This window comes from Rhinoraja longicauda, chromosome 19 (assembly GCF_053455715.1).
Source record: "Rhinoraja longicauda isolate Sanriku21f chromosome 19, sRhiLon1.1, whole genome shotgun sequence".
NCBI classification, from domain to species: Eukaryota; Metazoa; Chordata; class Chondrichthyes; order Rajiformes; family Arhynchobatidae; genus Rhinoraja; species Rhinoraja longicauda.
This window is the reverse complement of record NC_135971.1, coordinates 28,558,745-28,696,773: the sequence shown is the minus strand read 5'-3', so window position 1 is coordinate 28,696,773 and position 138,029 is coordinate 28,558,745. Positions and strand designations below refer to the sequence as shown.

The 138,029-nt window shown below is 49.1% G+C and overlaps 1 protein-coding gene across 2 annotated transcripts; it reads left to right on the top strand.

The window, feature by feature from the left end:
* The first annotated feature begins 83,358 nt into the window (after window positions 1-83,358).
* Window positions 83,359-135,635, top strand: LOC144603208 (H-2 class II histocompatibility antigen, A-U alpha chain-like). Of its 2 annotated transcripts, none has more exons than XM_078416399.1 (5): window positions 83,359-83,567; window positions 101,284-101,532; window positions 103,654-103,935; window positions 113,610-113,757; window positions 119,989-120,117. In XM_078416399.1, the coding sequence occupies exons 1-4, from the start codon at window positions 83,504-83,506 to the stop codon at window positions 113,753-113,755; spliced, it is 741 nt and encodes a 246-aa protein (XP_078272525.1). In that variant the 5' UTR covers window positions 83,359-83,503; the 3' UTR covers window positions 113,756-113,757; window positions 119,989-120,117. The 2 variants fall into 2 exon arrangements, with proteins under 2 accessions (XP_078272525.1, XP_078272524.1); XM_078416398.1 differs by lacking the exon at window positions 119,989-120,117 and adding an exon at window positions 135,503-135,635 and having other exon boundaries at window positions 83,362-83,567.
* The last annotated feature ends 2,394 nt before the right edge of the window (window positions 135,636-138,029 follow it).

Sequence of the window (138,029 nt, the reverse complement as noted above, 5' to 3'; positions counted from 1 at the left end):
GAGGCTGCTGGGCACTGTCCAAAAATCTCATGGGTGCCGGAGACTAGCACCACACTGTTCCCAGACCAAGCTCCCATTGAGGTCGCTGACCCACTGTGGAGCTGCTGGAATGGAGACTTAGGCCACAGGGACCCCACCCTGCTGATGGGGATTGGGGGAATTGCTGCAGGAAGGACCACCCACATGGGAGAAGAGAATGGTGAGAGGGACCACCCTCCATGGGCAGGGGATTGAAAGACCACCTGTTTCCTGTGGCTCATGGAGCTGCCAAACAGGCCTTTCAGTCCATCCAGTCAGGTGGCTGCCACTTCTCTGCCCTGCAGTCTGGGGATCAAAGTAAATGAGTCTCAGAGTTATGCTATGTAAGTTCTCTGGCAACGGGGAGAAAGCATACCCATCATCACCCTTATCCTGATGGCCAAACTCATGTGTGGCTGCATCATGTTCTGCAAAAAAACAAAGCACATGAGCACTAAGTGGCTGACATAGTGGCCACAGCGGCAGAGTTGCTGCCTTACAGCGCCAGAGACTTGGGTTCAATCCTGACTGTGCTTTTCTGTACAGAGTTTGTGCGTTCTCCCAGTAACCATGTGGGTTCGCTCCGGGTGCTCTGGTGTCCTACTTCCAAAGACATACAGGTTTGTAGGGTAGACACAAAATGCTGGAGTAACACAGCGGGACAGGCAGCATCTCGGGAGAGAAGGAATGGGTGACGTTTCGGGTCGAGACCCTTCTTCAGACCAATGTCGGGGAGGTGGTGGGGCAAAGATAGAATGTAGTCGGAGACAGCAAGACTAGCGGGAGAACTGGGAAGGGGGAGGGGATGGAGAGAGAAAGCAAGGGCTATCTGAATTTAGAGGTCAATGTTCATACCACTGGGGTGTAAACTGCCCAAGCGAAATATGAGGTGCTGGTCCTCCAATTTGCGCTGGGCCTCACTCTGACAGTGGAGGAGGCCCAGGACAGAAAGGTCAGATTGGCAATGGGAGGGAGAGTTGAAGTGCTGAGCCACTGGGAGATCAGGTAGGTTCAGACGGACTGAGCGGAGTTGTTCAGCAAAATGATCGCCGGGCCTGCGCTTGGTCTCGCCGATGTAGAGAAGTTGACACCTGGAACTGTGGATGCAGTAGATGAGGTTGGAGGAGGTGCAGGTGAACCTCTGCCTCACCTGGTAAGACTGTTAGGATCCTTGAAATGTAGTCGAGGGAGGAGGTAAAGGGACAGGTGTTGCATCTCCTGTGGTTGCAGGGGAAAGTACCTGGCGAGGGGTGGTTTGGGTGGGAAGAGACGAGTGGACCAGGGAGTTACGGAGGAAACGGTCTCTGCGGAAAGCAGATAGGGATAGAGATGGGATGCTGTGGCCAGTAGTGGGATCCCGTTGGAGGTGACGGAAATGTTGGAGGATTATATGCTGTATACGACGGCTGATGGGGTGGAAGTGAGGACTAGGGGGTCTATCCTTGTAAAGAATGGGGGGAAGGGGAGCAAGAGCGGAGCTGCGGGATATCGGGGAGACCCTAGTGAGAGCCTCATCCATAGTGGGGAACCCCCGTTTCCTAAAGAATGAGGACATCTCCAATGCCCTGGTATGGAACACTTCATCCTGGGTGCAGATGCGGCGTAGACGGAGAAATTGGGAGAAGGGAATAGAGTCTTTACTTTTACAGGTATATAGGGTAATTGGCTTCAGTAAAAATTGTAAATTGTCTAGTGTGCAGTGTATGGGTTGTAGTGCTAGTGTATGGGATGATCACTGGTCGGCATAGACTCGGTGTTTACACACTATATCTCTAAAGTCTAATTGCCCAGTGTTGCGAAGGATAAACCTGGCACCGATGCCACACAGTGTGACAGTCAGCTGGACTTTGCCACTGCATTGGCCTTTATGGATATGTGTACATTATTGTCCATTCCCCTCATGATCTTATACACAGCTGTTCAAAAAAAATGGTCAGCATGGAATATCCTGCAGAAGAAGAACTTGATGGATCCTGTGGGGTGGTTCACTTGGCAGACTGCCCAGCTGGTCTGGCAAAATGTTTTATCGCAATGATTCACCAACAAGCACCAGGACCTTACCTAGGCTGGTGGGAAGAGGATCCCTCCCAGTCAATTCCTTCCTGTACCATCGCAGTCTTACAACCAATGCATACTGCCCTGGGGTCAGCTGGAGTGTCAGAATCATAAAGCACAAAAACAGGCACTTTGGCTGAACATGCTCATGCCGACAAGATGCCCTATCTGCATTAATCCCACCTGCCCGCGTTTGGCCCGTCTATATACTAAACTCTCACTTGTTTGTTTGTTCCTGAACTACAGCCAAAATGGTGCACGATAGCGTGACAATTTTAGGCCCACCTTACTCACCGTCGTCCCTTTGGTGCTAATAGAAAAAGTTTCATTGAAATTGGTGTTATATTTTTTAAGTTATTCACATTTTAAAGTTTAAATCTCTCTCCTAGGGAGGGAGGGGGGGGGGAGGAATGGAGGGGGAGGGAGGGAGGGGGTGGAGGGAGGGAGGGGGGATAGAGGGAGGGGAGGAGGGAGGGAGGGATGGGGGGAGGGAGGGGGAGGAAGAAGGGGGATAAGGGGGGTTGAGGGGAATGGAGTGGGGGAAGGGGGGAATGGAGGGGAAGGAGTGGGTGGAGGGAGGAGGGAGGGTGGGGGATAAGGGGGGTTGAGGGGGATGAAGTGTGGGGAGGGGGAGGGGGTGGAGGGAGAGGGTGGAAGGCAGAGGGGAGGGGGGAGTGAGGGAGGAGAGGGTGCTGCACCAATGCAGGACAGGTTTGGGCACAACGGGTCGACCTGGTCTAGTATCCTTCTCAACTTTTCTTATCCATGTACCTGCCTAAATGTCTTAACTGCTGTTACAGTACCTACCTCAATTACCTCCTGTTGAACTACCAGTTCAATCCATATACCCTCAACTCTATATGAAAATGTTGCCCTTCAGGTTCCTATTAAATAGTTCCCCTCTCATTTTAAACCGATGTGCTCTGGTTCTTGAATCCCCTTCTATTGTCCATTCCGCTCATGATCTTATACACAGCTATAAGATCACTCCTTATGCTACAGCGATCCCAGCAATAAAGCCCTCTAAGGATATATGTCCAGTGAGGATAAGAGGATCACCCACCTCCTTGTGGACTATATATTTGCTAAGAAGTTTTGGCAGAAGAATGCATGGGCCCTTGTCACTTCATCTTGAGCAACGGCGTAACAGAGGACTCTGATGTACAAGCTTTCATAGGGACACACTTGGAGACAGACATCAAACCTTGCTGAAAGACCATCAATTTGATGAACGACGCTGCTTCGTCTGCCCAAAACTTGGTCTCCCCACACAGGGGGGGAATGTCCATCGGGGAATGTTACCGATTCCTTTACTGATACTGAGGCTCATTCCTTTACTGCTAAAGTTAAAGTCTAAATTGCAAGTGTGGCTAATGGGAGAGTCTAGTATCAGAGGCCTCAGAATAAAAGGACGTACCTTTAGAAAGGAGATGAGATTTTCTTCAGACAGAGTAGTGGAATTCATTGTCGCAGCCTTCTGCTGTGGAGGCCAAGTCAATGAATATTTTTAAGGCAGAGATTGACAGATTCTTGATTGTAAGGGTGCCAGGGGTTATGGGGAGAAGGCAGGAGAATGGGGTTGAGGAGGAAAGATGATTAAATGACGGAGTAGACTTGATGGGCCGAAAGACCTAATTTTGCTCCGATGATATATGAACCGTATGTGCTGAGGGACGCACTGAAAGCTTGGTGCAGCGCACGCCAAGGCTCAATGACGGAGGACCACAGTCTAGGGTCCTTCTACTGCTGGACTTGAGGGGCTGAGTCCGTGTCGACACTATCAGACACGTGAAGTTTGTATCATCCCAGGAGGTGATGTGCTGTGGACACGGAGGGTGCTCGCGCTGCAGACTTATGGAACCAATAACACCATGAGCAGAGTGAGCCATGCACTGTTATAGTATTTCATGCACCTGCGCCGCGGATCAAACAGCGAGAGGTTGATCGTTTATTGTGTAGGAAGGAACAGCAGATGCTGATTTACACTGAGGATAAACACAAAATGCTGGAGTAACTCAGCGGGACAGGCAGCATCTCCGGAGCACCTTCTATCCACAGATGTTGCCTGTCCTGCTGTTACTTGGTCGGTTGATTGAATGATTCGCCTCACAGACGGGTGAGCGCCGGCAGCAGCGGTTTATTGGCAGTCCCACCAGCGGCCTCTGGGGGTCAATCCGCACCACTGGGGCAGATCAACACCGTCAACGGCGTAGTTCACCCGGCAACTGATGACGCGCGCCAGACTAGGCCTGTGATTGGGGAAGACTGATGGGGAAGCGGGAGGTGCCACATGGAGTCAATGGTTTCTGTTGGTTCCTGGTTTCACTTCTGGGGACTTTCCAGCCCAGACCCAGTTCCCATTGTGTGAAACCAGAGTGACTGGTTGGACAGGGACAAGCTGCAGCTCAGTGGAGTGAGGAGATGGGAGACAACATGTGAGCCTCATGCCAGTTCTGGGGAAATTATTGGATAAAAGATATCTGGGACAACATGAATCTACCCTTGACAAGGTAGAGATTAATCACAGCGGAGCGTCACAGTGTCCAGTCACTCTACACTTCCATTCCCCACAAGGATGGTCTTGAAGCCCTCCGCTTCCTCGATCGTAGAACCAGCCAATCCCCATCCACCAACACTCTCCTCCGCCTAGCAGAGCTGGTTCTTACCCTTAATAACCGTTGACTCCTCCCACTTCCTACAAACCAGAGGCGTAGCTATGGGCACTCGCATGGGCCCTAGCTATGCCTGCCTCTTTGTCGGGTACGTCGAACAATCCCTGTTCCGGACATACACTGGCCCCATCCCCGAACTCTACCTCCGCTACATCGACGACTGCATTGGTGCTACCACTTGCACCCATGCAGAACTCACTGACTTCATACACTTCACTACCAATTTCAATCCTGCTCTTAAATATACTTGGACTATCTCCGACATCTTCCTACCGTTTCTGGACCTCACCATCTCCATCACAGGAGATAGACTAGTGACTGACATCTACTATAAACCCACTGACTTGCACAGCTATCTGGACTACACTTCCTGCCACCCTGTCTCCTGCAAAAAGTCTATCCCCTACTCCCAATTCCTCCGTCTACGCCGCCTCTGCGCCCGGGATGAGGTGTTTCACACTAGGACATCAGAGATGTCCTCATTCTTCAGAAAATGGGGCTTCCCCTCTCCTATTATAGATGAGGCTCTCACTCGGGCCTCTTCTATATCCCGCAGCTCCGCTCTTGCTCCCCCTCCCCCCATTCGTAACAAGGCCAGAACCTCCCTCATTCTCACCTTCCACCCCATCAGCCAGTGTATCCAACAAATCATCCTCCAACATTTCCGTCACCTCCAACGGGACCCCACTACTGGCCACATCTTCCCATCCCCTCCCCTTTCTGCATTCCGCAGAGACCATTCTCTCCGTAACTCCCTGGTCCACTCGTTCCTTCTTACCCAAACCACCCCGGGCACTTTCCCCTGCAACCGCAGGAGATGCAACACCTGTCCCTTTACCTCCCCCTCAACTCCATCCAAAGACCCAAACAGTCTTTCCAGGTGAGACAGAGGTTCACCTGCACCTTCTCCAACCTCATCTATTGTATCCGCTGCTCTAGATGTCAACTTATTTACATCGGCGAAACCAAACGCAGGCTCGGCGATCGTTTCGCTCAACACCTTCGCTCAGTCTGCCTCAACTAACCTGATCTCCCGGTGGCTGAGCACTTCAACTCCCCCTCCCACTCCCACTCCCAGTCTGACCTTTCTGTCATGGGCCTCTTCCAGTGCCATAGTGAGGCCCACTGGAAATTGGAGGAACAGCACCTCATATTTCGCTTAGGCAGCTTGCAGCCCAGCTGAACATTGACTGTATGAACATTGACTTCTCCAACTTTAGATAGTTCCTCTGTCCCTCTCTTCCCCCCCCCCCCCCCCCCCTTCCCAGATCTCCCTCCATCTTCCTGTCTCCACCTATATCCTTCCTTTGTCCGGCCCACCTGACATCAATCTGAAGAAGGGTCTCGACCCAACACGTCACCCATTCCTTCTCTCCTGAGTTGCTGCCTGACCTGCTGAGTTACTCCAGCATTTTGTGAAATAAATACCTTTGATTAATCACAGATTCAGCTTGGCCTTGTTGGTGGCAGATCCTGTCTGACAATGAAGGCAGTGCAGTAGATATAGTTATGAGCCTTTGACAAGGTTGCACATGCGACACTGGTCCAATAGGTTAGAGCCTGTGGAACAGGGCAAGTGAGCTAATTAGATCTAAATTTGGCAAATAATCAGAGACAGAGGGTCTTGGTTATTTTGTGATTGGATGTCTGTAACTAGAATGTGCGGAGCTGGGCACTTACTAATTAACATTAACGATTTTGATCTGACTAACATAGCACAGAATAGTAGAACAGTGTCCACAATGCCTGTGTTGAACATAATGCAAATTTAAACCAATCTCTCTGCTTGCAGGTAATCCATGTCCCTCCATTCTCTGCATATCAACGTGCCTATCGAAAAGACTCTTAAAGGCCACTATCATATCTGCCTCCACCTTCCACCATGTCAGGATGTTCCATGCATCCATCACCCTCTGTATAAAATACTTGCCCAGCACATCTCCTGTGCAGTTTGGCCCTCTCACCTTAAAGTTAAGCCCTTTAGTCTTCGACATTACCATCCTGCAAAAAAAAACTTCTGACTGCGTAATCTATACATATGTCTGGCCTTAACTTCTGACATTCCAGAGAAAACCAAATTTGTCCAACTTCTCCTTATTGCTAATACCATTTAGGTTTAAAGGTAGACACAAAATGCTGGAGTAACTGAGCGGGTCAGGCAGCATCTCGGGAGAGAAGGAATGGGTGATGTTTCGGGTCAAGACCCTTCTTCAGACTGAGGGTCGTAGAGTCGGAGGGCAGGAGGAATCACAAAGGGGAATCAGTGAGAGAGGATGTTGCTAAACTCTCGTCGGAGAGAAGAGGAGAACTTCTTCAAAGTTGACATATCTTGAGGGGAATTCGCAGTGGAGCGGCAAAATGTGTAGGAAAAAAACTGCAGATGCCGGTTACAATCGAAGGTAGACCCAAAGTGCTGGAGTAACTCAGCGGGTCAAGCAGCATCTCGGGAGAGAAAGAATGGGTGATGTTTTGGGTCGAGACCCTACTTCAGACTGGAGTATCTCAACGGGTCAGGCAGCATCTCGGGAAAAAGGAATGGGTGACATTTCGGGTCAAGACTCTTCTTCAGACTGGTTTATTTGTCATGTGTACTGAAATACAATGAGAATCTTTGCATGCTATCCAATCAGATCAGATAATACTGTACATGAATACTTTCAAGTCAACCATAAGTTTAATAGGTAGAGTAAAAAGTACATACAGAGTGCAGAATATAGTTCTCAGCACTGTTGTGCATCATTTTCATACACAACGTCCAATGTCTGCAATGAGTAGAGGTGAAAAAGACAGTACTGTGCTTCTGCGAGGGACCATTCAGTACCATTCAGTAGCCTGATAACGGGGGGGAAGAAGGTAGATACAAAATGCTGGAGTAACTCAGCGGGTCAGGCAGCATCAATGGAGAGAAGGAATAGGTGACGTTTAGGGTAAATACTATTCTTCAGACCCGAAACGTCACCAATTCCTTCTCTCCATAGATGCTGCCTGAACCGCTGAATTACTCTAGCATTTTTTACCTACCTTCAACTTAATCCAGCATCTGCAGGTTTTTTTATCCTACAGAGGGGAAGAAGCTCATCCTGAGTCTGGTTGTCACTTTCAAGCTTCTGTAAATTCTGTCTGACAGGGGCAGGGAGTAAAAGGAATTTTTAAACCCAACCCAACCTCATCCCCAAACCAACCCAACCTCATCCTGGACCCAACCCAACCTCATCCCCAACCCAACCTCATCCTGGAACCAACCCATCCTCATCCTGGAACCAACCCAACCTCATCCCCGAACCAACCCAATCTCATCCCCGAACCAACCCAATCCCATCTCCAAACCAACCCAACCTCATACCCAAACCAACACAATCCCATCTCCAAACCAACCCAACCTCATCCCCGAACCAACCCAATCCCATCTCCAAACCAACCCAACCTCATCCCCGAACCAACCCAATCCCATCTCCAAACCAACCCAACCTCATCCCCAAACCAACCCAACCACCTCCCCGAACCAACCCAACCCAACCTCATCCCCGAACCAACCCGACCTCATCCTGGACCCAACCCAACCACCTCCCCGAACCAACCCAACCTCATCCCCGAACCAACCCAACCTCATCCCCGAACCAACCTAACCTCATCCCCGAAACAACCCAACCTCATCCCCAACCCAACCCAACCTCATCCTGGAACCAACCCTACCTCATCCTGGATCAAACCCAACCTCATCCCCAACTCAACCCAACCCCATCCCCAAAACAACCCAACCTCATCCCAAACCAACCCAACCTCATCCTGGAACCAACCCAACCTCATCCCCAAACCAACCCAACCACCTCCCCGAACCAACCCAACCCCATCCCTAAGCCAACCTCATCCTGGAACCAACCTAACCCCATCCCCAACCCAACCTCATCCTGGAACCAACCCAACCTCATCCTGGAACCAACCCAACACCGTCCCCGAACCAACCCAACCCCATTCCCAAAACAACCCAACCTCATCCTGGAACCAACCCAACCTCATCCCCAAACCAACCCAACCACCTCCCCGAACCAACCCAACCCCATCCCTAAGCCAACCTCATCCTGGAACCAACCTAACCCCATCCCCAACCCAACCTCATCCCGGAACCAACCCAACCTCATCCTGGAACCAACCCAACCTCATCCTGGAACCAACCCAACACCATCCCCGAACCAACCCAACCCCATTCCCAAAACAACCCAACCTCATCCTGGAACCAACCCCATCCCCAACCCAACCCCATCCCCAAAACAACCCAACCTCATCCTGGAACCAACCCAACCCCATCCCCAACCCAACCCCATCCCCAAAACAACCCAACCTCATCCTGGAACTAACCCAACCCCATCCCCAACCCAACCCCATCCCCAAAACAACCCAACCTCATCCTGGAACCAACCCAACCCCATCCCCAACCCAACCTCATCCCCAAAACAACCCAACCTCATCCCCGAACCAACCCAACCCCATCCCCGAACCAACCCAAACTCCTCCTCGAACCAACCTCATGCTTGGCCCAACTCCACCTCGGGGTTCCGACTCGACCTCGGGATACCAAGGTTCGACCACGAAGTTCACCTCACTTCGACCACGCACCCTGTGGGGCAAGTCCTCCTCCATTGTCTGCCCATGGCGGGTGGGTTGGGCCTTGCTACAAGATGGTATCTTAGAGCAGCTTGTGCCTATGAGATGGTGTCTTTGAGCAGCTTATGCTTAGAGATGGTTTCATAGAGCAGCTTGTAGTGGAGCCGACTAGAGAAAAGGCATCTGTGGATTTAACATTGTGTAATCAACTAGATTTGATTAGGGAGCATAAGGTAAGTGAACCACGAGGAAGTAGTGACCATAATATAGACAATAGGTGCAGGAGTAGGCCATTCGGCCCTTCGTGCCAGCACCACCATTCAATGTGATCATGGCTGATCAATATGATAGAATTCAATTTACAATTTGAGAGGGAGAATATGACATCGGATGTGTCGGTGTTACAGCTGAGCAAAGGTGACTACAGAGGCATGAGGGAGGAGCTGGCTAATGTCGATTGGAAAGTGACCCAGGAATGACGGAGGAATAGGAATGGCAGAAATTTCTGGGAATAATTCGGAAGACGCAGGATCTTTTCATTCCAAAGAGGAAAAAAGAATCTAACGGGAGAATGAGGCGACCTTGGCTGACATGGAAAGTCAAAGACAGCATAAAACTAAAAGGAAAGGCAAAGATAGTGGGAATCCAGAGAATTGGGGAGCTTTTAAAAAACAACAAGAAGGTAACTAAGGCAATACGGGGAGAAGAGATGAAACATGAAAGTAAGCTAGCCAATAATAGAAAAAAGGATGGCAAGAGTTTTTGGAGATACATAAAGAATAAGAAAGAGGAAAGAGTGGACATTGGACTGCTGGAAAATGATGCTGGAGAAGTGATAATGGGGAAAAAAGAAATGAGAGAGGAATTGAATAACTTATTTGAATCAGACTTCGCAGTGGAAGACACCAGCAATGTGCCTGAAATTTGAGAGGGTCAGAGGGTGGAAGTTAGTGGAGTGGCTATTACCAAGGCGAAGGTGCTTGGGAGGCTGAAAGGTCTGAAGGTGGATACGTCACCTGGACAGGATGGACTGCACCCCAGGGTTCTGAAAGAGGTGGCTTCAGAGATTGTGGCGGCATCAGTAATAATCTTTCAAGAATCATCAGAGTCAGGGGTTCCAGATGATTGGAAAATTGCAAATATTACTCTGTCATTCAAGAAGGGAACAAAGCAGAATAGTGTAAACTATTGGCCGGTTAATCTGACTTCAGTGGCAGGTACGTTTTAGAGTCCATTATAAAGGATGCAGTTTCTGAGTACTTAAAGCTCATGACTTAGAGCTCATAGGTTTTGTGAAAGGGAGTTCTCGCCTGATGAACCTGTTGGAACTCTTTGAGGAAGTAAATAGCAGGATAGACAGTGCGGATGCGGTTTACTTTGGGTTTCCTCAGAGTGTTCCCGGTGTGCACTGATAGTTCAGTTTTTAGTTTAGGCCCCCCTTGGTCATTGGCTGTGCACTGATAAGGCCTTCAGTAAACCGACTTGTTCGATAGACTTACCACTGATCTGTGAGCTGTTTTATTTTGTGTCTGTGCCTATCTGAGTAAAGTCACATATAGGGTATGGGTACAGCACAAAATAGCACAAAATTCCCTCCTACACCGAGGGTGTCAGCAAATCAGTATTCAACCAATAGTAGGGTCGACACTTCACCGTAAGATATTCCAGTTATGGGGACTGTCACGTTCAAGAACCATGTGGAGTTAATTAGAAAGCAGCCCCTCTACCCTTTACTTTGCCTGAGGATGATGTGCATTCAGTGTAGCAAGAGGCTCTCAGGTCTGATGAGGAAGGGGTAAGCCATGTCTCTGTAAAACAGAGCACACAGGAGTCCCTCAGTTCTCTAAGGTTGGTAAGTCTAGCTTCAAGTTCATCCTAATTATTCTCAATAGCTGTACATTTGCTAGCAACATATTGGGGAGGGTGTACTTGAAACCATGTTTGTCTCTAATCCAGCAGCATTCTGGTAAAACTCTTCCACACCCTCTCCAAAGCTTCCTTGTCCTTTTTGCAATGGGCAACTAGAATTGCACACAATACACCAAATGTTGTCTAACCAGTGAAGGAGGTGTGGTTACTAAGTTTGCAGAATGCAGGAAAATTGGTATGTTGACTGTGAGAAGGATGGTCTCAGCCAATGTGACATAGAATTTAATCTTCATTATAGTGAGGTGTACTTTGGGAGTACGATACACTGAATGGTCAGACCTGAATGAGGAGTGGAACACGATGTTTGGTGGGCAAGTGCAAGGATCCCTGAAGGTGGAAGCACGGGTAGATATGGTAGTAATTTAGACATGAGGTACTTGTGTTTATCATGTGGACACAGCACACAGGAGAAGGGAAGCTATGCTACAAATTTCTCCAACATTGTTTTGGTCACAGCTGTAGTCACCACACTATCGGAAGGATGTTATTGCACTGGAGAGGGTGCAGAGGCGATTCACCAGGATGTTGCCTGGATGTTCACCGGGATGTTTCACTCGCCATTGGAGAGTTGCCAATTTAATTCAGAACTATTTTCACCCTGGTCATTCCCTTTATCCCTTCTCCTGCTGGGCAGAAGACACAAAAGCTTGAAAGCCAGATTCAAGAACAGCTTCTTCTTCTTTGCTATGAGACGACTCAATGGCCTCCCATAATCTAGTGTGTAGTTATGATGTCCCAACATCCTCATTCCAGATCTTGGTCTGTTTTAAACCTCCACTTTATAACTATAAGCAATCAGCAACAGCAGCAGCAATCAGCAGCAGCAGCAGCAATCAGCAGCAGCAGCAGCAATCAGCAGCAGCAGCAGCAATCAGCAGCAGCAGCAGCAATCAGCAGCAGCAGCAGCAATCAGCAGCAGCAGCAGCAATCAGCAGCAGCAATCAGCAGCAGCAACAGCAATCAGCAGCAGCAGCAGCAATCAGCAGCAGCAGCAGCAATCAGCAGCAGCAGCAGCAGCAATCAGCAGCAGCAGCAGCAATCAGCAGCAGCAGCAGCAATCAGCAGCAGCAGCAGCAGCAATCAGCAGCAGCAGCAGCAATCAGCAGCAGCAATCAGCAGCAGCAGCAGCAGCAATCAGCAGCAGCAGCAGCAATCAGCAGCAGCAATCAGCAGCAGCAATCAGCAGCAGCAATCAGCAGCAGCAGCAGCAATCGCAGCAGCAATCAGCAGCAGCAGCAGAGGCAATCAGCAGCAGCCAGCAGCAATCAGTATCAGCCAGCAGCAATCAGCATCAGCAGCCAGCAGCAATCAGCATCAGCATCACCAAGCTGTGTTGCTTGGGAAGTATTGTGTGGAGATAGTAAGGTGTAAGACCTGTGTGATCTCCCGGACAAGTTTTGATCGCCTAGCTTGGGGTCGGAGAGGAATTTCCCGGATTTTTTTCCCCAAATTGGCCTAGGTTTTTTATCCGGTTTTTCGCCTCTCCCAGGAGATCACTCAGTTCTTTTGGGTGGGCGGTTGGAGCGGTTGGAGCAGCGGCCAGGCGGTAGGTTTAGAAACCGAGCACGGGGCTTTGTTTGGGGAGTATGAGTGCCAGGGCAGTTTATTGTTCTGGGTGTCGGATGTGGGGAATCTGGGAGTCTGATAGTCTTCCAGACATCCACATCTGCGCCAGGTGCGACGAGATGGGGCTCCTAAGGGACCGTATTAGGAACCTGGAGCGGCAGATTGATGACCTCCGTCTGGTCAGGGAGAGTGAGAAGGTTATAGAGAGGAGTTACAGAGAGGTGGTCACTCCAAGACCACGGGTGGTAGACAAGTGGGTCACGGTTAGGTGGGACAAGGAGCAGAGGCAGGGACTAGAGAGTACCCCGGTGGCTGTACCCCTTGGAAATAAGTACTCCTGTTTAAGTACTGTTGGGGGGAACAGCCTACCTGGGGGCAGTGACGGTGCCCGGGCCTCTGGCAAGGAGTCCGGCCCTGTTGCTCAGAAGGGTAGGGAAAGGAAGAGGAGAGCGATAGTAATAGGGGATTCTATAGTGAGGGGGTCAGATAGGCGTTTCTGTGGACGCAGTCGGGAGACCCGGATGGTGGTTTGCCTCCCTGGTGCCGGTGTCCGGGATGTGTCTGAGCGTGTCCAGGATATCCTGAAAGGGGAGGGAGAGGAGCCAGAGGTCGTGGTACATATAGGTACCAACAATATAGGTAGGATAAGGGAAGAGGTCCTGAAAGGAGAATTTAGGGGGCTAGGAAGAGAGTTAAAAAAAAGGACTTCCAAAGCAATAATCTCAGGCTTACTGCCTGTGCCACGCGATAGTGAGAATAGGAATGGAGTGAGGTGGAGGGTAAATACGTGGCTGAGGAACTGGTGCAGGGAGCAGGGATTCAAGTTTCTGGATCATTGGGACCTCTTCTGGGGGAAGTATGACCTGTACAAAAAGGACGGGTTGCATCTGAACCTGAGAGGAACCAATATCGTGGCGGGGAGATTTGCTAAGGTAATTGCGGAGACTTTAAACTAGTACGGTTGGGGGGAGGGTCTCAAACACAGATAGCTAATAGGCAGTGTGTGAGGCAGGAGGCAGAAAAGGGAAACACTCAGACCCAATATGTAGGAGAGAAAGAAGTGAAAAGAAATAAACTGAGAATAAGAAATGATGGGTCCCTTAAATGTGTATATTTTAATGCTAGGAGCATTGTAAGAAAGGTGGATGAGCTTAGAGCCTGGATTGACATCTGGAAGTATGATGTTGTGGTGATCAGTGAAACATGGTTGCAGGAGGGTTGCGATTGGCAATTAAATATTCCAGGATTTCATTGTTTCAGATGTGATAGAATCGGAGGGGCAAGAGGTGGGGGTGTTGCATTGCTTGTCAGGGAGGATATCACAGCAGTGCTTTGGCAGGACAGACTAGAAGGCTCGATTAAGGAGGCTGTTTGGGTGGAACTCAGAAATGAGAAAGGTTTAGCAACACTTATAGGGGTGTATTATAGACCGCCAAATAGGGAACGAGAATTGGAAGAGCAAATATGTAAGGAGATAGCAGATATTAGTAGTAAGCACAGAGTAGTGATTGTGGGTGATTTCAATTTTCCGTACATAGACTGGGAATCACATTCTGTTAAAGGACTGGATGGTTTGGAGAAGGGGCAGTGTTGGACCTCCTGTTAGGAAATGAGACGGGTCAGGTGACGGAGGTATGTGTTGAGGAGCACTTTGGGTCTAGTGATCACAATGCCATTAGTTTCAATATAATTATGGAGAAGGTCAAATCTGGACCAAGGGTTGAGATTTTGGATTGGAGAAAGGCTAATTTTGAGGAGATGAGAAAGGATTTAAAAGGAGTGAAATGGAACTTTTTGTTTTATGAAAAGGATATAATAGAGAAATGGAGGATATTTAAAGGTGAAATTTTGAGAGTACAGAGTCTTTATGTCCCTGTTCGGTGGAAAGGAAAGAATAATAATTTGAAAGAGCCGTGGTTTTCCAGGGAAATTGGACACTTGGTTCGGAAAAAGAGGGAGATATACAATAAATGTAAGCGGCAGGGAGTAAATGAGGTTCTTGAGGAATATAAAGAATGTAAAAGGAATCTTAAGAAGGAAATTAGAAAAGCGAAAAAAAGATATGAGGCTGCTTTGGCAAGTAATGTAAAAGTAAACCCCAAGGGGTTCTACAGATATGTCAATAGCAAAAGGATAGCGAGGGATAAAATTGGTCCATTAGAGAGTCAGAGTGGACAGCTATGTGCTGAGCCGGAAGAAATGGGGGAGATATTGAACAATTTCTTTTCTTCGGTATTCACCGAGGAGAAGGAAATTGAATTATGTGAGGTAAGCGAAACAAGTAGAGTAGTGGTGGAAATTATGAGGATTAAAGAAGAGGAGGTACGGACACTTTTGAAAAATATAAAAGTGGATAAGTCTCCAGGTCAGGATATTCCCTAGGACATTGAGGGAAGTTAGTGCAGAAATAGCAGGGGCTATGACGGAAATATTTCAAACGTCATTAGAAACGGGGATGGTGCCGGAAGATTGGCGCATTGCGCATGTTGTGCCTTTGTTTAAAAAAGGTTCTAAAAGTAAACCTAGCAATTATAGACCTGTTAGTTTGACGTCTGTGGTGGGAAAATTAATGGAAAAGATACTTAGGGACAATATATGTAATTATTTGCATAAACAAGGCCTGATTAGAAACAGTCAACATGGATTTGTGCCTGGAAGGTCATGTTTGACTAATCTTCTTGAATTTTTTGAAGAGGTTACCAGGGAAATTGATAAGGGCAAGGCTGTGGATGTTGTCTATATGGACTTCAGTAAGGCATTTGACAAGGTTCCACATGGAAGGTTGATTAAGAAGGTTAAATCATTGGGTATTAATAGTGAGGTTGCAAGATGGATTCAACAATGGCTGAATGGGAGATACCAGAGGGTAATGGTTGACAATTGTATGTCAGGTTGGAGGCCAGTGTCTAGTGGAGTACCCTAAGGATCTGTGTTGGGTCCACTGTTGTTTGTCATTTACATTAATGATCTGGATGATGGTGTGGCAAATTGGATTAGTAAATATGCAGATGATACTAAGATAGGTGGTGTAGTTAATAATGAAGTAGAGTTTCAAAGTCTACAGAGAGACTTGGGCCTTTTGGAAGGGTGGGCTGAAAGATGGCAGATGGAGTTTAATGCTGATAAGTGTGAGGTGCTGCATTTTGGTAGGACAAATCAAAATAGGACGTACAGGGTAAATGGTAGGGAATTGAGGAATGCAGTGGAACAGAGGGATCTGGGAATAACTGTGCATTGTTCCCTGAAGGTTCCCTATGTGGATAGGGTGGTGAAGAAGGCGTTTGGTATGCTTGCCTTTATAAATCAGAGCATCGAATATAGAAGTTGGGATGTAATGTTAAAATTGTACAGGGCGTTGGTGAGGCCGAATCTGGAGTATGGTGTGCAGTTCTGGTCGCCAAATTATAGGAAGGATGTCGACAAAATGGAGAGGGTACAGAGGAGATTTACTAGAATGTTGCCTGGGTTTCAGCATTTAAGCTACAGAGAGAGGTTGAATAGGTTGGGTCTTTATTCTTTGGAGCGTAGAAGGTTGAGGGGGGACTTGATAGAGGTTTTTAAAATTTAAAGAGGAACGGACAGAGTTGACGTGGGTAGGCTTTTCCCTTTGAGAGTGGGGAAGATTCCAACAAGGGGACATAGCTTCAGAATTGAGGGACAAAAGTTTAGGGGTAACATGAGGGGTAACTTCTTTACTCAGAGGGTGGTGGCTGTATGGAATGGACTTCCGGTGGAAGTGGTGGAGGCAGGCTCGATTTTATTATTTAAGAGTAAATTGGATAGGTATATGGATAAGAGGGGATTAGAGGGTTATGGTCTGAGAGCAGGTAGATGAGACTAGGTCAGAGAGAGTGGTCGACGTGGACTGGTAGGGCCGAACGGGCCTGTTTCCGTGCTGTAATTGTTATATGGTTATATGGTTATAGGTATAACTGAGTGTCATCAGCATAACTTAGAAACTTTCCATGATGCTGTCTGATAACTCCTTCTAGCGACAGCATATACAAGGAAAAGAGTAACAGGCCAAGGCAGATACCTTATGCTACACCAAAGGGTATAGCTGTGACACACAGCCCCCAAGGCTAACAAAGTACTTCCTTCCACTTATATGATTAGAACCAACTTAGTACCTGATCTGACAGGCGGACCCAGTTTTCTAGGCGATCTATAAGAATACTGTGATCTATGGTGTCAAAAGCTGCTGTGAGGTCTAACAGGATCAGCACTGAGACTTTGTCCTCGTCAGTGTTAACTCTAAGGTCACTGAGTATTTTCAGGGCAGTCTCAGTGCTGTAATTTGCTCTGAAACCAGATTGAAATTTCTCTAAAATGTCATGTTGATTCAGAAAGTGTTGTATTTGGTTCAATACCACTTTCTCCAGTACCTTGATGATAAAGGCTAGATTTGATATGGGTCTATAATTTCTCAGTAGCCCACTGTCTAAATTTGCTTTCTATAAAAGAGGCTTTACGACAGCGGTTTTATAAGTATCTGGGAAAGTTCCAGTCTCAAGGGAGATGTTTATGATTGTAAGAACAAAACAGGATAATCAGTTAAAAACATTCTTTAAAAACTTTGTAGGAAACGCATCAAAATAACAGGTAGTAGATTTGCTCTCAGCCACAATGCAGTCTGGAACCGGCCAGTCGGCAACATTCCCTGATGGACATCTTGCTTTGCTGGGAGGTCAACAAAGTTCGGGCAGACCAGTTCCAACCCGATTGCAGCATGTATGCCCTGATGTAATTTGTACCTTATACAGTATGCTGGCTACTGTTCAGGGGCCTGTAAATAACTCCCATCATGGTCTTTGTTCCCTTGCAGTTTCTTAGCTCTAGTCATAAGGTTTCTACATCTTCTGATCCTCTCATCCCTTGCTAAGGAATGCATTTTATTCCTCACCAGCAGAGCCACACCACCTGTTCTGCCCAGCTGCCTGTCTTTTCAATAGGATGTGTAACCTTGGTTATACAGCTCCCAGCTCCAGTCCTCTTTAAGTCACATCTCCACAATAGGAACATAGAAAATAGGTGCAGGAGTAGGTAGGCCTTTCGGCCCTTAGAGATAGCACCACCATTCAATATGACCATGGCTGATTTTCCAAAATTTTCCAAGGATTTCCCGCTTTTTCCCCATATCCCTTGATTCCATTAGCCCCAAGAGCTAAATCTAACTCTCTCTTGAAAACATCCAGTGAATTGGCCTCCACTGCCTTGTGACAGAGAATTCCACAGATTCACAACTCTCTGGGAGATAAAGGTTTTCCTCGTCTCAGTCCTACACCCTTATTCTTAAACTGTGACTCCTGGTTCTGGACTCCCCTATCATCGGCAATATTTTTCCTGCAGCTAGCCTGTCATAGAGTCATTGAGTCATAGAGTGATACAGTGTGGAAACAAGCACTTCGGCCCACCTCCCCCACACTGGCCAACAATGTCCCAGCTACACTAGTTCCACTTGCCTGTGCTTGGTCCATATCCCTCCAATCCTGTCCTATCCATGTAACCGTCTAACTGGTTCTTGAACGTTGGATAGTCCCAGCCTCAACTACCTCCTCTGGCAGCTTGTTCCATGCACCCACCACCCTTTGTGTGAAAACGTTACCCCTCGGATTCCTATTAAATCTTTTCCCCTTCACCTTGAACCTATGTCCTCTGGTCCTCAATTCCCCTACTCTAGGCAAAAGACTGTGCATCTACCCGATCTATTCCTCTCTTTTTTCTTTGTATATCTCTATATCAACCCTCAGCCTTTTTGATCAACTTATCTACCTGCGATTCGACCTTCAAGGAACCATGCACCTGTACTCCTAGATCCCTCCGCCCATCTTTCGAAACTCCAGCGGGTACAGGAACAGAGCTGCCAAATACTCTTCAAATGTAAAGCCAATTATCCCTTGGAACATTGGCATAAACCTCCTCTGGACTATCATCCTTCCTCAGATATGGGGCCCAAAACTGCTCACTTTACATCTCAAATGTGGCCTTACCAACACCCGATAAACCCTCAGCATTGCATCCTTGCTTTGATCAGGCATGTGAGGGAGGTAAAAAGAAAAGGAGGAAAAGATTTGTGCACTTGTGTAACGGGGGTCAAACATTTACACATAAAATTACCAGTTTCAAGCCTGTTTTAGTGCATTTCAAAGTAAAAACAGACATTAGAAAATAATGTGAATACTAACAACATTTTGAAGTAAATTTGCACATTCATTGATAATCAGCCCGAAAAGGTGGTATTTGCTGTGTTATATAATTTTAACCCAGTCTTAATTAATTTAGTTATATAATCTTGCACTTAAATTTAATATTTACTCATTACTGTTCCACCACTGATTTTCTGGCACTCTTGGGTTCCAGAGCTTTGGTGGTTTATCCAGCAAGCCAAGGAAAACAGCTATGGGGATAGATTTGCTGGCTCCAGCTGGGCTGGAGTTCCAGAGCCCCAGCCGCAGGTTGCAAATTCAACCCACCGATCGGCCATGGAAGTCCCGATGAGGTATAGATTGGCTGCCTTGCCCAGCCTAGGTGCCACATTTTCGGGGACACTTCCACGGCGTGGGGGATTTCTCGTGGAACCTCTAGCGACCAAATTGACAAATTGCCCCTGGAAGTCCCGATGAGGTCGAGATTGACTGCCTTGCCCAGCCAAGGTGCCACAATTCCGGGAAGACTTCCAGGGCACGTGGGGGAGATTTCTCGCGGAACCCCTAGCAACCCCTAGCGGAACCTAGTGTTCATTACAAGTCTATAGGTCGGGTTTTTTTTCTTTCTTAATTTCGATTTGATTTCTCCGTTTATTTGGCAAAGTGAAAAACGCGGAAACCATGCAAAAAGCACGGAAAATTGATTTAAAAAATGCGGAAAACCGCCGAAACTTCACATGCCTGTTGATATTCTAATCCCCTCAAAATGAATGCTAACATTACATTTGCCTTCCTTACTACTGATTCAACCTGCAGATGAACCTTTTGGAAATCCTACACCAGCACTCCCAAATCCCTTTGCACCGCCGATTTCTGAATCTTCCCATTTTGAAAATTGTCTATGCCTTTATTTCTACTACCAAAGTGCATGACTGCTGTATTCCATCTACCATTTCTTTGACCACTCCCGCAACCTGTGCAAATCCAACCCTAATACTCACACTAACCATGCAATGTGTGCTCCATTATTGTCTGTTTTTTATATACTGAACATTATTTGTTGCTTATTATGGTGTTTACAGAGTACTATGTTTAAATATCTGTTGTGCTGCTGAAATAATGTTACTGTTCCGTTTTGGGACATGACAATAAAACATTCTTGACATTCAGCAGTCCATTGACATCTTGTAGTCTAAGAAAATAACTGCAGATGCTGGTACAAATCGATTTATTCACAAAATGCTGGAGTAACTCAGCAGGTCAGGCAGCATCTCGGGAGAGAAGGAATGGGTGACGTTTCGGGTCGAGACCCTTCTTCAGACTGATGTCGGGGGTGGGACAAAGGAAGGATATAGGTGGAGACAGGAAGATAGAGGGAGATCTGGGAAGGAGGATGGGAAGGGAGGGACAGAGGAGCTATCTGAAGTTGGAGAAGTCGACGTTCATACCACCGGGCTGCAAGCTGCCCAGGCGAAATATGAGGTGCTGCTCCTCCAATTTCCGGCGGGCCTCACTATGGCACTGGAGGAGGCCCATGACAGAGAGGTCAGACTGTGAATGGGAGGGGGAGTTAAAGTGCTGGGCCACCGGGAGATCAGTTGCGTTAATGCGGACCGAGCGCAGGTGTTCAGCGAAGCGATCGCCGAGCCTGCGCTTGGTTTCGCCGATATAAATAAGTTGACATCTAGAGCAGCGGATGCAATAGATGAGGTTGGAGGAGGTGCAGGTGAACCTCTGTCTCACCTGGAAAGACTGTTTGGGTCCTTTGATGGAGTTGAGGGGGGAGGTAAAGGGACAGGTGTTGCATCTCGTGCAGTTGCAAGGGAAAGTGCCCGGGGTTGGGGTGGTTTGGGTAGGAAGGGACGAGTGGACCAGGGAGTTACGGAGGGAACGGTCTCTGCGGAACGCAGAGAGGGGAGGGGATGGGAAGATATGGCCAGTGGTGGGGTCCCGTTGTAGGTGACGTAAATGTTGGTGGATGATATGTTGGATCCGCTGGCTGGTGGGGTGGAAGGTGAGAACGAGGGGGATCCTGTCCTTGTTGCGAGTGGGGGGAGGGGGAGCAAGAGCGGAGCTGCGGGATGTAGAAGAGACCCTAATGAGAGCCTCATCTATAATGGAGGAGGGGAAGCCCCGTTTTCTGAAGAACAAGGACATCTCGGAAGCCCTAGTCTGAAACACCTCATCCCGGGCGCAGATGCGGCGTAGACGGAGGAATTGGGAGTAGGGGATAGACTTTTTGCAGGGGACCGGGTGGGAAGAAGTGTAGTCCAGATAGCTGTGAGAGTCGGTGGGCTTGTAGTAAATGTCCGTCACTAGTCTGTCTCCTGTGATGGAGATGGTGAGGTCGAGAAACGGGAGGGAGATGTCAGAGATAGTCCAGGTATATTTAAGGGCAGGATGGAAATTGGAGGTGAAGTGTATGAAGTCAGTGAGTTCTGCATGGGTGCAAGAGGTAGCACCAATGCAGTCGTCGATGTAGCGGAGGTAGAGTTCGGGGATGGGGCCAGTGTACGTCTGGAACAGGGATTGTTCAATATTGTGCGCAGTTCTGCTTGCCCCATTACAGTAAGGAATCTGGAGGCTTTGCAGAGGGTACGGAAGCGATTTACCAGAATGCTGCCTGAATTAAAGGGTATTGGTTATAATGAGTTGGATTGTTTTCTCTGGAGGATCGAGACCTAATAGAAGGACACCAAATAATGAGAGGCATAGATAGGATAGACAGGTAGAACCTTTTTCCGGGGTGGTAAATGTGAAAAACAAGAGGGCATGGCATTAAGGTGTACAAGGGAAGTTGGACAAAGTTGTTGTTTTCTTTGGAGTGTCAGAGGTTGAGAGAAGACCTGATAGAAATGTATAAAGTAATGAGAGGCATAATAGGTTTTCAGAGTATGAAAACCTTTTTCAGAGTATGAAAATATCATGTAAAGGACAGAGCGCTAAAGTTAGAGGGTGAAAGTGTTAAGGCAAAATGGAAAATGTGCCCTTTGGATCGCACCCGTGCGCACCCAGCCCAGAATAGATCCCAGCAGATCAACAATGATCACAGACCTCAAGCAGAATAATATCCTTCCGCCACAATCCCATAACTTGAATGATAAAGCCAGTTCCGAATGCAAACAATCATGTCGCGAAGGATCGCATGCAACTTAATCTTCTAGATCAGCTACCATGAGAAACTTTAGCAAATGTCTTATGTAAACGATCACCATTGATCACCTTCATTATTTCCTCAAAAAAACTCAACTAAGTTTGTAAGTTATGATTTGCCATGGACAAAGCCTAGCTGACTTTCTCTAATGAGCCAATTCTCTTCCAAATGAAAGTAAACCCTATTCCTAAGAAACCTCCAATAACGTCACCGCCACCCACATAGGGCTAACCAGCCTATAATTTCCAGGATTATCTCTAGTTCTCTTAAACAAAGGAACAACATTAGTTCCTCTCCAGTCTTCTAGACCTTGCCTGTGGCTGGAGAGAATAAAGATTTTCATCAAGGTCCTGCAGTTCTTACCTCTATTAACCTGAGATAGATCTCATCAGGCCATGGGGCTTCATCCACCTTAATGCTCTCCATGAGCCGCCATACTACCCCCTTCTTGATTTTTCAAACACCTCAGCATATTAGGATTCTCCATACTGATCTTGCTGTACTCCACAACCTTCTCTGTGGTGAATATACATGCAAAGTTCTCATTTAGTATCACACCTACATTCAAGCATATATTCCCTCCTTTTCACTAAAACGGTTGGTCTTTCTCCCTGGTTATCCTCTTGTTTTATTGTCGGAAATGGGTGCGCATGGGTGCGATCCAAAGGGCACATTTTCCATTTTATTGGAATATTTTTATTAATCTGATTTATTGTGATGTCAACTCATTGTCCCTTTTAAGCTGCCTAATTTCCTGCTTGAGTTCTATTCCTCAAACACCTTATCTTTTCATCTTTTAAAATCTTACTTACACCTTTTTCTTTTTGAAAAAAATTAGAACTTCTTTGGGCATCCAAGGTTCCCTTGCCATCCTTCTTTCCTCCTTTCTGGAACATACTGGTCCTGAACTGAACAGTTGGCTTTCAAACAACTCCCATGTCAGATGTGGTTATACCCAATAACAAATGTTTCCAACTTACTCTCCCCAGCTTCTGATAAATCTGCCATACCTCAATTTAGTACCAGGTCCAGACGTTCTTATTCATAACTATCTTAAAACTTGTGTTGTATTCACTGATGCCAAAATACCCTTCCACTGATACACCAGTCACCAGGCCAGGCAAATTTCACAGTTCAAGGTCCAGTGTGGTCACTCGTCGAGTGGGACTATCCACATACTGTTTCAGGAAGCCTCTTGGATATACATTTCAAATTCTGCCCCGTTTGCATCACATTGCTAGACCCAAGACAGATCCTCAGAGATATGCACTCTCAAGAATTTGAAGCTGTGGACTTTTGACTGGATCATGGATACCGTCTGAAATTGTCAGCAATGATAGGGGATTGCTTTGAAACATAAAACGTTCTTATCATAATCATACATTATTAGCCAAGTATGCTTTGCAACATATAAGGAATTTGTTTTGCCAGGCATACCAATAAAAAACAACAGAACACACAAAATACATTTTAACATAAACATCCACCACCGTGCCTCCTCCACATTCCTCACTGTAATGAAAGGCAAAAAACAAAGTTCAAGCTTCTTCCCTTCTTTATTCTCCTGCGGTTGGGGGCCTCGAGCCTTCCATTGATGGGACGATCTTGGCTCCCGTAGCCAGCGGTCGGGGCCTTCATGTCAGGGCGATCAAGCTCCTGCATCGGTGGGGGAATCTCAGCTCCCCCGCGCCGGGCAATCTGACCTGGGGTAGGTGCTAGTCGAACCTTCTGCAACTTTGAAGCTTCCTGATATCCGTCTCTAACCGAGAATGCGAGCTCCTCGATGTTGAAATCTGCAGGCCACGTTTGGAGCAACGATCACAGGCAAGAGATCACACGCTCCGATGGTAGGTCACGGCCCCACGGTTGGGATCAAAATCAGTCTTGAGCAAGGCCGCCAGCTCCACGACGTTAGGCCGCAGAGCGACTGGAGATATGATCCGTAAAACAATCGCATCTCCGGCAAGGTAAGAGATCCCCGACCCCCCCCCCACATAAAACAAACCAGAGAACATTAACACAAACTTTTAAAACACACTAAAAAATAACAAAAAAGGCGAAAAGACAGACAGACCGTTGGCGATGATGACGATGATGATGACGATGATGATGACATTGCTGACGATGCTTGAAGTCAAACTGATGGGGGAAAATATTCTCAAATAAGAGTTCAGACATTCTAGATGGATGAGGGTGGTGAATCTTTGGAATTCTCCAAACGGCTATGTTGTTTCAGTCACCGATTATATTCGTAGATCCATAGATTTTTAGGCGATCAAGAGATAAGGATCAATGCAGGAAACTGACATCAAAGTAAATGATCAGCTAGGATTTTAGTGAATGACCGTGGTTGAAATTGCATCTCTGCGATCCATTCCATCTCCCCTCCAAGCTCAACATATCTTCAAACCTCTCTTCTTCACTTGAGAAAAAAAACTGCTGGAGGAACTCCCTGGTCAAGCAACATCTTTGAAGTGAAAGTAATCGTCGGCATAAGAGATGCTGCTCAATCCACCGAGTTCCTCCAGTAAGAAAATACACAAAGTGCTGGCGTAACTCAGAAGGTTAGGCAGCATCTCTGGAGAAACAGATTGGTAACGTTTTGGGTCAGGACCTTTCTTCCGATTTCAGTCCCTCCAGTGGTTTGCTTTCGCTCCGGATTCCAACTTCTACAGTTATCTCTGTCCCTTGTTCATTGGTTTATTCATTAGCGACTGCTCTTCCTTGACCCGATGTTAACTGTGTACATCTTTAAATGCAAATTTTCTTTACACTTACTAAGAAGTACCTTTACCTGATTTAGTTTTCAGAATTGCAGGAACATAAATGCATTAGGAAACAGAAGAAATTATCAGGTTTATGATCGACAGTATAACAATGCTCAAGGAGAAAGCCACTAATTTAATATACATTTTAATAGAAACATAGAAAATAGGTGCAGGAGGATGCCATTTGGCCCTTCGAGCATTCATTGTGATCATGGCTGATCATCCACAATCAGTAACTTGTGCCTGCCTTCTCTCCATGTCGCTTGATTCCACTACCCCCTAGATCTCTATCCAACTCCCCTTTAAATTCATCCAGTGAATTGGCCTCCACTGCCTTCTGTGGCAGAAAATTCCACAAATTCACAACTCTGGGTGAAAAAGTTTCTTCTCACCTCAGTTTTAACATAATGATAAAATGTAACAATAATGCAACAGAACAGTGAGAGCCACCAATTATTGCAACAACGATACTGTTCCACTCATCTGCTTCCCAGTCTTGCTAACCTGCGATTTCAGACCTGTACCACATACACTCCGAGTTGGGCTAACAAGAATGTGTTGATACAAGTGACTTCTTCAGTCTTCTCCACAGGTCTCCAGTCTAATCTTTCCAAATACAAGATGGACGTATAGAGGAATTGCACGAATGCTTAGGAAGAATGTCACAGCTGCATTTAGATTGCAAATATAGACATTAGTACAAGAAACAATTAAAAAACATTGTAATGCAAAATCATCTCCAAATTCCTGGACTAGGACTCAGCACCTCTCTCTGCCACAGGTTCCTTGTCTTCTTAACCCATAGACCACAATCAGCAAGAACTGGAGACAAAACATCCTCTACAAAAGTTTTCAACACTGGTGCCCCACAAGAATGCATTCTCAGATCCTTACAATACTCACCGTACACTGACGTCAGTGTAGCCAAATTCAGTTCCAAATTCAACTCTGTTTCCAAGTTTGCAGATGCCACCTGTAGAGTGGGCAGGATCATAAAGATTAGATGGAGTACAGGAAGAGCCATACCTTGATAACATGTTGTCAAGACACCAACCTCTCCATTTATGCCAGCAAGATAGGACCCAGTTATTGACTATTGACTTCAGAAAGCAAGATGGATTCCATACCCCCAGTTCAATTTGACAACTTCCAATTCCCTGGCACTAACCACCTCATCTTTGCTAGAAATCTGACGAGTAGGGCAAATGATCATGGATACGTACATGTGACTGGGATATTATAGCTATTACAGAAAGCACAGTTGAGGGATGGACAGAACTGGGAGCTCAATGTTCCAGGGTATAGATGCTACAGGAGGGATAGTTTGGAGTAACAGAGGAAGGCGTTTCATTTTTGAGGGGGGAGAATATCTCAGCAGTATTTACAGAGAATATTTCTGGGAGAAGATCAAGTAATGCTATAGGGGTGGAACTGGGAAATAACAAAGGGAGATCACTTTGATGGGATTGCACTGAAGCCAGCAGGAATTTGGTGAGCAAATATAAACGGAGATTGCAGATAACCACAAGAATAATGCATAATAGTAAGTGATTTTAACTTTGGTATATTTGACTGGGACTGCCATAGTCCCAAGAGTCTGAATGAAGCAGAATTTATTAACTGTGTGGTAGAATATTCTCTAACAATGTGTCCGTGGCTCAACAAAGGGGGGGGGGGGGGGGGGCAACACAGGATCTCCTATTGGGAACTGAAGCTGGGTGGGTGACTGAAGTGGCAGTGAGGGGTTGGTTTGGGACCAGTGACCACAATTCTATTACTTTTTAAATAGCTATGGGAAAAGATTGAACTGGTCCACAGTTAAAGTCCTAAGTTGGGGCTAGACCAATTTTGAGGGAACACCATTGAAGGCATATGGTTAGCTTATCTTCGTCGGTTAAGGTGAGAATCTATGCTATTAGCTGATATAGTCAATTAGAGATATTATATTTTGTTGTAGTAGAGATGGTTTCTTTTGTTGTTTTAGCTAATATAAAATGAATGCTTATTTTAGTGGAAAGCTGTAAGATGGATGGATGCTTGTGGCAGAAATGTTATCCTTGGGAACAGAATGTGTTTGTCCCTTTACGAATGATAGTGTACAGAAGAGATGGGCTATTGTCCACTCCCTGAACTCTGTCTGACTGCGAGTGCTGTGTATTGAAACAGTAAAGTAAGGTCATGTAGCTGCGAGATTGCTCGTCTATAGAGATAAGAAAGTTTCTTTCTTAGTAACAACTCCTTATTTGGGTGCGTGTGAAAGTAGGAAAAGTTTTGAATCCACTCTAGGTAAATTGATGTGTTTCTCTAAAAACATGTGACTTATATTAATGGTTTGGTTTCTGAGCATGTGACCTGTATCAATGATTTTGTCTTCTCTGTAACCATGGGAATTGTATTAGATGTGTAATTGGTCCATGATTTCTTTTTTTTGTCACACCTCTCTTTTTCTGTATAAAAAGTAAACAATCGTGGGGAAGTTGTTCTTCCCCTCCCCTGAGTTGAGGTCTCATCAGACACTAGTGTTGTGTCTGGAGATCTTCTAGGGAAGAACCCCATGGTGGAATAAATCTGATGTGCTAATCCAGTATCACGTGTGATTATTCAGACTGAAGGTAAAGAATTTGATTTAACAAAGTCAGGAAGTCATTTTGCAGCTTCATACAACATTGGTTAGGTTGCATTTGGAGAACTGTGCATATTGTTGTTGCCCCATTACTGGAGAGCTTGGGAGAAAGCTCAGAAGAGGTTTAGACAATATAGACAATATGTGCAGGAGGAGACCATTCGGCCCTTCGAGCCAGCACCGCCATTCAATGTGATCATGGCTGATCATTCTCAATCAGTACCCCGTTCCTGCCTTCTCCCCATACCCCCTGGTTTACTGGAATGGTGTCCAGATTATAGGATCTTAGCTAGAAAAGGTTGGACAAACAGATTGTTTTGGGAGGTAGAGGGGAGACCTGACATTGTATATAACATTGAGGCATAGAAAGCGTAGTCAGAACCTTTTTCCAAAGGTTACAATGTCAAAGACGAGGGCAGAACGCTAGACTTTCCCCTCTGATCTTAAAGGAGATCTGCGGGGCAGATTTTGATTTTAAAAACAGAGTGGTGGTCCCTGGAACATCTAAGAGGCTTTGAGATGGGCACATAGATATGCAGGAAATGGAAGGTGAGGGATCACTTCATGCAGAGGAAATTAACTTTTCATCAAGATCAGCACAGACATTGTGGGCTAAAAGGCTTATTCCTCTGCTTTACTGTTCTATTATGACTTAGGATAGGAATACAAAGGGTGTTTGCTTGTAATGGAAAATGGGGCAAGAGGGCGTTTTTTAAAAGTGAGATAGGGAGTCTTCAGGGGCAGCATGAGGGCAAAGCTGGCACAATTAGGGAACACTGGTTCATGAGCGACAAACTAGTCTCATCTGGTTGCATACGATTCATATGCTCCATTCTGAACAGATCTAAGTACCTCTCTAAAAGCCTCTTAAATGTCACTAACGTATCTGCCTCCACCATCACCCATCACCTTCCGTGAAAAAAAATGGTCCCACATATCATCTTTAAACTTTGCTTCTCTTAACTTAAAGCCGTGCCCTCAAGTCTTTGGTATTTGTACCCTGTGAATAGGGTCCTAACCTTGTTCCCCATCTTTGCCTCTCATAATTGTGTACACCTCTATACTTGAGCTTCTGATGCTCCAGAGAAACAATCCAAGTCTGTCCAATCCCCCCTTGCAGCTAATACTACCTAATTTACGCAGCATTCGAGTAAACTGACATTGGGCCCTCTCAAAAGCCTTCACATCCTGCAATGGGAATGACTGGAACTATATTCAATATTCCAAATGTGGCCTAACCAGTATTATAGAACTGCATCATAACTTCCTGACTCTTATATTCAATGCCCCAACAAATGAAGGCAAACCATACACTCTCTTTACCACTCTATTTACCTGTGCTGTTACTTTCATGGAGCTATGGACCTGAACCCCAAGACTGCTTTGCACAATGCTGTTAAAGGTCTTGCTATTCAGCATAGATCTTCCCCTTAAATTCAACCTCACACATACTTGGATTAAATTCTACCTAACAGTTCTCTGCCCATTTCTGATAGTTTATCTATATCCAACGGTATATTTTGACAGCCTTTCTCACTGTCCTCAACAACAGCCATCTTGGTGTCATTTACATTTATCACCTATCCATTTTCTCCAGCAATGCTGCATGACCCGCTGATTTACTCCAGCACTCTGGTTTGGATCAGCCACCAGGCACGACATCTGGAGGCTGCAACGGATCGTTTGCACAGCTGAGGTTGTTGGCTGCAACCTTCCCCCCATTGACGAACTGTACACTGCAAGGGCCAGGAAGCGAGTGGCCAAGATCATCTCTCACCCCTCTCACCCTGGCCACAAACTCTTTGAAGCACTTCCCTCTGGGAGGCAACTCCGGACTGTCAAAGCAGCCACAGCCAGACATAAAAAGTTTTTTTCCACGTGTGATAGTTCAGCTCAATAACCAAAGTCTGTAGTCTCTTTTTTGCTCTGGTTTATTTTCACCCACACGTTTAGACCGTAATGTTGTATCCTTATTGTTTTGATGTGTTTATGCTTTATTCTTAATTGTTAACTGTATGTTTGTGTTGTCACTTGTGAGCGGAGCACCAAGGCACATTCCTTGTATATGCATACTTGGCCAATAAACTTATTCATTCATTCATTCATTTTGTGTCTCGTTTATGCACTAACCAACCTTTACTGTTCCTGGTTTCAATTACATACGACGACAATACCTTATGCAGTTATTGCGGACAATCGTCAACAACGGACATGTTCCGTTATTGTATGTTTACTCCATATGTGACATCCAGTATTGATATTAAACTTAATTAAAACTTAATTAAAACTCTCTCTCTCCTCTCTTCCCCCGCTCTCTCTCCCTCTCTCTCTCTCTCTCCCCCCCTCTCCCACCTACTCTCTCTCCCCCTCTCTCCCACCCCCTCTCTCCCCCCCACTCTCTCTCCCCCTCTCTCTCTCCCACCCCTCTCCCCCTCTCCCCCCCCTCTCCCTCCTCTCTCTCTCTCCCCCCCTCCCTCCCCCCCTCTCTCACCCCCTCTCCCTCTCCCCCCCCCTCCCCCTCTCCCCCCCTCCCCCCCTCTCCCCCTCTCCCCCCCCTCTCCCCCTCTCCCTCTCCCCCCCCCTCTCTCCCCCCTCTCTCACCCCCCCCCCTCCCCCCCTCTCTCACCCCCCCTCCCTCTCCCCCCTCTCCCTCTCCCCCCCCCTCCCCCTCTCCCCCTCCCCCTCTCCCTCTCCCCCCCCCCCCTCTCCCTCTCCCCCCCCCCTCTCCCTCTCCTCCCCCCCTCTCTCCCCCCCTCTCTCCCCCCCTCTCTCTCCCCTCTCTCCCCCCCCTCTCTCTCCCCCCCCCCCCTCTCTCCCCGCCCGCAGCCGCTCGCGCCGCCACAGTTGGGCTTGGAGCGCCCGGCTCCCCGCGCCACCGCTCTCCTCCAATCAGAGCCTCGCCCTCTCCCGCCGCCTGTTTCAAACCGCTCACGTGCTCCTCCACCCGGCCGCCGCTGATTGGCCGGCGGTGCAGCTGCAGCCCCGCCCCCCCCGCATCCTGCCGCTCGCGCTCCGCGCTCCACCAATCACAGCCTCTCCCCTCCCGCCCTCCCGCGCCCCGCCCGTTACGCCGGAGCAGCCCGCGCCGCCCGCGCGCCACCCGCCCGCGCTCAGTCAGTCCGTCAGTCGTTGACGGCGCCGGGAGGGAGGAGGTGGTGGAGCGTCACCAGCTCAGCGAGATGTCCGTCAGGGGACGTCCTGGACTTTATCACCACTGTCAATTGTAATTAATTTGTCATTAATTTATTAGCCAAGTATGTAAAGACATACAAGGAATTTGATTTGCCCTACAGTCATGCCAAAAAACCCAACAAGCCACACAACTGCATAAAAGTTAACATAAACATCCACCACAGTGGCTCCTCCACATTCCTCGTTGTGATGTAAGGCAATAAAGTCTAATCTTCTTTCCTCCTTATTCTCCCGCAGACGGGGCAGCCGAACCACCCGCAGTCAGGGTGATCGAACCATCCACAGCCGGTGATCGAAGCTCCCACGTTGGGAGATCGAAGCTCCAGCGGCTTGGAGCTCCTGAAGTCAGTCCCTAACCAAGAGACCGTGGGCTCCACGATGTTAAGTCCGCAGGTTCCCATGATTGGAGCTCCCGAGGTCGATCCCCAGCAAAGGGACCGCCAGCTCCTCGATGCATAGGAAAAACTTGATAGTCCCTGCTTTCCCTCTCTATCTCCTCCCCTTCCCAGTTCTCCCACTAGTCTCCCTGTCTCTGACTACATTCTATCTTTGTCCCCCCCTTGTCATCAGTCTGAAGAAGGGTCTCAACCAGAAACATCACCCATTCCTTCTTTCCCGGGACGCTGAGTTACTCCAGCATTTTGTGTCTGCCAGCTCAGGCCGCAGTGCGGACGGAGATATGATACGGAAAAAAATTGCATCTCAATCGAGGAAAAGAGGTAAGAAAAGTTTCCCCCAACCACCCCCCACCCTCCACATAATACAAAGCTAAAGATACACTAAAACATACATTTAACAACATACAAAAAACAGCAAAGGAAGAAGAGGAGGAGACAGACTGTTGGTGAGGCTGCCTTCAAAGGCGCCACGCGGTGGAAATAGCATAAACCATACGAGTTCACCCCATTGCAAGTGTTAGTGAGATTACTGCCGACCTGCGGCATCCGTCCCTGACGCCACACCATCCACAGTTTTGCATCTAAGGACTGTGTGCTCAGTCCCCTCTCTGCTCAGTCTGTACCCATGACTGTGCGGCCTGACAAAGTTCCAATGCCACCTTGTTCGATGAATTGTGGTTAATGATGAGGCGGAGTATAAGAGAGAGATGTATCGCCATCTCTCGATGTTCTCAAGAGATGTCTTTCTCTGTAAACCAGCATCTGCAGTTCCTTATTTCTTCAAACCTGGTCTCAACATCAGTAAGACCTAGGAGCTTAGAAAAAGGAAGCGGGGATGCACGAACCTGTCTTCATCACTAGATCGGTCATGGAGAGAGAATGCATATCTCTGAAGATATGTCATGGGCACAGTCCATTGATGTAATGATAAACGAATCCCATCAAGCCTCTGCTTCCTTAGAAGATTGAGGAGATTTGGTATGTTAACAAATACTTTCTTGAACATCTACTGGTGTAAGAGCATACTGATTGGTTGCATCACAGCCTGATTTGGCAGCTCAAATACCCAGGAAAGAAAATGATTACAAGAAATGATGGACCCTGCCATTCCATCAAGGGTATTGACCACTCCACGATCGAAGGGATCTATAAGAGGCACTGTCTCAAAGAGGCAGCCAACATCATCAAAGATCCACACTACCCAGGTCAAAGATCCACACCACCCTAGTCATGCACTCTTTTCACTCCTACCATCAGGAAGAAGGTATAGGAGTCTGTAAACCATGACCTCCAGGTTCAGGAAGAACTTCTTCCCAACAACCATCAAAATCACTAACTAAACTATGCACTGTGTACGTTGCACAATGGGGTTAAGGGTGTTTTGCAATAGTATTGGAGTTATTAATTTATAGAATTTTCTGGTTCATTACAGAACACCAGATCCAGAATTGCCCTTTCCTTGGTAGGCTCAACTACAAGCTGCTTTAAGAAACCACCTCGGAAACTTCCTCTCTTGGGGTCCAGTACCAACCTGATTTTCCCAGTCTACTTGCATATTGAAATCCCCCATGATCACTGCAACATTGCCTTGCTTACATGCCAATTGTATCCCCTGATGTACTTTGTACATTATATCCTGGCTACTGTTCGGGGGCCTGTAAATAACTCCCATCTGAGTCGTTTTATCCTTGCAATTTTGTAGTTCTAGTCACAAGGATTCTCTATCTGCTGATCCTATGTCACCCCTTGCTAAGGACCCATTTTCATTCCTTGCCAGCAGAGCTACCCTACCTTTCTGCCCATCTGTCTGTCATTTTGATAGGATCTGTAACCTTGGAAAATCAGCTCCCTGCTGTAATCCCACTCAGCCACATCTCTGTAATGCCCACAACATTATACCTATCAATTTCTAACTGTGCTACAAACTCATCAACTTTGCTCCTTATAATATGTGCATTCAAATATAACACTTTTAATTCCCACTTTTAATTTTATTCACCACTCCTCTCAAATTGGTCCTGATTTTACTGGACCTTACTCTCTTATCCCTCCTTAACCTGTCTGTCCTATTACTTCTGGAGACTTCTCTAACCTCTCCTGCACTCTCCTTCCATTTAGTTTCATTCATTCATTACCAATTTGTTGACCCCCCCCCCCCCCCCCACACACACACACACAATTGTGTTTAAAGCCTTATCTATGGCACTGGTTAAGCTGTTTGCAAGGAACCCGGTACCAACCCGGTGCCAGCCGAGTTCAAGTGGAGTCCATCCCAGTGGAACAGCTCCCTCGTTCCCCAATGCTGGTGCCCATGTCCCACAAATTCAAACCCACTTCCTCCACACCAATCTTTGAGCCACGCGTTCAATTCGGCACGGTGGCGCAACGGTAGAGTTGCTGCTTTACAGCGAATGCAGCGCCGGAGACTCAGGTTCGATCCTGACTACGGGTGCTGTATTGTAAGGAGTTTGTACGTTCTCCCCGTGACCTGCGTGGGTTTTCTCCGAGATCTTCAGTTTCCTCCCACACTCCAAAGACGTACAGGTATGTAGGTTAATTGACTGGGTAAATGTAAAAATTGTCCCTAGTGTGTGTAGGATAGTGTTAATGTGCGGGGATCGCTTGGCGGCGCGGACTTGGTGGGCCAAAAAGGCCTGTTTCCGCGCTGTATCTGAAATATGAAAATAAATAAATATAAATAATTAAATCATCTCAATCCTGTGCAAATTTGCACATGGCTCGGGTAACAATCCAGAGAATATTACCTTTTGGGGTCTGCTTTACTATTTAATGCTTATTTAGTAGCATAAACTCTTTCAATGTTCTACCTATGTCATTGGTACCCACATGAACAACAACGACTGGATCTTTCCCCACCCACTCGAAGTTCCTCTGCAGGTTAGGCAAGATGTCCCGAGGACAGGCACGAGGCTGGCAACACAGCCGGTGGGACTCACGATCCTCATGACAGAGAATAGTATCTATTCCCCTGATTATACCATCCCCAATGACAACTACTCTTTTCTTCTCTCTCTACACTTGAATGGCCCCCTGAACCATGGTCCCCTGGTCAGGTTGCTCATCCTTCCTACAGTCGCCACACTCGTCTGCACAGGGAGCATAGATCTCAGACCTGCCTGACTAGCTCCTCAAACACTGTCCTTACCTCCATTCCCCTGCCTGCCTCACTTGCAGTCACACCCTCCTCGTGACCACGGACCACTTTGGAAGCAGTCACTCTAATGGGTTGACTACTTCCAGAAACACAGTGTCCAGGTAATTCTCCCCGTCCCTGATGTGCTGCAGCTTTTGAAGCTCAGGCTCCATGTCATCTACTTGGAGTCTGAGTTTTTCAATCAAGCCGTATTTGCTGCATTTGTGAAGAAAGCCAATGGAATGTTGGCCTTCATAACAAGAGGAGTTCAGTATAGGAGCAAAGAGGTCCTTCTGCAGTTGTACAGGGCCCTAGTGACACTGCACCTGGAGTACTGTGTGCAGTTTTGGTCTCCAAATTTGAGGAAGGATATTCTTGCTATTGAGGGCATGCAGCGTAGGTTTACTAGGTTAATTCCCAGAATGGCGGGACTGTCATATGTTGAAAGACTGGAGTGACTAGGCTTGTATACACTGGAATTTAGAAGGATGAGAGTGGATCTTATCGAAACATATAAGATTATTAAGGGGTTGAACACGTTAGAGGCAGGATACATGTTCCCAATGTTGGGGGAGTCCAGAACCAGGGGCCACAGTTTAAGAATAATGGGTAGGCCATTTAGAACGGAGATGAGGAAAAACGTTTTCAGTCAGAGAGTTGTAAATCTGTGGAATTCTCTGCAGTGGAAGGCAGTGGAGGCCAATTCTCTGAATGCATTCAAGAGAGAGCTAGATGGAGCTCTTAAGGATAGCGGAGTCAGGGGGTATGGGGAGAAGGCAAGGACGGGGTACTGATTGAGAATGATCAGCAATGATCACATTGAATGGTGGTGCTGGCTCGAAGGGCCGAATGGCCTACTCCTGCACCTATTGTCTACTGTCTCTAATAACCACCAAGGGGTCACTAGTTCCCACATCATGCAGCTGTATCACATCTCGTGATTCTAACAGCCTTGACAGATGGTGTACGAAAGACGTCTCTAATCATGTTTATATGCACATGTCTAGTGAGTTATTGGTATAATGGAAAGCATTGTAGGCACAGATTCTCAGAGATCCTCGATATATTAAGAACAAAAGGGTTGTTATGGGGAGAATAGGCCCCTGTCAGCAGTGAGATCATCTACCTGTGTCGCCAGAGGAGATGAACAAGGACCTCAATAAATATCAGTCCACTGTATTTACCGTGAAGAAGGTCATGGAAGTTAGAGAATGTGGGAAAGAGATCCACATATGAAACATATCCACATTACAAACCCACCATGTGTATCTTAGAATGTTGTGGGAAGTTAGAGAAGAAACTGCTGGGACCCAGGGATAAATATTTGTAGCTTATTGGTCAGTGGTCAGGATGCTGAAGACTGATCTTGTGCTTTTATTTAAGAGAGGCTGCAAATAGAAAGTCAGGGAATTACTGGTTGATCTACCTAATGTCAGTGGAGGGAAATTTATTGGACAAGAAAATATCTGTATTGAAGGGAAGACTGTTTTGGGATAGTCGGTATGGGTTTCTGTATGGAAAGTCATGTCTCAGAAATTTAATTGAGCCTTTGGAAGAGGAAGGGGTAGTAAATGTCAATAAGGACTTTAGCAAAGCTTTTGACAAAGTGCTGCATGACGGACCACAAATCTACTCCGACATTCAATCATGGCTGATTTATCTCTCCCTCCAAACCCCATTCTCCTGCCTTCTCCCCATAACCTCTGACACCTGTACTAATCAATAATCTATCTCTGCCTTAAAAATAGCCAGTGACTTGGCCTCCACAGCCTTCTGTGGCAAAGAGTTCCACAGGTTCACCAAACTCTGACTAAAGAAATATCTCCTCATCTCCTTCCTAAAAGAACGTCCTTTAATTCTGAGGCTCTGACCTCTAGTCCTAGAATCTCCCACTAGTAGAAACATCCTCTCCACATCCACTCTATCCAAGCCTTTCAGTATTCTGTATGTTTCAATGAGGTCCCCCTCATTCTTCTAAACTGCAGCTAGTTCACGCCCGGTGCTGACAAACACTCATCAGAGGTTAACCTACTCATTCTTGGTATAATTCTTGTAAACCTCCTCTGGACCCTCTCCAGAGCCAGCACATCCTTCCTCAGATATAGTGCCCAAAATTGCTCACAATTTTCCAAATGCGGCCTCACCAGCACCTAAAAAAGCCTCAACATTACATCCCTGTTTTGTATACAAGCCCTCTTGAAACAAATGTTTCAAGTTTGCCTTCTTTACTACTGATTCGACTTGGATATTAACTTTCTGGGAATCCTGTACCAGCAGTCCCAAGTCGCTTTGCATCTCCGATTTCTGGATTCTCTTCCCATTTAGAAAATCCTCTACGCCTTTATTCCTACTACCAAAATGCATGACTCCACACTTTGCCACATTATATTCCATCTGCCACTTCTCTGCCCACTCTCCCAACTTGTCCAAATCCTTCTGCAGAGTCCCTGCTTTCTCTACACGACCTGCCCTTCCACCTATTTTCGTATCATCCGTGAACTTTGCCACAAAGCCTTCAATCCTTGTCTAAATCATTAATATACAATGTGAAGAGTAGCGGCCCCAGCACCGATCCTTGCGGAACTCCACTTGTCACTGGCAGCCTAATAAAAAAAGACCTCTTTATTGCCACTCTTAGTCTTCTGCCATCCAGCCAACCTGCTATCAATGCTGGTGTCTGCACTTTGATACCATGGGCTCTCACTTCCCAAGCAGCCTAACATGTGGTACTGTACCAAAGACTTACTGAAAATCTAAATGAACAACATCCACTGACTCTCCTTTGTCTGTTCTGCTCTTTACTGCTTCCAAGAATTCCAGCAAATTTGTCAAGCAAGACCTCCTCTTCACAAAGCCATGCTGACTACGGCCTATTTTATTGTGAACTTCTAAGTAAAATTCATCCTTTATAATGGACTCTTAAGATGTAACCAACCACCAAAGTCAGACTAACTGACCTATAGTTCCCACTATTCTGCCTTGCTCCCTTTTTGGGCAGTGGGGTAATATTGGCAATTTTCCAATCATCTGGGACCACTCCTGACTTCAGTGATTCCGGAAATATCACTATCAATTACTCCACAATATCTAAATCCACCTCTTTCAGAACCCTAGGGTGCAGTCCATCTGGCCCAGGTGACTTATCCACCTTCAGCCCTTTCAGCTTACCAAGCACCTTCTCTCTAGTAATAGCCACTCCATCACTTCCACCTCCTGACTCTCTTGAATTTCAGGCACGTTGCTGGTGTCTTCCACTGTGAAAACTGATGCAAAAAGTTATTCAACTCCTCTGATATTTCTTTATTCCCCATTCTCACTTCTGCATCATTTTGCAGCAGTCCAACTTCCACTCTTGCCTCTTTCGTGCTCTTTATATAACTGAAGAAACTCTGTTATATTATTGGCTAGCTTACGTTCGTTTTTCATCTTTTCTCCCCATATTGTCTTATTAATTACTCTCTGCTGTTCTTTAAAAGCTTCCCAATCCTCTGGCTTCCTACTAATTTTTGCTATGTTATACACCTTCTCTTTTAGTTTTATACTGTCTTTGACTTCCCTTGTCAGCCACGGTCGCCTCTTTTTCCCCCTAGAATCCTTTTTCCTTGTTGGAATGGAAAGATCCTGCATCTTCCGATTATTCCCAGAAATTCCTGCCATTGCGGTTCCACCGTCATCCCTGCTAGGGTCTCTTCCCAGTCAACATTGGCCAGGTCCTCCCTCATGCCTCTATAGTCCCCTTTGCCCAGCTGCAATTCTGACACATCCGCTATCACCTTTCCCCTATCAAAATGCAGATTAAAACTTATCATATTGTGGTCGCTATTTCTTAACGGTTCCTTTACCTTGATAGAGTTCCCTTATCAAATCTGGTTCATTACATAGCACTGAATCCAAAATTGCCTTTTCACTGGTAGGCTCCACTACAAGCTGCTCTAAGGATCCATCTTAGAGGCACTCTACAAATTCCCTTTCTTCGGGTTCAGTACCAACCTGATTTTCCCAGTCTATCTGCATATTGAAATCTCCCATGACCACCGTAACATTGCCTTTTTACATGTAGGTTGGTGGACCAGTAAGTGGTAAAAATTGTCCCAAGTGTGTGTAGGTTAGTGTATGCAGTTCTTTATTCAAAAAGTGCTGGAGTAACTCAGCAGGTCAGGCAGCATCTCAGGAGAGAAGGAATGGGCGACGTTTCGGGTCGAGACCCTTCCTCACTCAGACTGATGTCAGGGGGGCGGGACAAAGGAAGGATATAGGTGGAGACAGGAAGATAGAGGGAGATCTGGGAAGGGGGAGGGGAAGAGAGGAACTATCTAAAGTTTGAGAAGTCGATGTTCATACCACTGGGCTGCAAGCTGCCCAGGCGAAATATGAGGTGCTGTTCCTCCAATTTCCGGTGGGCCTCACTATGGCACTGGAGGAGGCCTATGACAGAAAGGTCACACTGGGAGTGGGAGGGGGAGGGGTATGCAGTGATCGCCGGTCGGCGCAGACTCGGTGCGCTGTATCTCTCAAGTCAAGCCTCATCAATGACATTTCCAATTTGGCCCTTCTTGAATTCTTTCCTATTCGCTTCATATTCCATCTTCGTAAACCTGACATACACTTCCTTTTCCTTCCTGACCAAGTTTACAACCTCCCTGGTCATCCATGGTTTCCGTTCCTTATCCTTATCCCTCTTCCTCGGTAAAACGTGATCATTCTATACTTTTATCAACTAGCCTTTAAGTTACTTCCACTGTCATCTGTGGATTTACCCAGTAACAACTGCTCCCAAACTCCTTATCTCCTGCGAAATGACATTGTAATCTGCCTTGCGTCAACTAATTACCTTCCCCCAACATCCAGACCTGTCCCTATTTAAAACAATCTTAAAACTTATGGAGTTCTGATCACTATCTCCAAATTCTTCTTCCACTGCAACACCAGTCAGGAGCTCATTTCCCAATACAAAGCCCAGTATGCTCCCTCCTCGAGTCAGACTATCCACATACTATTTTGGAAAAAATACTTGAATACACCTAACAAATTCTGCTTCCTCTAATCCTCTTCCCCTGAGTAAATCCCAGTCAATATTGGAAAAGATAACATCAACCACTACAACAACCCTGTGGTTCTTACATCCTTCTGTAATCTGTGTACATATGTGATCCTCTATCTCCTGCTGGCTATTGGGTGGCCTATAATGTAATCCCATTTGAGTAATTGCCCTTTTCTTCTTTTTAAGGTCAACTCATGAAGCCTCGGTCGTCGACCCTCCAATATGTCCTCTCTGAGTACTGACATGACATTCACCCTGATTAGCAAAGCACCACTTTTACCCCCCTCTCCATCTCATCCGAATCATTGAAACCCAGGCTTGCTGAGCTGCCAGTTGTGTCCATCTCGCAACCACGTTTCTGTACTTTCCTTTAGTTTTATTTTATTTAAAGATACAGCATGGCCCTCGGCCCACCAAGCCTGCGCTGACCAGCGGTCACCTCATACACAGGCATTATCCTACACACGAGAGACAATTTACAGAAGTCAATTAACCTACAAACCCGAATGTCTGGAGTGTGGGAGGAAACCGGAGCATCCGGAGAAAACCCATGGGAGAACGTACAAACTCCGTTCAGACAGCACCCGTACTCAAGATCGAACCCGGGTCTCTGGCGGTATAAGGCAGCAACTTTGCCACCCAATATTATTGCTGTTTTGGCCACAGCATCATAATTCCAAGCACTAATCCAGGCTCTAAGTTCATCAGCTTCACCAATGATACTCCATTATTGACCTACTGAGTTACTCCAGCATTTTGTGAATAAATACCTCCATTATTGAAGTAAACACACTTCAGCCCTTCATTATCCCCGTATTCATGAACATCTCCCTGGCTATCCTTCCTTTAAGATTTACTTATCATAACCTCCACTTTCTCATTAGTCCTTCCCTCTGCTGACCTGCTGCCAAGGTTCCCCCCTTCACCCTTGCCATTCTGGTTTAAACCCTCCCTAGTGAACCTCCCTGCCAGGATATTGGTGCACCTCCAGTTAGGGTGCAACTTGTCCCTCTTGTACAGGTAATCTCTGCTGCAGATGTGATCCCAATGGTCTAAGAATTTGAATCCCTGTCCATTGCCCCAAATTCTCAGCTACATATTCATCCATTGTGGCACTGGTTGTAATCCAGAGATCACCGTCTTCGAGGTCCTGCATTTTAACCTTTTGCCGAACACCCTATATTCACCCCGTAGGACCTCATTCCCTCTTCTAGTACAACCGATACTGCTCATGGTTTATAGTTTAGTTGGTGTTTGTAATGTTCAAGAGCCTGATGATTCAAGAAGCTGTTCTTGAAACTGGAAATCATGATTTTCAGACTCCTCTACGTTCTTCCTGGAGGCAGGAGGAAATTCAAGAGTCAGGAATGTTTTATTGTCATATGTCCCAGATGGAACAATGAAATTCTTACTTGCAGCAGCACAACAAAATATGTAAACATCTATGATTCTCTGATGCTACACGGTAAACAATATAATAAACAAGAAAAAAAAGTTCAGTGTGTGTATATATACACATACTCACAAATACACATATATACAGTTCATATATATATATAATGTAAATATTTACACACACATGTACACACAAAAAACAAACCATAACAGTGCAATAATAACATTAATAGTCTATGTAGTTTAGAGCTCATTTGAGGTTGTAGTGTTTAATTTGTAGGGAATTTGCTGTTCCTAAACCTAGACGTTACAGTTTTCAGGCTCCTGTTCCTTCTTCCCGATGGCAGGGATGGTGTGGGTCTCTGTTGATGTTGGCTGCCTTTTTGAGGCAGAGACTCCTGTAAATCCCTTTGATGGTGGAGAGGTCAGCATCTGTGATGAACTGGGCAGTGTTCATAACATTTTTTCTTAGCTCCTGGGCATTCAAGTTGCCGAACCAGGCCGTGATGCAACCAGTCAACATGCTCTCCACTGTACACCTGTAGATAAACTGCAGCCAGCCATAAGTGTTCAGTTTAGTTTTTGTTCAATCCACCGTAATAGGTAACAGTGAAAAGCTTGTTTATTGTGTGCAATCCTGTCAGTGGAAAGACTGTACATGATTACAATCAAGCCGTCCACTGTATTGTTCCGGGATAAAGGGAATAATGTTTAGTACAAGATAAAGCCCAGTAAAGTTCGATTAAGATAGTTCAAGGGTCTCCAATGAGTTTGATGGTAGAAGTGTTCGTACAGTCCAAAGCATGGTGGAGTGCCAGCCAAATCGCAACCTCCGTTGACATATTGTAGTGCATGGCAAATTGTAGGGGCCCAGGTTCTTGCTAAGGTTGGCGGTGATATGAACCATGACCCACCTCTCAAAGCACTTCATTGCCACAGACGTTGGTATCACCAACATGTTTGAGACACGTCACCATACTCTTCTTGGGCACCGTACTGATGCCATTTTAAAGCAGGCAGGGACCTCAGATCTCAGTAATGAGAAGTTGAAGATTTCCACAGAATTCCTTCCATTGTTTGGGGTTTTGTTCTCACTGATATCTGAATATTAAGTGCGGCTGTGGTTGGGATGTGCTCCCATTGTAAATATAAAATACTGCAAATATTACCTGTCATACTCTAAATATTTGAAGCAGATAGTTATGATCACTGAAACTATAGTTGATCGTTTATTGTTACATTTGTGTATAAAAATATAAAACTGCCCTGTACTGCATTGACAATTGTCTTGATGTGTGTCCCTGGGAACAATCCATATATAAGAGAGTCCTCTGTTGCACAGCTGCTGTGTATCTTGACAGGGACCCGTGCATCCTGCATTGACAGTGTGAGATGCCGGTCAGGAATGATCTGACGGTGAGAGCCACTCTCACCACCAGCCACAGTTTGGTGCTTTCGAGTTCTACACTGACTTTGACAGTGCACTGTTGTATTGCGGTGGCCCCACTGTGACGTTGATGGCCAGAGGGGGAGAACATATCCAACTGGCGAAAGGAAGATATAATGTGGCAGTAACATTGAGGCTGTAATATTGAATTTTGAATTCACAATTAGAATAGAGAATAAAAGAATGTATATAACAAGAAACAAATTAAAGCACGAGTGAAACAGGTAAGGGTGGAACATATGAGAATTGCAAGCAACTAAATGTCAGGAATACATTGGATAGATCTGTTGTGATATTGAGAGTCAGGGATTGAGCACAAATTCTGTCCCCCATTATCACAGATTGCACAGTCATGTATTCTGCATTTGAGAACAACGCAATCATCAGCATAGGAAGTGCAATGCCTTGCCAAGTCCTGGGAATGCAATTTTTAAATTTCAAAAATAAACTTCATTTGTGATTTTTTTTAAATACACCAAAATTTACTTATTATATTTTCATTGTCTATGCTTTCAATGTTAGCACCTCACTTTCTCTTCACACATTGCCTCGTTGCCATTCATGTGTCTCTTTAGAGTGATGTCCTTTCCTTTACTTGAGGGGAGTTTCCACTGGCCTCAGCCTCGCAATGTCCAGCAGCAGAAGACACTTAGACTGTGGTCCTCCCCTATCAAGCCATTGTGATGGCTGTATCTAACTTCAGCACATTATTCTACAGTCTGCAAAGGGTTAGTCATCAACATTCTCTTGCAGACATCTTGCTGTGCTAGGACATCCACAAATTTCAGGCAGACCAAGGAGTGTCTCACTGAAGTGATGGTCTTCCAGCAGCACTGGATGTCCATCTCCAAATGCATCCCTGGGAACAGCCAGTAATTCAGAGTCCTATGTTACGAGACTGCTCAGGATGAAACCTGACAAGGACCCTTGCATTTTTCTCTGTAAAGAGGTGGGCAACCATCACAGCATGGCAACTATCTCAATACAGCTATCCCAATACAGGAATAAGATTCAACAGGAAGGATGTGACTGGGAGGACCCCTCTCAATGCCTGCCAAGCAAAGTCTTGATGCCTGGATGTTTCACACTGTTCATTGACCAATGCACTTGTGGTCAAAGGTGTTGGTCGAGAAGGTGTTGGTCCACAAAGGACAAGGTGGTGTGGCAATGTCCGGCTGACTGTGGCATTGCTCAGCAATGACGCCGGGTCCATCCTTTGCAACACTGGGGACAGGTAACACTTGGTGCCCACGTGCTTTGGATCCATGCACAGCCTGGATGAGAGAGATGTTGGGTGTGGTTTTCTCCCAATGTCTGTGGATTTGTGCATTATGATCCTTTGGATCTGTTCCTTTTTTGGTCGCCAGACGAACTGGAAGACAGCCCAGGTGATTGCCAGGACAGAGATGCGGAGGACAGGCCACACCTGCGGCAAACATCGCCACCTTGAGAGCACCTCACACCTGCTGACAAAGTTTTGACCAGTTATCGAGTGGGAACATTGCAACTGCGCTGCCGGTTTGGCGCTGCTGGTGCTTAACGGCTGCATCCAAATGTAGTTGTTTGTTTTGGCCCTTTTAAACCAGATCTCTTCAGGTAATCAGACCTGATGGTGAAAGGGACAGGCAGTTGCCGAAGAGCATCGTCTCGCTCTTCCTGCGGTTGACTGGCTGCCGATGCTAAGACTGGACGTAGGTGCTAATCAATCTGCGACCAAATATGGATCCCAGCAGAAGACGAGACACGTCCATGGCTTTGATCTGAACCCCCACTGTCTGGCAATGTCATCTCTCTTAAGGGTACTGATTGTGGATGATCAGCCATGATCACAGTGAATGGCGGTACTGGCTCGAAGGGCCGAATGGCCTGCTCCTGCACTAATTGTCTTGTCTCATTCTTGCCGATGGACCAGGCAGGTCATAGAGTCATAGAGTCCTACAGCACAGAAAGAGGCCCTTCGGCCCATCGTGTCCGCGCCGCCTGTTGCCAAACACAGTCTAATTTTAATCCCATTTTCCCGCATATGGACCGTAGCCCTGAATGTTGTAGCATTTCAAGTGCCCATCCAAATGCCTCTTAAACGTTGTGAGTGTTCCCGCCTCCACCACCACCCCAGGCAGTGAGTTCCAGACTCCAACCACCCTCTGGGTGAAAAAGTTCTTTCTCACATCCCCCCAGAAACCTCCCTCCCCTTACCCTGTATCTATGTCCCCTCGTTGTTGAACCTTCCACCAGTGGGCGGCACGGTAGCGCAGCGGTAGAGTTGCTGCTTTACAGCGAATGCAGCGCCGGAGACTCAGGTTCGATCCTGACTACGGGAAGGAGTTTGTACGTTCTCCCCGTGACCTGCGTGGGTTTTCTCCGAGATCCTCCCACACTCCAAAGACGTACAGGTATGTAGGTTAATTGGCTGGGTAAATATAAAAATTGTCCCTAGTGGGTGTAGGATAGTGTTAATGTACGGGGATCACTGGGCGGCACGGACTTGGAGGGCCGATAAAGGCCTGTTTCCGGCTGTATATATATGATATGATATGAAGAAGTTCCCCGCCATCTACCTTATCTATGTCCCTCATGATCTTGTACACCATTCTATGTGTCATAATGTGTCCACCATTATATCCTGTCCATTGGCAATAGTATCCATGAGCAGTGGAAACCAGCTGCTCCTCGACTGTGGGGCAAGTGGCGCGGTTTGATCGGTCCCGGCAGTGGGTTGTCCCACAGACCGGGTGAGTGAGGGTCGCGGTTCTCTGCAGTTCTGCCGCCGGCCTCTGGGGGTCAGCCCGCACCCACTGGGACAAATCAGCAGCACCAACAACGCAGTTCACCCAGCAACTGATGACGCTTATGCGACTCAGCCTGTGATTGGACCAATACTGGTAGGAAAGTGGAAAACATGACATGGAGTTAATGGTTTCTGTGGATCGACACCAGGAACTGCAGATGATTGGATCTGGAGCAAAATCAAAGCTCTGGAGGATCGCTGGCACCGGATCAGGCAGCTTCAGGGGAGGGAATGGTCGTTGACGTTTCTTGTCAGGACCCTTCAGACTGAAACATCACCTGTCCATTCCCTCCCCAGCTGCTGTCTGACCCACTGAGTTGCTCCAGCACTTTGTGGTTTCTGTTGGTTCCTGGTTTCACTTCTGGGGACTTTCCAGCCCAGACCCAGTTCCCATTGTGTGAAACCAGAGTGACTGGTTGGACAGGGACAAGCTGCAGTCAGGGGAGTGAGGAAATGGGAGACAAGTTCACCCCATTTATAGAGAGATTAAAACACCAGAAGACAGCTTGTCCTTACAAAAGGATCTGGATGCTCTCTGTGAGTGGGGGAAAACCTGGCAGATGTCATTCAATACAACCAAATGTCATACCATGCATGTCTCACACCAGACTAAAATACTTTTGTTGGAATACAACATGGGTAGCCATACATTACTTGCTGTCGACCATCACCCATATCTAGGAGTCGAATTAAGCAAAGATTTAAGTTGGGCGACACATATTGGTCAAGTGTCTAACAAAGCAAACAGAACGCTCGGCCTTCTTAAAATAAATTTCCACGCATGCAGTACAAAGAGAACGCCTACAAGTCCCTGGACAGGCCCAAATTGGAGTATTGTGGAGCTGTATGGGATCCTTTCAACAACAACAACAAGATCACCCTGGAGAAAGTACAACGCCGAGCAGCTCACTTTGTATGTAATGACTACAAGCGCAAATCAAGCGTGAATAATATGTTGACTTCTCTCCGATGGGATATCCTAAAGCTCCGCACAATCAGGCTAAGAATTATTGCAAGTTACAAAGAGATTCACAAAATCACGCCATCAAATCTCCCATCATCCCAGAGCACCAACTGCCATGAAACAAGATAAAATACCGGTCCAAACATCATCAACTCGCTGAATTTCAATAAACTTTGCTACCAATATTCCCTTTACCCATGGACGATAAGGGAATGGAATATGTTACCACCTAACACACTCGATATTCAGTCATTTAAAAAGGGGATTGAGCAACTAGATCTCCTCAACTTGGTCAAAGAGGCCCACTTCAAAATTTAATCACGACTCTACTCACTCCGACCTGCGCGAGATAACCACTTATGAGGTGTTTGTGCAGTAACCAACCAGAACCAGAACCAGAAACATTTATTGGGGTCACATGGATGCAATCAACTCCACAGCATCCCCTGATATCTATTAATGCTGGAACCACCTTGATTCCTGACCCCCATTAACCTTTAACTCTTGTTTAACCATTCAAACTGGAGATCCACCAGCTCCATCAGACGTAGCTAGTGTTGCCAACTTTCTCACTTCCAAATAAGGGACCAAAGGTGACGTCAATGCTCCACGCCCCACGTGACCTCACCCAGCCAGCCGCCACGTGCTCCTGCTCCAACAATGGCGGCCGCCCGGGTCAGGAGGCGGGTTGCTACGCACCTGTGGCGCCCGGGCCTACACTGTCTGGGCCTACAGCGGCCCCCGGGCCTAATATGGGACAAGGGCGGTCCTGTACGGGACAAACTAATTTAGCCCAATGTACGGGATGTCCCGGCTAATACGGGACAGTTGGCAACCCTAGACGTAGCTCCCTGGTGCCACGCTAGGCAGCACTCCCTGGGCAGCACTCCTTGCTGTCTGGGACCCCACCCTTCAAATTACTGGATACAATGGTGCCATAAAGCAGAGGTGCTTTGGGATGTGTTGGGGATCATCCCAGTGATGGAGTGAGAGGTGACCTGTCATGTGAGGATGGGCACTGGGGCTCTCACATGCCACTGCATCCATGTTGGATATGGGTGGCAGCTGAGCAATGAAGGGGGGATGTCAGTGGAGATGGGGCTGACAGAAGCTCCATCTGACAGTGAACTCACTCGCTTCTGCCAGCTTCACGTACCGCTTCCCACATTGTGTCCACCCACCCAGAGCAACATTCCAGCATCAAGCTCCCCTCCACATCTGCTGGACCCGTGCCCTGCTGAGACCCCGGGTGTGGAGAAAGGAAGTGTTTGAACAGCGGTTACCGTGTCCTGGGTGATGTCAGGCTTCTGGAGAGTTGTTGCCGCTGCTCCTGATGTGTCATGGGCTCCCCCTCTACACCCACCCTCTATGTGGATCAGTATCCCAGACCCCTGAAGCCAGCAGGAACTCCTGCCCACCCAACCCATCCCTTTCCATCAGGAAACATATTTAAGCATTACCCTCTCAGTATCTCCCTTCAAACACCCAGCATCCCCTCTCGGGAAACACCCATCTGCATTTTAGCCTGTGCCTCCCAGTACCTCCTCTCATCATCCCTTCCTCACCCCATCCCCCCGTATCCCACCTCAGGGAATACCCACCCCTATCTCAGCCAGTCTCATCCATCATCCAGTGTCTCCTCAGAAAACACCCACCCCCATCCCAGTCCATCTCCCCCCTTGGGAAACATCCTCACCCCATCTCATTCCTCCCTCCCCCTGGGAAACATCCTCATCCCCATCTCATTCCTCCCTCCCCCCTGGGAAACATCCTCACCTCATCTCTTTCCTCCCTCCCCCTGGGATACATTCTCACCCCATCTCAGTCCATCTTTCCCCTAGGGAAACATCCTCACCCCCATCTCATTCCTCCCTCCCTCCCTTGGCTTTCACTGAGTTCTCCTTCAGGGAACAAATCCCCTCCACCTGTCTGACCCCATCCCCATGGTATTTCCCTCAGGAAAGCCCCTCCAGACTAACCCCTCCACTCACTTTGCCTGCCATCTCCATTCCTCCTTTGATGACACCATTCCCTCCACAACTTCGGTTCAACCACTCCCCTTCTCACAGGAATCCCCCCACACACAAGGAACAACACCGGCCCTTCACATCAGAGAGTCATCGAGCTATACAGCCTGGAATCAGGCCCTTCGGCCTTCAAGTAGGTTTAGGGCTCTTATTGTGCAGGAAAGAATTGCAGATCCTGATTTAAATTGAAGATAGACATAAAATGCTGGAGTAACTCAGTGGGACAGGCGGCTTCTCTGGAGAGAAGGAATATGTGATATTTCGGGTCGAGACCCTTCCTCAGACTGATCCATGTCCACTCTTTCTCGGCCTTTCATGATCTGATAGGTTTCAGTGAGATCCCCACTCATCCGTATAAACTCCAGCCAGTACAGGTCACGAGCCTTCAAACGCTCCTCATACATTAACCCATTCATCCCCAGGATAATTCTCATAAACCACCTCTGGACCCTCTCCAAAGCCATCCTCAGGTATGGGCCCAAAACTACTCACCAGATTCACTGGATGTTTTCAAGAGAGAGTTAGCTCTGAGGGCTAACGGAATCAAGGGATATGGGGAAAAAGCAGGAATGGGGTACTGATTTTAGATGATCAGCCATGGTAGTGCTGGCTCGAGGAGCCGAATAGCCTACTCCTGCACCTATTTTTCAATGTTTCTCCGAAGCAATCAATTCCCTGATTCAATTTGATCATTGCTGATCATCTAAAATCAGTACCCCATTCCTGCTTTTTCCCCATATTGACAGTGTGGTAGTTAAGGGGATAAAGCTGCCATTGCAGAACAGCAGGCCGAGCAGTGTGGACAGCCTTAGCCACATATTTGGAGGAAACAGGTCCAACTAAAACGGGCGCTTCGCTCCCCAAGTCCTTCGATCACCTGATCACACTGGTTCCATGTTGTCCCACTTTCTCATCCACACCCTAAACTCTAAAACCGCACGTCTTTGGGGAATGGGAAGAAACCGGATCACCGGAGGAAACCCACGCTATCACAGGGAGAACATGCAAACTCCATACAGACAGCACCCGAAGTCAGGATCGAACCCGTCTCTGCTGCTGTGAGGCAGCAGCTCTACCAATACCGTCAGTGTGTCACTAAGAACCACTCGTGGCTGTTGGTCTGAGGTTCTCTGGCAATGATGGGAACGAGGAGACTGAAGACAATTTCACCAAATGGAATGGATCAGGAACATCGAATGATGACATGATCACAGGTCATTACCCTGAGCCACGTGTCTCAATCCACAGATACTGCAGAGTGTTTCTTGTTTATTTCCCCTTGGGTTGTCACAGCACACTGAGAGTGAGTGATGGGCTCACGGCACTGACAGGGTTACATTGATTGTTTACCTGTGGATTGTAAGGGGGGTGGGGGGGGGGGGGGCTGAGCTGCCAGCGTCCCGGGACTGAGACCAAACCCGCAGTTACAACAGACGCGGACCAAACAACCGGTGTAAACATCGCCCGATGCCAACACACGGTGTCCCATCACAACCCAGCCTTGGGCAGCGTCTCCAGTCTCCGGGTGAACATGTTGGTCTGCTTGTCTCTTTTCCCTGCACTGCTCGTGGCTGGGCTCCTTCTGGTAGCCCAGTGGCGAATGTCTGCCCCCAGTGGCGAGTGGCTGCCCCCAGTGGCGAGTGTCTGCCCCCAGTGGAGAGTGGCTGCCCCCATGAGTGGGTGTCTGCCCCCAGTGGTGAATGTCTGCCCCCAGTGGAGAGTGTCTGCCCCAGTGGAGTGTGTCTGCCCACAGTGGAGAGTGGCTGCCCCAGGAGTGAATGTCTGCCCCCAGTGGTGAGTGTCTGCCCCAGTGGAGAGTGTCTGCCCCCAGAGGCGAGTGGCTGCCCCCCGTGGCGAGTGTCTGCCCCCAGTGGAGAGTGTCTGCCCCCAGTGGAGAGTAGCTGCCCCAGTGGCGAGTGGCTACCCCCAGTGACGCGTTGCTGCCCCCAGTGGCAAGTGTCTGCCCCCAGTGGCGAGTGTCTGTCCCCAGTGGTGAGTGTCTGCCACCAGGGTGAGTGTCTGCCCCAGTGGCGAGTGTCTGTACCCAGTGGCGAGTGTCTGTACCCAGTGGTGAGTGTCTGCCCCCAGTGGCGAGTGTCTGTACCCAATGGTGTCTGCCCCCAGTGGTGAGTGTCTGCCCCAGTGGAGTGTCTGCCCCCAGTGGAGAGTGTCTGCCCCCAGTGGTGAGTGCCTGCCCCCAGTGGTGAGTGTCTACCCCAGTGGAGAGTGTCTGCCCCCAGTGGTGAGTGTCTTCTCCCAGTGGCGAGTGTCTGCACCCAGTGGCGAGTGTCTACCTGCAGTGGTGTGTCTGCCCCCAGTGGAAAGTGTCTACCCCCAGTGGAGAGTATCTGCCTCAGTGGAGAGTGTCTGCCCCAGTGGCGAATGTCTGTACCCAGTGGCGAGTGTCTGCCCCCAGTGGTGAGTGGCTGCCCCAGTGGAGAGTGTCTTCCCCAGGAGAGAGTGTCTGCCCCCAGTGGCGAGTGTCTGTGCCCAGTGGCAAGTGGCTGCCCCCAGTGGCAAGTGGCTGCCCCCAGTGGTGTGTGTCTGCCCCCAGTGGTGAATGTCTGCCCCCAGTGGCGAGTGACTGCCCCAGTGGTGAGTGGCTGCCCCAGTGGAGAGTGTCTGCCCCAGTAGAAAGTGTCTGCCCCCAGTGGCGAGTGTCTGTACCCAGTGGCAAGTGGCTGCCCCCAGTGGCGAGCGTCTGTACCCAGTGGCGAGTGTCTGTACCCAGTGGCGAGTCACTGCCCCAATGGCAAGTCGCTGCCCCAGTGGTGAGTGTCTGCCCCCAGTGGTGATTGACTGCCCCCAGTGGCGTGTCTGCCCCCAGAGGAGAGTAGATGCCCCCAGTGACGAGTGGCTGCCCACAGTGGCAAGTGTCTGTCCCCAGTGGAGAGTGTCTGCCCCCAGTGGTGCCTGCCTCCAGTGGCGAGTGTCTGCCCCCAGTGGTAAGTGTCTGCCCCCAGTGGCGAGTGGCTGCCCCCAGTGGCGAGTGGCTGCCCCCAGTGGCAAGTGTCTGCCCGCAGTGGTGAGTGGCTGCTTTCAGTCAATAGTGCGATAGGTGGGATAGGGTTGTGCTCTGGGATCAGGAGAGACGGGTGACACGGAACTGAGCCTGTGTGAGGATCACACAGGGAAGGAAGTGGAAACACTACCGCCCCCATCTCAAGGACTGCGGGCACCTTCCCTCCGGGTGCCTGGACCCCTCTCTGCACCAATTGGTGGGCCACAGGCGAGGCTGCTGGGCACTGCCCAAAAATCTCATGGGTGCCGGAGACTAGCACCACACTGTTCCCAGACCAAGCTCCCATTGAGGCCCCTGACCCACTGTGGAGCTGCTGGAATGGAGACTTAGGCCACAGGGACCCCACCCTGCTGATGGGGATTGGGGGAATTGCTGCAGGAAGGACTACCCTCATGGGAGAAGAGAGTGGTGAGAGGGACCACCCTCCAGGGGCAGGGGATTGAAAGACCACCTGTTTCCTGTGGCTCATGGAGCTGCCAAACAGGCCTTTCAGTCCATCCAGTCAGGTGGCTGTTACTTCTCTGCCCTGCAGTCTGGGCATCAAAGTAAATGAGTCTCAGAGTTATGCTATGTAAGTTCTCTGGCAACGGGGAGAAAGCAAACCCATCATCACCCTTATCCTGATGGCCAAACTCATGTGTGGCTGCATCATGTTCTGCAAAGAAACAAAGCACATGAGCACTAAGTGGCTGACATAGTGGCCACAGCGGCAGAGTTGCTGCCTTACAGCGCCAGAGACTTGGGTTCAACCCTGACTGTGCTTTTCTGTACAGAGTTTGTGCGTTCTCCCAGTAACCATGTGGGTTCGCTCCGGGTGCTCTGGTGTCCTCCTACTTCCAAAGACATACAGGTTTGTAGGGTAGACACAAAATGCTGGAATAACACAGCGGGACAGGCAGCATCTCGGGAGAGAAGGAATGGGTGATGTTTCGGGGAGGTGGTGAGGCAAAGATAGAATGTAGTCGGAGACAGCAAGACTAGCGGGAGAACTGGGAAGGGGGAGGGGATGGAGAGAGAAAGCAAGGACTATCTGAATTTAGAGGTCAATGTTCATACCACTGGGGTGTAAACTGCCCAAGCGAAATATGAGGTGCTGGTCCTCCAATTTGCGCTGGGCCTCACTCTGACAATGGAGGAGGCCCAGGACAGAAAGGTCAGATTGGGAATGGGAGAGGGAGTTGAAGTGCTGAGCCACTGGGAGATCAGGTAGGTTCAGACGGACTGAGCGGAGTTGTTCAGCGAAATGATCGCCGGGCCTGCGCTTGGTCTCGCCGATGTAGAGAAGTTGACACCTGGAACTGCGGATGCAGTAGATGAGGTTGGAGGAGGTGCAGGTGAACCTCTGCCTCACCTGGTAAGACTGTTAGGATCCTTGAAATGTAGTCGAGGGAGGAGGTAAAGGGACAGGTGTTGCATCTCCTGTGGTTGCAGGGGAAAGTACCTGGCGAGGGGTGGTTTGGGTGGGAAGAGACGAGTGGACCAGGGAGTTACGGAGGAAACGGTCTCTGCGGAAAGCAGATAGGGATAGAGATGGGATGCTGTGGCCAGTAGTGGGATCCCGTTGGAGGTGACGGAAATGTTGGAGGATTATATGCTGTATACGACGGCTGATGGGATGGAAGTGAGGACTAGGGGGTCTATCCTTGTAAAGAATGGGGGGAAGGGGAGCAAGAGCGGAGCTGCGGGATATCGGGGAAACCCTAGTGAGAGCCTCATCCATAGTGGGGAACCCCCGTTTCCTAAAGAATGAGGACATCTCCAATGCCCTGGTATGGAACACTTCATCCTGGGTGCAGATGCGGCGTAGACGGAGAAATTGGGAGAAGGGAATAGAGTCTTTACTTTTACAGGTATATAGGGTAATTGGCTTCAGTAACAATTGTAAATTGTCTAGTGTGCAGTGTATGGGTTGTAGTGCTAGTGTATGGGATGATCACTGGTCGGCACAGACTCGGTGTTTACACACTATATCTCTAAAGTCTAATTGCCCTGTGTTGCGAAGGATAAACCTGGCACACAGTGTGACAGTCAGCTGGACTTTGCCACTGCATTGGCCTTTATGGAAATGTGTACATTATTGTCCATTCCCCTCATGATCTTATACACAGCTGTTCAAAAAAAATGGTCAGCATGGAATATCCTGCAGAAGAAGAACTTGATGGATCCTGTGGGTTGGTTCACTAAGCAGACTGCCCGGCTGGTCTGGCAAAATGTTTTATCGCTATGATTCACCAACAAGCACCAGGACCTTACCTAGGCTGGTGGGAAGAGGACCCCTCCCAGTCAATTCCTTCCTGTACCATCGCAGTCTTACAACCAATGCATACTGCCCTAGGGTCAGCTGGAGTGTCAGAATCATAAAGCACAAAAACAGGCACTTTGGATGAACATGCTCATGCCGACAAGATGCCCTATCTGCATTAATCCCACCTGCCCGCGTTTGGCCCGTCTATTTACTAAACTCTCACTTGTTTGTTTGTTCCTGAACTACAGCCAAAATGGTGCACGATAGCGTGACAATTTTAGGCCCACCTTACTCATCGTCGTCTCTTTGGTGCTAATAGAAAAAGTTTCATTGAAATTGGTGTTATATTTTTTAAGTTATTCACATTTTAAAGTTTAAATCTCTCTCCTAGGGAGGGAGGGAGGGAGGAATGGAGGGGGAGGGAGGGAGGGGGGAGGGAGGGGGGATGGAGGGAGGGAGGGGGATGGAGGGGAGGAGGGAGGGAGGGATGGGGGGAGGAAGGAGGGGGGATAAGGGGGGGTTGAGGGGAATGGAGTGGGGGAAGGGGGGAATGGAGGGGAAGGAGTGGGTGGAGGGAGGAGGGAGGGAGGGTGGGGGATAAGGGGGGTTGAGGGGGATGAAGTGTGGGGAGGGGGAGGGGTGTGGAGGGAGAGGGTGGAAGGCGGAGGGAAGAGGGGAGGGGGGAGTGAGGGAGGAGAGGGTGCTGCGCCAATGCAGGAGAGGTTTGGGCCCAACGGGTCGACCTGGTCTAGTATCCTTCTCAACTTTTCTTATCCATGTACCTGCCTAAATGTCTTAACTGTCTTCAATGTCAATTACATCCTGTTGAACTACCAGTTCAATCCATATACCCTCAACTCTCTATAAGAAAATGTTGCCCTTCAGGTTCCTATTAAATAGTTCCCCTCTCATTTTAAACCGATGTGCTCTGGTTCTTGAATCCCCTTCTATTGTCCATTCCGCTCATGATCTTATACACAGCTATAAGATCACTCCTTATGCTACAGCGATCCCAGCAATAAAGCCCTCTAAGGATATATGTCCAGTGAGGATAAGAGGATCACCCACCTCCTTGTGGACTATATATTTGCTAAGAAGTTTTGGCAGAAGAATGCATGGGCCCTTGTCACTTCATCTTGAGCAACGGCGTAACAGAGGACTCTGATGTACAAGCTTTCATAGGGACACACTTGGAGACAGACATCAAACCTTGCTGAAAGACCATCAATTTGATGAACGACGCTGCTTCGTCTGCCCAAAACTTGGTCTCCCCACGCAGGGGGGGAATGTCCATCGGGGAATGTTACCGATTCCTTTACTGATACTGAGGCTCATTCCTTTACTGCTAAAGTAAAAGTCTAAATTGCAAGTGTGGCTAATGGGAGAGTCTAGTATCAGAGGCCTCAGAATAAAAGGACGTACCTTTAGAAAGGAGATGAGGAGATTTTCTTCAGACAGAGTAGTGGAATTCATTGTCACAGCCTTCTGCTGTGGAGGTCAAGTCAATTAATATTTTTAAGGCAGAGATTGACAGATTCTTGATTGTAAGGGTGCCAGGGGTTATGGGGAGAAGGCAGGAGAATGGGGTTGAGGAGGAAAGATGATTAAATGACGGAGTAGACTTGATGGGCCGAAAGACCTAATTTTGCTCCGATAATATATGAACCGAAAGGTGCTGAGGGACGCACTGAAAGCTTGGTGCAGCTCACGCCAAGGCTCAATGGCGGAGGACCGCAGTCTAGGGTCCTTCTACTGCTGGACTTGAGGGGCTGAGTCCGTGTCGACACTATCAGACACGTGAAGTTTGTATCATCCCAGGAGGTGATGTGCTGTGGACACGGAGGGTGCTCGCGCTGCAGACTTATGGAACCAATAACACCATGAGCAGAGTGAGCCATGCACTGTTATAGTATTTCATGCACCTGCGCCGCGGATCAAACAGCGAGAGGTTGATCGTTTATTGTGTAGGAAGGAACAGCAGATGCTGATTTACACTGAGGATAAACACAAAATGCTGGAGTAACTCAGCGGGACAGGCAGCATCTCCGGAGCACCTTCTATCCACAGATGTTGCCTGTCCTGCTGTTACTTGGTCGGTTGATTGAATGATTCGCCTCACAGACGGGTGAGCGCCGGCAGCAGCGGTTTATCTGCAGTCCCACCAGCGGCCTCTGGGGGTCAATCCGCACCACTGGGGCAGATCAACACCGTCAACGGCGTAGTTCACCCGGCAACTGATGACGCGCGCCAGACTAGGCCTGTGATTGGGGAAGACTGATGGGGAAGCGGGAGGTGCCACATGGAGTCTGTTGGTTCCTGGTTTCACTTCTGGGGACTTTCCAGCCCAGATCCAGTTCCCATTGTGTGAAACCAGAGTGACTGGTTGGACAGGGACAAGCTGCAGCTCAGGGGAGTGAGGAGATGGGAGACAACATGTGAGCCTCATGCCAGTTCTGGAGAAATTATTGGAAAAAGATATCTGGGACAACATGAATCTACCCTTGACAAGGTAGAGATTAATCACAGCGGAGCGTCACAGTGTCCAGTCACTCTACACTTCCATTCCCACAAGGATGGTCTTGAAGCCCTCCGCTTCCTCGACCGTAGAACCAGCCAATCCCCATCCACCAACACTTTCCTCCGCCTAGCAGAGCTGGTTCTTACCCGTAATAACTTCGTTGACTCCTCCCACTTCCTACAAACCAGAGGCGTAGCTATGGGCACTCGCATGGGCCCTAGCTATGCCTGCCTCTTTGTCGGGTACGTCGAACAATCCCTGTTCCGGACATACACTGGCCCCATCCCCGAACTCTACCTCCGCTACATCGACGACTGCATTGGTGCTACCTCTTGCACCCATGCAGAACTCACTGACTTCATACACTTCACTACCAATTTCAATCCTGCTCTTAAATATACTTGGACTATCTCCGACATCTTCCTACCGTTTCTGGACCTCACCATCTCCATCACAGGAGACAGACTAGTGACTGACATCTACTATAAACCCACTGACTTGCACAGCTATCTGGACTACACTTCCTCCCACCCTGTCTCCTGCAAAAAGTCTATCCCCTACTCCCAATTCCTCCGTCTACGCCGCATCTGCGCCCGGGATGAGGTGTTTCACACTAGGGCATCAGAGATGTCCTCATTCTTCAGAAAATGGGGCTTCCCCTCTCCTATTATAGGTGAGGCTCTCACTCGGGCCTCTTCTATATCCCGCAGCTCCGCTCTTGCTCCCCCTCCCCCCATTCGTAACAAGGCCAGAACCTCCCTCATTCTCACCTTCCACCCCATCAGCCAGTGTATCCAACAAATCATCCTCCAACATTTCCGTCACCTCCAACGGGACCCCACTACTGGCCACATCTTCCCATCCCCTCCCCTTTCTGCATTCCGCAGAGACCATTCCCTCCGTAACTCCCTGGTCCACTCGTTCCTTCTTACCCAAACCACCCCGGGCACTTTCCCCTGCAAACGCAGGAGATGCAACACCTGTCCCTTTACCTCCCCCTCAACTCCATCCAAAGACCAAAACAGTCTTTCCAGGTGAGACAGAGGTTCACCTGCACCTTCTCCAACCTCATCTATTGTATCCGCTGCTCTAGATGTCAACTTATTTACATCGGCGAAACCAAACGCAGGCTCGGCGATCGTTTCGCTCAACACCTTCGCTCAGTCTGCCTCAACCAACCTGATCTCCCGGTGGCTGAGCACTTCAACTCCCCCTCCCACTCCCACTCCCAGTCTGACCTTTCTGTCATGGGCCTCTTCCAGTGCCATAGTGAGGCCCACTGGAAATTGGAGGAACAGCACCTCATATTTCGCTTAGGCAGCTTGCAGCCCAGCTGAACATTGACTGTATGAACATTGACTTCTCCAACTTTAGATAGTTCCTCTGTCCCTCTCTTCCCCCCGCCCCCCCCCCTTCCCAGATCTCCCTCCATCTTCCTGTCTCCACCTATATCCTTCCTTTGTCCGGCCCACCTGACATCAGTCTGAAGAAGGGTCTCGACCCGACACGTCACCCATTCCTTCTCTCCTGAGATGCTGCCTGACTTGCTGAGTTACTCCAGCATTTTGTGAAATAAATACCTTTGATTAATCACAGAGTCAGCTTGGCCTTGTTGGTGGCGGATCCTGTCTGACAATGAAGGCAGTGCAGTAGATATAGTTATGAGCCTTTGACAAGGTTGCACATGCGACACTGGTCCAATAGGTTAGAGCCTGTGGAACAGGGCAAGTGAGCTAATTAGATCTAAATTTGGCAAATAATCAGAGACAGAGGGTCTTGGTTATTTTGTGATTGGATGACTGTAACTAGAATATGCGGAGCTGGGCAATTACTAATTAACATTAACGATTTTGATCTGACTAACATAGCACAGAATAGCAGAACAGTGTCCACAATGCCTGTGTTGAACATAATGCAAATTTAACCCAATCTCTCTGCCTGCAGGTAATCCATGTCCCTCCATTCTCTGCATATCAACGTGCCTATCGAAAAGACTCTTAAAGGCCACTATCATATCTGCCTCCACCTTCCACCATGTCAGGATGTTCCAGGCATCCATCACCCTCTGTATAAAATACTTGCCCAGCACATCTCCTGTGCAGTTTGACCCTCTCACCTTAAAGTTAAGCCCTTTAGTCTTCGACATTACCATCCTGCAAAAAAAAACTTCTGACTGCGTAATCTATACATATGTCTGGCCTTAACTTCTGACATTCCAGAGAAAACCAAATTTGTCCAACTTCTCCTTATTGCTAATACCATTTAGGTTTAAAGGTAGACACAAAATGCTGGAGTAACTGAGCGGGTCAGGCAGCATCTCGGGAGAGAAGGAATAGGTGACGTTTCGGGTCAAGACCCTTCTTCAGACTGAGGGTCGTAGAGTCGGAGGGCAGGAGGAATCACAAAGGGGAATCAGTGAGAGAGGATGTTGCTAAACTCTCGTCGGAGAGAAGAGGAGAACTTCTTCAAAGTTGACATACCTTGAGGGGAATTCACAGTGGAGCGGCAAAATGTGTAGGAAAAAAACTGCAGATGCCGGTTAAAATCGAAGGTAGACCCAAAGTGCTGGAGTAACTCAGCGGGTCAGGCAGCATCTCGGGAGAGAAAGAATGGGTGATGTTTTGGGTCGAGACCCTACTTCAGACTGGAGTAACTCAGCGGGTCAGGCAGCATCTCGGGAAAAATGAATGGGTGACATTTCGGGTCAAGTCTCTTCTTCAGACTGGTTTATTTGTCATGTGTACTGAAATACAATGAGAATCTTTGCATGCTATCCAATCAGATCAGATAATACCATACATGAATACTTTCAAGTCAACCATAAGTTTAATAGGTGGAGTAAAAAGTACATACAGAGTGCAGAATATAGTTCTCAGCAGTGCTGTGCATCATTTTCATACACAACGTCCAATGTCTGCAATGAGTAGAGGTGAAAAAGACAGAACCGAGCTTCTGCAAGGGACCATTCAGTAGCCTGATAACAGGGGGGAAGAAGGTAGATACAAAATGCTGGAGTAACTCAGCGGGTCAGGCAGCATCAATGGAGAGAAGGAATAGGTGACGTTTAGGGTAAATACTATTCTTCAGACCCGAAACGTCACCAATTCCTTCTCTCCATAGATGCTGCCTGAACCGCTGAATTACTCTAGCATTTTTTACCTACCTTCGATTTAATCCAGCATCTGCAGGTTTTTTTATCCTACAGAGGGGAAGAAGCTCATCCTGAGTCTGGTTGTCGCTTTCAAGCTTCTGTAAATTCTGTCTGACAGGGGCAGGGAGTAAAAGGAATTTTTAAACCCAACCCAACCTCATCCCCAAACCAACCCAACCTCATCCTGGACCCAACCCAACCTCATCCCCAACCCAACCTCATCCTGGAACCAACCCATCCTCATCCTGGAACCAACCCAACCTCATCCCCGAACCAACCCAATCTCATCCCCGAACCAACCCAATCCCATCTCCAAACCAACCCAACCTCATCCCCGAACCAACCCAATCCCATCTCCAAACCAACCCAACCTTATCCCCGAACCAACCCAATCCCATCTCCAAACCAACCCAACCTCATCCCCGAACCAACCCAACCACCTCCCCGAACCAACCCAATCCCATCTCCAAACCAACCCAACCTCATCCCCAAACCAACCCAACCACCTCCCCGAACCAACCCAACCCAACCTCATCCCCGAACCAACCCGACCTTATCCTGGACCCAACCCAACCACCTCCCCGAACCAACCCAACCTCATCCCCGAAACAACCCAACCTCATCCCCGAACCAACCCAACCTCATCCTGGAACCAACCCTACCTCATCCTGGATCAAACCAAACCTCATCCCCAACTCAACCCAACCCCATCCCCAAAGCAACCCAACCTCATCCCAAACCATCCCAACCTCATCCTGGAACCAACCCAACCTCATCCCCAAACCAACCCAACCACCTCCCCGAACCAACCCAACCCCATCCCTAAGCCAACCTCATCCTGGAACCAACCTAACCTCATCCTGGAACCAACCCAACCTCATCCTGGAACCAACCCAACCCCATCCCCGAACCAACCCAACCCCATTCCCAAAACAACCCAACCTCATCCTGGAACCAACCCCATCCCCAACCCAACCCCATCCCCAAAACAACCCAACCTCATCCTGGAACCAACCCAACCCCATCCCCAACCCAACCCCATCCCCAAAACAACCCAACCTCATCCTGGAACCAACCCAACCCCATCCCCAACCCAACCCCATCCCCAAAACAACCCAACCTCATCCTGGAACCAACCCAACCCCATCCCCAACCCAACCCCATCCCCAAAACAACCCAACCTCATCCTGGAACCAACCCAACCCCATCCCCAACCCAACCTCATCCCCAAAACAACCCAACCTCATCCCCGAACCAACCCAACCCCATCCCCGAACCAACCCAACCTCCTCCTCGAACCAACCTCATCCTTGGCCCAACTCCACCTCGGGGTTCCGACTCGACCTCGGGATACCAAGGTTCGACCACAAAGTTCACCTCACTTCGACCACGCACCCTGTGGGGCAAGTCCTCCTCCATTGTCTGTCCATGCCGGTGAGTTGGGCCTTGCTACGAGATGGTATCTTAGAGCAGCTTGTGCCTATGAGATGGTGTCTTTGAGCAGCTTATGCTTAGAGATGGTTTCATAGAGCAGCTTGTAGTGGAGCCGACTAGAGAAAAGGCATCTGTGGATTTAGCATTGTGTAATCAACTAGATTTGATTAGGGAGCATAAGGTAAGTGAACCACGAGGAAGGAGTGACCATAATATAGACAATAGGTGCAGGAGTAGGCCATTCGGCCCTTCGAGCCAGCACCACCATTCAATGTGATCATGGATGATCAATATGATAGAATTCAACTTACAATTTGAGAGGGAGAAATGACATCAGATGTGTCGGTGTTACAGCTGAGCAAAGGTGACTACAGAGGCATGAGGGAGGAGCTGGCTAATGTCGATTGGAAAGTGACCCAGGAATGACGGAGGAATAGGAATGGCAGAAATTTCTGGGAATAATTCGGAAGACACAGGATCTTTTCATTCCAAAGAGGAAAAAAGAATCTAACGGGAGAATGAGACGACCTTGGCTGACATGGAAAGTCAAAGACAGCATAAAACTAAAAGGAAAGGCACATATAACATTGCAAAGATAGTGGGAAGCCAGAGAATTGGGGAGCTTTTAAAAAACAACAAGAAGGTAACTAAGGCAATACGGGGAGAAGAGATGAAACATGAAAGTAAGCTAGCCAATAATAGAAAAAAGGATGGCAAGAGTTTTTGGAGATACATAAAGAATAAGAAAGAGGAAAGAGTGGACATTGGACTGCTGGAAAATGATGTTGGAGAAGTGGTAATGGTGAAAAAAGAAATGAGAGAGGAATTGAATAACTTATCAGGCTTTGCAGTGGAAGACACCAGCAATGTGCCTGAAATTCGAGAGGGTCAGAGGGTGGAAGTTAGTGGAGTGGCTATTACCAAGGCGAAGGTGCTTGGGAGGCTGAAAGGTCTGAAGGTGGATACGTCACCTGGACAGGATGGACTGCACCCCAGGGTTCTGAAAGAGGTGGCTTCATCATTGTGGCAGCATCAGTAATAATCTTTCAAGAATCATCAGAGTCAGGGGTTCCAGATGATTGGAAAATTGCAAATATTACTCCGTTATTCAAGAAGGGAACAAAGCAGAATAGTGTAAACTATAGGCCGGTTAATCTGACTTCAGTGGCAGGTACGTTTTAGAGTCCATTATAAAGGATACGGTTTCTGAATACTTAAAGCTCATGACTTAGAGCTCATAGGTTTTGTGAAAGGGAGTTCTCGCCTGATGAACCTGTTGGAACTCTTTGAGGAAGTAAATAGCAGGATAGACAAAGGTGAGCCAGCGGATGCGGTTTACTTTGGGTTTCCTCAGAGTGTTCCCGGTGTACACTGATAGTTCAGTTTTTAGTTTAGGCCCCCCTTGGTCATTGGCTGTGCACTGATAAGGCCTTCAGTAAACCGACTTGTTCGATAGACTTACCACTGATCTGTGAGCTGTTTTATTTTGTGCCTGTGCCTATCTGAGTAAAGTCACATATAGGGTATGGGTACAGTACAAAATAGCACAAAATTCCCTCCTACACCGAGGGTGTCAGCAAATCAGTATTCAACCGATAGTAGGGTCGACACTTCACCGTAAGATATTCCAGTTATGGGGACTGTCACGTTGAAGAACCATGTGGAGTTAATTAGAAAGCAGCCCCTCTACCCTTTACTTTGCCTGAGGATGATGTGCATTCAGTGTAGCAAGAGGCTCTCAGGTCTGATGAGGAAGGGGTAAGCCATGTCTCTGTAAAACAGAGCACACAGGAGTCCCTCAGTTCTCTAAGGTTGGTAAGTCTAGCTTCAAGTTCATCTTAATTATTCTCAATAGCTGTACATTTGCTAGCAACATATTGGGGAGGGTGTACTTGAAACCATGTTTGTCTCTAATCCAGCAGCATTCTGGTAAAACTCTTCCACACCCTCTCCAAAGCTTCCTTGTCCTTTTTGCAATGGGCAACTAGAATTGCACACAATACACCAAATGTTGTCTAACCAGTGAAGGAGGTGTGGTTACTAAGTTTGCAGAATGCAGGAAAATTGGTATGTTGACTGTGAGAAGGATGGTCTCAGCCAATGTGACATAGAATTTAATCTTCATTATAGTGAGGTGTACTTTGGGAGGATCAATAAGGGTAAGATACACTGAATGGTCAGACCTGAATGAGGAGTGGAACACGATGTTTGGTGGGCAAGTGCAAGGATCCCTGAAGGTGGAAGCACGGGTAGATATGGTAGTAATTTAGACATGAGGTACTTGTGTTTATCATGTGGACACAGCACACAGGAGAAGGGAAGCTATGCTACAAATTTCTACAACATTGTTTTGGTCACAGCTGTAGTCACCACACTATCAGAAGGATGTGATTGCACTGGAGAGGGTGCAGAGGCGATTCACCAGGATGTTGCCTGGATGTTCACCGGGATGTTTCACTCGCCATTGGAGAGTTGCCAATTTAATTCAGAACTATTTTCACCCTGGTCATTCCCTTTATCCCTTCTCCTGCTGGGCAGAAGACACAAAAGCTTGAAAGCCAGATTCAAGAACAGCTTCTTCTTCTTTGCTATGAGACGACTCAATGGCCTCCCATAATCTAGTGTGTAGTTATGATGTCCCAACATCCTCATTCCAGATCTTGGTCTTTTTTAAACCTCCACTTTGTAACTATAACACTATAATGCTGTAACACGATATTGTGCACTTTGGTATCTTACTCCTTGCACTACTCCAAAGACGTACAGGTTTGTAGGTTAATTGGCTGGGTAAATGTAAAAATTGTCCCTAGTGGGTGTAGGATAGTGTTAATGTGCGGGGATCGCTGGGCGGCGCGGACTTGGTGGGCCGAAAAGGCCTGTATCCGCGCTGTATATATATGATGATATGATATGATACCTGTGTGCTTGCATGTGGATTGATTGCACTCACGTGTAGTATGAATTGACTGGGAAGCTCGCAAACAAAGCTTTTCACTCGGCACAGGTGACAATAATAAACCAATATCAATACTAATCATTTGGAGGTTGGTGCAAGTGACAGATGGACTGTGTGGGCAGGTGGAGTGAATGGTGAAGTCTGGCCGAACCTGTCCTGTGTACACACACCTGGTCACTGGCCCTACACCTGTCCTGTGTACACACACCTGGTCACTGGCCCTACACCTGTCCTGTGTACACACATCTGGTCACTGGCCCTACACCTGTCCTGTGTACACACACCTGGTCACTGGCCCTACACCTGTCCTGTGTACACACATCTGGTCACTGGCCCTACACCTGTCCTGTGTACACACATCTGGTCACTGGCCATACACCTGTCCTGTGTACACACACCTGGTCACTGGCCATACACCTGTCCTGTGTACACACACCTGGTCACTGGCCTTACACCTGTCCTATGTACACACACCCCATCACTGGCCATATACCTGTCCTGCCGCTACATTGGTCCTGTGTACACTGGTGTGTACTTGGTGTGGGCCCGTGTGTTTTTTCATCGGACAGATGATGTAGTGGGGATGGGGAGGTAATGGTGGTGCGAGCCTCCCTGAGGGGGTGGTGTGTTATTTGGCGCTGGGGGTGGGGGGGGGGGGGGGGGGGGGGGAGAGGAGGTGACAATCGCTCTCACTCCTGACTGTGGGGTCGGGACTGCCTGCTCCGGGAGGAAACTCCAGCGGCGATCTCTGCCCGGCGACTGCTGACCGCTCTGTCTGTCTGTCTGTACACTGGCTGTGGGGAGGGAGCTCCCACAGTAGCCGGGCTCTCGTCCAATATCCTTGTCTTCCAAACACATTTCTCTTTAATTATCTGCTGTAAAACTACATGATATTCTCCCGATTGCCGACACAAGGTGTGCTTTGCTGTGCTTTATTGTAACCGTGTTCCGTGAGGTGGGACAGAGACCGGGACACAATGTGCGGTGTGTTTGCCGCTGACATGTCCCTGTGTGATTCAGTGCTGACTGCGGCAGATCCACCCGTGACCCGAGCCACAGAGTGTGTTGTCTGTCAGACTGACTCTGTTGATGAATATGATATCTGAAATCAAACAATAAAGCAGCCCGTTGCTATTCTGGACTGTAAACAGAAGCTGTCGTTGCCCCGAGGGTTGAGGTCCGACTGGTGCAACCTGTGAGACAGGGACTTTCCAACAAAGCGCTGGGTCCCCACTGCTCCAATCAGACTGCCCGCAGTTGTTACCGGACAGGGATCAGTGCGGGGCCGGGGAAGCGGAGCTGGGACTTTCCATCACGGTCACACCTCCAGCAGCTCCCTCGGGCAGTTTAACCCGCCCTTCACTGCTGGGAGTAAGGGAATGATTCCAATAGTTGCATATCACAGGAACGGCTCACCATTTCCATAGTGCCTATTGTACATATACAACCCCATGAGATCCATACCCTTCTGTGTCTCGGCCATTGAAGTGTGCGTTTAAATAATTGTTAAATATTGTGAGAATCTCTGCCTCCATCGCCCACTGACGCAGTGCCGTCCAGATTGCAGCCAGGCTCTGGGGGGAAAACATCCCTCCTTAGATTCGCTCGAAACGCCCCTCACCCACCTCATATCTATATACTAAAACTTCCGTTTGTTTGTTCCTGGACTAAAGCCAAAACGGTACGATAGGCCGACAATTTTAGGCCCACCTTACTCAGCGTCGTCCCTTTGGTGCTAATGGAAGAAGTTTCATTGAAATCGGTGTTATAAAGGGGGAGGGGGTTGAGGGAGATGGAGTGGCGGGGACCAGAAGGGGGGAGGGAGGGGGGGGGGGGGGGGGGGGGAGTGGGGGAGTGGGGAGGAGAGGGTGCTGCATCAATGCAAGAGAGGTTTCGGCCCAACGGGTCCACTTGGTCTAGTCTCACGTTAAACCCCTGCCCACTTGTCTTAAACACCCCCACGATGGCAATAAAGATTTTTATTACCTGCCCCTATCGATCCTCCTAATGATAAGGTGTAACTACCTTGAGATCTCTGCTCTTATATTCTATGCCACAGCTGATGAAGATAACCATCCCTTACTTCTGCTTCATCACATTATCCACCTGTGCTGCCACTTTCCCCTCTATGTGGACTTGTACTCTAGATTTCTCTGTTCATCAGCTCTTCCTCATGCCTGAACATTCACGGTGCACATCCTAACCTTGTTTACCACCACCTTCTGCTTCCTATCAGTTTGGTATCCAATTTGTCAATTTTCCTTGGATCCCATGGACCAAAACCCTTTGGACCAGCCTGCCATGTGACACGTTCTTGTAGCCCACACCTACTGCACTACCCTCGCCATTATGTTTAATCTAAAAAAAATCAGTCAAATTAGTGAGACAGGACTTCCAATTAAAAATATCACATAGGCAATTCCAAATCCAAGGACGTACACGCCACTGGAGATAAATGGGATAAATGTGGATAGGGTGAGCAGTTTTAAATACTTGGGAGTCCGCATCACAGAGGATCTGACGTGGGCAACGCACATCGCCGCACTGGTGGGTAAGGCAAAGCAGCGCCTTTACCACCTTAGACAACTGAGGAAATTCAGAGTGTCTCTGAGGATCCTTCATTGCTTCTACTCTGGGGCTGTAGAGAGCATCCTGTCTGGCAGCATTACAGTCTGGTTTGGGAACAGCTCTGCCCAGGACAGGATGGCCCTGCAGAGAGTAGTGCGTTCGGCAGAACGCACCATGGGAACTACACTCGTCCCCCTGCAGGACCTATACATCAGGAGGTGCAGATCCAGAGCAAGCAAGATCATGAGGGACCCCTGCCACCCCAGTAACGGACTGTTCCAGATGCTACGATCAGGCAAACGCCTCCGCTGTCACGCTGTGAAAACGGAGAGGATGAGACGGAGTTTCTTCCCACAGGCCATCAGGACTGTCAACTTTTATAACCCCAGTGACTAAATTTTTGTCTACACTATAGTAACTTATTAACTTTATTTATATGCTGTAACTGTAATTCCTTTTTGTGCACAATCCGCAGGCATTGCCACTTTCATTTCACTGCACATCGTGTATGTGTATGTGACAAATAAATTTGACTTGACTTGACTTGAAATAAAACCCTGCCTTTCCAATTGAAGATAAATAATGTTGCTCCAATGTTTTTCTAATAATCTCCCTACACTGACGTAAGACTCATTGGGTCTTCTTGAATAAATAATCAATATTTGTTATACTACAGTCATCCAAGCCAAGGAAGATGCAAACATTTCTCCTCTGTTTTTACTGTAAGACTAGGGGACTTGGGACAGTTGATGTCTTGAGGACATCCATATTACCATCAACGAGGTGCTGGACGTCCTAAGGCGTATGAATGTGGATCAATCTCCCGGGTCCGATCAGATATATCCAGGGACATTGTGGGAAGCTAGAGAAGGCACCCAGAGATCAACAGCTGGGTGAGGAGCCAGATGACTGGAGAGTGGCTAATATTGTGCTATTCAGTTGCCGAATAATAGCTGGGAAGAAACTGTCCCTGAATCTGGAGATATACATTTTTAAACTTCTGTACCTCTTGCCTGATGGGAGAAGAGTGAGTAACATGGGTAAGTCTGATTCTTGATTATGTTGGCGGCCTTGCCATGGCAGTGTTAAGTGTAGATAGAGTCAATGGAAAGGAGGATGGTTTGTGTGATGGTCTGGACTATGTCTGCAATTTCTTGCGGTCTTGGATGGAGCTGTTCCCAAACTAGGCTGCGATGCATCCCGGGGATAAAATGTTTTCGATGTCGCATCTGTAGAAGTTGGTGAAAGTTATTGAGGACGTGCTAAACTTCCAGAGCAGAGGAATCAATAAGTTCATGTACATAGTTCCCTGAAAGTGATGTCACAAGTAGATCAGGTGTTCATGAAGCCTTTTGGTATATTGGCCTTCATCAGTCAGGATGTTGCGTATAGATGTTTGATGTTATGTTACAGTTGTACAAGACGTTGGTGAGGATATTTCTGGACTATGGTGTTGGTCACCTTGTTATGGAACGGATGTCAATAAGCTGGAAAGGATGCAGAGAAGATTTACAAGGATGTTGCCAGGATTTGAGGGCCTGAGCTATAGTTAGAAGTTTGACAGGCTGGCATTTTATTCCGTGCAGCGCAGGAGTGAACCGTTATCTTATGGAGGTGTCTAAAATCATGAGAGGAATACATTTGGTGAATTCACAGATTCTTTTACCCAGAGTAGAGGAATCAAGTACTAGGGGACATGAGCTTCAGGTGAGAGAGGAACCAATCAATCAATCAATCAAGTTTATTTATAAAGCACATTTAATAACAACCCACATTGACCAAAGTGCTGTACATCAGAGCAGGTACTAAAAACACAATAAGAAACAGACATCACAGCACACAGGCACAAACAAAACAGTTTAAAGGGATCAACACAAAACAAAACATAACGATTTAATAGGAACCTGAGGGGTAACCTTTTTACATAAAGGATGATGGGGTATGGAACAAGTTACCGGAGCTGGAAGCTGAAGCAGGTACTTTCATAGCATTTAAAAGACATTGGGACAGGTACATGAATAGGAAAGAGGGATATGGACCAAATGTGGGCAGATGGGACTAACGCAGGTGGGGCATCATGGGCAAGGTGGGCCAACAGGCCTGCTTGGGTACTGAATGACTCCATGTCTGTTAGGTCCCCAGCTATCTCCTCCCTTGCCTCCCACACCAGCCCGGGATCTATCTCATTGGGCCCTGGGCATTTCACTATTATTTTTGTCTTAAGGCATCTTGCACCTCCTCCTTCCAAATGCTAACACGTTACAGAATATCACCGCCCCTCTTCCTTAAAATTCCCTCCACCACATCCTTCTCCTTGGGTGAATACAGAAAAGGTCTTCACTTCCAACATTGTCCACATCCCCTGACTCTGACCCGGATTGTCGCTTCATGACCCTGCAGAGACCCACCCATTCCCTGACTACACTTTTTCTCTTAATACAGGTTGAACACCAATTTTCCGTCACCCTCCGTTTCAGAGCTTTCTGGATTATCAATTTTTCTGGACCTACAGAGGTCACTTGATAATACAACGACGTTACACACCTGGCCCTCTAATGACACCCCTCCCATCCCTCATAAGCACCATGGAGTGCCAGAAACCAATACAACAAATATAAAATCTAAACCGAATGTGAATGGAATGACCTGCCGATCCATTCCTGGCTCAGACTGTCTCCCCGGCCGTTTAGAGCCACAGCTTTTGATCCCACCCCTGACTCACAAGCTGCACCATCTTCCCGTGACACGGCTGTTGTGGGTCACGTTGTAGCACCTGGCGACAGCGCTTTCTTCGAGTCATTGGCCCCTCCTCCCCTGCCTTCCACCCCCACCCCTTCCTCCCCTTGCAAAATAGTTAGGAGAGAAGATTGAGAGAATAGTTGGTGCTTTCACGCTGGAGGGACACGACTGGAAAGAGCGCTCGCCATTAGCAATGCCATCTGTTGCCACTTAGGAAATTTCAACTGAGCTCTGTAATTTTGTCTGGGTTAGGCGACAAGTTGCCGGAAAATCGGTGTTCAACCTGTATCCCTCTCCTTAACTACATTGAACCTTACAATCAATATCATGAACATAATCACTATTCCCAAAATTCTCCTCTACTAACGCTCCCACAAGTTACCTGGCCTCATTTCCTAAAGTTCAGTCCAATACTGTGGCTTCTCCAGTAGGGCTGTCTACCCATTGGCCCAAAAACTCTCTTAGATGGACTTCACAAATGGATGAGAGAAGGGCAGGACTAGCAGCTCAATGATCCCAGGAACGCATGTTACAGACATTAAAGAGATGTAGGCAAGAGAGGAGGAGGAGTTGCCTTTTTCATGAGGGAGGACATAACATTAGTGCCCAGAGAGAATATTTTAATAGGATTCAGCAGTGGGGCTATACGGGAGAACAGTGGCGGCACGGTTGCGCAGCGGTAGAGTTGCTGCCATACAGCGAATGCAGCGCCGGAGACTCAGGTTCGATCCTGACTACGGGTGCTGTCTGTACGGAGTTTGTACGTTCTCCCCATGACCTGCGTGGGTTTTCCCCGAGATCTTCGGTTTCCTCCCACACTCCAAAGACGTACAGGTATGTAGGTTAATTGGCTGGGTAAATGTAAAAATTGTCCCTAGTGGGTGTAGGATAGTGTTAATGTACGGGGATCACTGGGCGGCACGGACTTGGAGGGCCGAAAAGGCCTGTTTCCGGCTGTAGATATATGATATGATATGATATGATCTCCTTTGAATTTTGCCTCTCTTACCTTAGCTTTTTCCTCTAGTCTTTGACATTTTCTTCCTGGGAAAAAGCATCTGATTGTCTAAGTGATCTATGCCTCTCATAATTTAATATACTTTTATCACTGTCTGAAGAAGACCCGAAACGTCACCCATTCCTTCTCTCCTGAGATGCTGCCTGACCTGCTGAGTTACTCCAGCATTTTGTGAATAAATACCTTCGATTTGTACCAGCATCTGCAGTTATTTTCTTATACTACTTATTTAATCACATCTACTCTCAGTTTCGAAAGCTTCAGAGAAATCAGTCCAACCTCTCTTCACATCTCATACTCTCTCATACAGGCAGCATTCTGCACCCGTTCCAAAGCCTCCACATCCTTCCTGTAATGAGGCGACCAGAACTGTGCATAATACTCCAAATGCTGTCTTACCAACATTCTTCAAAGCTGCAACATGACTTGCTGATTCTTATACTTCATGCCCGGACCAATGGAACACAATATGCCTTCTTTGGCACTTTAATTACGTGTTATGGACTTGGACCCCAAGAGCCCTCAGTACACAGTTAAACAGATAAACCTAATCCCCAGCCACACACACTGCGCAGTCAGACAATTGGATGGCTCTGTTCTCAGTCCATTTTGGCGTGCCTGAATACTGTTTGTGTACAAACATGTCAGGTTTGAACCAGATTGGCCAGTTTATGGTCAGCCCCCTCTCTCAGTGAGTGATACCGTAACCTCTGGACATGCACTTTTAACAATGAGATTAGCCGGTCTGTGGGCGTAACTCCTCCATTCCACAGATCATTGTCCGTGTCTATGAGAACTGACCATCACCATTTCATCTGTAAATGGACCCCACACTGTAAGTCAGCATTGCCCCCAGCTGTGCAGCCTCCAACAGAACCCAAACCCCAGTGGCGGTGATTCAGCAGATGGCAGCAGGATGAGAGTCTGTAATCCATGTTATTGTCATCCCTTTCGCCAGGGCATTAGCCTCATATCAGTCATGTAGCAGTCATGGGCTCCATCTTTCCTTGGTCATCAGTGCCAGCTCAGATTTGTTCTGCACCTTTCCATACCTCTAGTTTTCCTCTCCCCTGAATCAGTCTGAAAAACGGTCTTGACCCAAAATGTCACTTGTTCCTTTTCTCCAGAGATGCTGCTTGACCCACTGAGTTATTCTAGCATTTTGTGTCTATCTTCAGTGTAAACCAGCATCTGCAGTTCCTGTCTATACTTTAATCTATGATTGTAATGATAGTAATCTATCATTTCCGTTCATGCACCCACTGTTCAGGCTCATTTGTTATCTTTATCCAATCAGCCCCTGGCCCTGGGCACAGCTGGAACAGTCAGGGTGGAAGGTCAAACCTAATTCTAGAAAGCACCAAAACAGGTCATTCAGCTCACCTTGTCCATGCTGGCCATTAACCTCCCATTTACTTTTAGAATTTAGAGATACATCGCAGAAACAGGCCTTTCGGCCTACCAAGTCCACACTGACCAGCAATACACTAGTTCTATCCTACACACTAGGGACAATTTACAATTTCACTGAAGCCCACGAACCTACAAACCAGTACATCTTTGGAGTTTGGGAGGAAACCAGAGCACCCTGATAAAACCCACGCGGTCACAGGGGACGTATAATCTCCCGATGGACAGCGCTCATAGTCAGGATCGAACCCAGGTCTCTGGCGCTGTAAGGCAGCAACTGCCCCACTGTACCACTCCTGTTTACCAGCACTCGGTCCATCACCTTCTCTGCCTTACTGATTCAAGTGCCTGCCCAAGTATTTCTCAAATAGAGTGAGAGTCTTGGCCTCCACCACCCCCTCAGGCAGTGCTTTCCAGATTCCAAATAACCTTGAAGGGGGGGTGGGGGTTGCTCCTCAGATCCTCTTTAAACCTCTTCCCCCTTTACCCAAATGCTGTGGCCTCTGGTGTTGGCTACCAGGGTGAAGCTCTCTGGCCCTGGCACTGAAGCCAGCCTCCTTATGAAATGAATGTTCAGGAGCAAGCCTTGAATCAGTGAGTTTCACCAGTAAGACCCCCCCCCTGGGGCAAGTCTGAGAGGCAACCCGGCTGGCCTTGTGGCCTTTCCTAGCAAGTCCATTGTGTGATGCAGGAACCAGGCGTCAGTTTTGCACAGGGGCAGGATTGCCAGTTACAGGCATGGGTACAGTGAAAGTTCTGCGTTTGCCAGTCTGGTGTCGACATTTTGCCATCATTCAGCTTGGTGCTTTAGACGTGTTCTTTCTTCCCTTTGAAAGCACGAGGAAGCTTTCACTTCCCCCCGACTCCCCCCTCCGCCCCTAGCCCCAGCTCTGAGCTGAGCTGTCTGCTTTCACTTCCAGGGAAACCAGGAAGTGATGATGTGGGAGATTGCTCTCTGCTCCTGCCCAACATCAGTGGACTCGGAAGATTTAGGGCTGAGATGAGGAAAAACCTTTACACCCAGAGAGTTGTGAATGTGTGGAATTCTCTGCCACGGAAGGCAGTGGAGGCTGATTCACTGGATGTTTTCAAGAGAGAGTTAGATTTAACTCTTAGGGCTAAAGGAATCAAGGGATATGGGGGGGGAAAGCAGGAACGGGGCACTGATTTTAGATGATCAGCCATGATCATATTGAATGGCAGTGCTGGCTCGAGGGGCTGAATGGCCTGCTCCTGCACCTATTTTTCCATGTTTTCTATCCATGTATTGATAACCCCAGGGATGATCACCTGTTCCGGGGAGCTCCTGCTCGGCCGGCTGGGGCTCTGCTGTGACAATAGACAATAGACAGCAGTTGCAGGAGGAGGCCATTCGGCCCTTCGAGCCAGCACTGCCATTCAATGTGATCATGGCTGGTCATGTGCCCACCTAACCCGGGCATGTTGGCACCGCTGATGGAGCGGGTTGTCAGAGAATGAGTCTGGTGCACTGTGCACCCTGCTCCTGTGTGCCAGCAGTGAAACTCCTGGGTGGGGGGACATGGAGGGTCCTGCATGGACCCTCGGACAGGAGCGCCCAGCCGATACCTGACATTCAGTGACTGTGACAGAGCTACACACGCTTCTCTCTGGGACCGCCCACGTCACACTGCATACGTCCTACTGGTCACGTCTGGTACCTGAGTCGCTGGTGAACCCGGTAACATGCTGGTGTGAAACTGGAGACCAGAGTAGCATCAACCACGACCCCCACTCCTCTCACACTGGACCCTCCAAACTGGCCGTGCAGCTAACATCCCTGATCCTCTCGTCACCAAGGGCAACCTCCTGCCCTGAGGGTCTGCACTTGCCTCCTCTGTGGGGAGAGCCCCCCAAGTTACAGTCTAACGTCCCTGGTCACAGCCTGCATGACGGGGGTTCACTCACAGGCATGTGTGAGGGTGGATGTGGGATTGGGAGTGGTGTTTGGGGCTGGGTGACTAGGAGCAACCTTCTAGCCTTGAGGGTCTGCAGTTGCCTCTGTGGGGAGAGTGATGTCGGGAGTGAGTGTGGCTTGTACTAGAGTGGGTGGCACAGTGACACAGAGGTAGAACCACGCTCTCACAGCGCCGTAGATGTGGGTTCCACCCTGACCTCGGGTGCTGTTTGTGTGGAGTTTGCATATTCTCCCTGCCACTGCTTTAGTCCCCCCCCCCCCCATCCCATCCAGCTTTCTCCACATCCCAAGGGACATGCAGGTTGAGGGGCTACTTGACTAATTGACTGGGTTGCTGCGAGTGATTGGCAGAGATTTAAAGGGCCTGCTTCTGTTCTGTGAGGGGGCACCAGGTGTGGCAAGCAGTGGGTACAGCAGACACAGGGTGAAGCGAGAAGACGAGGAGGTCATAGAGTGATACAGTGTGGAAACAGGCCCTTTGGCCCAACTTGCACACACTGGCCAACATGTCCCAGCTACACTAGTCCCACCTGGCTACGCTTGGTCCATATCCCTCCAAACCTGTCTTATCTACGTACCTGTCTAACTGTTTCTTAAACGATGGGATAATCCCTGCGTCAACTACCTCCTCTGGCAGCTCGTTCCATACACCCACCACCCTTTGTGTGAAGAAGTTACCCCTCAGATTCCTATTCAATCTTTTCCCCTTCACCTTAAACCTATGTCCTCTGGTCCTCGATTCCCCTACTCTGGGCAAGAGACTCTGTGCATTTAGCCGATCTATTCCCCTCATCATTTTGTACGCCAGAAGTCTCACTATGTGCTGGTCCGACAGCGAGCACTCAGTAGGTGGTGAGAAGAGACAAACTCTGGGGCATCAACATAATTTTACTTCCTGACTGCCAGCAATGAACCCCAGGTGAGGGGTCATCAGAGGCCGTGCACGGACTGGAGGGGCCTGGCCGAGACCTGACAGTGAGTGTCCTGGTGACGGAGCTATTGGCCCTGTACCTGGAGCTCCTGAATGTTGACTCAGGGCCTGAGATTATTTAGTTTAGTTTAGAAATACAGCACTGAAACAGGCCCTTCCATTCACTATTCATGCTAGTTCTATGTTACCCAATAACTTCACTCCCTACACATTCCAGGCAATTTACAATTAATTAATCTACAAACCAGGAAGTCTTTGGGATGTGAACGGAAACCGGAACCCGAAAGAAACCATGCAGTCACAGGCAGAACGTGCAAACTCCATACAGACAGAGTCAGGACACGTGCCTCTGGCACTGAGGCAGCGGCTCTACTAGCTATGCCACTGTGCCACTGTGCCGCTTGAACTACAGAGAGAGGTTGAGCAGGCTAGGACTTTTTCCTTTGAGCGCATGAGGCTGAGTGGTGATCTTACACAGATGTATAACATCACAGGCATGGATATAGGGTAAATGCACATAGTTTTATTTCCTCCAGTTTGAGGAATCAAGAATTAGAGGACATAACTTTAAAGTGAGAGGGGACAGATTTAATAGGAACCTGGTGTGTGTGTGTTGAATGAGCTGCTAGAAGTAGCTGAGGTACAACACTTCCTCTGGCAGCTTGTTCCATATTCTCACCTGCTTCCAATCTGACATAAGGAACCCAACAGGAATACATGATGAGGAAAGATCATAAGATCATGTGATAGGAGCAGAATTAGGCCATTCGGCCCATCTTCTCCTTCACCATTCAATCATGGCTGATCTATCTCTCCCTCCTAACCCCATTCTCCTGCCTTCTCCCCATAACCTCTGACACCTGTAGTGTGAGGTTAGATTGCAAGATTTAGAGGGATATGTGCCAAACACAGGCAGATGGAGCTAATAGTAGGGGCATGTTGGTCGACTTGTTGGCCTGAACGGCCTGTTACTGTGCTGTGGGTTAGCCCTCATCCCCACACACGCTGCTTGACCTGCCGTGTGTTCCCAACATTCCCTGTCTTGGACTTCCAGTGTCTGCAGTGGTTCCCAATCCACAGTGGGGAGTGGGTGCACTGGCTTGAGTGAGGGCAGGGTGGGGGGGGGGGGGGTGGAGGATCACAACACAGGGGATTTCTCCTGCCATCCTGTGGCAAGGCTGTGATCGGTCGGGTGGTCCGGTGGAGGTCACTGCTGGTGGGGGAAAGCCTAACCCTGCAGACAACCCGCTGCCGTTTCACACTCTCACGGATCCATGTCAGCCAGCAACAGGTGACGGCTGTGCGCTTCCCCCTTTGACAGGCTGCTGCTGGGCTGCGGGGCGGAGATGCAGCCGAGCCGAGCCGAGCCGAGCGGGTCACCAGGCCGTGGGTTGGTTTGACTCAGGTCCAGGGACTTTCCAGTTAGCACCTCCCAGTACAACGCACGTCGCTGTCGGTCAGCTCCGATTCCGTTCCACAAGGTGTGCAGCCCAGTTAACCCTTTACGTCCCTCTGAATCCAGGCAGAGATTCCGACTGCAGGGAGCCAGGGGCCATTCGGCCCATCACGTCCACACTGACCAGTGGTGACACTTACTGAAGAAGGCTCTTGACCTGAAACGTCACCGATTCCTTCTCTCCAGAGATGCTGCCTGTCCCGCTGATTTACTCCAAAATGTTGTGTCTACCTTACATATGAATCCCATCTTCCTGTACTTACCACCTGCGACGCCCTGGCGACGAGACTTGTTAGATGCTGTCAGTGACTCTGTTTCCAACACTCTCTCTGGCAGTGTGTTCTAGGTGTTCGCCAGGCCTCTTACATCCCTTCTAAATCTCCTCCTCTGTATCCAAAATCCATTACAGTACTTCAGTATTATTCAACTCTGATATGAGAACAGTGTCCTGCAGTCTCCCCGATACTCATCATTGTTTATACCTCCATCACGTCCCCTCTCAACCTCCTCCTGTGCAGAGGGAACAGACACAGCCTCTCCTGATCACTAAACTGCTCCATCGTGGGGAATCTCCTCTGTACCCTCTCCACTGTAATCACATCCCCCCTTGGATGGGGTGACCAGAACTGTACAAAGTATTCCAGGTCAGGTCCGATCATTCCTGGAGCATAAAGCCCTTACTCTCCCATCTCAGCCCTCACACGCTCACCTCACCTGCCTTGCAGAGCATGGCTGCCTCCTGCCTGACCTTGCCTACCCGATCCTGCTCTCTGTTCAAGGTAGGACCCCAACATCCGAGAGTCCCAGAGAGCCCCCAAACTCCATCATCTACAGCGAGTGTCCACAAACACAGCAGGAGTAGGAGCACATTCATCCTCTCCTGATCCATCATAGACAGAGGTAACTAACGGCAGAACAGCATCTCATCTTGGCTTTATGACTCTCAATGCCCTTGGCTATTGATTATGCTTACCATGTGTCATTGTTTTTGTTCAAGAAAGTTTCACCCTTCCATTGCTCGGTACGAATTTCCATGAACAGTTAAGAGTGCTTTATTGTCATATGTCCCAAAACAGAACAATGACATTTTTACCTGCAGCAGCACAACAGATTTGTAAACACAGTACTCAGTAGATAACATAATAAATAAACAAAAAACTTAAATAAATTAATACATGAGGTGGAAAAGGGTAACTAGAGAGACAGTGGGACCCTTAAGGAATCAAAGCAGACAGCTCTGTGTGGAGCCACAGGAGATGGGCGATGTCTTCGATCAGTATTTCTTCTCGGTATTTACCGTAGAGAAAGACAGGAGGACGGAGGAACTTGGGGCTGTCAATGGGAGTGTCTTGAAAGCTCTAAGTCATAAGGTCATAAGTGATAAGAGTAGAATTAGGCCATTTGGCCCATTCAATCATGGCAGATCTATCTCCCTCCTAACCCCATTCTCCTGCCTTCTCCCCATAACCTCTGACACCTCTACTAATCAAGACTCTATCTCTCTCTCCCTTAAAAATATCCACTGACAGCCTCCACAGCCGTCTGTGGCAAAGAATTCCACAGATTCACCACCCTCTGACTAAAGAAATTTCTCCTCATCTCCTTCCTAAAGGAATGTCCTTTAATTTTGAGGTTATGACCTCTAGTCCTAGACTCTCCCATTAGTGGAAACATCCTCCACATCCACTCTGCCCAAGCCTTTCACTATTCTGTATGTTTCAATGAGGTCCCCCGTCATTCTTCTAAACTCCAGCGAGTACAGGCCCAGTGCCAACAAACACTCATCATAGATTAACCCACTCATTCCTGGAATCGTAAGCCTCCTCTGGATCCCCTCCAGAGCCAGCACATCCTGCCTCAGATATGGTGCCCAAAATTGCTCATAATATTCCAAATGTGGCCTGACCTGCACCTTATAGAGCCTCAGCATTACATCCCTAGAAGACGTATTATGGGCGAGGAGGTCCTGAAAGTACTATCGTGTATGAAGGTAGATAAATCTCCAGGGCCTGATCAGATATATCCGAGGACATTGTGGGAAACTAGAGAGGAAATTGCAGGAGCCCTGGTTGAAATTCACAAGGCGTCTTTAAATACAGGAGAGGTGCTGGAATACTGAAGGATGGCAAATGTGCCTCTATTCAAGAAGGGCTGAAGGGAAGAGGCTGTGAACAATAGGCCAGTGAGCTTAACATCTGTAGTTGGAAAGTTATTAGAGAATATTCTGAGGGATAGGATATATAGTCATTTAGTTGGACAAGGACTCTTTAGGGATAGCATGGTTTTGCATGTGGAAGGTTGTGTCTCACAAGTCTGATTGAGTTTTTTGAAGACGTAACCAAAAAGGTTGATGAGGGCAGAGCTGTAGATGTTGCATATATGGAGTTCAACAAAGCAACCATTTTAAGCATGATATTTGAGTTAGGACATTGTACACTTGCCTTGAAAGTATAACCTCAAGCTTCCCCTCCCTAATGCAACTCGGTGAGGGCTGGAGGCCCTGCAGCAGCCTGGGGCTCGCTTAGTTCGGGCGTCACTCCAAAAGACAGTGTACGGACCGGACTTTGGAAATGGCGCAACATTTAGCAACTTTCAACTAGGCAACATGTCAGACCCTCTGACGAAGTGGGCCCATGCTCTGGTTGACATCAGTGGTGATGATTGAAGCACACGTTTATACATTTCAACGAGTCACACAGCAGTCCCATTGATCATCATCAAACACCCATTTACAAAAGTTTTATGTTAATCCACTTTACTCTCCCCGCATTCCTGTAAATTTCCCCCTTAGTGTTTGATGTCCACCCTGGGAGAAAGATTCTGACTGTTTGTTTTATGCATACCTCTCATAAATTTATGTACATTTATCAGGCCTCTCATCAGCACTCTGGAGAAAGCCATCCAGGTTTTTCCAACCTCTGCTTGTTGCTAATAACCCTGCACTCCAGGCAGCATTCTACTTGACAGAGAGTAACTCCTGATGTTATTGGAGACAGGCGTCAAATGGTGCTGAAAGACCATCTGACGTTGGAAGACTCTCTTTGGCCTGCCTTACTTGGTTTCCCAGCACAGCAAGTGGTCCATCAGGGAATGTTGCCAATTTGCCCATTCCAGACTGCAGGACTATATGCTGAGGGATGCACTGAAGCTTGGTGCAGCCAACAGCAAGGCTCTTGGGGAGGATCACTGTCCAGAGCTTTGTTTATTGTATGCACCCACTGACTCCCACAGCTATCTAGATGACACGTCTGCCCACCCTCCTTCCTGTAAAGACTCTACCCCTACTCCCAATTCCTCTGTCTACATCGCATCTGCGCCCAAGATGAGGTGTTCCATACCAGGACATTGGAGATGTCCTCATTCTTTAGGGAACGGGGGTTCCCCTCTTCCATCATAGATGAGGCCTCACTGGGGTCTTCACGGTATCCCACAGCTCCGTCCTTGCTCCCCCTCCCCACCGCTCATCACAGGGACAGAGTTTCCCTAGTCCTCACCTTCCACCCCATCAGCACATAATCCTCCAACATTTTCACCACCTCCAATGGGATCCCACCACTAGCTGCATCTTCCCATCACCGCTTTCTGCAGAGACCGTTTCCACCGCAACTCCCTGGTCAACTCATCCTTTCTCACCCAAACCACCCCCTCCCCAGGTACTTTCCTCTGCAACCGCAGGAGATGCACCTTTACTTCCCCCTCACCTCCATCCAAGGACCCCGACAGTCTTTTCAGGTGAGGCAGAGGTTCACTTGCACCTCCTCCAACCTCATCTACTGTACCCGCTGTTCCAGGTGTGGACTCCTATATATTGATGAGACCAAGCGCAGGCTCGGCGATCGTTTTGCTGGCACCTCTGATCAGTCCGCCTAAACCTACCTGATCTCCCGGTTGCTAAATACTTTAACTTCCCTCTCCCATTCCCACACTGATCTTTCTGTCCTGGGCCTCCTCCATTGTCAGGATTAGGCCCAGTGCAAATTGGAGGAACAGTACCTCATATTTTGCTTGGGAAGCTTACACCCCAGTGGTATGAAGATTGACATCTCTAACTTCAAACAACCCTTCCTTTCCCTCTCTCTTCATCCCTTCCCCATCCCAGTTCTCCAAACAGTCTTACTGTCTCCACCTACATTTTATCTCTGTTTGCTTTGTTGTCACCTTCTCCCAGCTAACATAGAAACATCAAAAATAGATGCAGGTGTTGGCCATTTGGCCCTTTGAGCCAGCACCGCCATTCAATATAATCATGGCTGATCATCCACAACTGGTACCCATTTCCTACTTTTTTCCCCATATCCCTTGATTCCATTAGCCCTAAGAGCTATATCTAACTCTCTCTTGAATACATCAAATAACAAGTCAAGTCAAATTTATTTGATGTATTCAAGAGAGAGTTAGATATAGCTCTTAGGGCTAATGGAATCAAGGGATATGGGGAAAAAAGTAGGAAATGGGTACCAGTTGTGGATGATCAGCCATGATTATATTGAACAATGATCTGTTCTTCATTTTCCTTGATCTCCATTCCCTTTGTCCTATGTTCGCACCTTACACTTATACCTATGTATCCCCACTCCCCTGACATCAGTCTGAAGTAGGGTCTCGACCCGAAACATCACCCATTCAGAGATGCTGCCTGTCCCACTGTGTTTCACCAGCATTTTGTGTCTATCTTTGGTTTTAACCAGCATCTACGGTTCCTTCCTACACATTTGTTTATTGTTTATTAGTTTGCTGTCACTGAGGTACAGTGAAAAGCTTTTTATTGCGTGCTAACTAATCAAAGGGAAGACTATACATGATTATAATCGACAAATACATGATAAAGGAAATAACGTTTAGTGCAAGATAAAGTCTAGTAAAGTCCACATGAAGATGGTTTGAAGGTCTCCGATGAGGTAGACAGCAGCAGATAGCAGGCGTATGTAGAATGTATTGACTTGATAGGACTGTAAATGTTTTGTATTGTATTTCCTGTTTACATGTTTATTAATTAGATTTGAAATAAAAGAAATGTGTGTGAAGGCAGGCCAAACAACAATTTAGTTACAAGGGGCTGCAGATGCTGATTTCCAAAAGAGACACAATGTGCTGGAGTAACTCAGTGGGTCAGGCAGCATTTCTGGAGAACATGGATAGGAGATGTTTTTTGGGACTGGACAATTCTTCAGGCTGATAGTAGGAGGGTGAAGACAACTGGACGAGAGGTTGGGGCAGGACAAAGCTTGGCAATTGATAAAATATATACGAAGGAAAGTCATGCTGGTTTACACTGAAGATAGACACAAAATGCTGGAGTAACTCAGTGGGTCTGGCTGCATCTCTGGAGGAAAGGAATAGGTGACTCTAGGGTCGAGACCCTTCATCAGACTCGTTTGTCTGATGAAGTCTGATGAATTACTTTTCTCCAGAGATGCTGCCTGACCCACTGAGTTACTCCAGCATTTTGTGTCTGTCTGATTGGTAGGTGAATACACGTGAAGGTTATTTTTTATTGTCAGATGGTTGGACAAAGGCAAGAGACAAGAAGACAAAAAGTGTGAGAAGAATATAAGGGTAGAAGAGGCATGAAATGTGAAGCCAGAGGAAAGAAAACAAGTGGTCCAACCTCAACATTACAATATTACACTCACATTGACCCACTTTAGCCGGCAACTAGTGACGGCCCTTTGCTCCCCCGTCTCACTGGGTGATGGTGGGAATAGGGCGGAGTCATTGTTGCGCAAATCAGATTATTTTGTTCGAAGAAATAAGGAACTGCAGATGCCTGTTTACCAAAGAAAGAGACATAGGGCTGGATCAACGCAGCGGGTCAGGCTGCATCCTGCAGAACGTGGACATGTGATGTTTCGGGTCGGGATCCTTCTCCAGACTGATTGCGGGGGGGATGAGGGGATAATTATTTTGTTAAACCATTCTCTAACAGGGTTGAACCTCATCCTGGGACTTTCCCGTTTTCACTTCCTTGGTTCCATTTAAAGGTTCTCCCACCAACACAATGTATGTTGCTGAGTGGCCAATAGTGCGCTTGCTTTGTGCAGGGATCTTAACCTTTAACCAGTAGACTGGGAGTGGCCAAAAACATGTCAGCTATTTCCCACACCTCTGTTCTCATCCCAACACCAACCCCTCCAGCCTCACGCTCTCTCTCACACACAAACACTCACACTCACCCCCCTCCACACACACACTCACACGCCCCCCCCCCTCCCACACGCACAGGCAGACAACCTCCCGCCTTATCATATCATATCATATATATACAGCCGGAAACAGGCCTTTTCGGCCCTCCAAGTCCGTGCCGCCCAGCGATCCCCGTACATTAACACTATCCTACACCCACTAGGGACAATTTTTACATTTACCCAGCCAATTAACCTACATACCTGTACGTCTTTGGATGGTTGAGGATAGTTCTCCTCGCCCATACCTTCCATTCCGCCAGTCTCCACCTACACACTTCATCCTTCACAATTTCCACCAGCTCCAGCAAGATTCCACCACAACTTCCCATTCCCACTGCCTGGGACCATTCACCATCACTCCCTGCTCCACCCTTCCATCCACCAATCACTCCCTCTTTTATAGCAGTTCCCAGACAGATGCAGGGATCCTAAGCTTACCCTTTCACCTCCTCCCTTCCCACCACTCAGATACCAGCAGCGATTGACCAGAGAGAGTTGTAGCACAGAAACAGGCCCTTCAGCCCACAGCGACCTGTTCTCCCTGATCCTGCAATAATCCCATTTGTATTTTCGCCATATTCTCATCAACTTTCCTCAGATTCAACCATTCAACTATAGACTAGGAGCAACTCGTAGTGGCTAGTTAACCCACATGTATTTAGGATGTGGGAGGAAAGAAGAGCAACCAGAGGAACCCATGCAGTCCCAGGGAGAACGTGTAAACTCTCCACACACATTTGTGGTGGGGATAGAACCGAGGTGGCCTGCTCTGGGCAGCATCTCTACTGGGCTGCACATCCCTGATCTCATTGACAGTTACCTCATTCTTCCAATGTAGTCAACTACATTCAATGTGGTCTATACTGCAGTGGACAAGCCAAACAGATTGGTAAATGGCTTGGCAGAGAACTTGTGTTTAGTTCGTAGGAGTGATTTTGATCTCCGTGTTGCCTGTTGCCTGTTGCTTCCCCACTGTACCCTGACCTTTCGGTCTGTGTCTGCCTATACTGTTGTAACGAGGCCCAACACACGCATCAGTTCCTCGTCTTCTGTCTGGGCAATGAGTCTTCTAGACTCAATATTGAATTCTCCCACTTTAGATACCCCTTTCTTTATTTCTGTCTGCTTCATAACTGTGATTGGCTCCGTGTTTCTCTCTCCGTTAATACTGCCTGACATCAGGTAAGAAAAGGATACATGAGGCTGAGAACCGCGACCTCCAGGTTCAATAATCAGACGACACTGCACAACACTGACCACAATCTGCAGTGATAGTATTGATCTTGCACTCCGGAGGTTGTTCTGCACACTCTAGTTTACACTCTGGTAGTCTGGTTTACCTGGTATAACTGGTAATTGATTGTATATTTATTTGTTGTGTGTTGTGCCTGTAAAGCTGTAAAGAATGTCGTTGTTTTGATCCCGGTTCATTTGACAATTAACCATTCCTAGGTATCACAAAAAGCTGGAGTCTCAGCGGGTCAGGCAGCATCTCAGGAGAGAAGGAATGGGTGACGTTACGTGTCGAGACCCTTCTTCAGACTGATTAACCATTCCTAACTCTCCTCAAACTGTTTCTTTCTCCACAGACGCTGCCTGACCTGTTGAACAATCACAATGGGACTGGTTCTCGCCTTTCAACCCAGCGGCGGGAGGGGGAAGTGAATCTAAACGCGTAAACTATTCAGTTCAACTATTCAGTCAACAAATATCTTCATCTCGACTGACAGAGGCGCCCCCTCTCGCCACAATCCTGCCTCAATGCGGCGACTTCAAGGCGGTGAAATTCAGACAAGTCTGTGTGTAGTTCACCTGGAAACTGCTGCCGCGGACCAATGCCAGTTGGTGATTGGCCCACTGGCCCTCAGTCGCATGTCACTTATGGACAGATCCATCAGAAAGTGAGTGAGATAGAAACTTGGCCCCAGAGAGAGAGCCGAACACATACACACTCAGCGGAGGAGCTGGTGCTGGCGAGGACACGGGAGATCGAACATGGGAGTTGTTTACTTGTCTGTGTTAGCGATGGCTGTAATCTGCGGAGCCCGGGCTGGAAAATGTAAGTAATTAAATTGTAACATTTAACAGAAATTGACGTCGGATCTCTCGGGATTAGTTGAGGTTATTATTAGAAGTGCACACGAATAATTCTGGTCTCACTTGGGTCTATCGTGACTGGACAAAGATACAAAATATTGGACAAACTCAGTCTGCAGAAGTCCCGGCCCGAAATGTCACCTATTGATCTTCTCCAGTGATCCTGTCTGATTCGCTCCACTATTCCATCATTTTGTGTGTTTCTTTGGTGAACCAGCTTCTGCAGTTCCTTCATTCTCTGTTATAACTGGGGTCTGTCTTGGACTCAGGAACTTTATTTGTACAATGCTAAAGTCATCCTCACCTCGCTGATCCCCTCGCGGAGACAGTCCGGCTCACTCAACCCCCCCTCCCCTCCCCTCCCGGTGACAGTCCGGCTCACTCAACCCTCCCGGAGACAGTCCGGCTCACTCACCCTCCCCTCCCGGAGACACAACCCTCCCGGTGACAATCCGGCTCACTCAACCCTCCCGGTGACAGTCCGGCTCACTCAACCCTCTCCACCCGGTGACAGTCCGGCTCACTCAACCCCCCCGGTGTCTCTGGAATCCCGAACTCGCCACCTTTATATGGAAGAGTTGCTGGTCTGAGTTTGCACAGTACTTGATTGATCCAGGGCATCTGAGACGTTACCTGTTCCGAGTGAAAGAACCCAGTCTGATGGGAGTGGGAGCGGGGAGAAAGACGGGAGGTGACGGGGAGGCAGCGAGTGTCGGTGAAGAGCTGTTCCGCCCTGGGGGGGGGGGGGGGGGGGGGGGGGGTGAAGAGGAGACTGGTCTCGGACGCGTGTGTTTGAGTGTGTGTGTGTATGTGAGTGAGTGAGTGTGTATGTTTGTTGGGGCGATGTCGGGGTGGGGCATTACATCGGCTGCCAGAAACTGTCTGACCGGAGTTTAATGGATGCGAGGAGGATGTTTTTGGAGCCGGAGAGTCGTTGGCATCTCCCCCCGTCCCGCTCTTACATCTGCAAGTTATTGGGGGGAATCCCGGGCTTTACCTTCATGTGGAAAGGCAGGGTTGAATGGGAATAGTCATCATAGGTTTGTTCATGGGAAATCCTGCCTCACAGATTCCTATGTTGTGCTCTTGCTCCCCCTCTCCCCCCACATATACAAATACAGAGTTCCCCTGGTCCACACCTTTCATGCCACTGGCCTGAAACCACCCAACAAATCATTCTCCACCAATTCCACTGCCTTCAACATGATCCAATGGCCAGCCACTTATTCCTATCGCCACCCATTTCCGCTTTCTGCCGAGACCGCTCCCTCGGCAACTCCTTGGTTCACTCATCCCTTCCCACACAGTCCCCAGGATAAGTAATTATCCCCATTATCTGCAGGATAAGTATCACTTGGCCCAGACCTCCACTCCCGACTACATCCAGGGACCCCAGCAGCCCTTCTAGTTGAGACAGAGGCTGACATGCACCTCTTCAAACCGTGTAGGAAAATAACTGCAGATGCTGGTACAAATGAAGGTATCATGAAATGCTGGAGTAACTGAGCAGGTCAGGCAGCATCTCTGGAAAGAACGAATGATGTCCTTTTGTGTCACATCAGTCTGAAGAAGGGTCTCGACCCGAAACGTCACCCATTCTTTCTCTCCAGAGATGCTGCCTGACCCGCTGAGTTACTCCAGCATTTTGTGACACCTCTTCAAACCGCGTCTATTACAATCAGTGCTAATTGATCAGTGCTATTACAATCCGCTATGTGCAGCATAGACCAGGCAACCATTTTGCTGAACACTTGCACTCAGTCTGCCAAGGCCTGCTGGATCTCCCGGTTGCTAACCATTTTGACTCCACTTCCCATTTCCACACTGACCTTTCTGTCCTGGGCCTCCTCCGTGGCCGGGTGAAGTCACATACACATTAGAACAGTACCTAATATTCTGCTTGGGTAGTTTACAACTCAACGGTATGAACATTGAATTCTCCATTTTCATATCCCTCTAAATCTTGCAATCTAACCCCACCATTTTGCCTGACCCCCCTACACCCTCACACCACCCCAGTCACGGTGGCGCAGGAGGAGAGTTGCTGCCCGGGTTCGATCCCGACTCCGGGTGCTGTCTGTACGGAGTTTGTCCGTTCTCCCCGTGACCTGCGTGGGTTTTCTCCGAGATCTCCGGTTTCCTCCCACACCCCAAAGACGTACAGGTTAATTGGATTGTGTTTGTATAATTGTAAATTGTCGGTATAATTGTAAATTGTCCCTAGTGTGAAGGGTAGTGTTAATGTGCGAAGGGCCTGTTTCCGCTGTATCTCTAAACCCTGCCTCACACGACATACTTGCTCAGAAAAGCAGGGACTTTTGGCATGTCCACAATGACTCACTGACTCTACAGATGCAGTGTTGGGATTCATCACAGCTTGGTATGGCAATGTTGGCACAAGATTGCAGACAATTGTGAACACAGCCCACCCTTCCAAAACCCACCTCCACCCCCAATCAACACCGTTTACAATTCATGCTGTCACGGGAAAGCAGCCAACAGAATCAAGAAACACTCACTCCCAGTTGTTCCCTCTTCTCCCCTCTCCCATCAGATAGAATATATCCTCTTTAGTCTTTGGTGAATCTGTGGAATTCATTGCCACAGAAGCTGTGGAGGCTGTCAATTGATACTTTTAAGGTGGAGATTGAGATGCTGTCACGGGATTTGTTGCCTCCCTGGTGCAAGGGTGAAGGATGTCTCTGAGCGGCTGCAGGCCATGCTGCAGGGGGTGGGCGGACAGCCAGTTGTTGTGGTGCATGTAGGTACCAACGACATTGGTAAAAAACGGGATGAGGTCGTACAAAGCAAATTAGGGAGTTCGGAGATAAATTAAAAAGTAGGACCTCAAAGGTAATAATCTCTGGATTACCACCAGAGCCACGTGCTGGTAAGAGTAGAAATGACAGGATATTTTGGACGAATACGTGGCCTGAGAGATGGTGCAAGGGGGAGGGATTGATATTTCTGGGTCATTGGAACGGGTTCTGGGAGAGGTGGGACCAGTGTAACCAGACGGTGTGCATCTGGGCTGGACTGCAACCCGTGTCCTCAGGGGAGTGCTTGCTCGTGCTGTTGGGAAGAGTTTAAACTAACATGGCAAGGGGATGGGAAGTAATGCCGGGAGACGGAGGGCCATAAAATGAGGGCAGAAGCAAAAGGTACAAGGTAGAAAAGTAAAAGTGGAAGCAGAGAGATCAATGGCGACAATCAAAAAGGCCCACATTACAGCATAATTCTAAAAGGGCTAAGAATGTTAAAACAAACCCGAAAGCTTTGTGCTTTAATGCGAGGAGCATTTGAAATAAGATGGATGAATTGAATGCGCAGTTAATAGCTAACGGATATATAGTTGGGAATATGGAGACATGGCTCCATGGCTCCAGCTTCAGGAAGGATAGACAGAAAGGAAGAGGAGGTGGGGTGGCATTGCTGGTTAAAGAGGAGATTAATCCAATAGCAAGGAGAGACATTAGCTTGGATGATGTAGAATCGGTATGGGTAGAACTGCGAAATAGCCAAGGGCAGAAAACGCTTGGAGTTGTATACAGACCACCAAACAGCAGTAGGGAGGTTGGGGAGAGCATCAAGCAGAAATTAGGGATGCATGTAGCAAAGGTATCATAGGTGTCTTTAATCTACATAGGGATTGGGCCAACCAAATTGGTAACAACACTGAGGAGGAGGATTTCCTGGATTGTATACGGGATGGTTTTCTAAAGCAATACATAGAGGAAAATGGGATTAAAATTAGACTGTGTTTGGTAACGGGCGGCGCGGACACGATGGGCCGAAGGGCCTCTTTCTGTGCTGTAGGACTCTATGGTAGGGCGGCACGGTAGCGCAGCGGTAGAGTTGCTGCTTTACAGCGAATACAGCGCTGGAGACTCAGGTTCGATCCTGACTACGGGTGCTGCACTGTAAGGAGTTTGTACGTTCTCCCCGTGACCTGCGCGGGTTTTCTCCGAGATCTTCGGTTTCCTCCCACACTCCAAAGACGTACAGGTATATAGGTTAATTGGCTGGGTAAATGTAAAAATTGTCCCTAGTGGGTGTAGGATAGTGTTAATGTGCGGGGATCACTGGGCGGCACGGACTTGGAGGGCCGAAAAGGCCTGTTTCCGGCTGTATATATATGATATGATATGATATGACTCTATGACTCTATGAACCAATAGAGGATAGGCGATCCTAGACTGGGTATTGTGAAATGAGGAAGTATTAGTCAGCAATCTTGTTGTGTAAGGGCCTTGGGGCAATAGTGCCCATAATATGGTGGAATTCTGCATTAGGATGGAGAGTGACGATTAATTCAGAGACTAGTGTCCTGAACTTAAAGAAAGGAGACTTTGAAAGTATGAGACAAGATCCTGCAGCAGGATCTGGATCGATTGGCCAGGTGGGCGGAGGAATGGTTGACGGAATTTAATACAGAAATGTGTGAGGTGTTGCATTTTGGGATGTCGAACAAGAGCAGAACCTACACAGTGAATGGTAGGCCTCTGGGTAGTGTTGTAGAGCAGAGGGATCTAGGAGTACAGGTGCATGGTTCCTTGAAGGTCGAGTCACAGGTAGATAAGGTGGTCAAAAAGGTTTTTGGCACTTTGGCCTTCATCAGTCAGGGTATTGAGTATAGAAGTTGGGAGATCATGTTGCAGTTGTATAAGACGTTGGTGAAACTGCATTTGGAATATTGTGTTTAGTTCTGGGCACCATGTTATAGGAAAGATATTGTCAAGCTTGAAAGGGTTCAGAAAAGATTTACGAGGATGTTGCAGGACAAGAGGGTGTGAGCTATAGGGAGAGGTTGAGTAGGCTGGGTCTCTATTCCATAGAGCGCAGGAGAATGAGGGGGGATCTAACAGAGGTATACAGAATCATGAGAGGAATAGATCGGGTAGATGCAGAGAGTCTTTTACCCAGAGTAGGGAAATCGAGGACCAGAGGACATAGGTTCAAGGTGAAGGGGAAAAGATTTAATAGGAAACTGAGGGGTAGCTTTTTCACACAAAGGGCGGTGGGTGTATGGAACAAGCTGCCAGAGGAGGTAGTTGAGGCTGGGACTATCCCATCGTTTAAGAAACAGTTGGACAGGTACATGGATAGGCCAGGTTTGGAGGGATGTGGACCAAGCGCAGGCAGGTGGGACTAGGGTTGCTGGGACATTGTTGGCCGGTATGGGCGAGTTGAGCCAAAGTTGTTTCCAAACTGTATCACTCTATGACTATGACTAATTGGCTAGGATTGACTGGCAAATGATACTTAAAGGGCTGACGGTGGAGATGCAATGGCTAAGATTTAAAGATCATCTGGATGAATTACAACAATTGTTCATCCGTGTCTGTCGTAAAAATAAAGCAGGGAAGGTGGGTCAACCGTGGCTAACGTGTGAAATTAGGGGTGGTGTTAAATCCAAGGGAGAGGCAGGAAAATTGGCCAGAGGAATCAGCAAACCGGAGGATTGGGATAAATTTAGAATTCAACAGAAGAGGACAAAGGGGTTAATTAATAGGTGGAAAATAGAACATGAAAGAAAGCTTGCGGAGAATATAAAAACTGACTGTAAAAGCTTATTTTAATATGTGAAGAGGAAAAGATTAGTGAAGACAAAGTTAGGTCTCTTACAGTCAGAAACAGGTGAATTTATAATGGGAAACTAGGAAATGGCAGACCAGTTCAACAAGTACTTTGATTTAGTCTTCAAGAAGAAAGACACAAACAATCTCCCAGAAATACTAGGGGACCGAGAATCTAGTGGGAGGGAGGAACTGAAGGAAATCCACATTAGTCAGGAAATGGTGTTCGGTAAACTGTTGGGATTGAAGGCATGGACTAGGCAGCGGTAGAGTTGCTGCCTTACAGCGAATGCAGCGCCGGAGACCCGGGTTCCATCCCAGCTACGGGTGCTGTCTCTACGTAGTTTGTATGTTTTCCCTGTGACTTGCGTGGGTTTTCTCCACGATCTTCGGTTTCCTCCCACACCTCCAAAGACGTACAGGTTTGCAGGTTGTGTAAGAAAATAACTGCAGATGCTGGTACAAATCGAAGGTATTTATTCACAAAATGCTGGAGTAACTCAGCAGGTCAGGCAGCATCTCAGGAGAGAAGGAATGGGTGACGTTTCGGGTCGAGAACCTTCTTCAGACTCTAGAGTCTGAAGAAGGGTCTCGACCCGAAACATCACCCATTCCTTCTCTCCTGAGATGCTGCCTGACCTGCTGAGTTACTCCAGCATTTTGTGAATAAATACCTCAGGTTTGCAGGTTAATTGACTTGGTATAAATGTATATTGTCCCTAGTGGGTGTAGAATAGTGTTGATCCACAATAGTGGGGATCGCTGGTCGGTGCGGACCCGATGGGCCGAAGGGCCTGCTTCCACGCTGTATCTCTAAACTAAACTAAACCAGATATATCCCCAGGGCCTGTCGGTCTGCATACCACATTACTCAAGAAGGTGCCCCTAGAAAATGTGGATGCATTGGTGATCATTTTCCAATGGTCGATGGACTCTGGATCAAATCCTGTGGACTGGAGGGTAGCCAATGTAACCCAAAGTAATAAAGAAAGGATGGAGAGATAAAATAGGGAATAATAGACCAGTTTGCCTTACATCGGTACTGGGGAAGGTGCTGGAGTCGATTATTCAAGATGTTATAGCAGCGCATTTGGAAAGCAGTGACAGGATCGGTCAAAGTCAGCATGGATTTATGAAGGGGAAATCAAATTTTTTGAGGATATAACAATAGACAATACGTGCAGGAGGAGGCCATTCGGCCCTTCGATCCAGCACTGCCATTCAATGTGATCATGGCTGATCATTCACAATCAGTACCCCGTTCCTGCCTTCTCCCCATACCCCCTGACTCCGCTACCTTTAAGAGCTCTATTTAGCTCTCTCTTGAAAGCATCCAGAGAATTGGCCTCCACTGCCTTCTGAGGCAGAGAATTCCACAGATTTACAACTCTCTGACTGAAAAAGTTTTTCCTCATCTCCATTCTAAATGGCCTACCCCTTATTCTTAAACTGTGGCCCCTGGCTCTGGACTCCCCCAACATTGGGAACATGTTTCCTGCCTCTAACGTGTCCAATCCCTTCATAATCTTATATGTTTCAATAAGATCTTCTCTCATCCTTCTAAATTCCAATGTATACAAGCCTAGTCACTTCAGTATTTCAACATACGACAGTCCCGCCATTCCACGTGAACCCACGCTGCACCCCCTCAATAGCAAGAATGTCCTTCCTCAAATTTGGAGACCAAACTGCACATAGTACTCCAGGTGCGGTCTCATTAGGGCCCTGTACAACTGCAGAAGGACCTCTTTGCTCCGAGATTCAACTCCTCTTGTAAATAAGGCAGGAAATGGTCATAGAGTCATAGAGTCCTACAGCACAGAAAGAGGCCCTTCGGCCCATCGTGTCCGCGCCGCCCGTTACCAACACAGTCTAATTTTAATCCCATTTTCCCGCATTTGGATCGTAGCTCTGAATGTTGTAGCATTTCAAGTGCCCATCCAAATGCCTCTTAAACGTTGTGAGTGTTCCCGCCTCCACCACCACCCCAGGCAGTGAGTTCCAGACTCCAACCACCCTCTGGGTGAAAAAGTTCCTTCTCACATCCCCTCGAAACCTCCCTCCCCTTACCCTGTATCTATGTCCCCTCGTTGTTGAACCTTCCACCAGTGGAAGAAGTTCCCCGCCATCTACCTTATCTATGCCCCTCATGATCTTGTACTCCTCGATCATGTCCCCTCTCAGCCTTCTCTGCTCCAGGGAAAACAACCCCAGTCTGCTCAGTCTCTCCTCATAGCCGAGGCCCTTCATCACTGGCAGCATCCTGGTGAATCTCCTCTGCACCCTCTCCAAAGCTATCACATCCTTTCTATAATGCGGTGACCAGAACTGTACACAATACTCCAGCTGTGGCCTCACCAGTGTTCTGTACAGTTCCATCATTACCCCCCTACTTTTATATTCGATGCCCCGGCTAATGAAGGCCAGTAACCCATATGCCTTTTTGACCACCCTGTCCACTTGTCCTGCTGCCTTCAAGGACTTGTGTGCCTGTACTCCAAGGTCCCTCTGTACCCGTCTTCCCTAGGGTCCTTCCATTCATGGTGTACTCCCTCTCCAAGTTATTCCTGCCAAAGTGCATCACCTCGCACTTTTCAGGATTAAATTCCATCTGCCACTGCTCCGCCCATCTGACCATCTCATCTATATCTTCCTGCAGCTTGCAGATCCCTTCCTCGCTATTCACCAGCCCCCCTACCTTTGTGTCATCTGCAAACTTGCTGATCATGCCCTGTACGTTGACATCCAGATCATTTATGTAGATTACAAACAGTAAGGGACCCAACACCGATCCCTGCGGCACCCCACTGGACACCGGCCTCCAGTCACAGAAGCACCCTTCTACCATCACCCTCTGCCTTCTGTCACTAAGCCAGGTGTTGGGTAGACTGATGGGACTGAAGGCTGATAAATCCCCAGGGCCTGATGGTCTGTATCCCAGGGTACTTAAGGAGGTAGCTCTAGAAATCGTGGACGCATTGGTGTTCATTTTCCAATATTCTATAAATTCAGGATCAGTTCCTGTGGATTGGAGGGTAGCTAATGTTATCCCACTTTTTAAAGAAAGGAGGGAGAGAGAAAACGGGAAATTATAGACTGGTTAGCTTGACATTAGTGGTGTGGAAGATGCTGGAGTCAATTATAAAAGACGAAATTGTGGAACATTTGCATTGCAGTAACAGGATCGTTCCGAGTCAACATGGATTTACAAATGGGAAATCATGCTTGACTAATCTTCTGTAATTTTTTGAGGATATAACTAGGAAAATGGACAAGAGAGAGCCTGCGGATGTAGTGTACCTTGACTTTCAGAAAGCCTTTGATAAGGTCCCACATAGGAGATTAGTGGGCAAGATTAGAGCACATGGTATTGGGGGTAGGGTACTGACATGGATAGAAAATTGGTTGGCAGACAGGAAATAAAGAGTAGGGATTAACGGGTCCCTTTCAGAACGGCAGGCAGTGACTAGTGGGGTACCGCAAGGCTCGGTGTTGGGACCGCAGCTATTTACAATGTACATTAATGACTTGGATGAAGGGATTAAAAGTGCCATTAGCAAATTTGCAGATGATACAAAGCTAGGTGGCAGTGTGAACTGTGAGGAAGATGCTATGAGGTTGCAGGGTGACTTGGACAGGTTGTATGAGTGGGCGGATGCATGGCAGATGCAGTTTAATATGGATAAGTGTGAGGTTATCCACTTTGGTGGTAAGAATAGGATTGCAGATTATTATCTGAATGGTGTCAAGTTAGGAAAAGGGGAAGTACAAAGAGATCTGGGTGTCCTAGTTCATCAGTCACTGAAAGTAAGCATGCAGGTACAGCAGGCAGTGAAGCAAGCCACTGGAATGTTGGCCTTCATAACAAGAGGAGTTGAGTATAGGAGCAAAGAGGTCCTTCTGCAGTTGTACAGGGCCCTAGTGAGACCGCACCTGGAGTACTGTGTGCAGTTTTGGTCTCCAAGTTTGAGGAAGGACATTTTTACTATTGAGGGCGTGCAGCGTAAGTTCACGAAGTTAATTCCCGGAATGGCGGGACTGTCATATGTTGAAAGACTGGAGCGACTCGGCTTGCATACACTGGAATTTAGAAGGATGAGAGGGGATCTAATTGAAACATAAAATGATTAAGGGATTGAATACGCGAGAGGCAGGAAACATGTTCCCAATGTCGGGGCAGTCCAGAACCAGGGGCCACAGTTTAAGAATAAGGGGTAGGCCATTTAGAAATGAGATGAGGAAAATCTTTTTCAGTCAGAGAGTTGTAAATCAGAAAGCAGTGGAGGCCAATTCCCTGGACGTTTTCAAGAGAGAGCTAGATGGAGCTCTTAAAGATAGCAGAGTCAGGGGGTATGGGGAGAAGGCAGGAATGGGGTACTGATTGTGGATGATCAGCAATGATCACGGTGAATGGCGGTGCTGGCTCGAAGGGTTGAATGGCCTACTCCTGCACCTATTGTCTATAAAGGCCAACATGGCATTAGCTTTCTTCACTGCCTGCTGTATCTGCACGCTAACTTCAAGTGACTGATGAACAAGGACACCCAGATCTCTTTGTACTTCCCCATTTCCTAACTTGACACCATTCAGATAATAACTTGTCTTCCTGTTCTTACCACCAAAGTGGATAATCTCACATTTAGTTCATCAGTCACTGATGAACAAACAGTTTTTATAGGGACCCACATCTTAACTATTTTTTTCCTCTTCACGTACCTAAAGAAGCTTTTACTCTCCTCCTTTACTATCCTCATCTTTTCTCCCCGTATTGCCTTTTTAGTTATCTTCTGTTGCTCTTTAAAAGATTCCCAATCCTCTGGCTTCCCACTCTGCTTTGCTATGTTATACTTTGTTTCTTTTAATTATATACTGTCCTTGACTGCCCTTGTCAGCCACGGTTGCCTCTTACTCCCCTTAGAATCTTTCTTCCTCTTTGGGATGAACTGATCCTGCATCTTCTGTATTATTCCCAGGAATACCTGCCATTGCTGTTCCACCGTCTTCCCTGCTAGGGCCTCCTTCCAGTCAACTCTGGCCAGCTCCTCCCTCATGCCGCCATAGTCCCCCTTGCTCAACTGCAACACTGACACTTCCGATTTTCCCTTCTCCTCTCAAAATGTAGATGAAAACTTATCATATTATTATCAATACCTCCTAATGGCTCTTTTACCTTGAGTTCCCTTATCAGATCAGGTTCATTACACAACATTAAATCCAGAATTGCCTTCTCCCTGGTAGGCTCCAGTACAAGCTGTTCTAAGAATCCATCTCGGAGGCACTCCACAAACTCCCTTTCCTGGGGTCCATTATCAACCTGATTTTCCCAGTCTACCTGCATATTGAAATCTCCCATAACCACCGTAGCATTACATTTGCGACATGCCAATTTTAGCTCCTGAATCAACTTGCACTGTTTGGAGGCCTGTAGATAACTCCCATTAGGGTTATTTTACCCTTACAATTCCTCAGTTCTGTCCATACTGATTCTACATCTCCTGATTCTATGTCACCCCTTGCAAGGGACTGAGTATCATTCCATACCAACAGAGCAACCCCACCCCCTCTCCCCACCTGTCTGTCTTCTCGATAGGACGTATATCGCTGAATATTCAGTTCCCATCCCTGGTCCTCTTGTAGCCATGTCTCTGTAATTCCCACAACATCATACTTGCCAATCTCTAACTGAGCCTCAAGCTCATCCACTTTATATTTTATACTTTGTGCATTTAAATACAACACTTTAACTTTGGTACTGCCCTTTCTCACAGGCGGCCACCTTTGTTCCTCCCGTATCCATGGCGTGACAACCTCACTGTAGGTCCTGTCCAGGAAACTCTCATCTTCCCGGATGGCTCTGAGACCAAACAATGGCTTCTCCAGTTGCCCAACACATTCACTCAGGAGCTGCACCAGGACACAATTCCTGCAGGTGTAGTTCCCAAATGCTCCACATCCTGCCTTCCCACATCCTGCAGGAAACACACTGCTCCAACATGCCTGCCATTGGTGACAAAAATCCCAAGTCAGAGTTCAAACAAGCGTAGCCTCCTCGCTGAAGACTCTCCAGCCAAAGACTCACACTTTACTTCCCAAGGCACTTCACCAACAAAGCCGCTGCACTGACCTTTATCTGATACCTAATCAACTACTTTCGGGCTGATCAGTAAATTGATTAGTAAATTACCTGAACCTGGGTCTTGGTGCTCTTTTTAAACTGCCTCTACCTGTGAGTCACCTTCTTTTGTCAGAACTTTACAGCCAATTCACTCCTTACGCCGTTTTTCAACTGCCTACTTCTCTGTGCTCCAGACAAGTATAACACTGATTGGTACAAGTCAGCATTGATTTATGAAGTCAGCATGGATTTATGAAAGGGAAATCCTGCTTGACTAATCTTCTGGAATTCTTTGAGGATGTGACAAGTAAAATGGACGAAGGGGAGCCAGTGGATGTAATGTATCTAGACTTTCAGAAAGCCTTTGATAAGGTCCCGCACGGGAGATTGGTGAGCAAAATTAAAGCACATGGTATTGGGGGTAGGGTGTTGACATGGATAGAGAAGCAAAGAGTAGGAGTAAACGGGTCCTTTTCAGAATGGCAGGCAGTGGTGAGTGGAGTGCCGCAAGGCTTGGTGTTGGGGCCGCAACTGTTTACCGTATATATTAATGATTTGGATGAAGGAAGGGGAGTAACACTAGCAAGTTTGCAGGTGACACAAAGCTGGGTGGCAGTGTAAACTGTGAAGAGTATGTTGGGAGGTTGCAGGGTGACCTGGACAGGTTGAGTGAGTGGGCAGATGCATGGCAGATGCAGTATAATGTAGATAAATGTGAGGTTATCCACTCTGGCAGCAAAAACAAGGAGGCAGATTATTATCTCAATGGTGTCAGATAAGGTAAAGGGGAAGTGCAACAAGACCTGGGTGTCCTTGTACACCAGTCACTGAAAGTAAGCGTGCAGGTACAGCAGGCAGTGAAGAAAGCTAATGGCACATTGACCTTCATAACGAGAGAATTTGAGTACAGGAGCAAAGAAGTCCTTCTGTAGTTGTATAGGGCCCTGGTGAGACCACATCTGGAGTATTGTGTGCAGTTTTGGTCTCCTAATCCTCTCTCCCCCCTCCCTCTCTCCCCCCTCCCTCTCTCCCCCTCCCTCTCCCCCTCCCTCTTCACCTCCCTGCCTCTTTCACCTCCCTTCCACCCTTCCCCCATCCCTCCCACCCTCCTATTCCCCACCCTCCCACATGCCCGCCTCCCTCCATACCTCTCGCCTTCTCTCTCCCCCCCTCCCTGTTCCCCTCCCTCTCCACCCTTCCATCTGCTCCCCCTCCCCTTCCTCCCTCCCCTCAATCCGTCTTCCCTCCCCATCCCTACCTCTTACCCCTACCTCTCCCCCTCCCTTTCCCTCATCCCTCTCAATCCCCTCCCTCTCCCCACCATACCCACCCTGCTGCCCCATCCCGCCCCCTCCCTCCCTCTCCTCACCCTCCTTCCCCCCTCCCCTTCTCTCCCCCCACCCCTTCCCATTCTCCATCCCCCTTCCCACCCTCACTCCCCCTTCCTTCCCTCTCCCTCCCTCTCCCTCCCTCCCGCTCCCTCCCACTCCCCACCCTCCCTCGCCCATCTTCACCAACCTTCCCCCACCCACATTCTCTCGCCCACCCTCCCTCCCTCCACGTTCCCCCTGTCTCCCACTCCCTCTCCCTCACTTCCTCTCCCCCTCTGTCGCTCTCCCCCTCTCTCCCCTCCCCCCTTTCAACCCCCCACCCTCCCTCACTCATTCCCTCCCCCCTCCCAACCAACCCCTCCATCTTTCTCCCTCGCTCCCTCCCCTACCCTCTCTCCCTCCCTCCCTGCCCTCCCAACCAACCCCTGTCTCTCCCCCCTCTGTCTCTCCCCCTTCCCTCTCATCCCCCCTCTTTCCCTACCCTCCCTCTTTTCGCCCTCCCTCTTTCCCTCCTCCCTCTGTTCCCCCTCCCTCTCTCCCCCTTCCTCTCACCCCCTCCCTCTCTCCCCCTCCTCTCTCCCCCTCCCTCTCTCCCCCTCCCTCTCTCCCCCCTCCTCTCTCCCCCCTCCTCTCTCCCCCCCTCCTCTCTCCCCCCCTCCTCTCCCCCCTCCTATCTCCCCCCCTCCTATCTCCCCCCCTCCTCTCTCCCCCCCTCCTCTGTCCCCCTCCCTCTCCCCCCCCTCCCCTCCCTCTCCCCCCTCCCCTCCCCTCCCTCTCCCCCCTCCCCTCCCTCTCCCCCCCTCCTCTCTCCCCCCCCCTCCTCTCTCCCACCTCCCTCTCTCCCCCTCCCTCTCTCCCCCCCCTCCCTCTCCCTCCCTCCCTCTCCCCCCCTCCTCCCCCCTCCTCTCTCCCCCTCTCCTCTCCCCCCCCTCCCTCTCCACCTCACTGCCTCTTTCACCTCCTGCCCACCCTTCCTCCCTCCCACCTACTCCACACCCTCCCCCTCCCTCCATGCCTCTTGCCCTCCCTCTCTCCATGCCTCTCGCCCTCCCTCTCTCGCCCTCATCCCTCTCTCCCCCTCCCTCCATCTCTCCCCCTCCTTCTCCACCTCCCTGCCTCTTTCACCTCCCTCCCACCCTTCCCCCCTCCCTCCCTCCTACTCCCCACCCCCCCCCTCCCACCTGCCTACCTCCATGCCTCTCGCCCTCCGTCTCCCTCCCTTCCTCCATCCCTCTCCCCCTCCATCCCTCCCTCCCCCTCCTTCCCTCCCTCCCCCTCCCTCCCTATCTCCCTCTTTACCCTCCTTCCCTCTTCCCCCACCCACCCGCTTCCCCCTCCCCCCTTTCCCCCACTCTCCCACTCCCCTCCCTTCCACCCTCTTCCCCCCCTACTCCCCCTCCCTCCCCTTCCCACTCCTCCCTTCTCTCCTCCCTTCTTCCTTCTACCCGTCCGTCCCCCTCCATCTCCTCCCTCCAACGCCCCCTCCTCCCAATTCATCCCCTCCATCCATCCTCCTCCTTCCTCCTCCTTCCACCCCCTCCCCTCCTCCACCTCCCTTCCCATCGTCAATTCCCCACCTCCCCACCTCCCCCTCTCCTTCTCTCCTCCATCCCCCCCTCTCCGTCATTTAGAACGGAGATGAGGAAGAACTTTTTCAGTCAGAGGGTGGTGAAGGTGTGGAATTCTCTGCCTCAGAAGGCAGTGGAGGCCAGTTCGTTGGATGCTTTCAAGAGAGAGCTGGATAGAGCTCTTAAGGATAGCGGAGTGAGGGGGTATGGGGAGAAGGCAGGAACGGGGTACTGATTGAGAGTGATCAGCCATGATCACATTGAATGGCGGTGCTGGCTCGAAGGGCTGAATGGCCTCCTCCTGCACCTATTGTCTATTGTCTATTGTCTATTGTCCGTCCATCCCCCTCCAACTCCCCCCCTCCTCCCACTTTTCCCCCTATATCCCTCCTCCATCTCCACCTTCCTTTCCCTCCCTCCATCCCTCTGCCCCTACCTCCCCCACCCTCCTTCTGGCATCCTGTCCCCGCCCTCCCCTCTCCCTCCCATCTTCCTCCTTCTCACCCCTTGCCTCCCTCTCCACGCTCCCCCCTCTTCCCTCCCTCCACTCCTCACTCCTCCCCACCCTCTCCCCCTCCATCACTCTTCCTCCTCTCCCCCCTCCCTCGTTCCCCCTTCCTCTCCCCCTCCCTGCATCTCTCACCCCCTCCCTCATTGCCCCTTTCCCTTCCCCCTCCTTCCCTCCTACTCCACACCCTCTCCCCTTCCTCCCTCCGTCTCCCTCCCCCTCTCCCCTCAACCTCCCTTTGCCCCACCCTCACTTTCCCACATCACCACCTCACTCTCCCACCTCCCTCCCACCCCCTCTCCACCCCTTCATCTGCTCCCCCACCCTGCCTCTCCCCCTCCCTCTCTCCCCCTCCCTCTCTCTCTCTCCCCCTCCCTCAACCCCTCCTTCTTCACCTCCCTGCCTCTTTCACCTCCCTCCCACCCTTCCAACCTCCCTCCCACCCTCCCACATGCCCGCCTCCCCCCATACCTCTCCCCTTCTTCTCTCCCCACTCCCTCCCCTCCCTCCCCACCCTTCCATCTGCTCCCCCTTCCCCTCCCCTTCCTCCCTCGCCCTCCCTCCGTCTTCTTCTCTCCCTATCCCTACCTCTTACCCCTACCTCTCCCCCTCCCTTTCCCTCATCCCTCTCAATCCCCTCCCACTCCCCACCATACCCACCCTCCTGCCCCCTCCCTCCCTCTCCTCACCCTCACCCACCTCCCCCCCACTCTCCCCCCTCCCTTTCCCATTCTCCCTCCCCTTCCCACCCTCACTCTCCCTCCCCTCCTTCCCTCCCCCTCTCCCTCCCTGCCCGCTCCCTACCCCTCCCTCTCCCCCTCCCCACCCACATTCTCTCGCCCACCCTCCCTCCCTCCCTGCCTCGTTCCCCCTCTGTCTCCCAATCCCTCTCCCTCACTTCCTCCCCCTCTGTTTCTCTCCCCCCTCTCACCCCTCCCCTCCCCCTCTCAACCCTCCCACCCACCCTCCCTCATTCCCTCTCCCCCTCCCAACCAACCCCTCCATCTCTTTCTCCTTCCCCTCCCTCTCTCCCTCTCCCCCTCCCAACCAACCCCTCCATCACTTTCTCCCTCCCCTCCCTCTCTCCCTCTCCCCCTCCCCCTCCCTCTCCCCCTCCCTCTCCCCCCTCCGTCTCTACCCCCTTCCTCTCATCCCCCCTCTTTCCCTACCCTCCCTCTTTCCCCCTCCCTCTTTTCCCCCTCCCTCTTTCCCCCCTCCCTCCCTCTTCCCCCTCCCTCTTCCCCCCCTCCCTCTTTCCCCCATCCCTCTCTCCCCCTCCCTCTCCACCTCACTGCCTCTTTCACCTCCTGCCCACCCTTCTCCCCTCCCTCCCTCCTACTCCCCACCCTCCCACCTCCCTCCACGCCTCTCGCCCTCCCTCCCTCCCTCTCCTCCCACCGTCCCACTCCCCCCACCCTCCTCTCCCTCCCTCCTCCCCCTTCCTCCCCCTCCCTCCCCTCCCCTCTCGCCTTCCTCTCTCCCACCGTCCCTCTCTCCACCCTCCCTCTCCACCCTCCCTCTCCACCTCACTGCCTCTTTCACCTCGCTCCCACCCTTCCCCCCTCCTTCCCTCCTACTCCCCACCCTCCCCTCGCCCTCCCTCCCACCTGCCCGCCTCCCTCCATGCCTCTCGCCCTCCCTCCCCCTCCCAACCACCTCCCCTCCCCTCCTTCCCCCCACTCTCCCGCCCCCTCCCCCCTCTTCCACCCTACTCCCCCCTCCCTCTCTCCCCTCCCTCGCATTCCCCCTCTTTCTCTACCCCCCTCTTTCCCTACCCCCCTCTTTCCCCCCTCCTTCCCCCTCCCTCTTCCCCCTCCCTCTTTCTCCCCCTCCCTTTCCCCATCCCTCTTTCCGCATCCCTCTCTCCCCCTCCCTCTCCACCTCACTGCCTCTTTCACCTCCCGCCCACACTTCCCACCTCCCTCCCTCCTACTCCCCCTTCCCCCTTCCTCTCCCCGTCCCTCTACCCTCCTCCCCCCTCCCTCTTCCCACCTCCCTTCCCCTCCCCCGTTTCCCCCACTCTCCCGCACCCCCTTCCCCCCCTCTTCCACCCTCTCCCCTCCCTCCCTCCCCTCCCTCACTCATTCCCTCTCCCCCCTCCCTACCACCCCTCCCCTCTCCCTCCGCTCCCCATCCCCTCCCCTCTCACCACCCCGCCGTCTTTCACACTCCCTCCTCCTCCCTCTCTCCCCCTCCATCTTTCCCCCCTTCCTCTCCCCCTCCATCTTTCCCCCCTCCCTCTTTCCCCGCACCATTTTTCCGCCCTCCCTCTTTTCCCCCTCCCTCCTCCCCCTCTCTCCCCCGTCACTCCTCCCTCACTCCTCCCCCTCCCTCTCTTCCCCCCTCCTCCCCCTCCCTCTCTCCCCCCTCTCTCCCCTCTCCCTCCCCCTCTCGTTCTCTCCCCTCTCTCTCTCCCCCCCTCCCTCCACCTCCCTGCCTCTTTCACCTCCCTCCCACCTGCCCGCTCCCTCAATGCCTCTTGTCCTCCCTCCCTCTCCCCCTCCCCCTCCCTCTCCCCCTCCCTGTCCCCCCCCCTCCCCTTGCTGTGCTCGCTGTCACTCGTTGCCCCTTGTCACACAGACCGCCATGAGGAACTGATGGTGTTCGTGGCCCAGGACGGCAGCCCGGACCAGCAGTTTGACATGTTGGTGGATAACGATGAGGTTCTGTACATGGACTTCAAGCTGAAGAAGGAGGTGGCGCGGATCCCCCAGTTGCAGAGCCAAACGATGCGGGGGGGAGAGGCGGGGATCTCGGCTACTATGGCCGTCGTGAAACAGAATCTCAATGTATACAAGAACCTGTCGCACGGGAGCCCGGAGGTCAAAGGTCAGCGGGGGGGGGGGGGGGGGGGGGGGGCGGGTAACACGGGCTGTCTCTAACAGGCACCGGCGGGACCGGGAGCCGCTCCCCCTCCCCTTGTAGCACAAGCCCGGGCCGGGTCCCTCGCACGTCCCCATCACCGACCCCCTGGCCCCCATCACCGACCCCCTGGCCCCCATCACCGACCCCCTGGCCCCCATCACCCCCCCTGGCCCCCATCACCGACCCCCTGGCCCCCATCACCGACCCCCTGGCCCCCATCACCGACCCCCTGGCCCCCATCACCGACCCCCTGGCCCCCATCACCGACCCCCTGGCCCCCATCACCGACCCCCTGGCCCCCATCACCGACCCCCTGGCCCCCATCACCGACCCCCTGGCCCCCATCACCGACCCCCTGGCCCCCATCACCGACCCCCCCCCCCCCCCCCCCCGGGCCCACAGTATCACGGCCTGTGCACGGGTGGTGCCGGTGAGGATGGACTGCAGGCACTGGTGTGAGGAGCTGTGATGGGGGGTGGAGCCAGGGAGGGGCCGCATCCGTGTGAAGGGACCAGTTAGTGTGCGGGTGGTGTGGACGTCCAGGATCCACCATCAGCACGTTTATACTTAGTGCTTCACCTGGCCTCACAGTCATGAGGAAACAAGGAGCCTGGCAGCACCAGCGATGAGGGTGAGGGTGGGGATGTTCATATCCCATCCTCATCCCTCTCACTCCCTCTCACACTCCCTCTCCTCACCAGTTCTCTGCCCTTGTCACTTCCACTCCACTCCTCCCTACCCTTCCCTCTCCCCCTTGTCTCCTTCCCCTCCCAAACCTCTTGACCCCACTCCCAAAGCCCCCCTCCCCTCTCCCAACCCTCCTCTCCCTGCACCCTCCACTACCCTCCCCTTCTCACCCCATCCCTTTCCCCCTCTTCTCTCATTCACCTCCACCACCTCCCCCCACCCCCAACCCTCCTTTCCATTCGCACCTCTCGCCTCATCTTCCCCTCTCCGCCATTTTCCCCTTCCTACTCACTTACCCATCACCTCCCCTCTTTATCCCCTTCCCTCCTCTTCCCCATCCACCCCTCCCCCCTCCCCTCCCCTCTCCCCCTCCCCTCCCCTCTTACACCGGTCACAATTGGCCCCGACCTTACTCTCATATGCCATCTTGAACTTCCCTCCCCATTCATTCGAGAGTCCTTTGCAATTTCTCCTGTATTCGCTTCCCCTTTAACTCTCACATTCCCGGATGGCCCCGAGGTCATCCAGCTGCTTTTCCAACTCCACCACACATCCATTCAGGAGCTGCACCTGGACACAGTTCTTGCAGGTGTAGCTCCCAGAAGCTCCAGCGGTGTCCCTACCTTCCCCCATCCTGCGGGAAACACACTGCACCAACTTATCGGCCATCACTTTATTGTCTAAAAACAAGTGTAGCCTCCTCGCCAAAGACTCGCACTGCCCTAGACAGGGCCGCACCCCTTGTGCAGGCCTTGTTTATATCAGTCACTAAATTAACTAATTGGCCAATTTACCAAACTTCTAATTTAATTGATCAGCCAATCCACGTACTTCTATCCTGCTTTCCTCTGACGAGCTTGGAGGTTTGCGCTTCACTGATTGCCTGCGAGTGTCCCTTTGGCGCTCTTTTTAAACGGACTTTAACCTGCAATTAACACTTACTTTCTCTCAGCCAATGGTCGTCTTTGCTCCTGCTCTCCCGACCTTTACTGCCTGACTGCCTGCCAGCGTCCCTGGTGCTCTTTTTATAGAGGGATAGAGGGTTATTGTATTGGTTGAAGTGGGTTTACGATGTATATCACAACCAAAGTTCGTGCCCCAGCCCATACCACCAGGTCCAGGTGACCCATTCACATCCCGTCTGCTGTTCCCAGGGTTTACTGATGGAACTCGCTGTGGTGAAGACCAGGGGCCTGGTGCTGGGACCAACACAAAGGGACCAACCATTTCTCAGCTTGCACTACTGGTTGGCAATGTGCGGTTGCATTCCTGCTCTGCCTGTTGGTTGTGAACTAGTCCTGGACGCTCCTGCCTGCATTTCCCACCCACACTGATTGCATTCTGGTTTTCAGTGTCCTGTCACCTTGGTTAACCTGTTCTTACCCTGTCTGCCCACAGTTCCCCCTCAGGCTGCCATGTACGCCGAGGATCTCGTGGAGTGGGGTCAGCCCAACACCTTGATCTGTCTGGCTGATGGATTCTATCCTGCACGCATCAACATGAAGTGGAAACGGAACGATGAGCCCTTGACCGAGGGAATCAACACCACAGAGTACTACCTGAAGAATGATTACTCCTTCCAGAGGTTCACCTACCTGACCTTCACCCCCAGCCTGGGAGACATGTACTCCTGCCACGTGGAGCACGAGGGTCTGGAGAGGCCGACCACTGTGTTCTGGGGTCAGTACGGGACAGGTTAACGGGGCTGATCTCTGCGCGGGGTTGGGACTGGCTGGTGGAAGGTCCCACATTCACCTGGTCCAGTAGCAAGGCCTCAGCTTTCTGTTGCTGCTACTAGGTGGAGTGCACTGGGTACCACCGTGTACTGTGGGTCATGACCACACAGTGTGTGTGTCCTGCTCCTGGAGTGAGTATGTCTGGTGCTGAGTCTAACCAGTCTAGACGCTGACAAAATGTCATTGTCCATATCATATCATATCTATACAGCTGGAAACAGGCCTTTTCGGCCCTCCAAGTCCGTGCCGCCCAGCGATCCCCGCACATTAACACTATCCTACACACACTAGGGACAATTTTTACATTTTACCCAGCCAATTAACCTACATACCTGTACGTCTTTGGAGTGTGGGAGGAAACCGAAGATCTCGGAGTAAACCCACGCAGGTCACGGGGAGAACGTACAAACTCCTTACAGTGCAGCACCCGTAGTCAGGATTGAACCTGAGTCTCCGGCGCTGCATTCGCTGTAAAGCAGCAACTCTACCGCTGCGCTACCGTGCCGCCCACCGTGTACTGTGGGTCTAGACCACGCAGTGAGTGTGTCCTGCTCCTGGAGTGAGTGTGCCTGAGTCTAACCAGGGTGGGCGATTGTAAAACCGCTCCAGAGGCTTACAAAGGCCTCTGTAATTGTCAAAGGCAGGATCCCACACCTGGTCATCCTTTACCTCCCAACCTGTCCACTCCCCAGGTACTTTCCCCTGCAACTGCAGGAGATGTAACACCTGTCCTTATACCTCCTTCACCTCCATCCAGGGCCTCCATCAGTCCTTCCTGGTGAGACAGAGGTTCACGTGCACCTTCTCTAACCTAATCTACTGCATTAGGTGTCCCTGATGTGGCCTCCTGTACATCGGCAAGACCAAGTGTCGACTCAGTAAACACGTTTGGTCCGCCAAGATCTGCTAGATCTCCGGCTGCTAACCATTTTAACTCTCCTCCCCATTCCCACAGTGAACGTTCTGTCCTGGGCTTTGTCAATTGCAAGAGTGAGTCCAGCGCTATGAACATTGAATATGCCAATGTCAAGTCATAGCCCCCTCTGCCACCTCTCCTTCCACTGTCCCATCCTGCCACCCCAGAGCACACATTTCTCCCATTCTCCAGTCCCCTTGCCCACCTCCCCTCCTCTGTACACTCATCTATCCTCACGTCATATTTCTGTTTTATTTGCCCTCTTTCCATTCCCCCATCCTCTTCCACTATAGAATTCACTCTGACTTTAAATATCACTGCTCCGCTGTTCTTATCCGACACCCTTTTATCTTTTTATTCACAAAATGTTGGAGTAACTCAGCAGGTCAAGCAGTATCTCGGGAGAGAAGGAATGGGTAACGTTTCAGGTCCAGACCCTTCTTCAGACCCTTTTATCTTTTCTGCCCATTTTGTTACCTTCTGTTGTCCTATGAAAGTTTCCCAATCCTCTGGCTTCCGGCTACTCTTTGCTGTGTTATACATCTTTTCTTTTAGTTTTATTCCATCCCTAACTTCCCTTGTTGGCCACGGTTGCCTCCTACTCCCCTTAGAATCTTTCTTCCCTTTTGGAATGAAATGATCCTGCATCTTCCGGATTATGCCCAGAAATTCCTGCCATTGCTGTTCCACCATCATTCCTGCTAGGATCCCTCTCCAGTCAACCTTGGCCAGCTCCTCTCTCATGCCTTCATAGTCCCCTTTGTTCAACTGCATCACTCACACTTCCGATTTAACCTTCTCCCTCTCAAATTGCAGTTTAAAACTAATCATATTATGATCACTACCTCCAAGCGGTTCCTTTACCTCGAGTTCTATCAAATCTGGTTCATTGGACAACACTAAATCCAGATTTGCCTTTTCTCTGGTCGGCTCCAGTACAAGCTGCTCCAAGAATCCATCTCGGAGGCACTCTACAAACTCTCTTTCTTGGGGTCCAGAACCAACCTGATTTTCCCAGTCTACCTGCATATTGAAATCCCCCATCACCACAGTGACATTACCTTTGTTACATGCCAGTTTTAACTCCTGCTGCATCTTACACACTACATTCGGGCTACTATTTGGATGTCTGTAGATCACACCAATTAGTGTCTTCTTGCCTTTACAATTCCTCAACTCAATCCACAGTGACTCTACCTCATCAGTCCCTATGTCACCCCTCGCACGGGTCTGAATTCCATCCCTCACCAGCAGAGCTACCGCACCTCCTCTGCCCACCTGCCTGTCCTTTCTATAGGACGTATAACCCTGAATATTAAGTTCCCAGGCGCGATCCTCCTGCAGCCACATCTCTGTAATCCCCACAATGTCATATCTACCAACCTCTAACTAAGCCTCAAGCTCATCCACTTTACTTCTTATACTTCGCGCATTCATATACAATACTTTTAATTCCTTACTCATCTCACCCTTCACATCGATCCCTATTACACTTGGCCATACTCTCCTCTCCCTTTGTGAGCTTTCTTTCCCGTTTATTCTGGGGTCATTATCCTTTTACTCTCTTTCCCTTTAACTCCATCCTTGACTATCCCATTTGACACCCCCCCCCCCCTCCCCACCCCACCCTATTTAATTTAAAACCACCCGTGTAGCAATGGCAAACCTGCCTGCCAGAATGCTGGTCCCCCACCTGTTAAGGTGAAATCCATCCTTTTTGCACAATTCCCCCTTACCCCAAAACAGATCCCAGTGGTCTTAGAATCTAAATCCCTGCCCCCTGCACCAGTTCCTCAGCCACACATTCAGGTCCTGTATCTCCCTGTTCCTGCTCTCACCAGCACGAGGAACTGGAAGCAAACCGGAGATAACCACCCTGGAGGTCCTGCTTTTCAGCATTTTTCCGAGCTCTCTAAAGTCACGCTGCAGAATATCCATCCCCTTCTTTCCAACGTCGTTTGTGCCGACATGCACGACCACTTCCATCTGTTCACCTTCTCCCTTGAGGAATTTCTGCACTCTGTCACATCCTGGATCCTGGCACCAGGGAGGCAGCACACCATCCTTGAATCCCTGTCTCCTACTACCATGACATTGCCTGACGTCGGCCTCTTTGGTTTTGGCTCAACAGCACGTTTTGCTTCACAGGCCAGTCTGCTGTTCAGTGTGGCAACGTCTTCTTCACCAACAGCTTCCAAGTGGGTGAACCTTTTTCAAGAAAGGCTGGAGGGAAAAAGCTGGGAAATATAGGCCGATGAGCTTAACATCTGTCAATGGAAAGTTACTAGAGAGTATTCTGAGGGTTAGGATTTACAGGCATTAGGATGGGAAAGGGCTGATTCGGGACAGTCAGCATGGTTTTGTACATGGGTGGTTTTGTCTCACAAATCTGATTAATTTGAAGACGTGATAAAAAGGTCGATAATAATATATAATATTCATTTATTGTCATTGCAACGAGTACAACGAAATTAAAAAACAGCCAATCCTGACGGTGCGTACAAACATATATGCAATAAATGCAAAAACAAATAAATACATAAATACAATTAAATTAAGTACAAGATTTTTTAACGGTGTTGCCTAGTGCACAGGTAGTGTTCAGTTCTCGTATGGCCCTGGGGTAAAAACTGTTCTTAAGTCTGTTTGTTCGGGATTTGATTGACCTGAAACGTCGACCAGAGGGCAGATGAACAAACAGACGGTGGCCGGGGTGGGATGGATCTTTTATTATTTTGCCTGCTCTACTGAGGCAGCGCAGGCTGAACAGGTGCTCCAGGGAGGGCAGTGAGCAGCCGATGATTTTCTGGGCCGTCGTGATGACCCTCTGAAGGGCCTTCCTGTCCTTTTCTGAGCAGCTGGCATACCATGTGGTTATACAGTATGCCAGCACACTCTCGATGGAGCAGCGATAGAAGGACAACATGAGCTTCTCCTGCAGGTTGGTTTTCCTGAGGATCCTCAGGAAGTGGAGTCTCTGCTGTGCCTTCTTTACTGTGGTGATGGTGTTGGTAGACCAGGTGAGATCCTCTGCGATGTGCGTACCCAGGAACCTGAAAGCTGGTACCCTTTCCACGCAGACCCCATTGATGTAGAGTGGGTCGTAATCTCCACTGGTTTTTCTAAAGTCAATTATAAGTTCCTTTGTTTTGGAGGAGTTCAGGACCAGATTGTTCACTGAACACCATGCTGCCAGCCTTTGGATTTCATCCCTATAGGCTGTCTCATCTCCTTCTGAGATAAGTCCAACCACAGTCGTGTCATCCGCGAACTTGATGATGGTGTTGGTGGGATGGGTGGGGGCGCAGTCGTGAGTGTAGAGGGAGTAAAGGATGGGGCTCAACACACAGCCCTGTGGTGAGCCGGTGCTCAGTGTAATGGTGGAGGAGAGGTGAGGGCCTATTTTGACTGTCTGGGGGCGGTTGGTCAGGAAGTCCTTGATCCATTTGCAGATGGTTTGGGAAAATCCAAGGTCGGAAAGTTTGGTGACCAGTCTGCTCGGGATGACCGTGTTAAAGGCAGAGCTGAAGTCGAGAAAGAGCATCCTCACATAGCTCCCCTGGTGTTCAAGGTGGGTCAGTGCAGTGTGAAGAGCAGTGTCGATGGCATCCCCTGTAGACCTATTTGCTCTGTAGGCAAACTGGTATGGGTCGAAGGTGGGTGGGAGGCTGGCTTTGATGTGCTGCAGGACCAGTCTCTCGAAGCACTTTGTGATGACCGGTGTGAGTGCTACCGGACGGTAGTCGTTAAGACCGCTGATGACAGGCTTTTTCGGCAGTGGGATGATTATGGCGGACTTCAGGCAGGGAGGGATGGTGGATTTTAAAAGGGACAGGTTGAAGATTTTTGTGAAGACCTCAGATAATTGGTCTGCACATTCCCTCAGCACTCTGCCCGTCACACCATCGGGGCCTGCAGCTTTCCTGGGATTCACTGCTCTGAGCACTCGCTTAACGTCATACTCCTGCACAGTGAAGGTGTTGCTCTCAGGTGCTGGAGAGGGTGTAATGTCTGCCACTGTAGCTTTCACCTCGAAACGAGCAAAGAAACAGTTAAGTTCCTCAGCCAACGAGGCGTCGCCGTCGGCAGTCGTGCGGTTGCTGGTCTTGTAATTGGTGATGTGCTGGATGCCTTGCCATACCCGCCGTGGGTCATTGTTGGAAAAGTGGTCCTCAATCTTCCTCTTGTAGGACGCTTTGGCATCCTTGATGCCTCTCTTCAGGTTGGTTCTAGCAGCACTGTATAGAGCTCTGTCACTAGACCTGAAGGCGGTGTTACGGTCCTTGAGGAGAGACCTGACATCCTTTGTCATCCAGGGTTTTTGATTGGGGTACAACCGGATGCGTTTGTCGACGGTGACATTGTCAACGCAGTTTTTGATGTAGCAAAGTACAGTTGATGTGTACTCCTCCAAGTCCTGATCCTCAAAAATATCCCAGTTGGTCCTTTCGAAGCAATCCTGCAGCTGCGAGGAAGCTCCTTCAGGCCATGTCTTCACAGTCTTTATGGTGACTGGAGCTTTCCTCCTGAGTGGGGTGTATGCTGGGGTTAGGAATATGGACAGGTGATCTGACTGCCCCAGGTGTGGTAGTGGTGCTGACCTGAACCCCTTCTTAATATTTGAGTAAACCTTGTCTAGTGTGTTTTTCCCCCTGGTAGCACATCTTATGTGTTGTTCAAGTTTCGGGAGAACTGACTTTAGGTCTGCATGGTTGAAGTCCCCGGCTATGATGTGGGCTGCTTCTGGATATGTGCTCTGTTGTGAGTTTATTGCACCTAGCAGGTAGCCTAAAGCTGTGCTAGCGTTAGCATTCGGTGGGATGTAGACTGCTGTTACTATAACCCCTGTAAATTCGCGAGGAAGGTAAAAAGGCCTGCATTTAACTGTTAGGGACTCCAGATCAGGAGAACAGTGGCTATCTATGGTTTGGATATTAGTGCACCAGCTGTTGTGCACATAAATGCATAACCCCCCCCCCTTGCTCTTACCGGAGTCGATGTTTCTGTCCCAACGAAACGCTGTGCGCCCGGCTAGCTCAATGGCTCCGTCTGGGATAAGTGGATGAAGCCATGTCTCTGTTACTAAGAGAATGCAACAGTCCTCCACGATGAGGGCAGAGCTGTAGATGTTGTGTACATGGACTCCAGTAAGGCATTCCACATGGTAAGCTGCTCTGGAAGGTTAGATCACATGGGATCCATGGATAGCTGAATGGACAGCAAATTGGCTCCATGGAAGGAAGCAGAAGGTGATGGTGGAAGGTGGCTTATTGGACTGGAGGCCTGTGATTAGTGGTGTGATCAGGGTTCGGTGCTGGGCCCGTTACTGTTTGTCATCTACATTAATGATTTGGAAGGGAACGTACAGGGCAAGATTAGCAGGTTTGCTGATGATACAAAAGTGGGTGGTTTTGCAGATAGTGAAGATGGTTGTGAACGATTGCAGCAGGATCTGGATCGATTGGCCAGGTGGGCGGAGGAATGGTTTATGGAATTTAATACAGAGAAGTGTGAGGTGTTGTATTTTGGGACATCTAACAAGGGCAGGACCTACACAGTGAATGGTCGGCCTCTGGGTAGTGTTGTAGAGCAGAGGGATCTAGGAGTACAGGTGAATGGTTCCTTGAAGGTGGAGTCGCAGGTAGATAAGGTGGTCAGAAAGGCTTTTGGCACATTGGCCGTCATCAGTCAGAGTATTGAGTATAGAAGTTGGGAGGTCATGTTGCAGTTTTATAAAACGTTGGTGAGACCACATTTAGAACATTTTGTTCAGTTCTGGGCACCATGTTATAGGAAAGATATTGTCAAGCTTGAAAGGGTTCAGTGAAAATTTACGAGGATGTTGCCAGGTCTAGAGGGTGTGAGCTATAGGGAGAGGTTGAGCAGGCTAAGTCTCTATTCCTTGGAGCGCAGGAGGATGAGGGGTGATCTTCTAGAGGTATACACAATCATGAATGGAATAGATCGGGTAGATGCAAGGACTCTCTTGCCCAGAGTAGGGGAATTGAGGACCAGAGAACATAGGTTCAAGGTGAAGGGGAAAAGATTTAATAGGAATTTGAGTGGTCACTTTTTCACACAAAGGGTGACAGGTGTACAGAATAAGCTGTCAGAGGACACAGTCGAGGCTGGGACTATCCCAACATTTAAGAAACAGTTGGACAGGTACATGGATAGGACCATTTTGGAGGGATGTGGACCAAACGCATGCAGGTGGGAATAGTGTAGCTAGGTCATGTTGGCCAGTGTGGGCTAGTTGGGCCAAAGGGCCTGTTTCCACACTGTACCATTCTGTGACTCTAAATGCTGCTATCATATCTCCCTGCACCACCACCTTGGCAGTGTGCTCCAGACATCCACCACTTCTGTATAAAAATAAACTTGCCCTACATCCATTGTCTCCAACTTGTTTTCACCTAGCCCACAGCTAACAATGGACTGCTTCCTTTATCATTGTCTTTTTCCATATCTTTCAAACATTTGTTCTAAATCTCTCGTCTCCCTTTCCTTGAGATGTCTTTAGGAAATGGGGATTCCATCACAGATCTGCATCCTAGACATGTGTCCGCTCATAACTCCACAGCTTTTCTCTTGCTCCCCTGCCCCTCATTGGCAACAGGGACAGAGTCATCGTCACCTATTCCACAGCCAACAATGGCCTCTTGTGTGCCCAACATTTCTTTGATTATCATTGTTTTTGCATAAGTTTCATTTGTTTCTCCTGAACCATTTATATCTCTCATTCTCCTTTCCCCTGACTCAGTCTGAAGAAAGGGCTCGACTCGAAAGGACGCCTATTCCTTTTCTCCAGAGATGCCACCCTACTGGCTGAGTTAGTGTGTCTGTCTTCGGCCAATAGAAATCAAATGTGAAACGCTTCCTTGGTGAGCAGGGAGCTGGGTGACCTCCCAGATGTGATGAGCAGAACATTTGTGATTTTGGACAAACAGGAATGTGGCTGAGATCTGCTACAGTCGGCTGGAATGATCCTGGGAGAGGAAGTTGATGGTTCATGTGACCTAGGCCTTCACAGAGAGTTGGGGCAGAAGGTCTCCTGACAAAATGTGACAGGATGTGACAGGAAACATGAAGCACAGAGTGTTTCAGGTCTCTGATGCTCAGCTGTGGGCCAGTACAACAGGGGAACAATGGAGACAGTTAGTTTCATTAAGTGCAGATTACTTTATTTATTTATATTCTTACTTTTCTCATTGTATTTGAGAACATTCAGCCCATTAGGTCTATGCCATCTCTTTGAGAAATCCCATCATAAATTCATAAGTGCTGGGAACAGAATTAGGCCATTTGGCCCATCAAGTCTACTCTGCCATTCAATCATGGCTGATCTATCTTTCTTTTTCAACCCCATTTTCCTGCCTTCTCCCCATAACCCCTGACAACCATACTAATCAAGAATCTATCAATCTCCGCCTTAAACATATCCATTGACCTGGCCTCCGCAGCCTTCTGCGGCAATGAATTCCACACATTCACCACTAAAGAAATTCCTCCGCATCTCCTTTCTAAAGGGACGTCCTTTTATTCTGAGGCTATGGCATCTTGTCCTAGACTTTCCCACTAGTGGAAACATCCTCTCCACATCCACTCTATCCAAGCCTTTCACTATTCGGTAAGTTTCAATGAGGTCCCCCCTCCCCCTTCTAAACTCCAGCGAGTACAGGCCCAGTGCCGACAAACGCTCATCATATATTAACTCAATCATTTCTGCGATCATTGTCGTAAATTTCCTTTGGACCCTCTCCAAAGCCAGCACATCTTTCCTCAGATATGGGGGCCAAATTTGCTCACAATACTCCAATTGTGGTCTGACCTTATAAAGCCTCAGAACTGCATCCTGTTTAAAATATTCCACTCCTCTCAAAATACATGCTAACAATGCATTTTACCTTCCTTTCTACCTGTTCAGTTCAGTTTAGTTTATTGTCACGTTTACCGACGTACAGTGAAAAGCTTTTGTAGTTTTGTTGATTCAACTTACAGAGTACATTTTTGGAAATCCTACACCAGCACTCCCAAGTCCCTTTACACCACTGATTTCTGAATTGAAAATAGTCTTTGCCTTTAATCCTACTACCAAAATGCATGACTCCACACTTTGCTCCACTATATTCCATCTGCCACTTCTCTGCCCACTCTCCCAACTTGTCCAAATCCTTCTGCAGAGTCCCTGCTTTCTCTACACTACCTGCCCATCTACCTATCTTTGTATCAACCCTCCAGACTGAGGGCATTGGGATGTGGGAGGAAGTCAGAGCACCCGGAAGAAACCCATGTGGTCACAGGGAGAATGTGCAAACTCCACACAGAAGATTGAAGGTTGGAATTAACATGTTCCTATGGGAAGAGTAAATCCAGGGGCCACCAATATAGGACAATCATCCAATCAAAGGGAGAGTTTGGGGAAAGACATCTTCACCTTGAGACTGCTGAATATGGGGATCTTTGACGTCCAGTCCACACACTGTACCAACGTTGGGTTCACCAATGACCTGTGCAAACCTGTCACCCAGCCATGAGCGCTGTGTTACAGACGTGTGTGGCCAGGGTTTGCTGATGGTGGGTGTGTGTTTGGGGTGGGACTGGCTCCCCTCCACCCAGGTGGGCTTGGTGCCACAGCTCTCTGCTCTGTGTTCACCCCAGGCTCTCTGTGGGATCCTCACCCTTCCCTCGTCTCTCCCCAGAGCCCGAGGTACCTGAGGAAGCGTCCGGCCCTGGCACCGTGATCTGTGCTCTGGGACTCACTCTGGGAATCATCAGTGCCGTGGTGGGAATCATCTTACTGATCAAGGAGAGGCAGCGGCTGCAGGCTCAGCAACAGGGCATCTAGAGGTGAGTGCAGGGCTGGTGATGATCACAGTCTGTGCCCAGTCCCATCACTGGGGGAGATTGTCAAAGTCTCAGAAGCTGCTCCCTGCTGCCGAAGCAAGGTGCAGGGATGAACAAGGGGCAGCTCTATTCCCGTGACACCACAAACTCACGGACTCCAGACTACAGAGAGTGTGTGTGGGAAACCAGCACCTCACGGGCAGGGGACGGCGGGCTTGGAGAGATGTGGTACTTATACCCTGACAGCCAGTTTCACACCCAGCCTTGGAACCTTGCACACTGAGTGTATCACCTTCCTCAGTCTGAGTCTGGGGCATTTGGTGATGCTGGACTAGCAAATATTCCCAACAATTGGCTAAATCAAATGCTATTAATTTACAACTTTTTCATTCCATTTTAAAAACATATTACAGAGTTGAACAATGAATTTTCCAGTGGACCTGATATATTTAAAGGGAGCATGGGAAGTGGGGCCCTGGTGAGTGAACATTAGCAGGGCAAACATTACCTGGTGAGCGATGCCATACTGTTGGGATTTCCAAACAGTGGTGCAGCGGTAGAGTTGCTGCTTCACAGCACCAGAGATCCAGGTTCAATCCTGACTACAGGTGCTCTCTGTACTTTCTCACTGTGACCGAGTGGGTTTTCTTTGAATACTCTGGTTTCCTCCCACATTCCAAAGACGCACATGTTTGTAGGTTAATTGGCTTCAGTAAAAACGATAAATTGTCCCTAGTGTGTCGGATAAAGCTTGTGTACTGGGGATGATCGCTGATCGGCATGGATCAATGGGCCGAAAGGCCTGTTTCTGCACTGCATCTCGAAAGTCAAAAGTAAAGTCTGAAGTTACATAAAGGAGTATCGGAGCAGGGGTGTTATGGATCCTGCAGTATTCCCAGTCTCTGCTGGAATAGGCTGATTACTTCTCACATACGTTTCTGGCTGAAGATTTTCTGCCTCCTTTTCATCTCTTCTTTGGAATCCAGAACATGCTGCTGGAGGGCATGGTAGAAGCAGAGACTCTATATCAATACTTTTCCGACCTTATTTCCAAAAACTCTCATAATTCCAAGGTCCTATTTAGCACAATTACCTCTGTCATATGTCCCACCCCCAGTACCAGCTTAGTTGGGTCCCCAGCTAAGTGCGAAGAATTCTCTAAATTTTTCACTAGCAAAGTTGAGAACATTAGAATGAATATTTCCCCTCCCACCCGTGACCTAGCTGTCTCGCTGGTCTGTAAGAAAATAACTGCAGATGCTGGTACAAATCGAAGGTATTTATTCACAAAATGCTGGAGTAACTCAGCGGGTCAGGCAGCATCTCAGGAGAGAAGGAATGGGTGACGTTTTGGGTCGAGACCCTTATTCAGACTGTGGTTTCAGACTGAAGAAGGGTCTCGACCCGAAACGTCACCCATTCCTTCTCTCCTGAGATGCTGCCTGACCCGCTGAGTTACTCCAGCATTTTGTGAATAAATACCTTCGATGTCTCACTAGTCTGTTCATCTAAATTGGACTGTTTCCAACCTGTCACTCTATCCTCCCTTGCAGAGCTTGTCTCCACTATGAAACCTGCAACCTGCCCCCTTGACGCTGTCCCCAAGCTGGCCTTCTGAAGGATGTCATTGCAATAGCCGGCCCCAGCATCCTCTCTATCATCAAGAGTTCTCTGGCCACTGGCACCGTTCCAACCTGTTTCAAGCAATCGGTGGTCCAGCCCCTCCTGAAAAAAACTAACCAAGACCCCACCTTGCCTAGCAACTACAGACCCATTTCCAAACTGCCATTCCTGTCAAAAGTCATTGAAAAGGTTGTTCTAAATCCACTACTGCCTTACCTACACCAAAATACCATCCTGGAAAGTTTCCAGTCAGGTTTCAGGGCCCACCACAGCACTGAGTCTGCCTTGTTGAAGGTACACAACGACCTGCTTCTCACCATCGACACCGGCGACTGTGCAATCTTGCTCCTTCTCGGGCGGCTCGGTGGCGCAGCAGTAGAGTTGCTGCCTTACAGCAAATGCAGCGCCAGAGACTCAGGTTCAATCCTGACTACGGGTGTTGTCTCTACGGAGTTTGTACGTTCTCCCCGTGACCTGCGTGGGTTTTCTCCGAGATCTTCGGTTTCCTTCCACACTCCAAAGACGTACAGGTATGTAGGTTAATTGGCTGGGCAAATGTAAAAAATTGTCCCTAGTGTGTGTAGGATAGTGTTAATGTACGGAGATCACTGGGCGGCGCGGACCCGGTGGGCCGAAGGGCCTGTTTCCACACTGTATCTCTAAATCTAAATCTTCTCGACCTCAGCGCAACGTTCAATACAGTGGACCACACCATCCTTATTGACCGTCTCCGGTACGGGGTTGGCGTTGATGGCACTGCCCTGAGCTGGTTCGTTTCCCACCTCAAAAATAGGAGTTTCTCCATCAACATAGGCAATTATTCCTCTTCCCCAGCTAGCCTCTCTTGCGGGGTTCCACAAGACTCTATCCTAGGCCCCATTCTCTTCTCTCTGTAGATGCTCTCCCTCGGCCAAATCATTCAAAGGCACGGCATTTCTTTCCACTGCTATGCTGATGACACACATCTTTACCTCCCCCTGATAGCCAACAACCGGTCAAATTTAATCAGCCTCATGCACTGCCTTGAGGACATAAAATGATGGATGGCACAGAACTTCCTTCAACTAAACGAGAGCAACTCTGAGGTCATCCTATTCGCTCTCACCCGATTCCATCAAAACTATAACAGGCAGCCTTGGAAGCCTATCCTCCCTAGTCAAAAACCTTGGCGTGATATTTGACTCTGCAATAAAGTTTGACAAGCAAGTCAACGCTGTGGTAAAAGCCAGTTTCTTCCAGCTTCGTACCATAGCTAAAATCAAACTATTCCTCCAATTTGACGACATTGAAAAAATCATTCACGCATTCATTTCCTCCCGCCTAGACTACTGCAACTCCCTATACACTGGGATCAGCCAATCTTCCCTGTCCCGCCTTCAATTGGTCCAAAACGCCGCAGCGAGACTCCTGACGGGTACCCGTAAAAGGGACCACATCACCCCGATTCTGGCCTCTCTCCACTGGCTCCCAGTACAGTACAAAATCAACTTCAAGCTCCTCCTATTCACATATAAAGCCCTAAATGGGCTTGCCCCCCCCTATATCAAAAATCTTCTAACCCCCCTCTCTAACTCCAGGTCCCTCAGGTCGGCCGACTTGGGGCTACTCACTATCCCGCGGTCTAGGCTTAAACTCAGGGGTGACCGCGCTTTTGCGGTTGCAGCTCCTAGACTGTGGAACAGCATCCCTCTCCCCATCAGAACTGCCCCCTCCATCCACTCCTTTAAGTCCAGGCTCAAAACCTATTTCTACTCCCTAGCGTTTGAGGCCCTCTGAGGGGGCGCTGTGAACTGTTTATGTATGTGCTGTTATGTTTGTGTGCCATTGTATGTTCGTTTCTTAGTACCTGAACTGATGTACAGCACTTTGGTCAATGTGGGTTGTTTTTAAATGGCCTATACAAATAAAATTGACTTGACTCTCGAATGAATGGGGAGGGAAGTTCTAGAAGGGATAAGCGAGTAAGGTCAGGGCCAATTGTGGGGAGGTGAATACGGAAATTAAAGTGTTGTATTTAAATGCGCGAAGTATAAGAAATAAAGTGGATGAGCTTGAGACTCAGGTAGATATTGGCAAGTATGATGTTGTGGGAATCACTGAGACATGGCTACAAGAGGACCAGGGCTGGGAACTGAATATTCAGGGGTACACAACGTATAGAAAAGACAGACAGGTGGGCAGAGGGGGTGGGGTCGCTCTGTTGGTGAGGAATGATATTCACTCCCTTGCAAGGAGTGACATAGAATCAGGAGATGTAAGGGTAAAAAGACACTAATGGGAGTTATCTACAGGCCCCCAAACAGTAGCCTCGACATAGGGTGCAAGTTGAATCAGGAGCTAAAATTGGCATGTCGCAGATGTAATGCTACAGTGGTTATGGGAGATTTCAACATGCAGGTAGACTGGGAAAATCAGGTTGGTAATGGACCCCAGGAAAGAGAGTTTGTGGAGTGTCTCCGAGATGGATTCTTAGAAACAGCTTGTACTGGAGCCTACCAGGGAGAAGGCAATTCTGGATTTAGTGTTGTGTAATAAACCTGATCTGATAAGGGGACTCGAGGTAAAAGAGCCATTAGGAGGCAGTGATCACAATATGATAAGTTTTACTCTACAAATTGAGATGGAGAAGGGAAAATCGGAAGTGTCAGTATTACAGTATAGCAAAGGGGATTACAGAGGCATGAGGCATGAGGCAGGAGCTAGCCAGAATTGACTGGAAGGAGGCCCTAGCAGGGAAGACGGTGGAACAGCAATGGCAGGTATTCCTGGGAATAATACAGAAGTTGCAGGATCAATTTATCCCAACGAGGAGGAAAGATTCCAAGGGGAGTAAGAGGCACCCGTGGATGACAAGGGAAGTCAAGGACATCATAAAAATAAAAGAGCAGAAGTCCAACAAAGCAAAGAAGAGTGGGAAGCCAGAGGATTGGGACTCTTTTATAGAGCAACAGAAGATAACTAAGAAGGCAATACGGGGAGAAAAGATGAGGTACGAGGGTAAACTAGCCAATAATATAAAGGAGGATAGTAAAAGCTTTTTTATGTACGTGAAGAGGAAAAAAATAGTCAAGGCAAATGTGGGTCCCTTGAAGACAGAAGCGGGGGAATTTATTATGGGGAACAAAGAAATGGCAGACGAGTTGAACCGGTACTTTGGATCTGTCTTTACTAAGGAAGATACAAGCAATCTCCCAGATGTTCTAGTGGGCAGAGATGCAAAGATGCATGGCAGATGCAGTTTAATGTGGATAAGTGTGAGGTTATCCACTTTGGTGGTAAGAATAGGAAGGCAGAGTATTATCTGAATGGTGTTAAGTTAGGAACAGGGGACGTACAACGAGATCTGGGTGTCCTAGTGCATCAGTCACTGAAAGGAAGCATGCAGGTACAGCAGGCAGTGAAGAAAGCCAATGGAATGTTGGCCATAACAAGAGGAGTTGAGTATAGGAGCAAAGATGTCCTTCTGCAGTTGTACAGGGCCCTAGTGAGACCGCACCTGGAGTACTGTGTGCAGTTTTGGTCTCCAAATTTGAGGAAGGATATTCTTGCTATTGAGGGCGTGCAGCGTAGGTTTACTAGGTTAATTCCCGGAATGGCGGGACTGTCATATGTTGAAAGACTGGAGCGACTAGGCTTGTATACACTGGAATTTAGAAGGATGAGAGGGGATTTTATCGAAACGTATAAGATTATTAAGGGGTTGGACACATTAGAGGCAGGAAACATGTTCCCAATGTTGGGGGAGTCCAGAACAAGGGGCCACAGTTTAAGAATAAGGGGTAGGCCACTTAGAACGGAGATGAGGAAAAACTTTTTCAGTCAGAGAGTTGTGAATCTGTGGAATTCTCTGCCTCAGAAGGCAGTGGAGGCCAATCCTCTGAATGCATTCAAGAGAGAGTTAGATAGAGCTCTTAAGGATAGCGGAGTCAGGGGGTATGGGGAGAAGGCAGGAACGGGGTACTGATTGAGAATGATCAGCCATGATCACGTTGAAGGGCCGAATGGCCTCCTCCTGCAACTATTGTCTATTGACTTGACTTAAGTAATATCCAAACCAGAACTTGAATCAACAAGACAGAGACTGTGGGCCCAAGGGAGGTGAGTAGAATGTGTACAGATGGGTGCAACTGTTGGCAAGGAAATAGTGAGCCAAAGGACCTGTTTCTGTGCTGTATGACTCTGATAGGTGGCTGCCCAAGCACTGATCCCAGTTATCAGCCTAGGTTTAGCCTAACAACCCAAGAATCTCAATCTATTTTAAATCTGTTAACCAATTCCCAATCTATCCCCATCCATTATCACCATTTCCATGTGCTCTAACCATTATCAACAACTTCTGTACGCAGCCTTCCTGAAAGCCTTCTGCAAATCCCCCACATCCACTGGTTTCCCTTTAACCATATTAATACACAAAAGGACATAATGTGCTGGATCCTCATAAAATGCCAGTGGTTTGACCAACATGACTTTCCTTTCATAAATCTGCATTAGCTTGGCTCAATTACATTCTACTTTTCCTGTTTTCAATTCTTTAGTTTCCAGAATTTCCACATTTACTAATGTTAGGCTAACAGGTTGGTAGTTCCCAATGTATTCTCTTTTCTTTCTTAGATAGTGATACAGCCACATCAGGTCCTCAGGTTTTTATCAGATTCCAAGCTCAATAACTTCTCCCACTTCCAAATACAAATTTCTCCAGTCTTATTTGCTCTGGATCCTTGGTTCTTCCACCGCCGCTGCCGCCGACCTCCACCGCCCCCCCGGGGTCACCACCGCCGACTGCCAAGGCCTACCTGAGGCTGCTGCCGCCGACCTCCACCGCCTCCCCGGGGCCACCACCGCCGACCTCCACCGCCTCCCCGGGGCCACCACCGCCGACCTCCACCGCCCCCCCGGGGTCACCACCGCCGACTGCCAAGGCCTACCTGAGGCTGCTGCCGCCGACCTCCACCGCCCCCCCGGGGCCACCACCGCCGACCTCCACCGCCTCCCCGGGGCCACTACCGCCGACTGCCAAGGCCTACCTGAGGCTGCTGCCGCCGACCTCCACCGCCCCCCCGGGGCCACCACCGCCGACTGCCAAGGCCTACCTGAGGCTGCCGCCGCCGACCTCCACCGCCTCCCCGGGGCCGCTGCCGCCAACGTCCGAGGCCTCCTCACCGCCGCTACCGCAGCCAACCTTTCCGACCTCTTCACCGCCGCCCATGCCCTCCCTGGCCATCTGCTGACCGGGCCGACCGTCACTTACCCGGGCTCCAGGTCCCCGTGGGCCTCCCCCAGTGACCGTGTCGACCCGCCCAGCAGCAGGTCGCAGCCGTCGCTGTACCCAGCCCCCGGGACCAACAACAGGCTGCAGCTCCACCCGGCCCCCACACACACCGCGCTGGGCCCACACACACCGCGCTGGGCCCACACACACCACGCTGGGCCCACACACACCGCGCTGGGCCCACACACACCGCGCTGGGCCCACACACACGCGCTGGGCCCACACACACCACGCTGGGCCCACACACACCGCGCTGGGCCCACACACACCGCGCTGGGCCCACACACACCGCGCTGGGCCCACACACACCGCGCTGGGCCCACACACACCGCGCTGGGCCCACACACACCGCGCTGGGCCCACACACACCGCGCTGGGCCCACACACATCGCGCTGGGCCCACACACACCGCGCTGGGCCCACACATACCGCTCTGGGCCCACACATACACGGCACTGGGCCCACACACACCGCACTGGGCCCATAGACACCGCACTGGGCCCATAGACACCGCACTGGGCCCACACACACTGCACTGGGCCCATAGACACCGCACTGGGCCCACACACACCGCACTGGGCCCACACACACCGCACTGGGCCCACACACACCGCACTGGGCCCATAGACACCGCACTGGGCCCACACACACACCGCACTGGGCCCATAGACACCGCACTGGGCCCACACACACACCGCACTGGGCCCACAGACACCGCACTGGGCCCACACACACACCGCACTGGGCCCATAGACACCGCACTGGGCCCACACACACACCGCACTGGGCCCACACACACCGCACTGGGCCCACACACACACCGCACTGGGCCCACAGACACCGCACTGGGCCCACACACACCGCACTGGGCCCACACAGACACCGCACTGGGCCCACACACACCGCACTGGGCCCACAGACACACCGCACTGGGCCCATAGACACCGCACTGGGCCCACACACACACCGCACTGGGCCCATAGACACCGCACTGGGCCCACACACACACCGCACTGGGCCCATAGACACCGCACTGGGCCCACACACACACCGCACTGGGCCCACACACACCGCACTGGGCCCACACACACACCGCACTGGGCCCATAGACACCGCACTGGGCCCACACACACCGCACTGGGCCCACACACACACCGCACTGGGCCCATAGACACCGCACTGGGCCCACACACACCGCACTGGGCCCACACAGACACCGCACTGGGCCCACACACACCGCACTGGGCCCACAGACACACCGCACTGGGCCCACACACACACCGCACTGGGCCCACACAGACACCGCACTGGGCCCACACAGACACCGCACTGGGCCCACACACACCGCACTGGGCCCACACACACCGCACTGGGCCCACACACACCGCACTGGGCCCACACACACCGCACTGGGCCCAGACACACCGCACTGGGCCCACACACACCGCGCTGGGCCCACACACACCGCGCTGGGCCCACACACACCGCTCTGGGCCCACACACATCGCACTGGGCCCACACACACCGCACTGGGCCCACACACACACCGCACTGGGCCCACACACACCGCACTGGGCCCACACACACACCGCACTGGGCCCACACACACACCGCACTGGGCCCACACACACACCGCACTGGGCCCACACACACACCGCACTGGGCCCACACACACACACCGCACTGGGCCCACACACACCGCACTGGGCCCACACACACCGCACTGGGCCCACACACACCGCACTGGGCCCACACACACACCGCACTGGGCCCACACACACCGCACTGGGCCCACACACACACCGCACTGGGCCCACACACACACCGCACTGGGCCCACACACACACCGCACTGGGCCCACACACACACCGCACTGGGCCCACACACACACACCGCACTGGGCCCACACACACCGCACTGGGCCCACACACACCGCACTGGGCCCACACACACCGCACTGGGCCCACACACACCGCACTGGGCCCACACACACACCGCACTGGGCCCACCCACACACTGCACTGGGCCCACACACACACCGCACTGGGCCCACACACACACCGCACTGGGCCCACACACACACCGCACTGGGCCCATAGACACACCGCACTGGGCCCACACACACACCGCACTGGGCCCACACACACCGCACTGGGCCCACACACACCGCACTGGGCCCACACACACCGCACTGGGCCCACACACACCGCACTGGGCCCATACACACACCGCACTGGGCCCACACACACCGCTCTGGGCCCACACACACACCGCACTGGGCCCACACACACCGCACTGGGCCCACACACACCGCACTGGGCCCACACACACCGCACTGGGCCCACACACACACCGCACTGGGCCCATAGACACACCGCACTGGGCCCACACACACCGCTCTGGGCCCACACACACACCGCACTGGGCCCACACACACACCGCACTGGGCCCACACACACACCGCACTGGGCCCACACACACACCGCACTGGGCCCACACACACACCGCACTGGGCCCACACACACACCGCACTGGGCCCACACACACACCGCACTGGGCCCATACACACCGCACTGGGCCCACGGACACCGCACTGGGCCCACACACACCGCACTGGGCCCACAGACGCCGCGCTGGGCCCACACACACCGCACTGGGCCCACACACACCGCACTGGGCCCACAGACGCCGCGCTGGGCCCACACACACCGCGCTGGGCCCACAGCCCCACAGACACCACGCTGGGCCCACACACACCGTGCTGGACCCACACACACCGCGCTGGGCCCACAGCCCCCACCAGGCAGAGCCCCTCAGCACTTATTTACATCGGCGAAACCAAGCGCAGGCTCGGCGATCGCTTCGCTGAACACCTGCTCTCGGTCCGCATTAACCAACCTGATCTCCCGGTGTCCGAGCACTTCAACTCCCCCTCCCATTCCCAGTCTGACCTTTCTGTCATGGGCCTCCTCCAGTGCCATAGTGAGGCCCACCGGAAATTGGAGGAACAGCACCTCATATTTCGCCTGGGCAGTTTGCAGCCCAGTGGTATGAACATCGACTTCTCCAACTTTAGATAGTTCCTCTGTCCCTCCCTTCCCCTCCTCCTTCCCAGATCTCCCTCTATCTTCCTGTCTCCACCTATATCCTTCCTTTGTCCCGCCCCCCTGACATCAGTCTGAAGAAGGGTCTCGACCCGAAACGTCACCCATTCCCTCTCTCCTGAGATGCTGCCTGACCTGCTGAGTTACTCCAGCATTTTGTGAATAAATACCTTCGATTTGTGCCAGCATCTGCAGTTATCTTCTTATAGAATTCAAAGGTTTCTGAGTCCTCTTCCATGTCCACACACACACCATATTTAATCATTATTCTTGTAGGTTCTCCAGCCTTCCTGTTAGGAACCCATATTTTCCTTCACTCGTCTTTTTCTTTTTACACACCCACAGAACCCCAACAATCCATTTTCCAATGTTGAAACAAGGTGCTGTTTAATACAGAAAAGGACATCATGTGTTGGAGTAATTCAGCAGGTCAGGTAACCTACTAAACCCCTCCAGTTAGACTCCCACCTATTTCCCTGCACTCCCATCCTCTCCTGTTACTCTCCTCTCTAGCTACGTAATTCACAACTCTTCAACCCTGTCTCATACCTTCTGCTTTTATCTCTGGCCTTTGACCAACCACCTGCCTATCAAATCCTCCCTCTCACAGTCCACCTATTACCTGCCACATGTTGTCTTGCCTCTCCCATCGTCTAGTTTTCTTCTCTCCCCCCCCCCCCAACTACAATCAGCCTGAAGAAGGTCTTGACCTAAAACTCACGTATCCATGTTCTCTAGAGATGCTGCCTGACCCATTGAGTTACTCCAGCACTTTGTGTCCTTCTGCGTTTTTCAATAGTTTACTTTCATATCCCATTTACCTTTTCTTTGTAAACTTGACCGTTTTTTTCTGAAATCAAAATGTTCCCTCTCCTCAGGCTTGCTGTGTGTATTGGCAACTTTATAAGCCTTTATACACTGATGAGCCAAAACATTATGACCACCTGCCTAATATGCTGTTGGTCCTCCGTGTGCCACCAAAACAGCGCCGACCCACCGAGGCATGGACTCTACAAGACCCCTGAAGGTGTCCTGTGGTATCTGGCACCAAACCTTTAGCAGCAGATCCTTCAAGTCCTGTAAGTTGCGAGGTGGAGCCACCGTGGATCGGACTTGTTGATCCAGCACATCCCACAGATGCTCAATCGGATTGAGATGTGGAGAATTTGGAGGCCAGGGTAACATTGTGAACATTTCATCATGTTCCTCAAACCATTCCCGAACATTGTGTGCAGTGTGGCAGGGCGCATTATCCTGCTGAAAGAGGCCACTGCCATCAGGGAATACCATTGCCATGAAGGGGTGTACCTGGTCAGCAACGATGTTTAGGTAGGTGACACGTGTCCTATTGACGTCCACATGAATGGCCGGACCCAGGGTTTCCCAGCACAACATTGCCCAGAGCATCACACTCCCTTCACCAGCTTGTCGTCTTCCCACAATGCATCCTGGTGCCATCACTGCCCTCGCGCATCGATGAGCCATGGGCGCCCATGTCTGTTGCCGGTTTGTGGTTTGTCCCTCCTCGGACCACTGTCGGTAGGTACTCACCACTGCTGACCGGGATCACCCCACAAGCCTTGGCGTTTCAGAGATGCTCTGACCCAGTCGTCTGGCCAGAACAATTTGGCCCTTGTCAAAGTCGCTCAGATCTTTACTCCTGCCCATTTCTCCTGCATCCAACACATCAACTTCAAGAACTGACTGTTCACGTGCTGCCTAATATATCCCACCCCTTGACAGGTGCCATTGTTACAAGATAATCAATGTGATTCACTTCACCTGTCAGTGGTCATAATGTTTTGGCTGATTGGTGTATTCCCCTCTCACCCAGGGTTGAACCATTTTTCCTGTTGTGCCTTAAAGGAATGTACATTTGTCACAATAATACTTTTGTTGTAAAGGTTGCGCACTGCCATTGCCTGTCCACTGTAATATCTTCATTGTAGTTCCCACCATTCCCATCCACCCTGCCTACTTTCGCAGATTAGATCAAGATCAAGATTAAATTTAATGGGATATGAAAGTAAACTATTGGAAAACACAGAAGGCCACAAAGTGCTGGAGTAACTCAATGGGTCAGGCAACTTCTCTAGAGAACATGGTCGAGACCTTCTTCGGGCTGATTGTAGTGGGGGGGGGAGAAAGAAGCTAGACGATGGGAGAGGCAGGACAACATGCGGCAGGTAATAGGTGGACTCCATAGAGGGAGGATTGAACCACATCACACTTGAATGGGTTCAAGAATACAAAAATCTGAAAATGCACAAAGCTTTGAAATATAGCAGGACAAAGGTGGTCACCCATTGTTTCAGGGCCGGTGGTCAGAGTGGGAGTGGGTGACTACCTGGCTGAGGAAGTGAGACAGACAGGTGATCAGGGAAACCGAGCCCATTATCCAGCTGTTGAACCACAGCAGAAGATAACCTTTATCCCATGTCCTCTTTTGCTGCCTTTCAGTCATCTGGCACCTCACCTGCAGCTAATGAAGATTATGTATCTCTGCCAGAGCCCCAGTGATCTCCTCTTTTGCCTCCTATTGCAGCCTGGGATACAGCCTGTGTGCCAGGGGATTTATCTACCCTTAGGCCTGCTATGACATCTAACAGCTCGTTTGTTCTCAGTTTAATCAGGATGGTCAACACAGTATTTTTTCAAGGAATGTGGAAATCTCTGGTGATGAGGTAACAGGGAGGGTGGAATGGGCAGTGCATCTGATGTAGTCTACAGGGGTTTTGACTGATGTTCTAGGTTGGATGAAATAGTATAATTCCACGGGATCTGAGGAAGAGTCACTCAATGGTTGCAAATCTAGCTCAGTTCAGGAACCAGAAGATAACGCTGAGTGCTCTTTGACTGAAGGCTGCTACTTTGTGTAACAGATTGTGTAAGGCATTGGTGAGGCCGAATCTGGAATATGGTGTGCAGTTCTGGTCGCCAAATTATAGGAAGGATGTCAACAAAATAGAGAGAGTACAGAGGAGATTTACTAGAATGTTGCCTGGGTTTCAGCACTTAAGCTACAGAGAGAGGTTGAACAGGTTGGGTCTTTATTCTTTGGAGCGCAGAAGGTTAAGGGGGGACTTGATAGAGGTTTTAAAAATTTTAAGAGGGACGGACAGAGTTGACGTGGGTAGGCTTTTCCCTTTGAGAGTGGGGAAGATTCAAACAAGGGGACATAACTTCAGAATTAAGGGACAAAAAGTTTAGGGGTAACATGAGGGGTAACTTTTTTACTCAGAGGGTGGTGGCTGTATGGAATGAGCTTCCGGTGGAAGTGGTGGAGGCAGGCTCGATTTTATTATTTAAGAGTAAATTGGATAGGTATATGGATGGGAGGGGATTGGAGGGTTATGGTCTGAGAGCAGGTAGATGAGACTAGGTCGGAGAAAGTGGTCGGCGTGGACTGGTAGGGCCGAATGGGCCTGTTTCCGTGCTGTAATTGTTATATGGTTATATGGTTATAGATACTAATGGTGTAGACCTGAATATAGGGGGCACAATAAGTTTGTAGATGGCACAAAACTATTGACTATGGGCCAGCACAGTGGCGTAGCCATAGAGTTGCTGCCTAACAGCGCCAGAGACCCAGCGTCGATCCTGACTACAGGAACTGTTTGTGCAGAGTTTGTACGTTCTTCCTGTGACCGTCTGTGTTTTCTCCGGGTGCTCCGGTTTCCTCCCACATTCCAAAGATGTGCAGGTTTGTAGGTTAATTCACTGTGGTAACATTGTCCTTGGCATGTAGGGTAGATCTGGAATGTGGGTGATAGCCTGTTGGCATGGACCCGTTGGGCCAAAGGGGCTGTTTCCAGTTTCTCTAAAACTGGTATCAAGAGGAGGGACATTTTGGGATCCACTATTAAAGAAATGTTAACAGGGTGTTTAGAAAATAAAAATAGGATCTGATGTTGGTATTGAGAGAAGGCTGGAATGCCTCTACAAATCACTCACTGCCTTCTTCCCAAATCCCTCTATCCAGAGGCATGGTCGACATGGTCTTCACTGTATGATAACTCCAGGAATCATACAGGGAGCAGGGGGTGGGATCATGCTGGGAAGTTTATTTTCCACCAGCCCTAACCTGAAGGGCCTCATGGCCTTCTCCTGCTATTCAGCTCCTGTGATTCCGTGAACTAGGGAGGGACGTGCAGGAGGAGAAAAATGGGAAGGAGGGAGAAGGTGGGGGAAAGGGAAATAGGATGGCAGGAGGAGATACCTGGAAAGAGGAAGCAGGAGGTGGAAGATGAAGGAAACAGGGTACAGTAGAGGGAGGGTGGGGAGAGGTGAGAGTAAGAGATACCGACCGGCAGGACTGATGAAATCTGTCTCCAGTGACCAATCTCCCGTGCGGGACCTTATCAAAGGCTTTCTGAAAGTCTAGATACACTACATCCACTGGCTCCCATTCATCCATTTTACTTGTCACATCCTCAAAATATTCCAGAAGATTAGTCAAGCATGATTTCCCTTTCATAAATCCATGCTGACTTGGACCAATCCGTTTACTGCTATCCAAATGCACCGTTATTACCTCTTTTATAATTGACTCCAGCATCTTCCCCACCACCGATGTCAGGCTAACTGGTCTGTAATTACCCATTTTCTCTCTCGCTCCTTTCTTGAAAAGTGGGATAACATTAGTTATTCTCCAATCCACAGGAACTGATCCCGAATCTATAGAACATTGGAAAATGATCACCAATGCGTCCACTATTTCTAGAGCCACCTCCCTGAGTACCCTTGGGATGCAGACCATCAGGCCCAGGGGATTTATCAGCCTTCAGTCCCATCAGTCTACCCAATGCTATTTCCCGCGTAATGCAAATTTCTTTCAGTTCCTCTATCCCCCTTGATCCTCTGTCCTCTAGTACATCTGGGAGATTGTTTGTGTCTTCCTTAGTGAAGACAGATCCGAAGTACCTGTTCAACTCTTCTTCTATTTCCTTGTTACCCATAATAATTTCACCCGTGTCTGCCTTCAAGGGAGCCATATTTGACTTTGCTACTCTTTTTCCCTTAACATATGTAAAGAAGCTTTTACAGTCCTTCTTTATATTCTTGGCCAGCTTCCCCTCGTCCTTCATCTTTTCAGCCCGTATTGCTTGTTTTGTTACCTTCTGTTGTCCTTAGTTGCAGATAGTTGTTAAAATAATAGGGGAGTATTAGTGAGAGATTTCAACTACGCTAATATTGACTAGGTTTCCCATAGTGCCAAGGGATTAGGTGGGATGTAATTTGTTACATGTGTCCAAGAAAGCTTCTTTATTGGAGGGCATCTACAATGCCTCAGGAACGCCACCAGCATTCATAAAGGCTCCTCACACCCCTGCAATATGTTCCAACGTCTGTTTGAACTTCTACCATTCGGCAGACGTTACAAAGCCTTCTACGCCTGCACCTCCAGACTTAGAAACAACTTCATCCCAGAGCTATAGCTGCTCTGAACCGGTCCTGCTGAGTGCCCCCTCATGAACTTTTTTCCTTCGGATGGTCAAGTCGCACATCAACCCAGCACAGACCTATTTGCACTGTTTTAACTGTTTCTAATTTTGTTTCTCTGGGTTGTCTAAATTTCTGTTGATTAGCTAATTAATTTATTGCATTGAATAGAAGTCGCATTCCCAATCTCGTTGTACCCCTGCACAATAACAATAAAGATATATTGTATTGTATTGTATTAATCAATATATAGTGGGACTTCTAGACAGGATGCAGCAACAGACCACCTCTCGGGGAATGAGGTAGGGCAAGTGACTGAATTGTCAGTGGGGGAGCACTTTGGGACCAGTGACCATAATTCCATTAGTTTTGAAGTTTAGTTTATTGTCACGTGTACCGAGGTACAGTGAAAAGCTTTTGTTGCGTGATAACCAGTCAGTGGAAAGACAATGCATGATTACAATTGGATCATCCACAGCGTACAGATACATAATAAAGGGAATAATGTTCAGTGCAAGATAAAGTCCAGTAAAGTCCGATTAAAGATAGTCCAAGGGTTTTCTATGAAGTAGATATTAGCTCAGGACTGCTCTCTAGTTGATAAATTGGTTCAGTTGTCTGATAACTTCTGGGAAGAAACTGTCCCTGAATCTGGAGGTGTGCGTTTCCACACTTCTGTACCTCTTACCTGATGGGAGAGGGGAGAAGAGGGTGTGGCCAGGGTGCGACTGGTCCTTGATTATGCAGCTGGCCTTGCAGAGGCAACGGGAGTCAATGGGAGGGAGGTGGGGTTGTGTGATGATCTGGGCTGCATCAACAATTCTCTGCAATTGCTTACAGTCTTGGATGGAGCTGTTCCCAAAGCATCCTGATAAAATGCTTTCTATGGTGCATTTGTAGAAGTTGCAGAGTGTTGTTGAGGACATGTAAAACTTCCTAAGCCTTCCAAGGAAGTAGAGACATTGGGGTTTCTTGGCCATTACTTCAACATAGGTGGTCAAGTTGCTGGTGATATTTACTCCTAGGAACTTGAAGCTTTCAGCCATCTCTGCATTGGTGCCGTCAATGTAAACTGGGGTATGTGTCCCACTTTGCTTCCTGAAGTCGATTACTATCTCCTTTGTCTTGCTGACATTGACAGAAAGATTGACACAAAAAGCTGGAGTAACTCAGCAGTTCACGCATCATCTCTGTGTAAAAGGAAAATGTGATATAAAGACATAAAATTATAAAAGGACTGGACAAGCTAGATGCAGGAGAAATGTTCCCAATGTTGGGGGAGTCCAGAACCAGGGGCCACAGTCTTAGAATAAAGGGGTGGCCATTTAAAACTGAGGTGAGAAGGGACTTTTTCACCCAGAGAGTTATGAATTTGTGGAATTCTCTGCCACAGAGGGCAGTGGAGGCCAGATCACTAGATGGATTTAAGAGAGAGTTAGATAGAGCTCTGGGGGCTTGTGGAATCAAGGGATATGGGGAGAAGTTGGGCGGTTACTGATTGTGGATGATCAGCCATGATCACAATGAATGGCGGTGCTGGCTCAAAGGGCCGAATGGCCTCCTCCTGCGCCTTTTCTATGTTTCTATGTGATGCTTCGTGTGGAGACACTTCTTCAGAGAAAGATTGTTGTCTTTACACCAGGTCACCAGGTTCCCAATCACGTTCCTGTGGTTGCAGTCATGCTGAGGACCAGGTAACCAGGAGAGGGTCTGGACACAGCAATGTAGAAACAAGGAATGGCAGATGCTGATTTACAACAAAAAATGGCTTTGGCCTGAAACGTCATCTATCTATGACCTCCAGAGATGCTGCGTGACTCGCTGAGTTACTCCAGCACTTTGTGTCCTTTTCTCAACACTGGAATGTTGAGTTATATCATACCAACATTAATGAGTCATATACAATACAATACAATATCCTTTATTGTCATTGTATAAGTACAACGAGATTTTGATTGTTGCTTCCATATCGATGCTATCAAATCAAATATATAAATAAATCACAGCGAACATGTAAACAACAAGAAGGGGGGAGGGAGGAAAAAGAAAAAAGGGAATGAAGTAAAGTGCAAAAAAGGTTCATGCAGGGTCAGTTGTGCCAGATGACCCTGGGGGCAGAGACAGATCATGGGGGGCTCTCAGCAGGACCGAATCAGAGTAGCTATAGCTCTAGGGGTGGAGCTGTTCCTTAGTCTGGAGGTGCTGGCGTAGAAGGCCTTGTAACGTCTGCCAGATGGGAGTAGTTCAAACAGACAGTGGCATGGGTGTGTGGAGTCCTTGTAGATGCTGGTGGCTTTCCTGAGGCAGCGTGCATTGTAGATGTCCTCCAGGGCTGGCAGCTGTATCCCAATGATCCTCTGTGCTCTGCAGACGACCCGCTGAAGAGCTTTCCTGTCCGCTGCCGTGCAGCTGAGATACCACACATAGATGTTGTATGTCAGTATGCTTCGGTGGTGCAGCGGTAGAAGGTCATCAGAAGCTGTTGTGGCAGACTGACCTTTTTTAGTGTTCTCAGGAGGAACAGCCGTTGCTGTGCCTTTTTGACAAGCGCGGTGGTGTTGATCCATTCAATGTACTGGCGGTAGTGTTGCTGTGGTGTAGTGAGTTTGGTTTACAGACGCTGCGCAGAAACAATCCACGCCGACAATTAACCATTCACTCTAGTTCTATGTTATCCCACTTTTGCATCCACTCCCTGCACACTAAGGGCAATTTTCAGAAGCTAGTTAACCTACAAACCCGCACGTCTTTGGATGTGGGTGGAAACCCATGCAAATATACAGGGAGAACGTGCAAACTTCACACAGAAGCACAGGAGGACAGGGTCAAAGCTGGGTCTGACTAAGAATAAGGGGGAGGCCATTTAGAACTGAGATGAGGAAAAACATTTTGACCCGGAGAGTTATGAATCTGTGAAATTCTCTGCCACAGAAGGCAGTGAAGGCCAATTCACTGGATGTTTTCAAGAGAGAGTTAGATTTAGCTCTTAGGGCTAAAGGAATCAAGGGAGGTCGGAAAAAAATCAGGAATAGGGTACTGATTTTAGATGATCAGCCATGATCATATTGAATGGCGGTGCTGGCTTGAAGGGCCGAATGGCCTACTCCTGCACCTGTTTGTCTATGTTTTTTCTATGTCTGATGCTGTGAGCCAGCTGCTTTGCCAGCTGAGCCACTGAATCCCCAGTTCCGATATAACCATATAACCATATAACAACTACAACACGGAAACAGGCCCGTTCGGCCCTACCAGTCCACGCCGACCACTCTCCCTGACCTAGTCTCATCTACCTGCTCTCAGACCATAACCCTCCAATCCCCTCTTATCCATATACCTATCTAATTTACTCTTAAATAATAAAATCGAGCCTGCCTCCACCACTTCCACCGGAAGCTCATTCCATACAGCCACCACCCTCTGAGTAAAGAAGTTACCCCTCATGTTACCCCTAAACTTTTGTCCCTTAATTCTGAAGTTATGTCCCCTTGTTGGAATCTTCCCCACTCTCAAAGGGAAAAGCCTACCCACGTCAACTCTGTCTGTCCCTCTTAAAATTTTAAAAACCTCTATCAAGTCCCCCCTTAACCTTCTGTGCTCCAAAGAATAAAGACCCAACCTGTTCAATCTTTCTCTGTAGCTTAAGTGCTGAAACCCAGGCAACATTCTAGTAAATCTCCTCTGTACTCTCTCTATTTTGTTGACATCCTTCCTATAATTTGGCGACCAGAACTGCACACCATACTCCAGATTCGGCCTCACCAATGCCCTGTACAATTTCAACATTACATCCCAACTTCTATACTCGATGCTCTGATTTATAAAGGCAAGCATACCAAACGCCTTCTTCACCACCCTATCCACATGCGATTCCACCTTCAGGGAACAATGCACAGTTATTCCCAGATCCCTCCGTTCCACTGCATTCCTCAATTCCCTACCATTTACCCTGTACGTCCTATTTTGATTTGTCCTACCAAAATGCAGCACCTCACACTTATCAGCATTAAACTCCATCTGCCATCTTTCAGCCCACCCTTCCAAAAGGCCCAAGTCTCTCTGTAGACTTTGAAAATCTACTTCATTATTAACTACACCACCTATCTTAGTATCATCTGCATACTTACTAATCCAATTTGCCACACCATCATCCAGATCATTGATGTAAATGACAAACAACAGCGGACCCAACACAGATCCTTGGGGTACTCCACTAGACATTGGCCTCCAACCTGACATACAATTGTCAACCGTTACCCTCTGGTATCTCCCATTCAGCCATTGTTGAATCCATCTTGCAGCTTCACTATTAATACCCAATGATTTAACCTTCTTAATCAACCTTCCATGTGGAACCTTGTCAAATGCCTTACTGAAGTCCATATAGACAACATCCACAGCCTTGCCCTCATCAATTTCCCTGGTAACCTCTTCAAAAAATTCAAGAAGATTCGTCAAACATGACCTTCCAGGCACAAATCCATGTTGACTGTTTCTAATCAGGCCTTGTTTATCCATATAATTATATATATTGTCCCTAAGTATCTTTTCCATTAATTTTCCCACCACAGACGTCAAACTAATAGGTCTATAATTGCTAGGTTTACTTTTAGAACCTTTTTTAAACAAAGGCACAACATGCGCAATGCGCCAATCTTCCGGCACCATCCCCGTTTCTAATGACGTTTGAAATATTTCCGTCATAGCCCCTGCTATTTCTGCACTAACTTCCCTCAATGTCCTAGGGAATATCCTATCAGGACCTGGAGACTTATCCACTTTTATATATTTTTAAAGTGTCCGTACCTCCTCTTCTTTAATCCTCATAATTTTCATCACTACTCTACTTGTTTCGCTTACCTCACATAATTCAATATCCTTCTCCTTGGTGAATACCGAAGAAAAGAAATTGTTTAATATCTCCCCCATTTCTTCCGGCTCAGCACATAGCTGTCCACTCTGACTCTCTAATGGACCAATTTTATCCCTCGCTATCCTTTTGCTATTGACATATCTGTAGAACCCCTTGGGGTTTACTTTTACATTACTTGCCAAAGCAGCCTCATATCTTTTTTTCGCTTTTCTAATTTCCTTCTTAAGATTCCTTTTACATTCTTTATATTCCTCACGAACCTTATTTACTCCCTGCCGCTTATATTTATTGTATATCTCCCTCTTTTTCCGAACCAAGTGTCCAATTTCCCTAGAAAACCACGGCTCTTTCAACTTATTATTCTTTCCTTTCCACCGAACAGGGACATAAAGACTCTGTACTCTCAAAATTTCACCTTTAAATGTCCTCCATTTCTCTATTATATCCTTCTCATAAAACAAAATGTCCCATTTCACTCCTTTTAAATCCTTTCTCATCTCCTCAAAGTTAGCCTTTCTCCAATCCAAAATCTCAACCCTTGGTCCAGATTTGACCTTCTCCATAATTATATTGAAACTAATGGCATTATGATCACTAGACCCAAAGTGCTCCTCAACACATACCTCCGTCACCTGACCCATCTCATTTCCTAACAGGAGGTCCAACACTGCCCCTTCTCTGGTAGGCACCTCTACGTATTGCTGCAAAAAACTATCCTGCACACATTTTACAAACTCCAAACCATCCAGCCATTTTACAGAATGTGATTCCCAGTCTATGTGCAGTAAACTGAAATCACCCACAATCACCACTCTGTGCTTACTACTAATATCTGCTATCTCCTTACATATTTGCTCTTCCAATTCTCGTTCCCTATTTGGCGGTCTATAATACACCCCTATAAGTGTTGCTAAGCCTTTCTCATTTCTGAGTTCCACCCAAACAGCCTCCCTAGTTGAGCCTTCAAATCTATCCTGCCAAAGCACTGCTGTGATATCTTCCCTGACAAGCAATGCCACACCTCCACCTCTTGCCCCTCCGATTCTATCACATCTGAAACAATGAAATCCTGGAATATTTAATTGCCAATCGCAACCATCCTGCAACCATGTTTCACTGATCGCCACAACATCATACTTCCAGATGTCAATCCAGGCTCTAAGCTCATCCACCTTTCTTACAATGCTCCTAGCATTAAAATATACACATTTAAGGGACCCATCACCTCTTATTCTCAGTTTATTTCTTTTCACTTCTTTCTCTCCTACATGTTGGGCCTGAGTGTTTCCCTTCTCTGCCTCCTGCCTCACACACTGCCTATTAGCTATCTGTATTTGTGTCCCTCCCCCCAACCGTACTAGTTTAAAGTCTCCGCAGATGCCCTATGTGGATGCCCCTCTTCTCCAGATGAACCTCACTGACCTCCCTTTCATTTTCCAGCCCAATCCTGCTGCCAGCCCCAGCTCCCCCTGGCTGCTCCACCTCGTCTGCCCGGGAGACCGGCGCTCGTTCCACGGACACGGCATCTACAACCCAGCGGATCGGTTCCTGCAGCAATAAACCCTTGACTTCAGCCGCAGTCTGCCTGTCTGTTTGTTATCTGTCTAGTCCTGGAAGTTATGGGTGGTTTCACCAACACCGGTCGGTACGCACACGGTCCCAATGTTCCCGTGACTGTGTGCCACCCTGATGTAGAGTCTGTCGAGACTGGGGACCATGCCTGGCGGATCAACGCCTATTGATGAGAGCAATATGCCGGTTGTTACTGCTCTTGTAACAGCCCCCGCAGACAGGGGCGATGATTATAGCTCTCGGATCTGTGCGGCAGAGATCAGTCTGACCCCTGACCCTCTGGTTCACCCCACCAGTTACAGGTCTCCTTGCCCCAAAGCCATGGGCCGGGGCAGACGGGACTCATGACCTTTATTTCACGGGCCCAGGGCTCCATCACTCCTGTAACTAGCGGTGCCAACTATCTCACTCCCAAATACAGGACAAGGTGACGTCACTGCCCTGCGCCCCACGTGACCTCACCCAGCCAGCGGCCACGTGCTCCCGCTCCACCAATGGTGGACGCCCGGGCCGGGAGACACAACCTCCATCAGGGGCTCCCAGAAATCGTAACAAAATGTAGTAATAATCAGCGAGGTCTTAAAATCCCGGGTTTAAATGTACAGGTTTGGGCTAAGATTGAACAGAAATGCCGCGGGGAAAAGCTCAGCGGGTCAGAAAGAGAAACAGAGTTAATGTCTCGAGTTGGCGACCGGTGAGCAGGAGGTCGCTGTTTTTTTTTACTCCTTTCCCCTCCCCAGAGTGTGCAGACTGGGGCAGCGTCCTTGGTAAACCTGCACACAATGCCGGTGGAGTTTGTGGTTGAAGCGGGTGGACCTGGCTCAAGAGAGGGAGGCTCCGGCCATCAGGAGGAGCAGGGGCCGAGCTGCCCCGATGGGATCGTGGTGTGCAGCTGGCGTTATTAACACTGAGAGAGCTGCCTCTGATGCCATTATATAGATGGAGCAGGCACTGGCCGCACTGGCTCACACTGCCATCGCCACCCAATGCAAGAGCGTGATGTATTTCCTGCCCGTACTCTGTAGAGATCCCCACTTGTACTTTAGAAACCACCTTCCGACCTTTACACAAGGAGTCATGATGCTCCACTGTCCGACTTAAAGCCATTTGGGAATGGTTGAGGGGTAGCAGCCAAATGCGGCGGGTGGGACTGGTGTAAGGCATTTGGTCGGCCTGGGCGTTGGGCCAAACGCCCTGTTTCCCTGGTATATTACTCTGTGGGTCCTGTTTCCTATTCAATACCACAATTCAGTCTGCCTGCATTGTTACCCCTAATGATGGAATGTAATCACGTTCCTTCTCGGCATCTGTCAGAAATCTTGTGGATTGCACAAACCTGCTCAACAGCAAGCAGGCTTCTCATGGGGAAGTTAACGCTAATGGACAGAACTGACATCAGATTAGCCTTTTATGTATTTGTTAACATATTATGTCTGTATAAAACTTGAGAGTCTTCATTACATTACAACAGGATTCTTTATTACATTAACTCAATGCTGGCAGCAAGACAACTAAAATGGCTGCAACCACACGATCTGACTGTACACACACACTGTGTACTGCCACAATAACTATGTACAAAACATCTCCCTCTGTCGTGTGCAGCGCCACCTGCTGCACGGGAGGAGCAACGGGTCCTCCCATCCCACAAGGTCCACCAAACATCACACCTTCCATGGACACTTGTGGGTTTAGCAATTCGAATTCAAGCAATGGAGCAAATGGACGCCATCACAGCCAATGGTTTTGACCAATTTTCAGTCGGCCCAATAAAGTGGAACAATGGGACTGATTGGGACTCTTGAATGCAGTTCGAGATTCCATACGTCAAGTTTTCTTCACCAATGTCACCCTTGACCCCCTCGGCCCAGAATCCAACCCCCTTAATCTCACTCCCCCTCAACTCAACTTGACGACTGGCACAGAGTGAAATCCTCGACAGCTACTTCCAACCCCCATCTTGACCAAGAATATATCATACCTCATCTTATTTAGAAACATAGAAACATAGAAAATAGGTGCAGGAGTAGGCCATTCGGCCCTTCGAGCCTGCACCGCCATTCAATATGATCATGGCTGATCATCCAGCTCAGTAGCCTGTACCTGCCTTCTCTCCATACCCCCTGATCCCTTTAGTAAAAAGGGCCACATCTAACTCCCTCTTAAATATAGCCAATGAACTGGCCTCAACTACCTTCTGTGGCAGAGAATTCCACAGACTCACCACTCTCTGTGTGAAGAAATGTTTTCTCATCTCGGTCCTAAAAGACTTCCCCCTTATCCTTAAGCTGTGACCCCTGGTTCTGGACTCCCCCAACATCGGGAACAATCTTCCCGCATCTAGCCTGTCCAACCCCTTAAGAATTTTATATGTTTCTATAAGATCCCCCCTCAG

Coding starts and splice junctions, on each gene's coding strand:
- LOC144603208 (XM_078416398.1), top strand. CDS start 83,504: ATGGGAGTTGTTTACTTGTCTGTGTTAGCGATGGCTGTAATCTGCGGA. Junction 83,568..101,283: donor CGGAGCCCGGGCTGGAAAAT/GTAAGTAATTAA, acceptor CTTGTCACACAG/ACCGCCATGAGGAACTGATG. Junction 101,533..103,653: donor CGGGAGCCCGGAGGTCAAAG/GTCAGCGGGGGG, acceptor GTCTGCCCACAG/TTCCCCCTCAGGCTGCCATG.